This window comes from Zingiber officinale, chromosome 1B, assembly GCF_018446385.1.
Source record: "Zingiber officinale cultivar Zhangliang chromosome 1B, Zo_v1.1, whole genome shotgun sequence".
NCBI lineage: Eukaryota > Viridiplantae > Streptophyta > Magnoliopsida > Zingiberales > Zingiberaceae > Zingiber > Zingiber officinale.
This window is the reverse complement of record NC_055986.1, coordinates 51,561,354-51,705,532: the sequence shown is the minus strand read 5'-3', so window position 1 is coordinate 51,705,532 and position 144,179 is coordinate 51,561,354. Positions and strand designations below refer to the sequence as shown.

Below are 144,179 nucleotides of genomic sequence, written 5' to 3'. Positions count from 1 at the left end.
TGCCATAAATCAAGATAAATTAAAAAACGTCCACGCGGGACAATCCAAAACGACAATCCAAAAACCCATCATCCAGTAATTATACGCCCCATTTGAAAAAAAAAAAAAAAATCCCACAAAAGCACCATAATTAGGGATCAAATTAGATGCCTAGGTGATAATTTGATACACTTCCGATACACCACAATTTGGGGTCAATCAAGTTGTACAACCTACTGTAGGAGATTTGGTTGACCAGATTTGGTCTGTTATGTGGTATGGAACTATGGGGCAGATGAAGTGACTAAATTCATTAGTTTTCGTCCCGCTACCTCGCATCAAGTTGAAGGTTACTCGCATCGAATAGAAGTTATCAACCAACCTCATGATCAATGTACAGTTTGGCTATCCTTCTATTTTCCATGCAAGATAACGTAAACGAAAGCCGAACATTACATTTTTCTGTTAGGATTTGGTTCCTTTCCTGATCAAACTGTGCAATGAAGATTTAGGTTTTGTACTTGTCGACGACATCACAATAAATATTTACCAAACTATAATTATATAACCAATCACTGCAATAAGTTTAGAGTCACGGTTGACAAAGAACTGGAAAATTATGCTTGCAAAAAATAAGTTTCAACGCTTTTTAATCGAGTAGAACATTGATAGTGAATTAGGCAGCAACTACTTTGAGAGCATTTGGAATGAAAGAAGAAACTGAGTCATAGAAACATAGATGTGATAATCTAATCAGCCTCTTAGATAATGACCTTTTAACAGGTCGGTGAAGACTAGCCTAGGGGTGGCAGAATTGGATTACCACGACTTACCAAGCTTATCATTCTGAAATAGTAACTTCAACCTCCACACCCGGCTCTATGGTAATCGAAGTGATCTGTTTCACCACCTCTGGAGAGCTACGAAGATCGATCACCCTCTTGTGTACCCGCAGCTCAAATCGATCCCATGTGTTGGTTCCTGCAAAAATAAATTCAGAGTTCGATTATCTTCAGAACACATTTTCAGCTAAATTGAGTAAATGTGTAAGCAAACCAGAAAACCATTTCATTTGTAAAACGATTGCATGTATCAAGGTAAGATCAGTCACTCCCAGGCATGGACGGTCTAACCACATCTCAGTAAGAGGAATTAGCAAGAATAATCTAAGAATAACTAGATTTGTACATCTAAATACTAAGTTACGAACAATACTGGACTGTGCATCAGTTTTAAAATGCTCTCTTTATGAAAATTTCATAGAGAAATTAAAGTTTCAAATAAATTTTCCTGTAGTCATCTGCACAGTCAAATTCATGTAACAAAACAACAGCAAAGATAAGGACGGCCAAATAATACAACCTATGGTGTACCTGCTTTTGTGTAAAACCAAAACTAAAGATGAGCATTGTTAAATATAAGAATAGAAAATCATTATCTTGAACTTGTACTACCAGAAAAAAACAAAAACAAAAAACAAAAGTAAAATGCATGAAATTGAATAAATTTAACATAACTAAATAGCCAAGATTCAAAATCACGCATTGTCAAGCATCTTCACAAAGACAAGTATGACCCAAGTATGAACAGGTGAAATCATAAACCAACAGCCATTGTCACCTCCTTTGATAAAGATGTGCAGTACATTGTTCCAAACAAGATCATTCAAAAGGAGTTCCAAACTACACCGAATTCTTAGTAAAAATGGAAGAATCTACCAAACATTGAGGCAAGTTGAGAATGAGAGAAAACATCGTCGCAATTCACCGAGCACATCAAGCAGGAATTACCAAGCACATCAACCGCTAAAAGGAAGATAACACACCAAGGACGTTGCGAGCTTAGATAGGAGAAAATGTCACAACTCACCCAATTTCAAGCCCAAGAGAGGTTCTTGATCCACCCTTTGGCCCACTCTCTTAGCTCATGGTGTTGGCCCATGATTTTTCATCTAAATATCATTCTAGATAACTATCTAGAATCTTATCATCATCTAGATCATAGTTATTAAAGGCTCTCACCTGGACGCACCGAGCCAGGCGAACCTCTTATGCTACCCAGGTGCATTGCTTGAAAAGAAGCACACGCCTTGTGAGAAGCGACAAGTGCGCTTGAGGCCAATTTTTCTTGCCTCATTGAAGTGAGATGTATAGGTGCAAATGATGTAGTAATTAATGATGACAATTTGACTTGGAGTGAAGTCAAACGAACTTCTGGAGTTGGTGAAGATGCATACAATTTCAAATCTTGAGCTTCATCTTTTTCAAAAGAAGGGCAACTACATCAAAAGGAACTAATAGAAGATCTTCTACCAATCAACTTTCAATAAGGCATGTGTCTCACCTTAAATCGTGTGCTTCATGTCCCACAGCACCTATGCATTTTTGGACACCTCACATCTTAAATAACTATGATCTAGATATTGTAGAAAGTTTCTAAACTAATAATGTTCACCATAGGATCAAATTGATGTCAACCGTCTATTTAAAAGGAGAATGCCTATAATTACCTCCCTCCCCTTCTAATTCATCCACATAATAATAAGTTCTCTTTACTTATTAATCTCTCAAGCCCTCCAAGTCTTTATCTTAGTTTTTCTAGCGCAAGTTTCTTAGCGAGTTAGACTTAGAAACTTTGTGGGGATAAATTATCCAAGTGTCGCACGAGTAAGTGGTGCTGGAAGCAATAGTCCAATGCCATTGCTTTTCTAAGCACAATATTTAGATGCAAAATGGTGAGAACTTGCCTTTCTCTGGTTTGATTCTAGCACCACTTACCCATGCAACACTTGGACAACTTATCCCACAAAGTTGTTAAGTAAGCCTAACTCAAGGGAGAACCACACAGAGAAGTTAAGAGAAAAATTGAAAGGACTTGAGAAATTAAAGAGTAAATAGAACTTATTATTCTTGAGGATGAATTACAAGTGAATGGGGAGGGAAGTATTCATAGGCATCCACTCCTAAAATAGGCGTTTGAGACCAATTTGATCCAATGGTGTACACTATTAGCCTAGATGGTTTCTACAATATCTAGATTAAAACAAGATTCTAGGAAGTTATCTAGAATGGTCTTTTAAGAAAGGTTCTACAATATCTAGATTAAAACAAGATTCTAGGAAGTTATCTAGAATGGTCTTTTAAGAAAGGATCTAAGAAGAAAAACCATAAGTCAAGACTAATAGGCCAAAGGAGAGATCAAGATCGTCTCTTAGGCTTGAAATTTGGTGAGTTATGACAAGGATCTCAGAACAAAATTAAATACCAGTGTTAGCATGTTGTGTATCTATATATATTATTTTTGTTGTGACATAATCTTAACTCAAACAACACACGGGCACATGAACCACTAGCATTTGATTTGTTTTATTGTGCAAAAATTTACATTTAGGGGCATCTTCTATCCATCCTCTCCCCCTCTAATTGAACATAAGCTATCTCATCTATGGATCCTAACATAATCAACCAAAACATAACTTCATAAATATGGTTACAATGACTAATCTGTAACTAGTTGGCATTTACTAATGTAATGTATGACTCACTTTTGTTACTTCTAATGTATAATCAACAGAAAGATAGCTTGATATTGTGTAGCAAAAATACAAAAATACATTCCAAAAATGTGTTTCTGCATATAATCTTCATGAACTTTTCCAATAGACTTAAAAGGATAACTTTCAAACTTAACAATTTATTGGCTGGTGGTTGTAACCCTGACAAATTTTAGAATGCTTCTGATACTACAGTTATTTTTTTTTATTTTTGATAATATAGGTGTCCAAGCTTCACTCAATAAATCTTAGGTAGACAACCTTCCCCCTAGCACAACTTATGCACACTCAAAGACCGCCCTCCAAAATCATCCCCACTGGGATTTAAACTCTAGTTCTCTTTTTTTGCCTCTGAGTGCTTTACCACTACTAATACTACAATTATTAAAAAATAACAAGTACATTTGATAATGTAGTGTAAGGAGATCACTTTTGTTTCTTCTAATGTTTAATCAAATGAAAGATAGGCTGACAGTGGATAGAGAGATCATTGAAATACATTTATGATAAATATGTTTGTGCAAGCAGTCTTTATAAACATGGCCAATTGTCTGAAAAGGAGACTTGAGAAGTGTGATAGACGTTAGCATGATATTGATGTTATAATGATGGATAAGTAACTAGACCAAATTATAATTTGGTGCTCCACATTGTTATTCTATATGCAGAAACTATGATGGAAGTATCAGGGTGATGAAAAATAAACTAGAAATGACTTAGAAAACGTGGTAAATATCTAAAAACTTTGAAAGAGAGAGATTGGAATACCTTCACCACACGGAGATTTACGTGTAGTAATGTTGAGGACCTTGGTGGGCATTCTCACAGGCCCCTTCACATTCAGCTGCTTGTCTCTCGCTCCTCTAACCAGATCCGCACACACTGACCAACCAAAACGCGATAAAAAAACCGGAGTCAAAAGCCAAGAACTGTGCGAATCAACGCGAACGGAACCACAAAACCTCACCCTTCTCTAGATTCTTGACGTTCTTGGAGGAGAGGGTGATCCGAATGCGGTGCAACTCCTCCTGAGACTCTTCCAGCCCAATCTTAGCCGGTTTCACTGCTCCATACGTTGCCGCCATCGATCCCAAACGGACTAACAACCTAACACGAGATATCAGAGTTGAATAGCTTCAGCGAAGTGATCGTAAGCCAAAGAAAGAGGAAAACAATTCTGCTTACTCCTCGCTACCCTGCCGCCGAGCTCGTTCCGATCTCGCGCGTCGAAGCAAACGAGTTAGGGCTTGTGAACGAGAGATCTCATATAGTGCCGAGCCGGCATTCCGAATCCTAGTTGGGCTTTGGGAGTCAGGCTAGGTCGGCCCATCATTGTCCTTCGGCCTTGGGTTTGTAACATCAGCCCGAACGGCCTGATTGAGAATTAACTTAATTTATTTTTAAAAAAACAAAATCAGTTATTTATTAGCCACACCACATGTAGCATGAGCCATTTTAAACTTAGTTGTGTTCAAACTCATTTATTATTGATTAAGTTTAATTAAATTTATTTTATATAATAATTTTGGTCAAAACTATTATATGAATTATAAATTTAAATTATTAAAAATAAATTTTAAAAATAAAAATAATCAAAATTAGTCGTATATTAATTTTATTAAAACTAATGCACGACCAGTTTATCTCCAAATTTAAATCCAAGACCATTAAACTTTAACTATACTTTTCATGTGATAGAAATAATTTTAAAATGATTATGTAGTCGTTGTGGTTGTTCAAAATTTGAATTTGAATATATGATGGTAAAAGATGATTATATTTATTTCTAGTGTCTTCGTCAATTCATATCAAGATTAATACAAAGGAAATAAATTATGGATGATTACTAATATTTAAAATAATAGTTAAAGATGAAGTAAATATTTACCTCGAATTTGAATAATACATAAATGAACTTAAGAGGTAATTGGAATCTAACTGTGCTACTAAATCCCTAAGACAGGGAAAAGAAAGGATAATTTTAAAGTGACTAATACTCAAAAATATAATATAATAATTTTGGTTGACATGGTTACATAGTCTTTTTTTTTTAAAAAAATAAATGTTAAAAATATATAGATGCACTTTAATGTTCTATTTACTCAGAAGTGTAGATGATGAAAGGATAGAAAGTAAGGACTGAAATAAATTTTTAAGACATGGAAAAAAAAAGGATAAAGAAAAAAGAGGATGGGAAAAGAATCCTTAGAGGTGAAGAAAGGATGAATGAAACATAAGGAATGAATATATTAGTACAATTAATATGAATGGTCAAATTTAAGTTTTAATGAATGATTAATGGATTAAAATTAGGTGTGATGTGATATAATCTTGTTACCAAGTATGCAAGATTTAACAGGTCTGGAGAACCTGACATTAGACTGAAATCCAGCTAGGTTTGTTGGACCTAATAGCTGGTGTGGAAGTCCAGATAGATCAAGAAATAACCTGATATCCAGCGGAAAATCCAACTAGATTTGCGGAACCTGATAGTTGGCCGAAATCCAGTTGAATCTGCGGACATGACAACTGGCGAGAATACTTGGTAGGTCAAAGGCAAGTCAAACAATTCTGTATGGTAAGTAAGGTAAGTCACTAGAGGAGTGTGTTCTAGTAAGGCGAGTCCCAATTAGAGACTTTAGGAGTTGATCCAGTTTAAGTCAATTTTGGATATCTAAACTGACACCATAACTAGATTCGGGTCTCGAAAAGATAGGATCTAATTAATAATGTTATTTTATTATTGTGCTAACTTTGTTTTGCATGGTATAATTTGTTATTTGGACTAACGCATTTTGCAAGGGTGAAAAACACCTCAAGCCTTGGATGAACAATGATCCTAGCCTCAAATCACTATTCACCCAAGGCGCCTCCTATTTGAGTGGAGGCGTCTTGGATGCTTTGTCAAAGTCCTTGCGTGGAAGGGCGCGGAAGCGCCTCCCATGCGGTTGGAGGCACCTTGAAACTTAGCACTGGAGGCACCTCAGAAAGCTTTGAAAGCTCCCTCTAGAGGATAAAATCCGTAAGTTGTGAGTTTTATCGATTTTAAAGATAAGGGGATAAAAGTTGTTGTTGGAGGCGCCTCAGATGAAACTGGAGGTACCTTCAATAGTCCATATAAGCGCTATTCGAGCAGCTATCAAGACACATCTTCTCTATGAGTTGCAAAGACCTTTCTGCTATTGCGAACACGTTTGACTACTGCTGTGCTACTACTTCGCAACTTCCAACTGTTGTCGGCAAATTGACACCAACTCCTGGTCGCTTCTAAATCCTCTTTGTATGAGTTGGTAACGAAGTTAATTACTACATCTCTTTATTATTTGTAAAAAGGGAGTGTAAGCTATTACACTTTCCTTTTTTGATATCTTGTATTCGATTCTCTCTTCTAGCAGTCATAGAAGAGGTTGATAGTGGATTTTTTGTTGATATGGTCTGAGGGATCGTGTGTCTTGGAGTAGGAGTTGGCAAAGGCTCCGAACCAAGTAACACCTTGTGTTAGGTTTTTCTTCTTACTTTTAATTTCATTGTACTTTGTTTTTAATTTTTAAAAGATAAGTTTTTAATACACATGATTCACCCCCTCTCTCGCGTGCCTCAATCCGACATAAGGTAGCATGGGTGGTTGTCACCTTGCACTCGTCTTGAGTAGTAGGGGAGCTAGCCCCATGGGCAACCGTGCTTGTTTGTTCTTTCCATACCTTGAAATCTCTACCTTATGCTTGATGCTTCCTTCACTCCAGTTGACAACTATCTCCTTGCTTGTCGATCTTCTCGGAATGTACCATTCTCAAGCTAGGATTTTCTTCCTGATTCACAAGAATCCTCCTTCACTTTAAGAACCTCTACCGATGGTGTTTTCTCCATCTCTTCCTCCTCCCATTCTCACTTCCTCCCCTAATTTACAATCTCTTCATGTCATCACCCATCCGACATCCTACAATTTTGACATCCAACAAGAGGCCTCGATTAGATCTATCTCTACTTCCATCTGATTTCAACTTTCAGCCATGATTTCACCTCTACTCCTTTAACAATGGTGAAACATGAGTTTGTCCTCATGAATAACTTCACCTTCAAGAACTCCAATCACACCTACTTGTTCAAGGAGTATTTGTTGGTGTAGGAAGTACCAGATGATCAAACCCAAGTTTTAATAATGACAAAAAATTCAAAGTTAAGGGTTATTGTAGTTCTAATGAATCTGACTGAGCGTGCAAGGAAATCCTATGTGAGTTAGGCAAGGTCAAAGTCCTAGTAATTACTATACAGGTGGAAAGCCCTAGTTGCTGCTAGGCAAGGAAGTCTTGATCTGAGAGATTGGGCAAAAGTCTTAGCAGGTCGAGGATATCGGGTAGAAAATCCTACTAGTCAAAGACAGTAGGTGAAAGTCCTAGAGGTTACGGACATTAGGTGGAAAATTGGACGTGTTAGATTCAATAATTAAATCATATTTAAATAATCACGTTAATTAAGAAAATACTTGTAAGAATTTTTAGAGATTTTTAGAAATTTTTTATAATTTAATCTAAGTTAAGATAGCACATTTTAAAGGAATAGATATATTAGGCTTAGGAAAAATTTGTTTGGATTATCACTTAATTAGGAGCTGATTAATTTGATTAACCTATAGTTGAATCAATCAAAACCTAATCTCTTATCCACCTCATTCCCAATTTCCTTTTCCCCAAACCCATCACCAACACCGCCATTTGTCCCCCTCCCTCTCGAGACCTAGCTACTCCACCTATCGCCACCGCACTTGCTGAGTGAGGCCGACCCGAAGACACCACCAATTGTTCTGCTCGCGGGCCTCAACAGACAACTTCCCTATTAGCCCATGCCCTAGCTTGCAGCCGCCCCATTTTCGGATCGCTGCGAGCACAAGCGTAGTCGACCATCGTGGTCAGATGCTAGATTCCATGAGTCCCATCTCTAATGCCCTCCCCTCGTCGATCCGCCCTCAGTTGCATGGATCATTGCCATCAGACCTTCCCCTAAACCAGTTGTCACCGTTGTTCCTTTGTTCTAGCCATCAGCCAATCGCCATCGCCCATTTTGCTCGCTGGTTCACACCAACTGCTTACCTTCTAGATCTCACATATCAACCGCAGCAAGCAACCATCGGCTACTGCGAGTAGTCATCAATCAATTGAGTGTTGGTTACTACTTGGAAGATCGTACCGATTCCACTGTACAAAAAATTTGTACAAGTGTCAAACCTTTCCTAACAATCTATTGTGTTCTTTAGAAATTAAACTTGGATCGTAAATGGAACTTAACATTATTGATTTCAAGTTTAACTTATCTGTTCTTTTAGGTTTAGACTTGGATCTCAAACGATGCTTAACATTATTGATCTAAATCCACCTATGTTACAAATTCAATTAAATATTAATTTCAGAAATCGATTCTCAGGTCAAACATAGCGAGACACTTGACCTTCTTGGGTATGGGAACATCCACCACTGCCTCGACAAAACCTCTTAACGAAATTTAATATTTAATTTCCTTATATAACCCTAGGTTTAACCAAAAGGAATAATTGAATCACAAATTTGAAAAATAAAAAACACAAACTCGAATAACAAATTCGAAACCTAGAATCATATTCCTCTTGTGTTTGGTATTTCAAAATATATACAAAGAAAACTAGTATGATGCGGAATAGAATTACTAGTTATACCTTTCTTTGTAAGCAACAACCTCTTGATCTTCTATCGTATTCCTCTTCTTATCTCGGACGTCGTGTGGGCGATGATCTACCGAGATGAGAATCCACCCAAGCTACTGTTAGAGTGTATACTAAAAGCCTAGCTTTTGTAAACATTTATTTTTGAAATAAAAGAATCACATTAGTCAAATGTCTATATTTATTTGTTGAATATAGTTGTTCAATTAATTTATAAAGTAGATAACATGGTGTGTGGTGTCACACACAGAAGATCATGTTATCAGCTCTTTATAAATTATAAACAGTTGCTCACGACTAAGATGGAAAGGAACAAACCATTAGTATAGTCGTAGTGTAATTAGGTATTAGTTTATCTTGACTAATAAATTACACTAGTACACTCTAAAGTGTATTGAGTAGGACCATTTTAGGTAAGTTCTTTTTATACTGACTTAATAAAAGAATTAGACCTTAGTTATTATGGAAGTGTGTACTCTTAATCCTAATATAATAACAAACATATATATTTAGTATCTATTTTTTTGACTTATCAAAGGGTGAGATTTAGCTTGATAAATCAATAGGCCCGATAAGTTGGGAAATGATATTACTTATAGTGTGTGTTATTGATTATAGAAGGAATCTGTGTCCTAGTAATCTAAGTTGAGAATGCCCCCAAGAGGAGCTCATAAGGATTGTCATGTTAAATCCTGTAAGTGGACTTAGTCCGACATGACAATGAGGTTGAGTGGTACTACTCTTGGACTTAGATATTAATTAAGTGAGTTGTCAGGAACTTACTTAATTAGTGGGCATTCGTTATCTTAAACACAGGGAGACTAACACACTCATGATAAGAAGGAGCCCATAAATGCAATTTGGGATTGGTGCGATAGTGCAAAAATAACTCTCTAGTGGAATGAGTTATTGTTGATGAACTTGAGTTGTGTGTTCGGGGCGAACACGGGACTCATCGGAAGGCCAAAACCAATCTCTCCTCTAGGTCCCTGTCGTAGCCTCATTAAAGCTTCAAGTCCATCCAAATATAAGTCCATCTTGGTGTCCAAGAAGGGGGCCGGTCCAATGTTTGGTGACCAAGCAAGGGTCGGCCACATCCTCCTCTATGGGGGTCGGCCCTATTGCTTGGTGACCAAGCAAGTAGGGGTCGACCATGATTAGTTCAAATAGGAGGGGTGTTTTGAATTTTTAAAATCTTCTCTTTGTAGAAAACTACAAGTTTTAAAAGAGAGTTTTTAAAATATAAAACTTTCCTTATTTGAATTAGGTCACATGGTTTAATAGAAAGTTTTAAAAGTTTTAAAACTTTCCTTTTTTTTAACCATCTTCATGGTTTTAGAAAAAAGGAAGAGAAGTTTTAAAATTAAAATTTTCTATTGATGTTAAAAAAGGAAATTTTTGAAGAGAAGTTTTAAATTTTAAAACATGGTTTTAATTTTTAAAACTTTCCTTTTTTAACATTCATTTTTAGAAAGAGAGCTTGTAAAATTTTATAAGAGGTTTTCTTTTTTTATAAAATTTTATAAAAAATATTTTTTTTTTCTTCCTCTTTAAGGGGGCGGCCACCCTTGCTTGGTGCCCAAGTAAGGGGCCGACCAAATAAAAATAAAAATAAAAATAAACCAATCAATGATTGGTGATTGATTCAATCAAGAGGAAAGAAAAGGAAAAATAAAAGGGAAAAGGAAAAACTAGAGGAAGATTTTAATTTTTGTAAAAATTCTTCCCTTATTTTCCTTGGGCAAGTAATATAAAGAAGAGGTGAGGAGGCCTCATGAGAACACAATTCTTATTCTCTTGGTGGAGTTTCTCTTGGTGGTCGGTCCCTCTCTCCCTCTCTTTTCCCTTTGCTCTCTTTTGCTCCTTGGTGGTGGTGGTGGTCGAATTCTAGAGGAGGAAGAAGGCTTTGGGTGGTGTTCATCTTGGAAGATCGTCACCCACACGATGTCCAAAGCGAGGCGAGAAATACGGCAGAAGATCTTGAGGTCATTAGCTTGCAAAGAAAAGGTATAACTTGTAATTTTCTTCTGCATCATGCTATTTATTTTTCTTTGTTAGAATTCCAAACACAAGAGGCAATAGATTCTAGTTTTTTTCAGATTTGTTATTCGAGTTTGTGTTTTTGTTTTTTCGAATTTGTGATTCGATTATTTTTTTTTGTTAAACCTAGAGTTATATAAGGAAATTAAATATTAGCTTTCCTTAAAAGGCTTTGTCTAGGAAGTGGTGGTTGCTCCCATATCCAAGAAGGCCTTGTGTCTCGCCATGTTTAACCTGGAAGCCAATTTTGAAAATTAATATTTAATTGAATTTATAATGTAGGTGGATTTGGATCAATAGTGTTAAGTTCCGCTTGCGGTCCAAGTCTAAACCATTAAGAACAGATAAATTAATTTGGAATCAATAATGTTAAGTTTCGTTTGTGATTCCTAATTTAACTTCTAAAGAACACAATAGGTTATTTAGGAAAGGTTCGACACTTGTACAAAATTTTTGTACAGTGGAACCGGTACAATCTTCCTAGGACTAACCAACAATTGGTATCAGAGCTAGGGTTTGCCTCTGTGTGTTTTGGTTTTCAAATTAATTATGCACGTGTCATACATAATTTAGGCAGGATAATAGTAGGATGTGCTAACTTTGTGGTTGCAGGCTCTAACTATTATGGCATATAGATATTGTGTGTGATTGAACCCTTAGACATGTCAAGGGTATTATTTTTGTGTGCATGATTGTATGTATCAAATATAGCAGGAGCTGTATTATTTTTAGAATTTTATTTTTTGTTCGATCTAGAATACATGTATATTCCTCTCTATATAGGATCGATATATGTAAAATTCTATATTTGTCACGGATCGTATCTTTGCGAGGCGTGGTGCTATTGGAGGACCAGAGGCACAGCGGAATAAGAAGCAAGATAGATGCGACAACTCAACCCGATGGCGGTGGCTAAAGATGTCAGCAGCTAGGGTTGGAGCATACTAAAGACAGTGATGGAAAAGGCCATAATAGTTGAAAAATTAATTTCCAAATTTATTGCTTTTATTTACTGTGATGTATGTGTGCATGATATGCTAGCATAGGTTAAAATCCTCATTTTAAATAACTAAGTGGGAGAGGGATTTTAATAAATTTCATGGTCTCCATTACTGGTTTGTAAGTGATGCAACAAGCTTGCGTGTTGGCTCTGAGTGCCTCCCTCCACAACAGATGGGTTTGTTGGGGATCAGTAGATCAAACGTCCTTTATGGATGGTTATAGGAAATTATTTAGGAGCGTGTGATCTTCTCCAACTGAAGGGGCACAATCTTATTTAATGGACTAAGTATCAAGTAATAGTATACACTTAGATGCATTCAATAGTATCCTCCCCAACGGAGTCACTGCTATTGTTTTGTGTGACCAAAGGAAAACCAACTATTAATTTTATTTGTCATAAAGTTAGGATGACAAGATAATAAAATTAATGGGTTACACCCTCCTCTTACAAATGTTGAATTTGTATACGTTCACACTAACGTGGCATGCAATATTCACGGTGCTTTGAGGTGTTGGTAAATTTAAATAGTATTGTTTGAGGAATCAATATTATTCTAAATTTAGAGTCCTGACCAAAATTTATTTTGTGATTCTTAGGATGACTTTCAACCCACTGGCCATTATTCTAAAAGAGAATAGACTTACTGGTCCAAACTATATAGATTGGAAAAGAAATCTGGATATTGTCTTAACTGCTGAAAGCTATAAGTTTGTACTGTCAGAGGTATGCCCAGATACACCTAATGGTGACTCTACCCCAGAGGAGATTAAGTATCATAAGAAATGGGTAAAAGCAGATGAGATGGCGCGGTGTTACATTTTGGCTTCAATGTCAAATGTATTGCAACATCAGCATCAAGATTTAACAACTGCTTATGATATAATGAACAATCTCAAAGAACTCTTTGGGCACCAGAGTCGGACTGCTAGGCAAGAGGCAATGAGAAAGTTAATGATAGCCACCATGTCTGAGGGGACACCCGTAAGGGATCATATCCTCAAAATGATGGCTTATCTGAATGAAATACAAGTCCTTGGAGGAGAAATCGATGGGGAAACTCAGGTCGATATAATTCTCCAAACGCTACCCAGAAGTTTTGAGCAGTTCCGCCTGAACTATAACATGAACAAAAGAGAGTATACGTTGGCGGAACTTCTGACAGAACTATAGGCAGCAGAAGCAATATTTCATCACAGTTCTCAGATTCGCTATGCTGAAAATGGTTCTACTTCTAAGTCGAAAGGCAAGAAGAAGAAGAAACAGGACTTTTCAGCAAAGAAGATGAATAAACCTCAGGGTACAGGACAAAAAGCTGGAATGAAGAAGCCGAAGGGCAAGTGCTTCATCTGCAAGCAATCAGGACATTGGAAGGCGGACTGTCCTCGTAGGAATCAGAACAATAAAGGTATATCTCATGCTCTAGTAGTTGAAACATGTTTAGTGGTGTTATCTACCAGCACCTGGTGTGTAGATACAGGAGACACTGATCATGTCTGCAATTCTTTGCAAGAGTTCCAGGAAATCGGACGACTATTTGAAGGAGAGATAACCGTATACATGGGCAATGCTACCAAGGTGGCGGCTGTTGCAGTGGGAGGCGTCTACTTATCTTTTGATAGGAATAGAAGTTTGATTTTAAGAAATTGTCTTTATGTACCCAGTTTTAGAAAGAATTTAATTTCAGTTTCTAAACTATATTTGGATCGATATTCTGTTTCCTTTAGTAACAATATCGTTATAAAGAGAAATAAGGTGATTATTTGTTCTGGTGCATTGGTTGGCAATTTATATACTTTAAATCCAATTTCTCCCACAAAGCAAAATATGGAAATTAACAACACATCTTCTAACTCTAATAAGAGAAAATAACTTTCGGAAATGAGCCAAACGTATCTTTGGCATATAAGGCTTGGTCATATTAACTTAAGTAGTATTTAAAGGCTTGTAGCCGATGGACTCTTGGGTTCATTAGAGTTGGAAAACTTTACAACCTGTGAATCTTGCTTGGAAGGTAAAATGATCAAGAGACCTTTTAAAGCCAAGGGGTATAGAGCCAAAGATGCGTTAGAACTGGTTCATTCTGATTTGTGTGGTCCTATGTCTATCCAGACAAGAGGTGGTTATGAATACTTCATCTCCTTTATAGACGATTATTCAAAATACGGATACATTTACCTGATGCGCCGCAAGTCTGAATACTTTGACAAGTTCAAAGAATATAGGGCTGATGTGGAGAAACATCTTGGTAAAAGTATCAAGATACTACGGTTTGACCGTGGTGGCGAATACCTCTTTAGAGAGTTTAGGAATTACTTATCAGAAGCCGGGATTCAATCCCAATTATCTGCACCTGGTACACCTCAACAGAATGGTGTGGCAGAACGAAGGAATAGGACTCTTATGAAAATTGTTAGATCAATGATGAGTTATTCAGAATTACCAAATTCATTTTGGGGATATGCTCTGGAAACAGGAGTGTGCATTCTGAATATGGTATCTTCTAAAATAGTTCCTTCTACTCCCATGGAATTATGGAATGAGCGTAAGCCTAGTCTGAATCATATCCGGATATGGGGTAGTCCAGCACATGTGCTGAAGGGAGGTACTGACAAGTTGGAATCACGTACAGAAGTTTGTCTATTTGTGGAATATCCTTATAATCGATTCCCTCTTTCTGAGTATACCCCTTCGCAACAAGCCTTGCTTTGAAGGTTTCTACCTTCCTATCTATCCCTCTTTTCATTTTGTAGATCGACTTACATCCAACGGCTTTTACATCATTTGGTGGTTCTTCAAGCTCCCAGACCTTATTAGAATACATAGATTCTATTTCAGAATTCATCGCTCTTTGTCAAGATGCTGCATCTATATCTTGGAGTGCTTCGTCATATATTCTGGGATCAGGTTCATGTTTACCTGGGACCAAGTCCGACAACTCTCCCAAAAACATGAATCTTTCAGGTTGCCTAACAACCCTCCCACTACGACGAGGCATTGTCTGTTGTTGTGTATCATTTGTGATACGTGTTGCAGTTTCTTGTGATATTTCATCTTGCACTGTTAGTACTAAATTAGACGTGTCCTCTCTAATTTCTTCTAGAACAATTTCACTCATGGGCTTATGGTTCATTACATAATTTTCTTTTAAAAATCGAGCATTGGTGCTTACAATGATCTTCTAATTTTTAGGATTATAAAACAAACCACCTTTCATTCCCTTAGGATATCCCACAAACAAACAAACTTTTGTACATGATTCCAACTTGTCAGTATCTCCCTTCAGCACATGTGCTGGACTACCCCATATCCGGATATGACTCAGACTAGGCTTACACTCATTCCACAATTCCATGGGAGTAGAGGGTACTATTTTAGAAGGCATCATATTCAGAATGTATATTGTTGTTTCCAGAGCATATCCCCAAAACGAATTTGGTAATTCTAAATAACTTATCATCGATCTAACCATTTCCATAAGAGTCATATTCTTTTGTTCTACCACATCATTCTGTTGGGGTGTACCAGGTGCAGACAATTGGGATTGAATCCCAGTCTCTGATAAGTAATTCCTAAATTCTCCAAAGAGGTATTCGCCACCACGATCAGACCGTAGTGTCTTGATACTTTTACCATGACATTTCTCCACATCAGCCCTGTACTCTTTGAACTTATCAAAGCACTCAGACTTACGGCGCATCAAGTAAATGTATCCGTATCTCGAATAATCGTCTATAAAATAGACAAAATATTCGTAACCACCTCTTGCCTGGATAGACATAGGACCACACAAATCAGAATAAACTAGTTCTAACACATCTTTGGCTCTATACCCCTTGGCCTTAAAAGGTCTCTTGGTCATTTTATCTTCCAAGCAAGATTCACAAGTTGAAAAGTTTTCCAACACTAATGAACCCAAGAGTCCATCGGCTATTAGCCTCTGAATTATACTTAAGTTAATATGACCAAGCCTTAGATGTCAAAGATATGTTTGGTTCATTTCCGAATGTTCCTTTCTCTTATTAGAATTAGAAGATGTGCTATTAATTTCCATTTGTTGCATCGTGAGAGTTATTGGTTTTAGAGTATACAAATTGTCAACGAACTTACCAGAACAGATAACTTCCCTATTTATCTTGATAACACATTTGCTATCATAAATAGATAGAATATCCATTCTTGTATTTTATCTTGGCCGGCCACCTAAGCTTGGGTTCAAGCTAGGGCCGGCCACCCAATGGAACCAATTCACCTTGGTTTGGTCGGCCCTAGCTTGGGCTCCAAGCTAGGCTTGGCCGACCACCTTAAGGTGGATAAGAAGGTGGGTATAATATTTTATAAATAAGAGGTTACGATAGGGACCGAGAGGAGGAATTGGTTTTGGTCTCCCGATGAAATTAAGCTTCCCGTGTTCACTCCGAACACCCAACTTAATTTCATCAATAATAATTCATACCACTAAAGAATTATTATTGAACTACCGTACCAATCCCAAATTACATTTTGGGCTCTTTCTTATCATGAGTGTGTTAGTCTCCCTGTGTTTAAGATATAGAATGTCCACTAATTAAATGAGTTACTGACAACTCACTTAATTAATATCTAGCTCCAAGAGTAGTACCACTCAACCTTATCATCATGTCGGACTAAGTCCACCTGTAGGGTTTACATGACAATCCTTATGAGCTCCTCTTAGGAACATCATCAACCTAAATTACTAGAACACAGTTTCCTTCTATAATCAACAACACACACTATAAATAATATCATTTCCCAACTTATCGGGCCTATTGATTTATCGAACTAAATCTCACCCATTGATAAGTCAAAGAAATAAATACTAGATATATGTGTTTGTTATTATATCAGGATTAAGAGCACACACTTCCACAATAACAAAAGTCTTGTTCTTTTATTTAGTCAGTATAAAAAGAACTTACCTTAAATGGTCCTGCTCAATACACTCAGAGTGTACTAGTGTAATTTTATAGTTAAGATAAACTAATATCAAATTACACTACGACTATTACAATGGTTTGTTCCTTTCCATCTTAGTCGTGAGCTACTGTTTATAATTTATAAGGAATTGATAACATGATCTTCTGTGTATGACACCACATACCATATTATCTACAATATAAATTAATTGAATAACTAGACTTAGCATATAAATGTAGACATTTGACCAATGTGATTCTTTATTTATAAAATAAATGTTTATACAAAAGCTAGGCTTTTAGTATACACTTTAACACTGAGGAGCCACAGTCATCTCTCATTTTCTCCAGCCATGAGTGCTACCGACGTTCTTTGAACTTCCCTATTGTCATCCACTTACCTACTTTGTCATTGATCAAAACCTGAGTTAGACCGTTAGTGCTAACTGCACCAACAGTGCAGACCCGAGATGATTGGATATAAGTCGAAGTACCCGATGATATTTGGATAGCCCACATAGGATTCACCGCTTCTTGCGAGAAGATATATATTCTATGGCCACTCATTAGGATTATTACTCAAAGTCTTTGGTCAAAGCATCACATGTTAAGAGTATGAGACTCTTGTACACATGTACAAGTAATTTGAATCCACAAAACAAGGAAGTATTGTAGGGGGTGTTACGGCCGACTAGAAGGGGGGGTTGAATAGATGTGCCCCCCAAATAATCGCTTCCTACGTATTCGTTAGCACAGTGGAATACAAGCAAATACAAATACGAATACAAAAGCTAAAGACAATGAGAAAGGAAATGAAAATCTCTAACATGTCGATATAACGTGGTTCGGAGATAACTTGCTCCTACTCCACGGTTACCCGTAAGGTGGACGATCCCTCAATCCGTCTGTGGATTAGTCCCTGAAAACTTCAGCTAGCTCAAACCTCCTTGTGGGTGGAGAAACCTCACCATAACACTCACCAAAAATACTTGGATACAAGGGAAATGTTGAGCACTTAGTGACTACTAATTAGGCTTTAACCAAGTCCAATTTCATCACTTTGGTCGCTCATCCCAAGCTCCTTCTTATAGAGCTTGGAAGAAAACAACCTTGTTATTTTACCGTTGCCAGTTGACTGGTCCTTGCACCACTCGACTGGTGCCAGCCCAACAACTCTCTACCAGTCGCCTGCTACAGTACACCAGTCAACTGCTACAGTGTACCAGTCGACTGCTACAGTACACCAGTCGACTGCTACAGTGCACCAGTCGACTGCTACAGTGCACCAGTCGACTGCTACAGTGCCCTTGTTGGCTGCTACAGTACCCAGTTGACTGCTATAGTGCCCTCGAGATTTTTCCCTAAATACAATCTCTCATGCACTTGTACCCTCACGACTCACTTGATTGTTCTTTACAACCTTGACCTCTTACCTTCAAGCCTACTTTCTTTGGCTCTCGTCCCTCGGATGCATCCAAGGCCATGGCTCGTCCCCAATGCCATCTTTCATATATCCCTTGAAGTTGCTTCCCTCAACCCTTGTCATTGTTGTCTTGTCCACGGTCCCTCGAATGCTCTATCCTTCACCAGACCTGAATCCATTAAGCAAAGTCATATATATATCCTGCAAACCTGCACACTCATATACACATATCAAATAACAAGGGTAAACGTAACTTAAACCCTTTGTCCAAACACTAAAACACATGGTCACACGGACCATTGAGATTACTCCAACAAGTATTACTTGGGCTAGGTATAACGTAGTCAGCCTAGTGGGGGCAAACACATAGACCATGTCCTGAACCAAGTGAGTTTAAGATGAGTAAAAAGAATGAGTCATGACTCACTGTAGCTACTGAAGGGTTCATAATTAATTCTGAGATCAACTATAATTTTTTCGTTAATTGGGGATCATGATGTACTACTAGGCACCACTTATGATCATTCCATAATTAAATAGTTAATTATAGATGACCAAGATAAACTGAAAACCTATTAGGTCACAAGCACTACGAGTCTCTAAAAGATGTAAAATAAGTTAGAGAATAGGATTCTCAGATCAAGAGATAAATGTTTGGTTGAACTATACACAAGATAAATATGGAAATATTTGTCGAAAGGGAAGTGCGGATGTGTCACATCTCTTATGAAAGAGTTGGACTCTATTTGGTTTAGTCATGAACCAATTTAGTATAGCTATGTACCAACTTGATTTAGTTGTAAACCAAATCAAGGGATTAATGAGCTAATTTTTTGGTTAAGGCATAATGAGTTGGATTTGGGCATTCTAATCCAACTCATTAAAGAGGACTATATATTGATATGGTTAAGAGAAAATTAACACACAATTTATTATTGGCTTGATTAGGTTTTGGAAATCTAAATCCAATACCTCTCCCTCTCTCTTGTCGCAGACCACAACAAGAGGGTATCCTCTTGTTGTCGTGAGCCACCCAAAGGAAGAAGATCTCCCTTTTACTTCTTCTACCTCTTCTTGATCCTTCTTCTTCACTCGTGACTAGTACCTTCTGAAGGCAAAGCTTATTCTCTTGGAGTTATCTTGGAGAGCTCATCATGGATATGAATAAAGGCAAGATTTGATAATATCGCAAAAGGTTGATGCCCTTCTCGTTATAGGTTATCCATAAAGTATACCTAGAATAATTGTTATTTGATTTCATTTTGTTTTATGATCTTGTCTGCGTGATTATATCTTGCATGCATGTGGTGTGTGTGATATAATAAATTAGTTTATTTATCATTAAGTCTTCTGCTATGTATGTTTACGAAATATATGATACCATAAGAGGGCGGGGGTTAGCAAAGAAAGAGGTAAAGAAATAAGGAGAAAAGATGTAAACTCACGGATTCTTATTACTTCTTGTGCTTAATAGAGAACCCCAAGTAAGTGTTGGTTGCTACTCGGAAAGCCTAGAGGTTCCACTGTACAAAAATTTTGTACAAAGGTCTGAACCTTTTCCTAGCTACCATGTGTTCTTTTAAATTAAATTTTGGATCGCCTGCGGAACTTAACACGTTTGATCCAAAACTTAATCTATTTGTTCTTTTAGGTTTTGACTTGGATCTCCTGCGGAACTTAACACGTTCGACCCAAATCACCTTAAGTTATTAATTCTATTAAATATTAATTTCCATAATTGGTTCCCAGTACTGACGTCGCGAGGCACATGGCCTTCTTGGATATGGGAGCAACCACCACCGACTAGACAAAACCTTTTATAGAAATCTAATATTTAATTTCCTAAAATAACTTTAGGTTAACCGAAAAGAACAATCAAATCACAAGGAAAAATAAAACAAAAGAACACAACTTCGAAAAACATATTCGAAATACTAGAATCGTAAGCCTATTGTATTTGGTATTATTTCCAAAAATAACTAGTATGATGCGGAAATAAAAAATACTAGTTATACCTTTTAGAAAGACCTCTTGATCTTCTACCGTATTCCTCTTCTAACCTCGGACGTTGTGTGGGCAACGATCTTCCGAGATGAGAATCCACCAAAGCACCTTCTTCTCCTTTCTTCAAGTTTCGGCCAAGCACAAAGCTTCCAAAAGATGAAGATCTTTTTCCACCAACCAAGCTCCAAGGGATACAAGCTTTCTCTCCTTCTTCTTCTTCTTCTCCAAGTAGTATCCGGCCACCACAAGAGCTCCAAGCAAATAGAGAAGGTTCGGCCACCACCAAGAGGAAGAGAGGAAGAGAGGTTGGCCGGCCACAACACCAAGGAAAAGAGGGAGAGAAATAATAGAGGTTGTTCACCATGAAGCCTTCTCTACCCCCTCTTTTATAATCCTTGGTCTTGGCAAATAAGGAAATTTAATTAAAACTTCCTTAATTCTTTTGCCATGAAAAGGAAAAATTTATTTAATTAAAACAATTTTCCTTTTCTCAATTTACATGGTCAGCCACTATAAGCTACAAACAAGGAGAGTTTTAATTAATTAAAACTTCCTAATTTGTCTCCAGAAATTTATAAAATTTTTCCAATAATTTAATCCCTTCATGATTGGTTTATAAAAGGAAATTTAATAAATTAAAATCTTTCTTTTAAACATGTGGATAAAAGAAAGTTATCTCTAAAATTAAAATCTCTTTTAATCTACAAATAAGGAAAGATATCAAATCTTTTCTCAATCTTTGTAGAAACTAATAAAAGAGAATTATTAATTTTAAACTTTCTTTTAAATCATGAACATGGTTAAAAGGAAAGTTTTCTTAAAATTTAAAATCCTCCTTTAATCAACAAATAAGGAAAGATTTCAAATTTTAAACTCTCTTTAAACATGTAGATGATTTACAAATAAGGAAAGTTTTACCAAAATTAAAACCATCCTTTTAAACTACAAATAAGGAAAGAGATTAATCTCTTCTCTTAATCTTTTGTAGAAAACTATAAAAGGAAATTTTTAATTTTTAAACTCTCTTTTAAAATCATGATATCCACATAAGAAATAATTTTAATAAAAATCCTTTTTAATATTCTAGTGGTCGGCCACCTAAGCTTGGGACCCAAGCTTTGGCCGGCCACCTACATGACTCATCCACTTGATCTTGGCCGGCCCTAGCTTGGGGTTCCAAGCTAGCTTGGCCGGCCCCATTGGATGGGTAAGAAGGTGGGTATGCGGTGGGTATAAATCTCTATATACTAGAGGCTACGATAGGGACCGAGAGGAGGAATTGGTTTTGGTCTCCCGATGAAATTAAGCATCCCGTGTTCGCCCCGAACACACAACTTAATTTCATCAATAATAATTCATTCCACTAAAGAACTATTATTGAACTACCGCACCAATCCCAAATTACATTTTGGGCTCCTTCTTATTATGAGCGTGTTAGTCTCCCTGTGTTTAAGATATCGAATGTCCACTAATTAAGTGAGTTACTGACAACTCATTTAATTAATATCTAAGTCCAAGAGTAGTACCACTCAACCTTATTATCATGTCGGACTAAGTCCACCTGCAGGGTTTAACATGACAATCCTTATGAGCTCCTCTTGAGGACATTATCAACCTAGTATCTCTAGGACACAGTTTCCTTCTATAATCAACAACACACACTATAAGTGATACCATTTCCCAACTTATCGGGTTTATTGATTTATCGAACTAAATCTCACCCATTGATAAATTAAAGAAATAAATATCAAATATATGTGCTTGTTATTATATTAGGATTAAGAGCACACACTTCCATAATAACTGAGGTCTTTATTCTTTTATAAAGTCAGTATAAAAGGAACGACCTCAAATGGTCCTACTCAATACACTCTAAGTGTACTAGTGTAATCATATAGTTAAGATAAACTAATACCTAATTACACTACGACCTTCCAATGGTTTGTTCCTTTCCATCTTGGTCGTGAGCTCGTTTATAATTTATAAGGAATCGATAACATGATCTTCTGTATGTGATACCACACACCATGTTATCTACAATATAAATTAATTGAGCAACTACATTTATCATAAATGTAGACATTTGACCAATGCGATTCTTATTTCTAGATTAATGTTTATACCAAAAGCTAGGCTTTTAGTATACACTCTAACAATCTCCCACTTATACTAAAAGACTAAGCTGCCATATCTGCTGCCATACATCTGATTCCCAACCCTTCAACATGCCCATCAAAAGCTCTTGCCTTAAGGACCTTAGTGAAAAGATCTATAGGTCATCACCTGATGCAATCTAGGCAGCAACAACTTCTCCTCGTTTATACGATTTCTCGTATTGGGTGGTACTTGCGCTCTATTGTGTTTACTTGCCTTATAGACTTATGGTTTCTTCGAGTTTGATACTGCACCAACATTATTACATTAAATTGTAACAATCTTTGGATAAACCAGAAATCATATCTAAGTCTATCTTGAGGTTATTGAGTCATTCAGCTTTTATGGCTACCTCAGAGGCTTGCCATATACTAAGCTTCTATGGTGGAGTCCAAAAAAACACCAATGCTTATCACTCTTCCATAGTTATGACTATACCTCCTAAAGTAATCACAAAACCCCGAGGTTGACTTATTATTATCCCTATCCGATTGGAAGCCAAAATCCATGCAACCCACTAGGACCAAATTAACTGCCTTGTAAGCTAGCATATAATCTCTAGCGCCTCTAAGGTACTTTAATATATGCTTTACTACAGTTCAATGTCCTTGTCAAGGGTTACTTTGATATCTGCTAACTATGCCCTTGGCAAAACAAATTTCAGATCTCGTGCATAGCATACATTAGGTTGTCTAACTGCCGAAGCATAAAGAACTGCCTACATGTCCTCAATCTCCTTTAATGTTATCTGAGACATCTCTTTAGATAAAGACACTCCATGCTTAAAAGGTAAGAAACCTTTTGAGGAGTTTTGCATGCTTAAAACAAGCAAGGATTTTTCCGATGTATAAAGCTTGGAATAAATATATTTTTTCTTGTGATCCCTTATTACTTTGATCTTAAAAATATATACATTCTCCCAAGTCCTTTATATCGAATTATTTGGACAACCATACCCCTACTTCTAACAACATTTTGATATTGTTTCCAACTACCAAAAATGTTATCTACGTATAGTACAAGAAATACCACCACGTTTCCATCACATCTTTTGTATACACAAAACTTTATCCGTTTACTCAATAAATCCATAGGTGTGGATTACTTTGATAAACTAGATGTTCCAAGACCTTGAAGCTTTGTATCAGTCCATAGACTGATTGAGCTTGCACACAAGATGCTCTTAGCACTTTGCAATGAACCCTTCTGGTTGCTTTATATGGATGCTTTCTTCAAGACTTCCATTAAGGAATGCTGTCTTGACATCCACTTGCCAAATAGATAAAAGAATCTGGATAGACTTAAGCATGGCTACCAGTGAAAAAGTTTCCTTTTTCATCAAGCCTTGCTTTGAAGGTTTCTACCTTCCTGTCTATCCCTCTTTTCTATTATAGACCCTTTACACCCAAAGGCTTTTACACCACTTGGTGGTTCTACAAGCTTCCAGATTTTATTAGAATACATATATTCTAATTCTATTATTCATTACTCTTTGCCAAGATGCTTCATATTTATCTTGGAGTGCTTCGTCATATGTCCGGAGATCAGGTTCATGTCCTTCAGGGATCGAGTTCAAAAACTCTCCCAAAACATGAATCTTTTAAGGTTGCTTAACAACCCTCCCACTACGACAAGGCATTTTCTGCAATTGTGTATCATTTGTGATACGTGTTGCAGTTTTCTTGTGGTATCTCATCTTGTACAGTTGGTACTAGATTAGACATGTCTTTTATTATTTTCTTAAGAACAAATTTACTTATGAGCACGTGGTTCATTATATAGTCCTTTTCTAAAAATCAGTCATTGATGTTATCAATGACCTTCTGATTTTTAAGACTATAAACCTACTTTTGTTTATCTAGGATAACTTACAAACAAGTGAACTCCTATCCAACTTATCATTATCTCTCTTTAACATATATGCTGGATTACCTGAATCCGAATATGCTTCAAAATAGGCTTACGCCTATTCAGCAATTCTATATGAGTAGAGAGTTATGACTTGGAAGGCACTATGTTCACTTTCATTTTCAGAGTTTATCCTTAAAACAAATTTGGTAATTTTCTGAATAACTCATCATCTATCTAATTATTCCATAAGAGTTCTTTACCTTCTTTCTACTACACCATTCTGTTGGGGTGTACCAGATGCAGTTAGTTGGGATTGAAATCCAACTTCTGATAAGTGACTCCTAAAATCTCTCAAGAGGTACTTGCCACTACGATCTTCCATAGTGACTTTTTACTTTATTTCTCCGCATCAACCTTGTACTCTTTGAACTAATCAAAGTACTTAGTCTTGCGGTACATTAAGTAAATTTATTTGTATCTTGAATAGTTGTCTATAAATTAGACAAAATATTCAATACTACCTCTTGTCTGGATAGTCATAGGATCACACAAATCAGAATGAACCGATTTCAACATATCTTTGACTCCATACCCCTTGGACTTAAAAGCTTCTTGGTTATTTTTCTTCCAAGTAAGACTCGCAGGTTGGAAAGATTTCCACAACCAATGAACCCAAAAGTTCATCAGCTACCAATGAATCCTACTCAAGTATAACCTAGCTTTAGATGCCAAAGATATAATAGGTTCATTTCCGAAGGTTGCTTTCTCTTAAAATTAGAAGATGTGTTACTAATTTCCATTTGTTGCATCGTGGGAGCTATTGGATTATAAATTGTCAACCATCATACCAGAATAGATAACTTTCCTAATTTTCTTGATAACAACTTTGTTATCAAAATAGACATAATATCTATAATAGTTTAGAAACTGAAATCAGGTTCTTTCTAAACTTGGTACGTAAAGACAATTACTTAAAATCCATATTTTATTCTTATCAAAGGATAAACATCTCCCACTGCAATGCTACCACTTTTACAGTAGTGCCCATGTGGACGGTGATTTACCTTTCATTTAGTTGTCGGGTTTCCTGGAACCCTGCAATGAATTGCAGACATGATTAATGGCATCTTGTATCTACACTCCAGGTTCTGGTAGATAACACCACTAGACATGTTTCAACTAATGAATTAAATACACCTAAATTGTTCTTAGTTCTAAGAAGACAGTCTACCTTAATGTCCAAGTCCTATTTCCAATCATTACAATTGGGACTACTAAGTCTTTTTCTATAGTATGACTACTAGGGATTGACAAACATCCTAAGAATCACAAAAACATTTGGTCAAGATCAACTCCTTAAAATCTCCATGAATTTTATGCATACAAAATCGAAGAGGAGATTTTATTCATTAATTTTATTATCTCGTCAACTTTACTTTATGACGAATAAAATTAATAGTTGATCTGTCTTTGATCAAATATTTGGTCAAAACTCTTTGAATTTAAAATAACATTGATTCCTCAAACAATATTATTTAAATTTACCAACACCTCAAACACCGTGAATTTTGCATGCCACGTTAGTGTGGACGTATACAAATTCAACATTTGTAAAAGGAGGGTTTTACCCATTAACTATCTTGTCAACGTATCTTTATGACAAATAAAATTATCTCAAACACCGTTAATTTTGTATGCCACGTTAGTGTGGACGTATACAAAATCAATCATTTGTAAGAGGGGTTTTAACCCTTTAATTTTATTATCTTGTCAACCTAGTTTTATGACAAATTAATAGTTGGTTTTATTTGGTTACACAAATAATAGCAGTGACTCCAATGGGGAGGATACTATTAGATATGTCTAAGTGTATACCATTACTTTGTTGGTGCAACCTTAGGTCAAGGTTGACCTGGTTGACCCAACTCGAGGTAACTTGACTCGAGTTGTATTTTGATGTTTGACTTGGGAAGATTGTCGGTGCAACCTTAGGTCAAGGTTGACCTAGTTGAGTTGCATGTTGATGTTTGACACTCGTGGAAGAGTTGTATTCTTGATATGGGACAAGAATAGATGTTTGGGAGATTGTAGGTGCAACCTTAGGTCAAGGTTGACCTGGTTGACCTGAAAAGTCCAAGTGTGGAGACTTGGTAACGGAAAAGTTCAAGCAGGGAGCTTGGCACGCGAAAAGTCCAAGTATGGAGACTTGGCACGGGAAAAGTCCAAGTATGGAGACTTGGCACGGAGAAGTCCAAGCAGGGAGCTTGGCACGAGGAAAAGTCCTAACTGGGATGTTAGGCAATGGGAAAGCCCTAACTGGGATGTTAGGCAGTTGGAAAGTCCTGGTGAGTGAAGCCAAGCAGTGAGAAAGTCCTAACTGGGATGTTAGGCAGTGTGGAAATCCTGGTGAGTGAAGCCAGGTGGAAAGTCCTGGTGAGTGAAGCCGGGCAAGGGAAAATCCAGATGGATCAGGGATGATCGGACTTCTGGTGTTGGAAAGTCCAAGTAGGTCAAGGGAGTGATCGGATACTTGGCACGAAGAGGAAAATCCAGATGGATCAGGGATGATCGGACATCTGGTGTGGAAAAGTCTAAGTGGGTCAAAGGGATTGACCGGACACTTAGCGGGGAGTGCTAGCAGGTCAAGGGAGTGACCGGATGCTAGGCATGATGTACCAACAGGTCAAGGTTGACCGGATGTTGGTGTGGAAGCCTTAGGTTTAGGGTCGAGAAGTTTGGATCGGACTGCAGACCGATCCAATGATACATGGCTCATCTCGACGGTCCGGTGACCGATCGGTGACGATCGATAAGATGGTTATCGATGAGTTATCGATCGGTGACCGATCGATATCGAAGTCTGTTTTATCGATCGGTCCGGTGACCGATCGAAGCTTAACAGAGGCGAAAGTGATCGGTCCACGCATCGATCAAAGATGTCCGATCGGTCGTGGACCGATCGAGACGCAGCATCGCGAGAAGGGAAAGGAAGGGATCGGTCGTGAACCGATCCACCTCTCTCCGATCGGTCCACACCGATCGAGACGATCCACCTCTTCCCGATCGGTCCGCGCATCGATCGAGTTCTAGCTTGCGACGCAACGGCTAGTTTCTTCGCTGTTTCTTCTTCGCAGGTATAAAGGGGCTGAGGGCTTCTACAGGGCTTCTTCTTCTTCCTTCTGGAAGTACTCTTCTGCCTGAAGCTTCTGCTTCTTCTTCCTGCTGAGCTTTGTTGAGCTCGTTGGGTGCTAAAGCTTCGCGTGAGCTTCTTCTTGTTGCTGGTTTTCTAGCTAGGCTTGGATCCGAGAAGCTGCTGCTTCACCAGGGTTCCTGCTGACTTCAAGAAGGCAAGCAAGTGTTGTTTACATTTCTGTTCTTGTTTTCTTGTTCCTATTTGTACTCCTATTGCTGTTGCAAAGATTGTGGTGAGGTTTCTCCACCCACAAGGAGTATCTATTAGCCGGGTTTCCGGGGACTCATCCACCGACGGATTGGTAGGCTTCGTCCACCTTACGGACACGCCGAGGAGTAGGAGTTCATCTCCGAATCTCGTTATATGGTTTGTCTTTCTTCTCCTGTTTTCTTTCTACTTTGTATTTCCGCTGCGCTAACCTAATCGTAGGAAGAAACGAGAAAGATTGGGGTCGGCTATTCACACCCCCCTCTCTAGCCGTACGAAGGATCCTAACATACTTGACACTAAGTCCATTAATAAGATTATGCCCCTTCCGTTGGAGAAGATCACACGCTCTTAATTAACTTCCTATAGTCATCCAAAAATGGAAGTCTGTTCTAGTGATCCACAAACAAGCTCATCCGTTATGGAGGAAGACACTCAGAGCCAACGCGCAAGCTTGTTTGCATCACTTACAAACCAGTAATGGAGACCATGGGATTTATTTAAAAATTCCTCTCCCACTTAGTTATTTATAAACGAGGAATTTTAACTATGCTAGCCTACTAGTCATGTATACTAACATGCACACACAGCACAATATATAAAAGCAATAAATAGAAAATCTAATTTTCAACTATTATGGCTTTTATCTCTAGTTGTCCTCCGTGTGTTGTCATCCCAAGCTGCTGCCATATTTGGCCACTGCCACCGGGTCTAGCTGTCGCATCCATCTTGCTCCTAGTTCCGCTGCGCCTCTGGTCCTTAGAAGGTTCCACGCTTTGCAAGATTCGATCCGTGACATAAATAGAATTTTACATTTTGATCCTATATTCCATAAAAGGAATGTACATGTATCTAGATCAAAAATAAAATCCTAATAAAACTAAATACAGCTCCTGCTATATTTTAATACAATCATGCACACACAGATAAATGCCCTTGACATGTCCAAGGGTCCAATCACACACATAATAACTAAAAGTCATAATAGTTGGATCCTGCATCCACAAAGTTAGCACATCCTACTATTAACCTGCCTAAATTATGTATGACATGTGCATAATTAAACTAATACCAAATACATAGAGGCAAAACCCACCTCGATATTGTTGGTTGCTACTCGGAAAACCTAGAGGTTCCACTGTACAAAAATTTTGTACAAAGGTCTGAACCTTTTCCTAGCTACCATGTGTTCTTTTAAATTAAATTTTGGATCGCCTGCGGAACTTAACACGTTTGATCCAAAACTTAATCTATTTGTTCTTTTAGGTTTTGACTTGGATCTCCTGCGGAACTTAACACGTTCGACCCAAATCACCTTAAGTTATTAATTCCATTAAATATTAATTTCCATAATTGGTTCCCAGTACTGACGTGGCGAGGCACATGGCCTTCTTGGATATGGGAGCAACCACCACCGACTAGACAAAACCTTTTATAGAAATCTAATATTTAATTTCCTAAAATAACTTTAGGTTAACCGAAAAGAACAATCAAATCACAAGGAAAAATAAAACAAAAGAACACAACTTCGAAAAACATATTCGAAATACTAGAATCGTAAGCCTCTTGTATTTGGTATTATTTCCAAAAATAACTAGTATGATGCGGAAATAAAAATGACTAGTTATACCTTTTAGAAAGACCTCTTGATCTTCTACCGTATTCCTCTTCTAACCTCGGACGTTGTGTGGGCAACGATCTTCCGAGATGAGAATCCACCAAAGCACCTTCTTCTCCTTTCTTCAAGTTTCGGCCAAGCACAAAGCTTCCAAAAGATGAAGATCTTTTTCCACCAACCAAGCTCCAAGGGATACAAGCTTTCTCTTCTTCTTCTTCTTCTCCAAGTAGTATCCGGCCACCACAAGAGCTCCAAGCAAATAGAGAAGGTTCGGCCACCACCAAGAGGAAGAGAGGAAGAGAGGTTGGCCGGCCACAACACCAAGGAAAAGAGGGAGAGAAATAATAGAGGTTGTTCACCATGAAGCCTTCTCTACCCCCTCTTTTATAATCCTTGGTCTTGGCAAATAAGGAAATTTAATTAAAACTTCCTTAATTCTTTTGCCATGAAAAGGAAAAATTTATTTAATTAAAACAATTTTCCTTTTCTCAATTTACATGGCCGACCACACTAAAGTTACAAACAAGGAGAGTTTTAATTAATTAAAACTTCCTAATTTGTCTCAGAAATTTATAAAATTTTTCCAATAATTTAATCCCTTCATGATTGATTTATAAAAGGAAATTTAATAAATTAAAATCTTTCTTTAAACATGTGGATAAAAGAAAGTTATCTCTAAAATTAAAATCTCTTTTAATCTACAAATAAGGAAAGATATCAAATCTTTTCTCAATCTTTTGTAGAAACTAATAAAAGAGAATTATTAATTTTTAAACTTTTCTTTTAAATCATGAACATGGTTAAAAAGGAAAGTTTTCTTAAAATTTAAAATCCTCCTTTAATCAACAAATAAGGAAAGATTTCAAATTTTAAACTCTCTTTAAACATGTAGATGATTTACAAATAAGGAAAGTTTTACCAAAATTAAAACCATCCTTTTAAACTACAAATAAGGAAAGAGATTAATCTCTTCTCTTAATCTTTGTAGAAAACTATAAAAGGAAATTTTAATTTTTAAACTCTCTTTAAAATCATGATATCCACATAAGAAATAATTTTAATAAAAATCCTTTTAATATTCTAGTGGCCGCCACCTAAGCTTGGGACCCAAGCTTTGGCCGGCCACCTACATGACTCATCCACTTGATCTTGGCCGGCCCTAGCTTGGGTTCCAAGCTAGCTTGGCCGGCCCCATTGGATGGGTAAGAAGGTGGGTATGCGGTGGGTATAAATCTCTATATACTAGAGGCTACGATAGGGACCGAGAGGAGGAATTGGTTTTGGTCTCCCGATGAAATTAAGCATCCCGTGTTCGCCCCGAACACACAACTTAATTTCATCAATAATAATTCATTCCACTAAAGAACTATTATTGAACTACCGCACCAATCCCAAATTACATTTTGGGCTCCTTCTTATTATGAGCGTGTTAGTCTCCCTGTGTTTAAGATATCGAATGTCCACTAATTAAGTGAGTTACTGACAACTCATTTAATTAATATCTAAGTCCAAGAGTAGTACCACTCAACCTTATTATCATGTCGGACTAAGTCCACCTGCAGGGTTTAACATGACAATCCTTATGAGCTCCTCTTGAGGACATTATCAACCTAGTATCTCTAGGACACAGTTTCCTTCTATAATCAACAACACACACTATAAGTGATACCATTTCCCAACTTATCGGGTTTATTGATTTATCGAACTAAATCTCACCCATTGATAAATTAAAGAAATAAATATCAAATATATGTGCTTGTTATTATATTAGGATTAAGAGCATACACTTCCATAATAACTGAGGTCTTTATTCTTTTATAAAGTCAGTATAAAAGGAACGACCTCAAATGGTCCTACTCAATACACTCTAAGTGTACTAGTGTAATCATATAGTTAAGATAAACTAATACCTAATTACACTACGACCTTCCAATGGTTTGTTCCTTTCCATCTTGGTCGTGAGCTACTGTTTATAATTTATAAGGAATCGATAACATGATCTTCTGTATGTGACACCACACACCATGTTATCTACAATATAAATTAATTGAGCAACTACATTTATCATAAATGTAGACATTTGACCAATGCGATTCTTATTTCTAGATTAATGTTTATACCAAAAGCTAGGCTTTTAGTATACACTCTAACAGTAAGAACCAAGGATCGCTTGTGTTCTTGCAAAGGGAATAGGCTATCCTTATATAGAAAGAGGGTAGAGATGCCGAGTACTCATTGGGCCCCATAGTCGTAAAAGCTCTACCATCTCCTAGTGAGGACAGCTTATCGCGAATCTATTTTATAGCACACATATCTACTTTACAACACACATATCTTATCACGAATCTTCTTTACAACACACATATCTACTTTACAGCATACATATCTTATCATGAATATTATCGTGAATCTTCTTTACATATCTTCTGGGGCCACCACTTCCTTAAAGGTGAAAGGAATCCATTCTTCGAACTGCGTCATGTAATGCATAAGCAGTCTTCGACAATTGATCATTAACTTTTTTTGTTGCCAGGTACCAGTCAGATCACCAGTTATCTTTGGTACTCCTTTCGTGACAACCCTGAGTTTTCAGGGAGTGAAGCAGCCTGAGCTACTGTAGTGCATTTGTTGCCTGCACAGCTGCTTGTTGTTGTATGCTATGCAATTGTTCCCTAACTTCTTATTCATATTCAAGGGTGTAGGGGTATTTGTAGAGGGCTTGGATGAGTTGTTGATATCTTTCAATGAGGTTGAGAGGGCCAGGAGAGCCTAGATCAGTGTGGCTTATGCCTCCTTGCTGTGCCTTTCTTTGAGCTCGTTGAGGGCTGGTGCTACCAATTTCAGTTTGGAGAGTAAAGTTGTCTTCGACCATTCTGCAGTAATAAGACAAGATATTAGTCTTGACAAGGCATCTGCCAATTGATTATCCTTCCCATCTATGTGTTCAAAAGTGACTTGAATTCCGATGCCAATAATATAATCAGTAAATGTAAGCCATCAAACTCTGGATGGTTTGTTTACTGAGGACTTTCCAAAGAAACTAATAATGGCTTGGCAATTTGTTTGAATTATAAGCTCCTTTTTATCAAGATAATAAATCTTTAACGCTTCAAGCGAGTTTATCACTGCATAAATTTCCGCATCAATTATAGATTTAATAGGTGAATATTTTCCACTGGCGTATGAGCATACTTTTTATGTGGATTTGGAGTCGAATTTACTTCTTTTCCACTTGCAAACTCCACCCCATCCTTCCATACATCTGTCAGTTTCAAGGATTATAAAACTATCTGCAGGGGGTACTGTGAGATCTGGCAATTGTTGAACAAGATCTTTGATTTGCTGAATTAAATGCTAGTCCTAAGTATTCATACGCTTATTTCCTGTGGGGCTGGTCTTTGCATAAAGTGGGCTCAAAAGCCTTCCTAAATTTGGAATATAGTTGCGGACATAATTGAGAAGCCCAAGCCATGATCGAAGCCCATGTTTGGTCATTAAATCTTCATCTTTGAAGTCAGCTATCTTTTTAATAAAGTGAGGTTGCAGCTTGATTCACTGATTGCCAATTATAGTCCCTAGAAATTCAATTTCAGAAACAGCAATCTTCATTTTTGTTGGGCTAAGGATTAACCCATTTTCTTGACATATCTGAAGCATCCTCTTTAAGTGTTCAGCATGATCCTTCTCATTTTAGAAAATACTAAGACATCATCAATGTAAACTGCAATAAAATTTTCTGTCCCCTTAAAACAGTTATCCATCTTATGTTGGAATATTGCTGGGGCATTTTTGAGTCCAAATGACATTGCTAACCATTCAAAGATGACATCTGGGACCCAGAATGCAGTCCATTCAATGGAATCAGGATGCATAGGTACTTGATGAAAACCACTTTTTAAATCAAAATTTGAATAAATTTTGCTATTACTGACCTTTTGAATAATGGTATTGATTCCTGGTAGGCTATATTGGTCCTTATGTGTCAGGTCATTCAAGTGTTTATAATTAAAGATCATTCATTCCTTTCCTTTGACTTATTTGCCTGTCTCAGGATCTATAGTTGTTCCTAAATTCACAATAATAGTCGTGGTTCGATGTCGACTCTTACTTGGTCTTATAACATTGAGAATTAATAGAGTTGTAATATGCTTTGTGAATGCTTCTTTCTGTTGAGGTGTGAGATGTTTCAAAGGTCGATCTTCAATGATAAAATTAGGATTTTTGACATCAATATGGCATAATATCTTATTTTTTGACCAGTGAAGAAGGGGGTTATCCCCAATATAACCTTGACTTCTTAACTCTGATAATAAGGATTTAAACTGTTCATGGAATTGCTGAGTTATCTGCCCAGAGGAGTAATAGACCATTTCTTTAATCTGAATATATTCCTCTTCCTCTAGCTCAAGTTCTTCTATGGCTGCACATACAGTTGGTAACGTATTAATTGTTGTTAGCTGTTTATAGAATGTTACCGAATTTCCTTCTATACAGACTCCTTCATGCATTGCTCGTATAAAGTTACAACCAAGTATCATCTGGATCTTGTCCCCTAGGACCATTGGGAAACTATATGTATAAGGGATTCGGAATATGTTATCCCCAATAATTATCTTTCCTTGCTTCAGCTTTAATTTAGCGGGTTGGTGAGAATTGATTCCGCTAAAATGAACAATAAAAGTATTTTCTTCGAGAGCTTCCTTTGGAACAAAATTTTTGTCAATGCAGCAAGTTGTTGCACCAATATCAAGTATAGATTTCAAGGAAAACTTAGGAATTCCAGGAATATCGATTTCAACCTTTAGGTTATATAACATATTTTTGGCTAACCTGGGGTTTTAGACTTCCTGGGCCGCCATTATTCTGCTAGTCGTTTCTTTATACAGCATATTGGCAGCTTCTTCCTCTTCTTCTTCAGGAATAAAAGCCTCTTTTCCTTTTTCCATTGTCTTAAAATCTACGCTTAATTTTTCTTCAAGAAGTCCTTCATATAAAGATTTGTAATAATTTACCTCTTTTTGGAGCCTCTCCATTTCTCCTTGACACCAGGATATATAATATTATTGCTCGTGAATTAAGCTTTTGGGGAAGAAGGGGGCGGGTGTGTTAGAATATATAATAAAAGCCTAGTTTTTTTGTATAAACATTTATTTTGAAATGAGAATCACATTGGTAAAATGTCTGCCTTTAGTTAAATGTAGTTGTCCATTTAATTTATATTGTAGATAACATGGTGTGTGGTGCCACACAGAAGATCATGTTATCGGTTTCTTATAAATTATAAATAGTAGCTCACAACCAAGATGGATTGGGACAAACTATTGGAATGGTTGTAGTGTAATTTTGTATTAGTTTATCTTGACTATAAAATTACACTAGTACACTATATGTGTATTGAGCAGGACCATTTGAGGTTGTTCCTTTTATATTGTCTTCATAAAAGAACAGAACCTCTATTATTATGGATGTGTGTACTCTTAATCCCGATATAATAACAAGCACATATACTTAGTATTTATTTCTTTAATTTATCAAAGGGTGAGATTTATTCGTTAAATCAATAGGCCCAATAAGTTGAGAAATAATAATATTTATATGGTGTGTTGTTGATTATAGAAGGAAACTGTGTCCTAGTTATCTAGGTTGATAATGTCCCCTTGAGGAGCTCATAAGGATTGTCATGTAAACCCTGCAGGTGGACTTAGTCCGACATGACAATGAAGTTGAGTGGTACTACTCTTGGAGCTAGATATTAATTAAGTGAGTTGTTAGTAACTCATTTAATTAATGGGCATTTGATATCTTAAACACAGGGAGATTAACACACTCATGATAAGAAGGAGCTCATAATGTAATATGGGATTGGTGCGGTAGTTCAATAATAACTCTTTAGTGGTATGAGTTATTATTGATGAACTTGAGTTGGGTGTTCGGGTCGAACACAGGAAGCTCAAGCTCATCAGGAGGCCAAAACCAATTCCTCCTCTAGGTCCCTATTGTAGCCTCTATAAAGCCTCCACTACAAGAAAATTAATCTATTATGACATTATCATAACGACACTTACAAATAAATATCACGATAAACACCTTATAATGACATTTTTATATTATAAATAATAAATATAACATTAGATCCTTTATCGTGACATTTTAATAAATGTCATATTAATTTATTAGTAATTAGTTAACTTAAAACCCTATCCTTCTCATCTTTTCACCGCATTTCTTTCTCACGTCGCTCCTTATTTCACCGCATTTCTTTCTCACGCCGCCCCTTCTCCTATGTTCACCACATTTCTTTCCGATACCACTCTTTCTCCTCTTTTCACCTGCTCCTCTTGTCCGCACAACTTTCCTTCTCCTCTTTGACGATGCTGCAGTTCTCTTCTTCGCACGCTGCTGCAGTTCTCTTCTTCGCACGCCGCTGTAGTTCTCCTCTTTTTCGCACGACAAAGGTCTCTTTTCTACATGCCCCATCTCTACCACCGCCGTGCCCCGTCTCTTCCGCTGCCACGCCCCGTCTCTGCCTCCACTGCGACTAGTATCCTTTGTCGCTTCCCTCTCCGCAGTGAAATCAGAGTTTAGGGCTACGGCTCGTCTCCACCGTCGTGCCCCATCTTTACCACCACTGCTACCTGTATCCTCTGTCGCTTCCCTCTCTACAGCGAAATTGGAGGCGGCGAGCGTCGACTACAATTCTTTCCTCTTTTCCTACAAGAACAGAAGAGATAAAAAAGGGCTTTCTACACACGACAGTTATTCCCTTTTCCAAAGGCCACAGTTCACCTCTTTTCAGCACCGCGCCGAAGCCACCATTCGTGCTCTCTAAGGTTTCTCCCTCTTTTTCTAACAATTAGGATACTTGTTGCTTTATGAATCTTTGCTTCAGTTAATGCCTTAGAATGCCTAATCCCTATGTAGCTTGAAGACCTAATAATAGAATTTGATTCGTACATGTTATTAAAACCTTTTACGTCATCTGTTACTTAGAATATTTGCTTCAGTAAATGAATGCTGCCGGTTAGGAAATTTAATATATTTTCTAAAATTTATGGTTCTCTAATTTTATTTCACTTTGAATTATGCCTATTGGTTTTCTATGCTTCACTTCTGTCAAGATAAAAAAAAATTCAATTTATCATAATGTTAAACTTATTTGAATAAGTATTTTTGTAGAATCATTATGGATAAGAGGTGGATGGTTTTGTCAAGACAAACTGAGGAGTATAGAAATGGAGCTGAGAGTTTCTTACATATTGCATTTTCTAATGCTAACATAATGGAATGATTTTGTAGTAATCTTAACAATACATATTAAGTTGGGTATACCAATTATGAGATATTCTATATCTTCAAGCATTAAATTCATTTATTATGGGACAACCTTGCAAACAACTTTTTGGCAATTCTAATTTATCCTTGTGTGTTGTAGTAAAAAAATTCTCAAGACTCTAGCTGGGGTTTTTAAAGCACGAGCATTATTTTTGTTGCTTTCTTTTTATTTATTTATTTTTTCGATAGAGTTCATAAAGTACATCTATTAGTCATTCATGCTTTTTTATGTTTGTCAAAGTAGTCTACATATGGTTCAAAGGTTTACCAATTTCTTTGTGTATGTGCCTAGCCATTAAACTCCAAATAGAATTGAAGTTAAGGTTTTGAAGTTAAGGTTGATAGTTTAAAGAAGTGTGAATAAGCTCAGCTCTATAAATTTTGTGTAGTATGCATTTTCCCTAGTTGGTTTAAGTGATAATGAGAGGACTGATTATTGATGTTGATTAACATATAAAGTTTGTTGATTTATTTTGTTACTAATGATGTTTGCTTTGGTGTTTGTAGTTAACAATAAGCGAAGACCACTATTAGGTGCATATGGAATGATACTTTGTATTTTTCTCGTTTGGTATGATATACAATATTTTGAATTATTTTTATTAATTTTGTATTTACATTGTTTCATTTCACTTATACAAATATATACATTATATTTGCAGGTGACAGGTACTTGAATTTTTGTGAATCAATATAATGATTGAAGATGATCCATCTAATCTAGTTTTTAATTTACAAGACTTTGTTAGTTTTAAAATTTAATATTTTGAGTGTATGTGCAGATTGCTTTGGATGTAAAAGACTTATCATTAGTATTACATTTGTAAATTTGATTCAAATGATTGTTAGATGAATAAAAATATGGCCCTTTAAATTTTATTTTATATTTTTTCCTATTTTACATGGTGGATGAATTGTGATGAGGTATAAATATTGAATTCAAGTTATATATTTTAAATAAATATTAATGATAAGTTTTAATGTATTTATAAATTATTATAATGATATTTATTATGTCATTATAAATTAGTTTAGATGACATTTATAAATGTCTTTAAATATAAATTTTCCTAACATTTTTTATTGTCAGTGTACCCCTATATTGTGACATTTTTAAAGTTAGCATTGATATTGTATAATGACATCATAAAATGTCATAATTCGAAGAGGGTCTGAGACGACATCACTTTATAGGGCGTTTTTCAGTAATGTCACTAAAACTTAAGTGTCATCAAAGATATACTATAAGGACATTTATGTGTGTCATTATAGAACTTTTTTCTTGTAGTGCTCGCATTCACTCATTTTGATTATCCTTCCTACCCAAGAAAGGGGAAAGCCACATCCTTGCTTGGTGCCCAAGCAAGGGGTCGGCCAAGCCTTGCTTGGTGCCCAAGATGTGGGTCGGCCAAGCCTTGCTTGGTGTCCAAGCAAGGGGCCGACCATACCATAAAAGAAGAGAAAAGGAAGTTTTTATTTAAAACTAAATTTTGTTAAAATCTTTCCTTTTATGGTTATCTACAATGGTTTAAAAGAGAGATTTTAATTTTGTTAAAATATTTTCTTTTTGTAAGCAACCATTATAGGAATAAAAGGAAAATTTTATTTAAAATAAAAATTTGTTATCTTTCCTTTTATAACTATTTACAATGGTTTAAAAGAGAGATTTTAATTTTGTTAAAATCTTTCCCTTTTTTGTAAACCATCCACAATAGAAATAAAAAGAAAATTTTATTAAAACTTTCCTTTTTTGCCGCTAGCAAAGAATATAAAAGAGGAGGAGGGTGGTGCCCAAAGACAACCTAAGTTCTCTCTCTTTTATTCTCTTTGGTGGCCGGCCTCTTCTTCTCTCTATCTCTCTTTAAGTCGACGCCCCACTTCTTCCCTTTCTTCCCTCTAGGGCCGGTGCCCATCTCACCTTGGTGGTCACCGCTTGAAGGAGAAGAAGAAGAAGAGAAGAAGCACTTGGTTGTCGGTTGCTTGGAGGAGAAGAAGAAGGAGGAGGAGGAGGCGCATCTTCACTTTGCATTCTTTGTGGCCAAGAGTTTGGAAAGGAAGGAGAAGGTCGAGTGTCTTTGTCTTGGTAGATCGTCGCCCACACGACATCCAAGAGAAGGAGAGGAATACAACAGAAGATCAAGAGGTCTTTAAGATACAAAGAAAGGTATAACTAGTTAATTATTTCCGCTGTGTACTAATTTAGTTTTCCTTTGTATGGATCCTAAAATACCAACACAAGAGACTAGCGATTTTGTTCTTCGATTGAGGTCTCTGTAGTTAAACCTAGGGTTTACTGTAAGGAGTTTAAATATTCAATTTCTTTGAAAGACTTTGCCTAGGAAGTGGTGGATGATCTCATACCTAAGAAGGCCGAGTGCCTCGCCAACGACCTGGAAACCAATCCTTGAAATAGATATTTAATCAACTTTTGTAATATGGTTTAACTTCTGATGAACACATGGGTTGAACTTGGATTAATAATGTTAAGTTTCGTTTGCAATCCAAGTTTAACTTCTGAAAAGCACATGGGTTGCTAGGAAAAGTTCTGTACTTGTACAAATTTTTGTACAGGGGAAATAGAACGGAATTCCGAGTAGCACCCAACAATTGGTATCAGAGCTAATTTTCTACCTTTGTGTGTTTGGTTTTCATTTAAATTATGTACTTTTCATACATAAATTTAGGCAGAATAATAGTAGGATGTGCAAATAAATTAACTCTGTGGTTGCAGGCATCCTAGTTCCAACTATTATGGCCCTATTATGTTTGTGTGTGATTTGGACTCTCGGGTATGTCGAGGGCATTTTATGTGTGTGCATGATTGTAATTATTAAATACAGCAGGAGCTGTATTAGTTTTAGGATTTTACATTCTGTTCGATCTAGATTACATGTACATTCCCTTGTGGAATATAGGATCGATATATGTAAAATTTTATTTTTATCGTGGATCGTATCCTTGCGAGGTGTGGTGCTATTTGAGGACCAAAGGCGCAGTGGAAAAGGAAGCAAGATAGACGCGACGACATGACCCGTTGGTGGCGGCTAGGGTTGGTGGCACACGAAGGACAGCTATGGATGAGGCCATAATAGTTGGAAAATTATTTTTCATATTTATTGTCTTTTATGCTAATGTGTTGTGTGTGTGTGTGCATGTTAAAATTCCTCGTTTTAAATAACTAAGTGGGAAAGGAATTATTTAAATTCCACGGTCTCCATTACTGGTTTGTAAGTGATGCATTTAAGCTTACGCGTTGGCTTTAAGCGCCTTCCTCCACATCGGATGAGCTTGTTTGTGGATCACTAGATCAAACTTCCTCTATGGATGATTATAGGAAATTGTTTAGGTTTGTGTGATCTTCTCCATCTGAAGGGGCATAATTCTAATTAATGGACTAAGTATCAATTAATGGTATACACTTATGCGCATTTAATAATATCCTCCCCATCAGAGTCACTACTGTTATTTGTGTGACTGAAGACAAACTAACTATTAATTTTATTTGTCATAAAATTAGGTTGACAAGATAATAAAATTAATGGGTAAAACCTCCTCTTATAAATGTTTGAATTTATATACGTCCACACTATCGTGGCATACAAAATTCACGGTATTTTGAAGTGTTGGTGAATTTAAATGATATTGTTTGAGGAATCAATATTATTTTAAATTCTAAAGTTTTGACCAAATATTTTGTGATTCTTAGGATTTCAAATGGCTTTCAATCCTCTTGCTGTTATATTGAAAGAAAACAAACTTACTTGTCCCAATTACATTGATTGGAAACGAAACTTGGGCATTGTCTTAACTGCTGAAGGTTACAAGTTTGTACTTCTTAAGGTCTATCCTAGCATGCCTGATAAGGATTCTAGTGAAGAGGAGATAGAGAGGCATAGGAAATGGGTCAAGGCAGATGAGATGGTGCGGTGTTACATTTTGACTTTTATGTCAAATGTGCTACAACATCAGCATCAGGTCATACCCACTGTCTATGACATGATGCTCAATCTCAAGGGACTCTTCGGACACCAGAATCAGATTGTCAGGCAGGAGGCCATGAGAAACTTAATGACGACCACCATGACTGAAGGGACACCCGTGAGGGATCATATCCTCAAGATGATGGCTCATTTGGCGGACTGTCCTCATAGAAATGAGAACAATAAAGGTGTATCTTATTCATTAGTTGTCGAAACATATTTAGTGGTGTTATCTATCGGTACCTGGTGTGTAGATACGGGAGCCACTAGTCATATCTGCAATTCATTGCAGGGATTCCAGGAAACTCGACAACTACATGAAGGGGAGATTACCGTCTACATAGGCAATGCTACAAAAGTGGCGGCTGTTGCAGTGGGAGATGTTTATTTATCTTTTGATAGAAATAAAACATTGATTTTGAGAAATTATCTTTACGTACCATGTTTTAGAAATAACTTGATTTCAGTTTCTAAACTATATATGGATGGATATTCTGTTTCTTTTGATGAAAAAGTAGTTGTCAAGAAAAATAGGATAGTTATCTGTTCTGGTACGTTGGATGACAATTTGTATACTCTAAATCCAATAACTCCCACGATATAACAAATGGAAATTAATAACACATCTTCTAATTCTAATAAGAGAAAGCAACCTTCGGAGATAAACCAAACATATCTTTTGTTGGAATGTATACTGAAAGCCTAAGCTTTGTAAATATTCATTATGAATAAAGAATCCAATTTGGTCTAATTATCTACATTTGTTTGTAGTTGTTCATTTAATTTATATTGTAGATAACATAGTATGTGGTGTCACATACAGAAGATGATGTTATCAGTACCTTATAAATTATAAACAGTAGCTCACGACCAGAATGGAAAGGAACAAACCATTAGAAAGTCGTAGTGTAATTAGGTATTAGTTTATCTTGACTATATAATTACACTAGTACACTCAGAATGTATTGAGTAGGACCATTTGAGGTCGTTCCTTTTATACTGACTTTATAAAGGAATAAAGACCTCAGTTATTATGGAAGTGTGTACTCTTAATCCTAATATAATAACAAGCACATATGTTTGATATTTATTTCTTTAATTTATCAATGGGTGAGATTTAGTTCGATGAATCAATAAACCCGATAAATTGGGAAATGGTATCACTCATAGTGTGTGTTGTTGATTATAGAAGGAAACTGTGTCCTAGTGATACTAGGTTGATAATGTCCTCAAGAGGAGCTCATAAAGATTGTCATGTTAAACCCTGCAGGTGGACTTAGTCCGACATGATAATAAAGTTGAGTGGTACTACTCTTGGACTTAGATATTAATTAAATGAGTTGTCAGTAACTCACTTAATTAGTGGACATTCGATATCTTAAACACAGGGAGACTAACACACTCATAATAAGAAGGAGCCCAAAAATGTAATTTGGGATTGGTGCGGTAGTTCAATGATAGTTCTCTAGTGGAATGAATTATCATTGATAAAATTAAGTTGTGTGTTCAATGATAGTTCTATGGGATGAATTACCAAATTCCTCCTTTCGGTCCCTATCGTAGCCTCTTATTTATAGAGTACTATACCCACTTATACCCACCTTCTATACCCACCTAAAGGGGGCCGGCCAAGCTAGCTTGGGATCCAAGCTAGGGCCGGCCAAGTGGGTTTAAGGTGGCCGGCCCTAACTTGAACCCAAGCTAGTAGGGCCGGCCATAATTAATTAAAAAGAAAATTTAATTTTAATGTTTATTATTATGTGGAAGATTTAATTTAAAGAGAATTAAAATTAAAATATCTCTCTTGTAAAAGATTTACAAAGATTAAAGAAAGAGATTAGATCTCTTTCCTTATTTGTAGATTGGAGAGATGTTTTATTTTCTCTTTAAAATTATTCACATGTTAATAAAATTAAAATTATAGATATTTCCTTTTATTAACCATGAAGAGATTTTAAAGAGAATTTTATTTTTAAAATTTCCGGAAACAAATAAGGAAAGTTTTAATTGTTGATTGAAACTTGTCCAATTTGCTTCCTATTGATTTGGCCGACCATCATTGTTTAATTGGGGAAATATTATTTTATTTTCTCAATTAAATCATGTCAAGGAAATTAAGGAAAATTTATTGTAATTAAATTTCCTAATTTACCTAGGCCAAGGAATATAAAAGAAGGGGTGAGGTGCCTTCACAAGACACAACATCTATTATTCCTCTCCTCTTTTGTTCCTTGGTGTGGCCGGCCATCATCTCCTTCTCTTCCTCTTGTGGTGGCCGAACCTCTCCCTCTCCTTTGGAGTTCTTGTGGTGGCCGGATACGACTCGGTGAAGAAGAAGAAGAAGGAGAGAAAGCTAGCATCTCTTGGAGCGTGGTTAGTATTTTGGTTTTCTCCTTGGTGAAGCTTTTCTTTTGTTGCCGAACCGTGCTTGGAGGAGAAGAAGGTGGTTGGTGGTTTCTCATCTTAGAAGATCGTTGCCCACACAACGTGCGGGGTTAGAAGAGGAATTCGTGAGAAGATTAAGAGGTTTTTGCTACAAGGTAGAGCTAGTAATTTCTATTTCCGCATCATGCTAGTTATTTATGGAAATAAGACCAAATACAAGAGGCTTACGGTCTAGTATTTCGAATAGGTTTTTCTATGTTGGGTTCTTTTGTTTCTTTCTTTTCCTTGTGATTTGATTGTTCTCTTTGGTTAACCTAAAGTTATTTTAGGAAATTAAATATTAGCTTTCTATTAAAGGTTTTGTCTAGTCGGTGGTGGTTGCTCCCATATCCAAGAAGGTCATGTGCCTCGCCACGTCAGTACTGGGAACCTTTTATGGAAATTAATATTTAATGGAATTAATAACTTAAGGAGACTTGGGTCGAACGTGTTAAGTTCCGCAGGAGATCCAAGTCAAAACCTAAAAGAACAAATAGATTAAGTTTTGGATCAAACGTGTTAAGTTCCGCAAGTGATCCAAAATTTAATTTAAAAGAACACATGGTAGCTAGGAAAAGGTTCAGATCTTTGTACAAAATTTTTGTACAGTGGAACCTATAGGTTTTCCGAGTAGCAACCAACAATTGGTATCAGAGCTAGGGTTTTGCCTCTGTGTATTTGGTATTTAGTTTAATTATGCACATGTCATACATAATTTAGGCAGGATAATAGTAGGATGTGCTAACTTTGTGGATGCAGGATCCAACTATTATGGCTTTTAATTAATTATGTGTGTGATTGGACCCTTGGACATGTCAAGGGCAATTTATATGTGTGTGCATGATTGTATTAAAATACAGCAGGAGCTGTATTTAGTTTTATTAGGATTTTATTTTTGATCTAGATACATGTACATTCCTTTTATGGAATATAGGATCAAAATGTAAAATTCTATTTATGTCGCGGATCGAATCTTGCAAGGCGTAGAACCTTCTAAGGACCAGAGGCGCAGCGGAACTCGGAGCAAGATGGATGCGACAGTTAGACCCGGTGGCGGTGGCCAAATATGGCAGCAGCTTCGGATGACAACACACGGAGGACAATTAAAGATAAAAGCCATAATAGTTGAAAATTAGATTTTCTATTTATTGCTTTTATATTGTGCTGAGTGTGAATGTTAGTTTACAAGTTTAGTAGGCTAACATAGTTAAAATTCCTCATTTATAAATAACTAAGTGGGAGAGGGATTTTTAAGTAAATCCCATGGTCTCCATTACTGGTTTGTAAGTGATGCAAATAAGCTTGCGCGTTGGATCTGAGTGACTTCCTCCATAACGGATGAGCTTGTTTGCGGATCACTAGAACAGACTTCCATTTTTGGATGACTATAGGAAGTTAATTAAGAGCGTGTGATCTTCCCCAACGGAAGGGGCATAATCTTATTAATGGACTTAGTGTCAAGTAATGGTGTACACTTAGACACATCTAATAGTATCCTCCCCAACGGAGTCACTGCTATTATTTGTGTGACCAAATAATACCAACTATTAATTTTATTTGTCAAAAAGTTAGGTTGACAAGATAATAAAATTAATGGGTTAAAACCCTCCTTTTACAAATGTTGAATTTGTATACGTCCACACTAACGTGGCATACAAAATTCACGGTGTTTTAAGGTGTTGGTTAATTTAAAATAGTATTGTTTGAGGAATCAATATTATTCTAAATTTAGAGTTCGGACCAAAAGTTATTTGTGATTCTTAGGATGTCTTTCAACCCACCGTCCATCATACTTCAACAAAAAACTGGACCTAACTACATAGATTGGAAAAGAAACCCGGACATTGTTCTTACTGCTGAAAGCTATAAATTTGATTGATGAGCATTGCCCTGATGCACCCACTGGTGAATCTACCCAAGAGGAGATTGAATATCATAGGAAATGGGTAAAAGCAGATGAGATGGCGCGGTGTTACATTTTGGCTTCAATGTCAAATGTATTGCAACATCAGCATCAAGATTTACCAACGACCTATGATATCATGAACAATCTCAAGGAACTCTTTGGTCATCGGGATAGGGCTTCTAGGCAAGAAGCCATGAGAAAGATAATGACCACCATGCAAGAGGGTACTCTGTAAGGGATCATATTCTAAAGATGATGGCTTATCTGAACGATACAGATCCTTGGAGGAGAAATTGATGGGAAACCCAGATCGATATGATCCTCCAAACGCTACCTAGAAGTTTTGAGCGGTTCACTGAACTATAATATGAATAAAAGGATTTATTCATTAGGGGAACTATTGACAGCAGCAGAAGGGTTATTTCATCACAATGCTCAAATTCACTATCTTGAAAATGGTTCTACTTCTAAACCGAAGGAAAGAAGAAGAAGAAACAAGTCGGTTCAAGAAAGAAAGTGAATAAATCTCAGTCTACGGGATTTAAAGTTGGAATGAAGAAGCCAAGGGCAAGTGCTTCATCTGCAAGCAGGTAGGACATTGAAGGCTGTCCTCGTAAGAACCAAAACAAAGGTATATCTCATACTCTAGTTGTTGAAACATGTTTAGCGGTGTTATCTACCAGCACTGGTGTGTAGATACGGAGCCATCGATCATGTATGCAATTCCTTGCAGGGGTTCCAGGAAACCCGACGACTATCTGAAGGGGAGATTATCGTCTACATGGGCAATGCTACTAAGGTGGCGGTGTTGCAATGGGAGACGTCTACTTATCTTTTAGTAGAAATAGAAATTTGGTTTTAAGAAATTGTCTTTATGTACCCAGTTTTAGAAAGAATTTAATTTCAGTTTCTAAACTGTTTTTAGATGGATATTCAGTTTCTTCGAACGATGTAGTTATTAAAAGAAATAAAGTGATTATCTGTTACGGTGCATTAGTTGGCAATTTGTATATTTTAAATCCAAATTCTTCCACAAAGCAAAACATGGAAATTTATAATTCATCTTCTAATTCTAATAAGAGAAAAGAACCTTAAATGAACCAAGCATATCTTTGGCATCTAAGGCTTGGTCATATTAACTTAAGTAGGATTCAGAGGCTTATAGCCGATGGACTTTTAAGTTCATTTGAGTTGGAAAATTTTCCAACTTGTGAATCTTGCTTAGAAGGTAAAATGACCAAGAGGCCGTTCAAGGCCAAGGGGTATAGAGCCAAAGAAGTGTTAGAGTTGGTTCACTCTGATTTGTGTGGTCCTATGTCTGTCCAGGCAAGAGGAGGTTTTGAATATTTTGTCTCTTTCATAGACGATTATTCAAGATATGGATACATTTACCTAATGCGCCGCAAGTCCGAATGCTTTGACAAGTTCAAAGAATACAAGGCTGATGTGGAGAAACGATTAGGTAAAAGTATCAAGACACTACGATCTGATCGTGGTGGCGAATACCTCTTAGGAGAGTTTAGGAATTACTTATCAGAGGCTGGGATTCAATCCCAATTGTCTGCACCTGGAACACCCCAACAGAATGGTGTAGCAGAACGAAGGAATAGGACTCTTATGGAGATGGTTAGATCGATGATGAGTTATTCAGAATTACCAAATTCGTTTTGGGGATATGCTCTGGAAACAGCAGTATATGTTCTGAACTTAGTACCTTCTAAATCAGTTTCTTCTACTCCCATAGAATTGTGGAATGGGCGAAACCCCAGTCTAAGACATATTCGGATTTGGGGTAGTCCAGCACATGTGCTGAAACCAGATGCTGATAAGTTAGAATCTCGTACAGAAGTTCGCGTGTTTGTAGGATATCCCAAAGGAACGAAGGTGGTTTATTTTATAGTCCTAAAGACCGGAAGGTCATTGTTAGCACCAATGCCCGGTTTTAGAAGAAGACTATATAATGGATCACAAGCCCAGAGTAAAGTCGTTTTAGAAGAACTTAGAGAGGACATGTCTACTTCAGCAACAAGACAAGATGAAGTACCACAAGAGACGCAACACGTGTCACATGATACACACACAGATGATGCCTCGTCGTAGTGGGAGGTTGTGAGGCGACCTGAAAGATTCATGTTTTGGGAGAGTCTTGGACTTGATCCCGGTAAACATGAACCTCCCCGATCATATGATGAAGCACTCCAAGATATAGATGCGATCTTGGCAAAAGGCAATGAATTTTGAAATAGAGTCCATGTACTCTAATAAGGTCAGGAGCTTGTAGAACCACCGATGGTGTAAAAGCCGTTGGATGCAAGTGGATCTACAAAAGGAAAAGAGGGACGGACGGGAAGGTAGAAACCTTCAAAGCTAGGCTTGTTGCGAAAGGGTACACTCGAAAGAGGGAATCGATTATGAGGAAACCTTTTCACCGGTAGCCATGCTTAAGTCTATCCGGATACTCTTATCCATTGTTGCTCATATGGATTATGAGATTTGGCAAATGGATGTCAAGACGACTTTCCCTAATGGAACTCTTGAAGAGAACATCCATATGAAGCAACCAGAAGGATTTATTGAAAAAGGCAAAGAGCATCTAGTATGCAAGCTCAATCGGTCCATTTATGGATTGAAGCAAGCTTCAAGGTCTTGGAACATCCGGTTTAATGAAGTAATCCAGTCATATGGATTTATTCAAAGTCCGGATGAGTCTTGTGTATATAAGAAGTGTAACGGAAACGTGGTGGTATTTCTTGTACTATACGTAGATGATATTTTGTTAATTGGCAACAATGTCAAGGTATTATCAGACGTAAGGGTATGGTTGTCCAAACAATTTGATATGAAGGACTTAGGAGAATGTGCACATATTCTTGGGATCAAAGTTATAAGGGATCGCAAGAAAAGAATGTTGTGTCTATCCCAAGCTTCATATATAGATACAATCCTTGCTCGTTTTAGCATGCAAGACTCCAAGAAAGGTTTCTTACCTTTTAGACATGGAGTAGCTCTATCTAAAGAGATGTCTCCAAAGACATCAAAAGAGATAGAGGACATGAAAGCAGTTCCTTATGCTTCGGCTGTCGGAAGCCTAATGTATGCTATGTTGTGCACGATATCGGATATCTGTTTTGTCATGGGCATGGTTAGCAGATATCAAAGTAACTCTGGGCAAGGACATTGAACTGCTGTAAAGCATATATTGAAGTACTTAAGAAAGACTAAAGATTATATGTTGGTTTACCAAGTAGATGATTTGCTCCATGTGGGTTACACAGATTTTGATTTTCAATCAGATAGGGACAATAGTAAGTCTACATCAGGCTATGTGTTTACTTTAGGAGGTGGAGCCATTTCATGGAGGAGTGTAAAGCAGAAATGCGTTTCGGACTCAACCATGGAAGCTGAGTATGTAGCAGCCTCTGAGGCAGCTAAAGAAGCAGTATGGCTCAGGAACTTTCTAATGGACTTAGATGTGATTCCTGGTTTGCCCAAGATCATCACAATTTATTGTGATAATAGCGGTGCAGTTGCAAACTCGAAGGAACCACGAGCTCATAAGGCGAGTAAACATATAGAGCGCAAGTACCACCTGATACGAGATATCGTGAAGCGAGGAGAAGTTGTCATCGCCAAGATTGCATCAGCGGATAACCTGGCAGATCCTTTCACTAAGGCCCTTCCGACGAAAGCTTTCGATCGGCATGTGGAGGGAATGGGAATCAGATGTATGGTAGAAGATATGGCAGCTTAGTCATTAGTATAAGTGGGAGATTGTTGGAATGTATACTGAAAGCCTAAGCTTTGTAAATATTCATTATGAATAAAGAATCCAATTTGGTCTAATTATCTACATTTGTTTGTAGTTGTTCATTTAATTTATATTGTAGATAACATAGTATGTGGTGTCACATACAGAAGATGATGTTATCAGTACCTTATAAATTATAAACAGTAGCTCACGACCAGAATGGAAAGGAACAAACCATTAGAAAGTCGTAGTGTAATTAGGTATTAGTTTATCTTGACTATATAATTACACTAGTACACTCAGAATGTATTGAGTAGGACCATTTGAGGTCGTTCCTTTTATACTGACTTTATAAAGGAATAAAGACCTCAGTTATTATGGAAGTGTGTGCTCTTAATCCTAATATAATAACAAGCACATATGTTTGATATTTATTTCTTTAATTTATCAATGGGTGAGATTTAGTTCGATGAATCAATAAACCCGATAAATTGGGAAATGGTATCACTCATAGTGTGTGTTGTTGATTATAGAAGGAAACTGTGTCCTAGTGATACTAGGTTGATAATGTCCTCAAGAGGAGCTCATAAAGATTGTCATGTTAAACCCTGCAGGTGGACTTAGTCCGACATGATAATAAAGTTGAGTGGTACTACTCTTGGACTTAGATATTAATTAAATGAGTTGTCAGTAACTCACTTAATTAGTGGACATTCGATATCTTAAACACAGGGAGACTAACACACTCATAATAAGAAGGAGCCCAAAAATGTAATTTGGGATTGGTGCGGTAGTTCAATGATAGTTCTCTAGTGGAATGAATTATCATTGATAAAATTAAGTTGTGTGTTCGGGGCGAACATGGGATGCTTAATTTTATCGGGAGACCAAAACCAATTCCTCCTTTCGGTCCCTATCGTAGCCTCTTATTTATAGAGTACTATACCCACATATACCCACCTTCTATACCCACCTAAAGGGGGCCGGCCAAGCTAGCTTGGGAACCAAGCTAGGGCCGGCCTAAGCTTGGGTTTAAGGTGGCCGGCCCTAGCTTGAACCCAAGCTAGTAGGGCCGGCCATAATTAATTAAAAGAAAATTTAATTTTAATGTTTATTATTATGTGGAAGATTTAATTTAAAAGAGAATTAAAATTAAAATATCTCTCTTGTAAAAGATTTACAAAAGATTAAAGAAAGAGATTAGATCTCTTTCCTTATTTGTAGATTGGAGAGATGTTTTATTTTCTCTTTAAAATTATTCACATGTTAATAAAATTAAAATTATAGATATTTTCTTTTATTAACCATGAAGAGATTTTAAAGAGAAATTTTATTTTTAAAATTTCCGGAAACAAATAAGGAAAGTTTTAATTGTTGATTGAAACTTGTCCAATTTGCTTCCTATTGATTTGGCCGGCCATCATTGTTTAATTGGGAAATATTATTTTATTTTTCTCAATTAAATCATGTCAAGGAAATTAAGGAAAATTTATTGTAATTAAATTTCCTAATTTACCTAGGCCAAGGAATATAAAAGAAGGGTGAGGTGCCTTCACAAGACACAACATCTATTATTCCTCTCCCTCTTTGTTCCTTGGTGTGGCCATCATCTCCTTCTCTTCCTCTTGTGGTGGCGAACCTCTCCCTCTCCCTTGGAGTTCTTGTGGTGGCGGATACTACTCGGAAGAAGAAGAAGAAGAAGGAGAGAAAGCTAGCATCTCTTGGAGCTTGGTTAGTATTTTGGTTTTCTCCTTGGTGAAGCTTTTCTTTTGTGGCGAACCTTGCTTGGAGGAGAAGAAGGTGGTTGGTGGTTTCTCATCTTGGAAGATCGTTGCCCACACAACGTCCGAGGTTAGAAGAGGAATACGGTAGAAGATCAAGAGGTTTTTTCTACAAGGTATAACTAGTAATTTCTATTTCCGCATCATGCTAGTTATTTATGGAAATAATACCAAATACAAGAGGCTTACGTTCTAGTATTTCGAATATGTTTTTTTCGAAGTTGTGTTCTTTTGTTTCTTTCTTTTCCTTGTGATTTGATTGTTCTCTTTGGTTAACCTAAAGTTATTTTAGGAAATTAAATATTAGCTTTCTATTAAAGGTTTTGTCTAGTCGGTAGTGGTTGCTCCCATATCCAAGAAGGCCATGTGCCTCGCCACGTTAGTACTGGGAACCTTTTATGGAAATTAATATTTAATGGAATTAATAACTTAAGGAGACTTGGGTCGAACGTGTTAAGTTCCGCAGGAGATCCAAGTCAAAACCTAAAAGAACAAATAGATTAAGTTTTGGATCAAACGTGTTAAGTTCCGCAGGAGATCCAAAATTTAATTTAAAAGAACACATGGTAGCTAGGAAAAGGTTCAGATCTTTGTACAAAATTTTTGTACAGTGGAACCTATAGGCTTTCCGAGTAGCAACCAACATCTTTGACATCTAAGGCTTGATCATATTAACTTGAGTAGGATTTAAAGGCTAATAGCCGATGGACCTTTGGGTTTATTAGTGGTGGAAAATTTTCCAACCTGTGAATCTTGCTTGGAAGGAAAAATGACTAAGAGACCTTTTAAGGTCAAGGGGTATAGAGCCAAAGATGTGTTGGAATTGATTCATTCTGATTTATGTGGACCTATGACTATCCAGGCAAAATGTAGTTTCGAATATTTTGTCTCTTTTATAGACGACTATTCGAGATACGGGTATATTTACTTGATGCGCCGCAAGTCTGAGTGCTTTGATAAGTTCAAAAAATACAAGTCTGATGTGGAGAAACATCATGGTAAAGGTATCAAGACAATACGGTCTGATCGTGGTGGCGAGTACCTCTTAAGAGAGTTTAGGAGTTACTTATCAGAAGCCGGGATTCAATCCCAACTGTCTGCACCTGGTACACCCCAACAGAATGGTGTGACAGAACGAAGGTATATGACTTTTATGGAAATGGTTAGATCAATGATGAGTTATTCAAAATTACCAAATTCATTTTGGGGATATGCTCTGGAAACGACAGTACATTTTAAACTTGGTACCTTCTAAGTGAGTAACCTCTACTCCCACAGAATTATGGAATGGACGTAAGCCTAGTCTGAAACATATTCGGATTTGGGGTAGTCCAGCACATGTGTTGAAGGGAGACGCTGATAAGTTGGAATCACGTACAGAAGTTCGCTTGTTTGTGAGTTATCCTAAAGGAACAAAAGGTACTTTATTTTATAGTCCTAAAGATCAGAAGGTCATTGTTAGCACCAATGCTTGATTTTTAGAAGAGGACTATGTAATGAACCACAAGCCCATGAGTAAAATTATTCTTGAGGAAATAAGAGAAGACACGTCTACTTTTGTACCAACGGTACAAGATGAAATACCATAAGAAACTGCAACACGTGTCACAAATGATGCACAATTACAAGTAGTGTCTCGTCGTAGTGGGAGGGTTGTTAGGTAACCTAATAGATTCATGTTTTTGAGAGAATCTTCGGACTTGATCCCTGGTGAACATGAACCTGATCCTTGGACATATGATGAAGCACTCCAAGATAAAGATGTAGCATCTTGGCAAAGTGCAATGAACTCTGAAATAGAATCTATGTACTCTAATTATGTCTAGGAGCTTATAGAACCACTAAATGGTGTAAAAGTCATTAGATGTAAATGTGTCTACAAAAGAAAAAGAGGGACAGACAGGAAGGTAGAAACCTCAAAGCATGACTTGTTGCAAAAGGGTATATTCATAAAGAGAGAATCGATTATGAGAAAACCTTTCGCTGATAGTCATGCTTAAGTTTATCTGGATTCTTTTATCTATTGTCGCTCATATGGATTATGAGATTTGGCAAATGGATGTCAAGACAGCTTTCCTTAATGGAAGTCTTGAAGAAAATATCCATATGAAGTAACCAGAGGGATTCATTGCGAAGGGCAAAGAGCATCTTTTATGTAAGCTCAATCGGTCTATTTATGGACTGAAGCAAGCTTCAAGATCTTGGAACATCCGGTTTAATGAAGTGATCCAGTCTTATGGATTTATTTAGTGTCCGGATGAGTCTTGTGTATACAAGAAGAGTGACAGAAACGTGGTGGTATTTCTTGTACTATACATAGATGACATTTTACTCATTGGCAACAATGTCAAAGTATTGTCAGACGTAAGGGTATGGTTGTCCAAGCAGTTTGATATGAAGGATTTGGGAGAATGTGGACATATTCTTGGGATCAAAGTAACAAGGGATCGCAAGAAAAGAATGTTGTGTTTATCCCAAGCTTCATACATCGATACTATTCTAGCTCGTTTTAGCATGCAAAACTCCAAGAAAGGTTTTCTACCTTTTCTGTATAGAGTACCTTTATCTAAAGAGATGTCGCCTAAAACATCAAAGGAAATAGAGGACATGAAGGCAGTACCTTATGCTTCGGCTGTAGGAAGCCTAATGTATGCGATGCTATGTACGAGACCAGATATCTGTTTTGACATGAGTATGGTTAGCAGATATCAAAGTAACCCAGGACAAGGACATTAGACTGCAGTAAAACATATATTGAAGTACCTGAAAAGGACTAGAGATTATATGCTAGTTTACCAGGCAGATGATTTGCTCCCTGTGGGTTACACGGATTCGGACTTCCAATTAGATAGGGACAAGAGTAAGTCGACCTCAGGGTATGTATTACTTTAGGAGGTGGATCCATAGCATGGAGGAGTATTAAGCAGAAATACGTTTCGGACTCCACCATGAAAGCTGAGTATGTGGCAGCCTCTAAGGCAGCCAAAGAAGTTGTATGGCTCAGAAATTTCTTGATGGACTTAGATGTGATTCCTGGTTTGCCCAAAATTATCATAATTTATTGTGATAATAGTGGTGCAGTAGCAAACTTGAAGGAACCACGAGCCCATAAGGCATCGTAAAGCGAGGAGAAGTTGTTGTCGCCAAGATTGCATCAGAAGATAACCTGGCAGATCCTTTCACTAAGGCCCTTCCGGCGAGTGCTTTTGATGGGTATGTTGAGGGGATGGGGATTAGATGTATGGCAGCATAAATGGCAGCATAGTCTTTTAGTATAAGTGAGAGATTGTTAAAATGTATATTAAAAGCCTAGCTTTTATATAAACATTTATTTTGAAATGAGAATCACATTGGTCAAATGTCTGCATTTAGTTAAATGTAGTTGTCCATTAAATTTATATTGTAGATAACATGGTGTGTGATGTCACACAGAAGATCATGTTATCAGTTCCTTATAAATTATAAATAGAAGCTCACAACCAAGATGGATTGAGATAAACCATTGGAATGATTGTAGTGTAATTTGGTACTAATTTATCTTGACTATAAAATTACACTAGTACACTATGTGTATATAGAGCAGGACCATTTGAGGTTGTTCCTTTTATACTCACTGCATAAAAGAACAGAACCTCTGTTATTATGGATGTGCGTACTCTTAATCCCGATATAATAACAAGCACATGTACTTAGTATTTATTTCTTTAATTTATCAAAAGGTGAGATTTATTCGTTAAATCAATATGCCCGATAAGTTGAGAAATAATATTATTTATATGGTGTGTTGTTGATTATAGAAGGAAACTATGTCCTATTTATTAGGATGATGATGTCCCCTTGAGGAGCTCATAAGGATTGTCATGTAAACCCTGCAGGTAGATTTAGTTCTGACATGAAATTAAGTTGAGTGGTACTACTCTTGGAGCTAGATGTTAATTAAGTAAGTTGTCAGTAACTCATTTAATTAATGAGCATTTGATATCTTAAACACAGGGAGATTAATGTACTCATGATAAGAAGGAGCTCATAATGTAATATGAGATTGGTGCGGTAGTTCAATAATAACTCTTTAGTGGTATGAGTTATTATTGATGAACTTGAGTTGGGTGTTCGGGTCGAACACAGGAAGCTTAAGCTCATCAGGAGGTCAAAACCAATTCCTCCTCTAGGTCCCTGTTGTAGCCTCTATGTATAAAGCCTCGCATCCACCCAAGTCATCCTTATGGCCGGTCACATCCTTGCTTGGTGCCCAAGCAAGGGGCCGACTAAGATGAGTTTAAAAGTGAGTTTTTAATTTTTTAAATCTTTCTTTTTGTAGTCATCTACAATGTTTTAAAAGAGAGATTTTAAATTTTAAAAATTTTCCTTTTTTGAAGCCATCTATATGGTTTTAAAAGAGAGTTTTAAATTTAAAAATTCTTTCCTTTTGTAGTCATCTACAATGGTTTAAAAAAGAGATTTTATTTTTGTTAAAATTGTTCTTTTTTGTAATCATGATTTAAAAGAAAGGTTTTAATTTTAAAAATCTTTCCTTTTTGTAGCCATCTACAATGTTTAAAAAGGGGATTTTTAATTTTAAAATTTTCCTTTTATAGCCATCCACAATAGGAAATTTAAAAGAGAGATTTTAATTGTTGTTAAACTCTTTCTTTTTTAGCCATTACCAAGGATTATAAAAGAGGATAGATGATGCCTTAGAGGAAATAATCATCTACACTATTTCTATTCCTCTTCTATTCTCCTTGTGGTCGGCCCCCTCATATTCTTATTCTCCCTTTGCTTTCTCACCTAAGGCCGGCGGCATCAAGAGGCTTCAACCATCTTGTGGCCGACGGGTTGCAAGGAAGAAAGAAGAACAAGAGGTGGTATTCCTAGCTTTAATCCCTTGGTGGCTGAAAGTCTTGGAAGAAAGAAGGACTTGGGTGGTTTTTGCGTCTTGGTAGATCGTCGCCCACACGACTTCAAAGAGCAGAAGATCAAGAGATCTTTAAGCTACAAAGAAAGGTATAACTAGTTAATTGTTTTCGCTGTGTACTAGTTTATTTTTCCTTTGTATGAATCCTGAAGTACCAACACAAGAGGCTAGCAATCTTGTGCTTTGATTGAGGTCTCTGTAATTTAACCTAGGGTTTACTGTAAGAAGTTTAAATATTCAATTTCTTTGAAAGGCTTTGACTAGGAAGTGGTGGATGATCTCATACCCAAGAAGGTCGAATGCCTCACCAACGACCTGGAAGTCAATCCTTGAAATAGATATTTAATCAACTTCTGTAATATGGTTTAACTTCTGATGAACACATGGATTGAACTTGGATTAATAATGTTAAGTTTCGTTTGCAATCCAAGTTTAACTTTTGAAAAGCACATGGGTTGCTAGGAAACATTCTGTGCTTGTACAAATTTTTATACAGGGGAAATAGAACAGAAATCCGAGTAGCACCAACAGCGCACTGCGAATGTTGTTGATTACTCTTAATTACAGCATGACGTGCGCGCTGTGAATATTTGTAACCACAGTGTGCGGTGTGTGCTGCGAAAACTCATAATGGCAGCGTTCGATGCACGTTGCGAAAGCACTTAACCGCAGCGTGCAGTGCGTGCTGTCGATGTTTTATGACTTTTAGCAGCTTGTAGTTGTGCAACGTGCAATGTGCGCTGTAGATAGCAAATTTGCACGCTGTGGGAAGTCATATTTGGTGTAATGAATTGTATATCACATTGATATTTGCATAAATCTCAGGTTGTTAACTCATTAATATATATATATATATATATATATATAACCCAACTTGACCTCTTTCCACATTAACCTTGGAGTGAATCTAACAAATTAACGCTTTAAGTTAAAGTCAACCCATTAATCATGAAATTATATCTCAGTGGTCTAAACATATCTAATTTCAATTTAGGCTTGGAGTGAGTCCAACAACCTAAACATAGAATTAAACTATAGTTCTTACCGTATTAATGGAAAGGGTAAACTTTAAGATTTAAATAAGAGTTTTACTTAATTTAGGTCTCATCAATCACATACATAGTAGGTATACAAAATAGATTATAAACTATCTACATGTAACAACATGATATAAATCATGACATAAATCATAGCATTAGATTATGGCATACGTCATGACATTGTTATCATAAATTAATTAGCAAATAAATATGTCAAATAATTTGATTTCATAAACTATAATTCCTTAATTAGATTAGGAAATAATTTTCAAATCTAATTCCATATTTTATTAGAAAACAATTCCAAATAAGAAAGTTCCTTATTAAATTTGGAAATAATTTTCTAAATTTGATCTTTCCTAACAAATTAGGAAATAATTTTTAAAATTGGAATTTCCTAAAAAATTAAGAAATAATTTTCAAGATTGAAATTTCTTAACAAATTAAGAAATAATTTCTAAAATTAAAATTTCTTAACAAATTAGAAAATAATTTCTAAATTGTAAATTTTATTTCAAATTAGTAAATAATTTTCATGTCCAAAATTTCCTAATTTTCCAAATTAAAATTTTAGACAACCTACGATATGCTAAATAAAAATTTACAATCTATGTCGAAACACAAGGTGGTTCTAATACCACTGTTGGGTATTTTTATGTGTGTTTAAAATTTTATTTTCAAAAAATATATAGCGGAAGCATAATAATTTCCTAAATTATTACAACAGCATCACACGCATTCACAAGAACAAACTTACGTAGACATAATCATAGAATAAAGCTTATTTAGAGGTTATACTTGACGGATGATGTGTAGCGAGAACGACACCAACTAGCAATCCTCACAAGGATTGCCTCTATTTGTATCCATGCCGAGATGCCTTTACAAAGCCACAAACTTCATCATCATTTTGGTACTAGCCAAAGGAGGAAGACGATATGATTTGAGAGAGAACCCCAACTCGATTTGGTGTTCAATGGAGAGGGCAGCCTGGCGACACCAATATGAGGGAGGCATCAACCATTTACTATTGTCCGATGGCACAAAAGCTACTACCAAAATCTATAAGGCCAATGGAAGGGGTTGTTTGGCGGCTGAAGGATTGACGGAGAGGGGAGAAGCAGCCGATGGTAGCCAAGGTACAACTCCTTATTGTCCACTGGTTTGTGTTGCTATCCAGTAGCTTGGAGGCTGGCGAGAAGCAACTTGGAGGCTACCGGGAAGTAACTTGGAGGCCAACAAGAGGTAGTAGGCAGTCAGGGCTTGAGGGCTGGCGACAAGGCTAGCAATAAGGGAGGCGACCGACAACTGGTCGTCGTGGCACAAAGGGCGGTAGCCTTTTATGTGGTCGGCAACAACAAGAGAGGGAGAGGGAGAGGAAAAAAAATTATAAAACCCTAATTCACAATTATGTTTTTCTACCTTACTCTATTTCTCTCATAGAGGGGTTTATATACACTTCCATTAGGGTTTGATAAGAAAGATCAAACCCATACCCAATAAGTCAACTTGATCCACTAGCATTAAGTTTGGTTCAAAACCAAACCAAATTGGTTCATCATTAAACCAAATTAATTTTGATTTATAACTAAACCAAAGTGGATCCAACCTCGTCTACAAGAGATGTGGCCCAATAAATATCTTCCATATTTCCCCTTTATCTTATCCTACTAGATTTAATCTCTTTCAATCTAAGAATTCAATTCTCAAAGTTATTTTACATCTTTCAAATATACTCGTAGTACGTGTGACCCAATAGGTTCCCAGTTATGTTGATTGTTTATAATTAACCATTAATTATGAATCGATCATGAGTGACATCTAGTAGTACATCTTGATCCCTAATTGATCAAAAAATTATAATTGATCAAAAAATTATAATTGATCCTAGAACTAATTCTAAACACTTTAGTAGCTACAGTTATTAGTGTGTATATTCTTTTTACTCAACTTATACCCATTTGGTTTAAGATATGGTCTAAGTGTTAGTTTCCACTAGGCTGGCTACGTCACACCTAATTCAAATAATAATTTCTTTTGTTGTGGATTCAAATTACTTTAAAACGTGTCCAAGAAGACCATCCTCTTGATATGTTATGTTTTGGCCAAAGACTTATGAGTAATAATCCTAACAAGAGATCTTAGGGTATACGTCTCCTTTATAAAAGGTGTGGTGAATCCTCTATGGGTTATTCAAACACTTTCGAACATATTGACTTATACCTAAGCATCTCAAACTTATACCTCCTAGGTGATGTTTTCTAAAATGTCAAACTATACATCTTCATGACCAAGATGACTTGAATACTTCAAGTCTATGAAAATTTGCACTTGAGTTAAATGAGATCTTCATTGACATATAAAGAACCATATGAAATCTCATAGCAGATTACATCCAATGAACTAGTTATCCATAATTAGCATTCACATGTTAACTCTTAGCATCTCAATATTTTTAGCCAGTGAAGATCGATTGTTTGGATAAACAAAGGAGTATAACATATGCCAGTCTCACAGAATCGATGATGTCCAGTCTCATCAATTCATCGACTAGAGAAGATTTCAATACTTACATAATTACATATAATGAGATACTCACTAATTGTTATCCAATCACAATTTCTATCATGCTATGCATTGTATTGTAAACTTCATTAATTGAGTTTAAGATCAAAGAGAAAGCAAAGAAAACTTGATGGAATTAGAAAGTTAAAACTTGAGTGGAGGGAATAAAAGAGAGAGTTGCTTTCTTGAAGTGGAGGAGAAGAGGAATTTGATGTGGGGAAAGAGATTTGGGTTTAGAGTGGGGAAGAAAGGAAATTGCTCTAAGAAGGAAGAGAAGAAAGGAAAGTTTCTTCTCTTAGGGTTAAAAGAAGAAAGGAGTGCTTAAAGAAGGGTTGAGCTCTTAGATTGGAAGAGGAAAGAAAATAAGTTTGCTTTGGAGATGGAGAAGGAAGAAAGGAAGATATTGAGAGTTTGAGAGATTTGAAAGGATGTTGGAGGAAGAGATTAAGGTTTTAAAGGGAGATGGTAGCCAACAGTGGTAGAGAACATAGGCTTAGGGGGATTTAGGGTTTAAGGTTTAGTGGAGGAGAAGAGGAATTTGATGTGGGGAAAGAGATTTGGATTTAGAGTGGGGAAGAGAGGAAATTGCTCTAAGAAGGAAGAGAAGAGAGGAAAGTTTCTTCTCTTAGGGTTAAAAGAAGAAAGGAGTGCTTGAAGAAGGGTTGAGCTCTTAGATTGGAAAAGGGGAGAAAAGAAGCTTGCCTTGGAGGAGGAGAAGGAAGAAAGGAAGATATTGAGAGTTTGAGAGATTTGAAAGGAGGTTGGAGGAAGAGATTAGGGTTTTGAAGGGAGATGGTAGCCGATAGTGGTGGAGAACACGAGCTTGGGTGATTTCAAAACCCCCTTCATGGGCACGACACCATCATGCGGCTTGACATGGCCAACCTATGGATCTCATGGGTTGTCTCGTGTGGCAGTGCATAGGAACTGACATGGGCGAACAAGCCTCCATGGCTTGGCCATGGGGAGTTCTGTCCCATCCGATTTTTTTTTTTTTTTGAATAAAACTTGGAATAGGGGCCATGATTGTTAGGTCACACGATCAAGTCATGTTTCCCACTGAAGTGCTCACAACGCCCGTGGTGGTTGCCACGAGTAGCATATGGAACTCCCTGGTCCTGAAACATAATAAAATAAAGGTAAGAAATGAAAAGAAATAAGTTATAAATTTGGGTTGCGTCTTAAGAAGTGCTTATTTTAGGTCATTAGGTTGACCCTTGTAAATCTCAATCGGGAGCTCATAGTCGGAGGAGGTTGCATCTCTTTCCTGTCTCCATAAGCTCATTAAGGGAGTATCTCTTAAATCTTGCTCGTGTCGGAAAAAGATACTTCCTTACTTTTATATCACTAGCTCTTGGCCCTTGATTAAATACGCTCAACGCTAAAGGATCATCAAGGGGAAGTCCATGATATTCTTCTTTTGTCACCTGCTATAGACAATGCACCCTGCAATAAACATCCTCAACAAAAGATTGATTAGTAGCCTTAGATTGATGAAATGTAATTTTGTTTTCACCAATTGCTAAAGGGAGTTTATGATTTATAACATCGATTATGGCTCCAATGGTGGCTAAGAAAGACTTTCCTAAAACATCGGGAGTCTGAAGATCCTCATCCATAACAAAATTAGTAGGAACAATAAAATTTACAATCTCTTCATTTCTTACACCACTTCATCCTTCTTGCTCTCCTTAGGTTCCTCCAAAACTTTACCACTACTCAAAATGATAACATTACAATGTTCCACATGATTTATCTTGGGTCAACTTGGAAATCTATCTATAACCCTTGAAGAGGAACAAACAACCTGCAAAGTTAGATTTTGTGACATCTCAGTATAATTATTGAGCATACCTGCAATGTCTTGAAGTTATTGCATAAACTCTTCCATTTGTTGTCTAAACTCCTCATTCTGTTTGGTTTGAGTTGCAATGAAATTTTCTAGTCACAATGAAATTTTATGACGGTGGTCCATAGTTGACTTCTCCAACATGATCTTGATTGTTCTTATATTTTTTTAGGGCTCCTCTAACTAAGGTTATAGGTGTTTGAATATGGATTATTCTATGGTCGTTGGCTGTAGTTGTAGATGGTATCCACTTGTTCCACCACTAGTTGTAGGTGTAAAGATTATCACACAGTAGATAGCTACATGACTTGTTGCATCACAAATCCCATAATAATCATTAATAAATTTTACATTATATTGATCAAACCTTCGAATTAGAGCGTTCATCTTTGCAGACCAGAGTTTTGTTCACCTAAAAAGAGAAAAATAAAAAAAATAGCAATAAAAGGTAGAGAGAGAGAGAAATAGCAGCAAAAGAAAAAGGAAATAAAAGAAAAAGGGAAAATAAAAAATAGAAATAAAAATAATAAGAAAAAATGAAAATCTAGATTAACCAAATTGTAAATACCACTAATATCAACTAAGCACAGTCCTCAACAATGACATAAAAAATTTAATGTGTGATTTATGCAAGTGGACGACCATCATCAAATAATAAAGTATCATCCTCTAGGACCGTGGAGTCAAGTATCAGTCACATGCAAAGTAGGCTATCTAGATGAGTCAAAATGGAGAGACTTTGTTATGAAAGTAAACGATATAAGAACGAAAAATGAGAAGTTGGGAGAAAATAGGTTTTAAAGGCAAGTTTATGACTTCGATTTCACCACAATGATCATTGATACCCTATTTGTAATTTTCTCTTGAACCTCAATGTCAGATATGCTTGAAAGTGGTCTATCCTAAAGTAACTAATATTTTCTTTCAGACAATATCGATGTATCTACTCAAACATGACCCCTACTTTCATGGTAGCCACATTAGGGTAATCGCTTTCTAATAGAGGCACCTGTCTTGAGAACCCCACAATCCCCTAGACCATTACCCTTATTTTGTGAAATCAAATTGGGGTAAACCGTTTACACTCTGTGATAGCTAATGATACTCTTGAGAGGTTTTAGACTACTTTCGTAAACAAACCCTCAAGTCTAAAATTTATAGGTCGGAGAATTAGATTCATCTCTCTGTCTTTCCCCTTTTCTCTATGATATGATAATGTACACTAGGACTGTTAACATGTAAAATATACTAAAACTGAATCAAGAATCAAACACATCATGTAATAAAAGTGGAAATTAACAAAATACAAGTGTCAACTCAATATCAAGTAACTTCCTAATCATAAAATTCATAAACCGAAGACATGGAAGAAAACAGTCCATAATTCATAAGAAAGAGAGAAGAGTAAAGGAAGCTTAGTCGTAGATGTTAATGTTGTCTTTAGAAGATCTCCTCATCTCCTTGGTAAATGGAATCCTTACAGCTCCTTGGAAGACAACTCTCTCCTAGGATTCTCTGTCATGGGAAATCCATGATAGGGAACGGTGGTCCCCTATCCTAGATGCCCTAAATCAGTACCCTTGGTTCTTTTATAATCTCCAAAGATGTCAAACATTAATGAACTTGCCTAAAAACTCAAGTGCATCGTCATCATAATATGACTCACCACAGCTATGGTAGGTGCCACAGCTAGACCGTGGTAGGTGCCATAGCTAGATCGTGGTGCGTGCTGGAATGAATTTGCCAAAGCAACTGAATGTGGCACGATGGTGGTGGTTATTACGACCTTCCCATGCTTTGTGTTGGACTTCCCAGTTGATGTTCTGATCCTGATTCTAACTTTAAGGTGATGCACAACCTTGTTAGGAGACACGGCCTGACCATGCATCATGCTAGAACATGTGCTTCCTAGGCTTTTTGTCTCAAATGAGTTCCAATTTCTCATTTTGTCAATCAAACACACAAAGAATAGTTTTCCGAACTAAAATAATGAAAAGAGTGCAAAAGCTAAGAAACTATGTAAAATATGCTCATGTAATGCAATAGATGAAAGCTAAATAATTTTGGAAATATATGGATGAATCACACATATCAATGCCCACACCAATAACCCCTTGTAAAATTACGTAGCTACCCTCAAGTGCATTGTTTGACCGATTTTGATTTTTTAATAGGTCAATTTCAAATTTAAATCTTGAATCAATCGAGCAGACTTAACTTGATCAATAATATTTATATTATAGTAACTACGATTTTGTAACTGTTACAACGCGGACTTGACATGTTCAACAATATTCATGTTATAGTAATTATAGTTTCGCAACTGCTACAGATCTTACTTGGCTTGTTCACCTAATATTCACATTATAATAGTTACGAAACTGTAATTGTTACAATACAAACTTGTCCTATTCAACAATATTAACGTTGTATCAACTACGATTTTGTAGCTATTATAATGCAGACTTATTGTGTTCACATACTAGCCAATCTATTCAACATTTAAATTTAAAATAGATTTGATAAAAAATCAAAATTGGTCGAATAATGTATTTAAAAGTAGTTGTATAATTTTACCAGAGAGGCTAGTGGGCCGAGACATTTTTTGATAAAAAAAAAAAAAAAAATTGAACATCTTTGATGATTCTAATAAATAGGGCTCTCCTTTAATTTTTTTTATCTTTTTTTATTTGAATGTAAATACTATTGTTTTCCTATTTGTAGTAATTATTTATATTTTATTAAAGTTAAATTACATTAAAAGATTTCTATTTCTATTTTTTATTTTTAAATAAATAATTAAATAATATTAATAAAGGTCCCTGGTCGACACAAACACGCGTTACTGCCGGCCTAGGGTTAGGCCATGTCAAACATAGTCTGCCTACTGACGTGGAGTGATGCCCTGCACAACCAGTCAAAATCTAGCACATCGTCTAATTTCTACCTTAATTTGAACTCGACGCTCTTTCCACTTTAACTTATTTAACCCCAAATGACATTTTGCCCTGTCCAAAGCATTACAAAAAAACACTTGAGCAAAACACCTCACCTTCCAAGCGAACTCATCCCCCATCTACCAAAGTCAAGCAGTTGAATCAAACCTCACCTGATTCTCTACGACCCTCAACCAAACCAAACACCGAATGAGATAATGATGAACACACTAAATTCAAGAGAGCTACGGAGCTACCGATCCATACAACAAACCGTGCAAGTTTCATCATCCATGATACAGTAAAATGCAATCTAACAACGCAAACGTCAGGGAGTTTTGGACAATGCACATATATGTGCCTAGTTCTGATCAGAAGAAGATGATTCCCAGTCGAGAAATAAATGCCTATCAATTGAGAAAGAAGAAATCCTTTTGCCTTTTTTCTTGTTTCACCCTCCAGGCAAGCTTATGTTTATGTCCATTGCGGTGCTCCGTGGGGCAGTCGTTGACTGTGGCGGAGACCAATTTTCCACTCTGAAACCTGGTGTTGTCGAAGGACCTGGCTTGGCGATCGCTGAACTAGGCTGTGACTGACTGCTACTGAAGGCTTCCTCCGTGTCTGTTCTCGAGAGTGGAATTGCAGATGTTGGTGTAGATACTGACCCAACTTCAACTCCTGACCTCTTTATCTTGTGCTCCATCTGGTAACTTGGCAAGAAACTTCCTACCACAACCTAAGATGTAAGAGCAGGGTAAGGATGGAAGTTTATTTTGAATGTCGGTCGTGGAAAGAAATGATTTTAGCTTAGTGCATGCTAATAATAAAATCAACTGAAGAATTATGCTTATGAAATATAAACACAAAAGAAGAAACCACGCATCTGCAACATGTAAATGCAGTTAGTGTTGGGGTCCGTGCAAAATTAAACAATAGACGCAGCAGAACATACCAAAGATCTAGGCGAATTCTAATTACATCATTGGTACAAAATTTTACCTCTTGATGTGTAAAACCGTTGCCGATTTAGAGTCTGGCCAATCTCAGCACAATCAATACGTTCGCGCCTCTAGCGGTATCCACATGAGCACTTACGCCACCCGTCTCACAAGCACGATTGGAGAATCACGTAACCCACATCGTATTGCTAGCTACTATTTATAAAATTGAGATCGAACCCTAACTTTTAGGGTTGACACGATAAGATCGTATTCCAAATAAAAATAAACTCAATCTCCAAATCTCATCTAATAAGACTTCTTTTTTTTTTTAATTTTCCATGCACATCCAAATGCAAACAAAAATACAAACATGGATATATCAAACTGTGGCCTTTATTTGTTTTGGCTTGTTTAAAAATCCCAAATGAATATTAGATTAACCATTCATCCAATAAATTTAAAATCCAATTATATTAACCCAATAATCTAATAAGATCCAATTAGATTAATCAATTAATCTAACAAGTTTACAATCCGAAACTAATTTTAGACTTAAAACTTAAGCTCATTTTATTTTAGTTATACTAAAATAAAATAAACTCTAAATTAATACGTTGTATGACCTAATAGATTGTCATAACGTTGGTAGTGACTCTAAAATCATATTTTAAAGACAAGCAATGAGTGACATCTAGCAATGCATCATGACTACCCAAGTGACAAGAATATCGTAGATCCAACGTAACCTGTCCGTGACTATTTTATTCTATAATTTAGCCCTTTTCTTCATGATATCTAGATTAATTTAAGAGGTATAGATCGTGTCATCCTCTCATCAATCTATATGTTTCTTGATCTCTAAGTAGACTTAACCAAATAAGCTCAACATCTCATATTGAGTTATTTGAGCATGATCATGCATTTTAGTAATCCTACTTAATCAAGGGGTCGACACATATATCACTTCTATTATATGAAAGGGATAAATTCCGTCAATATCACTCATATCCCTTTGCATATCTTATTGTATACCTAGTGAACAACTTTATAATCAACTTTTTTATAGGTGATGTTTGTCAATACTAAAGTACACAAAGTGAACTATAGTGATTCAGATCAAAAAATTATTTATATTAATAGTCATTATGAAAATATTTATGGCACTCATATAACAATTCATAAAACAGTATATATTCTTTAATATATACTCATATGTTAACTTGATATCTTATATCCATGACTTGTAAGATTAAGTTGTTAGTTAATTTACATATTAGTCTCAATGTATTAATATTGTCCTTGTATATTAATATTTAATTAGGAATAATTGAGAATAGTATTTTATATATATTTATAGTCTCTCACAATCAATTCAACTAATTAATATGTTATAGAACATAATCTACCACTGTAGGGCATTATTATATTTATTCAAATTTGTACAGATTTAAAGCAAATATAATAAACACAAAATGTTACCTTCTATTAAAATATGATACAATAGTCTCATATCAATCGTCTCATAATTGACTCTTAGGCTAACATTAAGAGTTGGAATGAATGTTTTTGAAACATAGTTTGGCAACCGTAATAGCAAAACATATTGCTCATAAAAAATCTTTTTTAAAGTAAGAATATCTGCTGCAGGAAAGCATCACTTCAGAGAAAGAAATCAAAACAAGAATGTATTGGAGGTAATTATGAGAAAGTGAAGGGTCAGAACTATGACCTGCACGGGACTTGCAGCTACCAGTAGGCCAGCAACTCCTCCACCAATAACTCGACCATCAGGACTTGCCAATGAAACACTCAAGCCACCGGCTCGGCTTCTTGTTCCTCCATTTTCAGTTGGCATGAACGATCCAGATAAGGATAGCAGTTCGAAACGGCCCTGTTATACAGCAGATTAGACAAAATAAACCAGAGAATGTCCAATATACACTGATGCCCACAGGAAGTGAAGAAATTCTAGATGTTATGTAAACAATTTGGACAAGTTAATGGAAAAGAAAATAAAATCTAAGTAATTGTTGATCAATAAAAATTTTCAAAATTAACTGATAGGCAAATAACAATGGCACATTGACGAGACTGGCAAATTATGAAAGGAAACAAATATCATGTAGGGAGACAAATTTAAATCATTAATGAAAGTGATTCCCAAAAGTAAAAAAGGAATAACATATCATGGTAACATGCTTTGCCATAAGCACCATTGCCCAAGATGTTTTTCTCTAAAAGTGAAAACCTTTTTTAAGAACGAACAAACTTATAACTGCATCAACAAAAATTTTAGCGTATACTATACAAGCACTAATGCAACATGAAGAAATAAAACCTTTCAGTAACCAACTCCATTATATTAATCTTCATTTACAATCCTATTTTATCATCATTATGCTGGCAGCTATAGCTGCAACCTATATTTTATGGGAAACTCAGTTAGCGAATAGGTTATTGTGGTTAGATTTAAAAGATTCATTTATTTTTAGAAACCCAGAATTGGATTAGAGATGGGCAAAAAGTGCGCACATCAGATATCTGGAGGAAAGGTGCAATCGTTAGAACAATAAGTCATTCACAGACAAATATCTTAACTGTGATTAGGGACCTATGGTTATACTTGTGCTTATTAACATTATATACTAGTTTCTTTTCATTATATTGATTAATGCTTAAAGTATACAGTTAAAAACAAGACCAAACTATTTATCCTACATTAAAAGAAATACCTCATAAGTTAATGTACCGCCACCTGAATCAGGCTGGCGAAGTGTCACATTTGAGATAATACCATTGGCAGATAAGATACAAATAGCTTGAGGACCTTGTTGTGAAAAAGATATTATCTTCATGGTAACATCCTGCAGAGGAAAAACAAGAGGATAAATATAAATCTGTTGAATGACATAATCAAGAATATACAGGACAAGAGAAAGATGTACATTTACATCGTAACCACTTAAAAAAGTAGCCCTGACCTTGGCTATTTTCTGCTTTCTTCTTTATTCAATAAAAGAACGCAGATGCATTTTTTTTTCTTTGAATCATCTGCTAATTTTCAAAATTTGGGTAGCTCTAACCTAAATGGAATTAGACAATAGAAGTTTATTCCTACTCATAGTTAATACACGCCCATTGAAACGCTATGATATATTGACATGATCTTGTTTCCCTATGATACAGTGAAAAATTTTGCTAATATTTTGAAAGCAAGCACAACAACTGTATCAGTATGGCTTGTTAGCTTTAGACAGTGGTTTACGTTAGAATCTAGGAAAATAGCTAGCAGATGACAGTGGTTAGAGCATAGTTTTAAAGCAAATTAACATTGTCAAAATGTAAATCTGAAGGCAAAGGCATGCAGCTCAGCATTCAGCTCTTCCAACCACCTAACCCTCTGGTTTATATGTATGGAGTGGACAACAATTTCTTAAATTTTTTGTTTGTCTACTTGGCCCATGACAATCACACAGCTTTGTTATATTAGTTATAAGTTATCTTATTAAATAAAATAACATTTACAGTTTGAAACTATGTTAATTTTCAGAAATATTTGTTTCTCCGTTATTCTCCTCTCAAAAACTGTTTCCCTAAATTGCAGGTATGACTCATCAATTTGATTCCTGTATCAATCTTATAAAATGTACTAAAATTTTCCTCTATACCTCAAGCATCTTCTTAGTTCTCAATTTAGAAAATCAACATGAAGAAACATTTTGTTAGATCCCCAAATAACCCTTAACATATGTCCCTTAAATTCTAATAACACAAAAGAAGCAACCACCATGCTAAAAGTTTGAAACTATAGAAATATAAGGTGTCCATGCTTCACTGAAAATTTCATTTTTCCTTTCTCAAAAAAGGAAATTGAAAATAATATTTCTTAAAAAAAATTGCCATCATCTTTTTAACTTCGCTATACACTAAAATTTATTTGATATATAGAACGGATGCTTGATCAAACCAAAAGTTCACACCGTTGTGACCAGCTCAGCAAGAATGAAGAAGTTGCCAGATAAAAAGTACCCAATGACAATATTTAAGATTAATCATTCAATAATGCTAGGTGTTTGCATTTTAAATGAAGGATCTTTGTCATTATCAATGTTATCACCAAAGTTTAAATGATTAAGGGCAATTTGCGTAGAGACCCTTATTATTTACCGTTGACACACTGCTAATTGTAATTAAATAGAGATGCACACAGGTCAAGTTAGTGCAAAAACATTCCATATGAATTCTGAATTTTTGGGAGAAACTGACCTGAATGGATTCTGAATGAATTACAAGTTTGAGTTTTCCTAAAGTTCATGCTGAGGTAATCCTTTAAACTTGATCAAAACTGGCCCTAGTACCAAAAAAACACCCTCACTCATATTGTCCATAGAATGCCCCTGATTACCAGGGAAAATCAGTTTACAATTATATTATTCATTTACAGCCTGTTTGGAATGATATGGAATTCAATTCCTTTTAGAATTGGAATTGAATTCCATGCTTTGGAATGATTTTTTAGCTAAGAATTGATATGGAATTCAATTCCAATTCCATCAAACAAGGCAAAAGTAAATCACACCTCTTTATGTGTGATTTAGATAGGGAATTCAATTCTCCATATTATGTCCATTGTGCCCTCATTCTCTCTTCTTTGTAAAAAAAGAAAAGAAAAAAGAGAGAAGGATAAAATGGTAAAACATAAGAATTCCATAACTTAAGTTGCAATTCATTCCAAACATGAGAATTGAATTCAATTCCTTATGAAATTCAATTCATAATGGAATTCAATTCAATTCCATGACTTAAGTTATTTCCAAACAGGGTGTGAAAGTGAACTCTTTTGCGCATGAGGAAGTATCCAGGTTCTACTTATAAGTTCATGATGGTCAAAATTGATTTGAAGGCACAATCTGATTATGAATGGCCACAATTGATTTGAATTTTGACCATTATGAATATCTACTCTCCTAAGTAGATCTTTTCTAAGATTATAATACCAAGCTAGTGATGTGCGCAGTGTTATATTTGAGAGGTGTCATAAGACAATCGCCTTATGGTATATACCTATTTATTGGATAAATGAAGATTCACTACTTGAAAGCACATTCTATAATGTGTTTGATTGGATCTTAAACTCACTTACTAAATGTCCGTAATACAATTCATAACATGAGAGAACTTGTGATTAGATCACAACTTGTGAACATCTCTACATGTGCAATTATGAATGTATTGAAATAGTCCCTAGTCGATGAATTGATGAGTTCGAACATCATTGACTCTGTGAGACTAGCATGGGTTATACTCCTTGGTCTAACTAAGTAATTGTTTGTCACTAGCTGGAGACATTGGAATGTCGAGAGTTAAACGTGCATACTAGTTAAGATAACTAGTTCATGAGCGACCTGCTATGAGACTTCATATGGTTTTCTGCATATATAGATATGTCAATGAAAATCTCATTGCAGCTCAAGTACAAGTTTCTTTTGACTTGAGATATTCAAGTCACGGTCATGGAAATTTAAACTTTGACATCTTAAACAAACATCTCTGTAAAGGTGTGGACCAGGGATGATTAGGTATAAGTCAAAGTGCCAAAAGATTTTGAATAGCCAACAAAGGATTCATCACTCCTTACAAAGAGTTGTATACTCTATGGCCACTTGTCAGGATTTTTACTAAAAGTTGGCCAAAGCATCACATGTTAAGAGTACGAGACTCTTGGACATATGTACGAGTAATTTAAATCCGCAGAACGAGGAAGTATTACTTGGGATAAGTGTGACGTAGTCAGTCTAGTGGAGACTGACACAAAGACCACGTCCTGAACCAAGTAGGTATAAGACGACTGAAAGGAACCAGACACAACTGTAACTTGCTAAAAGGTTTAGAAGTAGTTCTAGAATCAACCATTTGATTTTATGATCAATTAAGGATCATGATGATCGAACCATAATTAATGGTTAATTATAGACGTCCAACATAATCGGGAATCTATAAGGTCACACGCACTATGAGTTTATCTTAGAGACTTAAAAAGAATTTAAGAATTGGATTCTCAGATCGAGAGATATTGAGTCCGGGTGAACCAGACGAATGGACCCTCTTTTAGTTTAATTATGAACCAAATTGGTTTGGTTCTAATTAAAAGAGTTTTTTGTTTTAAACCAAATGGTTTGGTTTTGGTTTTGGTTTTGAACTAACTTGGTTTGGTTTGAACCAAACCTAAGACTAATGGTATAAGTTGTGGGTTAATGGATGCGAGTCTTGGACTTTATCCTCTAACCCGATAGGAGATCTATATATTGATATATAGTTGGGAGAAAACACACGTAATTCATTAGAGAATAGGTTTTTTGGAAAACCTAATTCCCTTCCTCCTCTCCTCCCTCTTGTGTCATCGACCACCTCCCACTAAGGAGATTGGTTCTCCTTGGTCCGACCACCTCAGGACCTCCGGCAGCCTTCTCCACTTCGACCAGCAAGTCCCCGACGACCAGGAGGACACCGGAGCACAAGGGGTCTGGTCAAGTGCCGCCGCCCAAGCCAACAAAAGCCAGGCGGACAGATTCTGTCCGCTCACCGTTTGGCTTCTTCCCGACCTCCTATCGCTCCGATTTTGGTGAGCAAACATTGCTACCGGATATCTGACATCTAGGGGTACTTGTTACCTCTTTCTCAGCAAAATTTGGATACCAGAAGGCTTCGGAAAGTCCTATTCACAGATGGTTTTCTGACAGGCCAGCAACCTCTTCGGTTGCTCTTCTTGTCGTGATCCTTCTCTCGGATCATCCCATCTTCGCACGCAAGGCTAGTACCTTTCGCGAATATGAAACTCGGATTTCGTGAAATCATCTTGACGAAAGCTCGACGTGGATACTGTTGGAACCCCAAGGTTGTTTTGGTGTAATCAACAAGTTAAGTTAGGTCCTGTGTGTTTTTAACCTTGTGTCTAAGTGTGCAAGAGCTTAGGAGCACAGGTAGTCGAGCGGAAGACGCGGCTAGCGAGAATGACAGCACGCGGTGCGTCCGAGGGACGAGAAGCTGCGGAAGAGTACACCGGCGGACGAGAAGGAAGCGTGCGGTGGTTCCGAGGGACGAGAAGCCGGAGCGGAAGACTGCTCGGGGAGCAAGAGATGCAGCTAGCGAGAAGGTCGGCACGGGGTGCAACAGAGGGACGAAGACTGCGGATGAGTATGCTAGCGGACGAGAAGGAAGCACGCGACGACTTCGAAGGACGAGAAGCCAGAGTGGAAGCCTGCTCGAGAAGACCGGAAGATGGGTTCGGGTGAGCCCTATTCCGGATGGCAGATATCACCCAAGCAAGCAGAGCCGGAGTGGAAGACCCAGACCGAGGCGAGCGGACCCAGAGCAGAGAGCCCGGACCGAAAAAGTCAACTCCTGTTGACTTTGGGCTTCCGAGCGCCGGGAACAATCCGGGGCGCCCGGAACCCTTCCGAGCACCCGGACCGAAATTATATCAGAATCTTGGTCAAACCAAGATCCGTGCGCAGGGGATAAAATTTTATCCCCCCAGGCGCCCAAAACCCTTCAGGACACCCCGACCAAAGCTATAAATACAGTCTTGGTCCAGCAACTTTCAATCAACACAAGCAATTCATTTCCAACACTTGTACGCTTTATTTCTAGATTAGCTTCTCTGTTTTGCGCTTCATTGCTGTAAGAGGTTTCTCCGCCTGAAGGAGATAGTTAGTGCAACACTTTTCTTGGATTAACAACCTCCCCTGTTGTAACCAAGTAAAACATCCTTGTGCCTTTACTTTCTGTTTTAGTTTATCGCTTTTCTATTTTGCAAGTGTTAGTTTAAGAAAAATCGAGAAGGGTTTTCGTTTTATTATTTTTTCAGGCTATTCAACCCCCTTTCTAGCCAGCTGCCACGATCCAACAGATATGAATAGAGGAAAGGCTCGAGAGCGTCGCTTTGGTTGATTCAATTCCACTCCACATCGATCGGAAGCTTGCTCGTTGATTCCTATAGAGACTAGCCTTGTGAGGCTAACAAACGCTATCTACAAGGTTCAATCACAAGCTGTCAGGTACACCTAGCATAAATTTACTTTCCGTAAAATTTTAATTATGTGATCATATCTAGCCGTGTTGTATCTTTGCATGTGTGTGGTGTGTGTGATGTAATAATTAGGAATTATTATTGTTTTTATTTCTGCTGCACATATTTACAAAATGTGTTTTAGCACGCACCGGATCGGGCATTTCCCCAACATGTAGATTACCTACACTTTTATGCATGCTTTGACGGACATTCATTTGTATTCTAAGTATGTTCTATGCTATTACATTCCTCTTTATTATCTTTGTTAGAGATTTGCTCGTGCCTGTTTTGTTGTTGACAAGATGCATTTCTGGAGTGAAATGGAATTAAGGCATGCTACAGAACGACCCTAGAAGAATAACAGAGCCTTGTCGTGCCCCTGACACTACCGTGTCTCCTCACCCAAGAGCAAGCAAACCACAACGGTACCCCTAGCACGGTCGTGCCCTTTCACAAGGGCCCATTCAAGGGCAGGTCGTGTGGTTTCCCACGGTCGTGTGGTTTCACACGGCCGTGCCGCCCGACCAAGGCTCAATCAAGGTCAGGCCGTGTGAAAACAGGCGGTCGTGTGCTTCTTCCATAGACGCATCAAGGTGTGGTCATGCCAAAAGGCATGACCGTGACATGGCCCCATGGTCGTGCCCTACCCTATAAAAGGGGATTCTTCCCCCTTTCAAAGAGGAGGAGGGTCTTCCCTTTAGGGAGACCGATTTTGATCTAGATCTGTTTATCCTTCGAACTCCGATTGACGATCCAAAGTTAATTCTGTCCTCTCTTTCAACTTCAAAAGCATAGGATTAGATCCAAAGACCTCTCGTCGTCTTGGCTAAGTTTTTCTCTCTCTTCTTCTTATATTGGATTTTTAAGCTTGCAATCTCTGTCTATGGATTCATCTCCTCTTGTCATGGAGTAGATTCATCTGTTCTAGGATTAAGTGAGTAGTTGTGATGTGTAATTGATGTATACTCTTTGAATTTGTCAATTTTCTATCCATATGACATGTTTATGCCTTGTATCAACTTGATTAAATGTGTACGTAGAATATTTGTGCTTAGATCTCATATTTGAATGAATGATTATATTGATTTGTTCGCCCCGTAAAAGGGATGCTCTAGATCGTATGATCGGGGCCCTAGTGAAAGGGTATCACTTTTACCGGACATCTAGAGTGTTGCCTTAAAAGGGGAGACACTTCTCTATAAGGAAGCATTGAATCAGGCTTAATGGGTTATTTCTAATCCTATGTTATTAAGTGAATGTATGACCGGGGGCTCTAGTGGTAAGGATATCCCTTTAACCGAACTTCTTAGGTTACCCCATCTACTTAGTGGCATTGGATACCATTAGAGATAGCACTTCGACATAACCGCCGCAGGATAGTGTCGGTATTGAGTCAGACTTCCTACATGCACATAAGGATAGAGGATGGGTGATGAGCAATTCAAAGTACATTAATTAGTGTCACAACGAAACTGAACTCCTAGAACACTTCAGACCAAATTTCCTCAGCCAACTCTCTTTCCTAGCTCTCTCTTTTCTTTACTTCTCTCTTGACTTCAGTGTGTAAATTCACAACATTCGATCATTTAGCTAATTCACTGTGCTATGTCTCTAGTGTTTAAACTCAATCCTGTGGGTTCGATATCTTTTATTACTGACGACGTAGTTGTTCACTTGCGGCATTGTAATAAGTTTTTAGCACCGTTGTCGGATATTGTGTGTTTAATATTCATTGACGAACACTTGAGTTAGTCTAAACATTATTTTTTTCCTTTTTTGTAAATATTCCTGCATTTTCTTTTTTTTGTATATATCTTGTATTTTCTTATTTTAATTTCTTCATTTTCTTTTCTGTACTTTAATTCTACGTTTTGATTTTTGCTTTTTGATTTCTATATTTTGTATTTTTCAGCAATTTAATTTCTATATTTCTAATTTCTGTATTTTTAATTTGATTAAATCTTGTTCTTGCATGCATAGACCTAACCCTGTAGGAGATTTATTATCTCTTAATCCCGAGATCGGGATTTTCTAAAGAAGAAGAATCCTACAAAAGCAACAAGAAGAGCAAGAAAGAACACAAATGGCAAACAAACCTCTCAAAGATTACGTAGCACCTTATGCTCGAAGACTCCGGTCTAATATCACAAGACCATCTATTGAAGCCAACAATTTTGAAATAAAGTCAATCATAATTACTATGGTGCAACAACATCAATTTGGAGGAAGACCACACGAGGATCCAAATCAGCACTTGAGGTTTTCTATAAAATTTATGGAACAATAAAGATGAATGAAGTACCAGCTGAAGCGATTAGATTGCTCTTATTTGGCTTTTCTTTAAGGCAAAGAGCAAAACAGTGACTCTCTTCATTATCTGCAAATAACATTTCATCTTGGAAATAGTGTGAGCAATTATTTCTTGATAAGTTCTATCCACCTAGTAAGACAGGACATGTGCAGAATCTAATTGCTAGCTTCAGACAGTCTGACACTGAATATCTATAAAGCATGGGATAAATTCAAAAATATGCTCAGATCATACCCTCACTTTGGCTTGGAAAAATAGTTAGTAATCCACAAATTTTATAATGGAATCAATTATCATACAATGGTATCTCTTGACTCTGCGACTGGAAGAGCGCACTTATGAACAAGAGTCTTGATGAAACCGAAGAAATAATAGAGTGTCTCTTAATCATCATCAGTGGGCATAAGTGGTAATTCTTTTCCTGAAAATCCAATTAAGGAACTAGTAAACATGGCGATGATGCTTTAAGTCTTATATCAGCAAAAATGAATGTCTTAACAAGAAGCTTGAGTCTATGGGAACCAACACGGTGAACGCAATTATAGGAGTTTGTGTATCATGTGGAAGCACGGAACATGCTCACGAAGCTTGCCTACTTAGAGCTATCTCTGCTCAATTAGCTCAAATTGAACAATGTGACGTTATTGGCAACTTCAATACACAACAAAATAACCCATACACCAATACGTATAATCGGGTTAAAAGAATCACCCCAACTTCTCCTATAAAAATAACCAAGATCAAGGGCAACCCATTGGGCACGTCAAAGTTATCAACCGAAGCAACAACAAAGCTATCCACCACAACAACAACAACCCAACTATCAACTATCCCGAACAGAAAAATTGCTTGAGGAAACTCTGGCTACGCAGTAAGAGATGAATAACGACCTCAAGCAACTTAATCAAAGGATGGAAAATTCTGAAAAGCACATGAAAATGCTTGATAGCCAAGTGACACAGATAGCTTTTAACATCCTCAAAAGCATCGGGGTTTTTCCAGGAAAGCCAGATATAAATCATATTGAGCATTGTAATAGGATTGAGCTTTGAAACGGGCAGACCTTGAGCGATCTCCAACTGACTGCTTCCAACAAAGGAATTGATACTCAAGGAGAGCCCTCTCCTTCCTCATCTCACTTTGGTAACACTCAAGAAGAGGAGAGTACCATTTAGGTCGAAGAGCTTCCTCCACCAATAATCCAAAGTAAAACAGTTCCTTTTCTCCAAAGATTAGCCAACACCAAGGATGATGAAGAATTTGGTAAATTTCTGGAGAAAGTCAAAGCACTCTGCATCGAAATTCCTTTAATAGATGTATTGCATCAAATATTTGTCAAATTTTTTAAAGAAATCATGTTCAACAAAAGAAAAAAGGAAGGTTATGAGACCGTGGCATTGATAGAGGAGAGCAGTGCTCTATTGTTGGACACCATGCCTCTAAAGCTCCATGTTCCAAAGAGTTTTTCGATTCCTTGCAAGATAGGAACCACAACCATCAGAAAGGTTTTTTGCGATTTGGGGGCTAGTATTAGTCTCATTACTTTTACAATTTGTAATAAGCTGGGTTTCAAAAACTTTAAGTTGATCACTATGGCATTGCAACTCGCGGACCATTCATGTAGATACCCAATGGGTATCACTGAAAACGTGTCAGTGGAGGTGGGGGGGCTGCATCATCCCAACCGACTTTGTTGTGCTAGACAAGGAAAAGGATCCAAAGATCCAAATAATTCTGGGAGGTCATTCCTCGTCACTACAGGAGCTTTAATTGATGTGAAAAATTATAAATTATCTTTGGTGATAGGTGAGGAAAGGCTAGAATTCGATTTATCTAAATCTTCTAATCATGTCCCTTTTCTTAAAAGCAGTTGTAACAAGTTGGATGAATTCCAACAAAATGCAAGGACGTTTCACCCTCACGAGAGGTCATCGGATGTTGTTCCTAGTTCGGTAAATAATGAAAAGAGATCCCAATAAAAAATGAAAAATACATATGTCCGGCGAGAGCAAAGATAAAGGAAGATCAAGAAACATCCACCTTGGGAGCGAAAAGTCAACCCTCTATAGGCATAGCTCTAAATTGAACTGAGATGGGATCGAGCTAAAAACCTAAAACAAGCGCTGCTTGGAGGCAACCCAAGAATTTCTTTTTCATGTCTTTATTTTTCCTTTTCATTGAGTCTAATGCACTTTTTCAATTTTGTTTTCAAGTTTATTGTGACCTCCACGAGCTGGCCATGACCATTCCATGGGCGTGGAGGCACGCTTGAAGACGGAAATGAGGAAGGCTATGGAGAAACTCAACAAAGCACACACCTCATAGCCATGTCTCTTAAACACGGTCATGTCTTCTCTCCAAGAAGGAACAAGGTGGGGCCGATTCAATTGACATGGCCGTGTGAGATTGGTCAAGAGCATTCATGCTACGGCCGTATCATTTGACACGACCGTGTGAAATTGGCAGAGAGCATTCATGCTACAGTCGTGTTGTTTGACATGGACGTGTGCGAGTTGTGCTTAAAAAAACGAAACACAACACGACCGTGTCATTTTGACACGGCCATGCCAGACCAACCGAGCCCAACACGGTTGAGTCATGGCTATAAGGCACGACCGTGGGAGGCAACACACGCCCCCCTCCCCTCTCTCTCTCTCTCAAGATCCCTCTTTCCCTTTTCAAGAACACTCTCTTTTCTCTTCAATAATCGCTCTCCCCTACTGTTCTTTCAATCTTGTCTAACATTTTGAAGAAGATCCGACATGAAAGTGGAGGATCAAACGGAGGGAACAATTTGAGGAAGGACAAAAGCAAAGGAAAGGCTTCTTCCAAGGACAAAGGCAAACGAATTACACACGACGAAGGTAATGACAATGAATTTGGTATTATATCTAGAAATAAAGAGAAAAAAGCTAGATTTGATTCTCTCGTTACTTGTAAATTGGTTTGCACTAGATATTTAGATTCTGCTACTATAGAAGTGTTGAGGATTAAGGACGATATTGATTGGTTAATTAGTGCTTTCGATTAGAATGATATGATGTATTCATACCAACCAACTTATTCCCGTCTTACCCGAGAGATTTTGAGTTCATTAAAGACCAACTTTACATCTGAAGAAGATTATGATGGTAAAATCTGCTTTAGTTTAATGAATCAAGATTTTCAGTAGACTCTATATGACTTTAATAATTGCTTCGGCCTATCTATAGGGGTATCTCGCAGATTTAAGCCTAATTTCAATAGCAATATTTTTTGGAATTCAATTACTAGTTTAAATGAACCCCACGACCTTTCTCGATCTAAAGCTTCTCACATGCAAAATTTCGTATTTCAATACCTCCACTGTGTAATGAGTAAACCATTTTTGGTAGAGAAAAAAATAACAGGTGGTTAGAAAGGTGAAGCTTTACTTGTTTTAGGCAAAGCATAATAAAGTTCACATTGATTCGGGATTCTACTTTCTACAAACCCTTGCGCATATTGGGTGCTCCATGGACATTTCCAGACAGCAGGTGGCCACTCTCTTCCAATACCATCTGCATATTGGCCACCTTCCTAGAGTGTCTAGATTCTCTGCTCGACCACGTTCACCTCGTCCTACAGATCTACCTCCTTACCCCTATCCTCCCCCACGAGGCCTACACACCCTCCTCTTACACCATATTAATTTCATCGGGACGATGAAAAGTTTAAGTCTGGGGAGTTGTATAGAGACTTACTTTCTTTGCATTTTAGTTCATTTCAGTTGTATTTTGCTTGTTTTCATGTTAGATTTCATTTTAATTGCAATTTTCTTTAGTTGCTTTGATTGTTTTGCTTGTTTGTGACATTTGAGAACCTCAATCTTCACCTTAATGTTGACTTGTCTGATAGTAAAATTGTTAGCACTAGGGATGTAAGTGAACCAAACGGTTCGCGAGCTATTCGGAGCTCGATTCGGTAAAAAGCTCATTCGAGTTCGTTCGTTTATCTTATCGAGCCGAGCTCGAGCTCGATTTCGAGCTCAATTTCAAGCTCGACAATTTTATCGAGCCGAGCTCGAGCTTAAGGATATTCGGCTCGTGAGCTCGCGAACATGTTCGTTTATAGGCTCGCGAGCCAAAAAATGAGCCTTAAAACGAGCCTTAAACCGAGCCAAAAAACGAGCTCTAAAACGAGCTAAAAAAATGAGCTCTAAAACGAGCCTTAAAATGAGCTTTAAAATGAGCCAAAAAAATGAGCTCTAAAACGAGCCAAAAACGAGCTCTAAACGAGCCCGAGCTCGCTTAACGAGTTAGGCTCGTTAACTTTGATAATCGAGCTAATAACGAGCCGAGCTCGAACTGTTCGCGAGCTTGATAATTCTAAAACGAGCCGAGCTCGAGCCTTGTGATAAAAGCTCGATTCGAGGTCGAGCCGAGCTCGAGCCCGAATATAACTTAAACGAGCCGAGCTCGAGCCTAATACTGTTCTGCTCGGTTCGGCTCGTTTACATCCCTAGTTAGCACGTTCATTTCTTGATTTATACTATTGTGAGAAATAATGCTAGTATGTCTAGTGAACTTTTCTCTATCTTAGCATGAAGTGAGCATTGTGTTGTCATGAGAAAAAATTGAGTATTGGTCTAATTTTAAAGATTTCATTTCACTTTGCCTAAGTTTGAATAGTAGATAACTCTGAAATAGTCATGATTCATTAAATTTATTTAATACTTGGGTTTCTATAGTGATTTCTTAGACTATATCTTGGTTACTAGATAATACTTGAGTCAAGTAAGTCTACTTGGAAAAATCAAAATATTGTTATATTTGTTAGTGCTACATCTAAAGCACAAAAAAAAAAATGAATGAATGAAATTCAAGTGTTACACAATGCAATTAATGTGAGGGAAAAAAATAGAAAAAAGGATATAAAAAATAGTTTCGCAAGTGGAAACTAGTAAGATACTCATTTGAGACCGAGTTAGGTTAAAAATAGTTTTGCAAGTGGAAACTAGCAAGTTATCTCTTTGAGACCGAGTTAGGTTACTGGGAAAATAAATACAATATTTCTCTTGATATAGAGTACACCTTTAAGACCCTGGGCAAATTAAGAAAGATGAACTAAGTATGTGGCAGGTAAGTGTCTATCACCAGGAACACAAGGAATTCAGCTAGATGACGATTTGACTATGATTAGGGATTGAAATTTAAAAAGCTTAGGTCACTCATCGCACTGTGTACGAAACTTAAATTTAGGTCACACTTAGGTTATTCTATGATCATGCTCACCAATGAAACTAGTTGATAGAGTTGGATTGTTTCACTAGAAATTATGATGCACTATATTGGCACATGAATCTAGATTACGGAATTTTACTTGAGGACAAGCAAAGATTCAAGTTTGGGGTGTAATATGTGTAAATTATATACACTTTTATGTATGTTTTGATACACATTCACCTGTTTTCTTTGAGTATGTTCTATGCTATTACACTCCTCTTTATCATATTTTCAGCATAATTACTCTCTTTATCGAAGATCTGCTCGTGCTTTTTTTTTTTTGTTGACAGATGCATTTTCGGAGTGAAAACGTAATTAAGGCATGCTGCAAAATGCCCCTAGAAGAAGAACAGAGCCCAGTCGTGCCCCTAGCACGACCGTGTCTCCTCACCCGAGAGCAAGCAGACCATGGTCGTGCCCTTTCACCATAGCCCATTCAAAGGTCGATCGTGTGGTTTCACATGGTCATGTGACCAGAGTTCAATCAAGGTTAGGTCGTGTGAAAACACATGGCAATGTGCTTCCATAGACGCATCAAGGTGTGGCCATGCCAAAAGGCACGGCTGTGACACAGCCCGTGCCTAGGTCGTGCCCTACCCCATAAAAAGGTGTTCTTCCTCCTTTCAAAGGGGAGGAGGGTCTTCCCTTTAGGGAGACCGATTTTGGTCCAGATCTGCTCATCCTTCACACTCCGATTGATAATCCAAAGCCGATTCCATCCTCTCTTTCAACTCCAAAAGCATAGGATTGGATCCACAAACCCTTAGCGTCTTGGCTAAGCTTTTCTCCCTCTTCTTAGATTGAGTTTTTAAGCTTGCAATCTCTATCTTCATCTCCTTTTGTCATGGAATAGATTCATTTGTTGTCGCATTAAGGGATGTAATTGATGTATACTCTTTGAATTTGCTAATTTCCTATCCGTTTGACATGTTTATGCCTTGTATCAACTTGATTAAATGTGTATTTTGAATATTTGTGCTTAGATCTCATCTTTAATTGAATGATTACATTTGATTTGTTCGCCTCGTAAAGGGGATGCTTTAGATCGTATGACCGGGAGCCCTAGTGAAAGGGTATCCCTTTTATTGGACATCTAGGGTGTCGCATTGAAGGGGAGATAATTATCTACAAGGAAGTATTGAATTAGGCTTAATGGGTTATTTCTAATCCTATGTTATTAAGTGTCTTGCGTAATTTAGTGAATGTATGATCGAGGGCTCTAGTAATAAAGGTATCCCTTTAACCGGACTTTCTAGATTACCACTTCTACTTAGTGGCATCGGATACCATTAGAGATAGCACTCTGACATGACCGTCGCGGGATAGTGTCAGTATTGAGTTAGACTTCCTACATGCGCATAAGGATAGAAGAGGGGTGATGGGCAATTCATAGTACATTAATTAGCGTCATAATGAAACTCAACTCCTAGAACACTTCACTAGACCAAATTTTCTCAACCAACTCTCTTTCCTAGCTCTCTCTTTTCTTTACTTCTCTCTTGACTTTAGTGTATAAATTCACAACATTTGATTGTTTAGCTAATTCACCGTGCTAAGTCTAGTGTTTAAATTCAATCCCTGTAGATTCGATATCTTTTATTACTGACAACGTAGTTGTACACCTACGGTTTCGTAATAGCTAGCATGTGTTAGAATATTATAAAAAATATATTTTTGATGAAAATGTCATTTTTTACTTACAAGCTAATTTGCTAATTAACTTAGCACTAAAATCAAGAACTTTAACCACTATGAGCTTTTAAACACTCTCTCTAAGTAATAATAACTACATTCTTATATTGAAAAGAGTTTATTTTGATAAAAAAAATTCAATAACAAGTTGATTCATAAATTAGTTTGTGCCCCATTCTAGAATGATACCTTTTAGAGTATAAGCTGAAATTAGTTTGTCAAGACCAATATGAGTTTCTAGACACTAAAAGCAAAACATTGTCTCTTCGTTTTATCCAAAGAGTTTATTTTGATTATATATACACACACACTGTGAGAGAGAGAGAGAGAGAGAGAGAGAGAGAGAAGGGGGGGTTATATTGCGCCCACCCCGTGCGTGGCTTCGCTACAAGCTTGAGAGGGGCCACTGACGTGGCAGGAGGGGGTGGGCCCCCTATGTGGCCACCTCCTCAGATGCACAAGGGGCGAGCAGAGCATAACACCTAAGGGTATAAATGAGCCAAGTCGCTCATAAGTCACTCGGTCAGTGGCTCAGTCAAAACTCGACTCAAGCTTGAAGTTGATTGAGCTCAAGCTAAGCTCGAGCCGGCTTGATTAGAAATCGAGCCAAGCTCGAGCCTAAGTATTACTAGCTCGGTGGCTCGTCGAACCAAACGAGCCAGTAATAATATATATTTTTATAATATATAATATATTAATTTATTTATTGGAAAAATAATAATAAAAAAATTCGAGCTCAAGCTTGAGCTCGAATCCATAATTAAATATGAAGCTCAAGCTCGTGTTTAACTCTACACGCTCCAGTGAGCTCGAGCTCCAGTCAAGCCAATATAAATTGAGTCAAGTCGAGCTCGAGCCTAGGTTGGCTCGAGCTCAGTTCGGCTCGTTTACATCCCTAATAACACCCCTATATATAGAGAGAGATAGAGATTTGTTATCCCGCACACTTCGTGCACACCCAAAATTTTTTTCGATTTAGATTTTTTTTACTTAATCTCATAATTCAACCCCTAAACCCTAAAAGCAAAATCTTATCGGCACAACCGGGGACTTAAAAAGATAAACAAAAAAAATTGATCAAGGCACCTCGGATCATTGAAGGCGCCTCGAACTGTAAGGGTCGCCCATCGTGGGCGCCCATAGTGGGTGTGCAAGGTATCAAGTTACTATATATAAACTTGGTGACTAGGGTCAGAAAAAAAAAATTGAGTTGGTTCTTTTTTTAGTTAAAGAAAATGAGGATGGGACAAGTTTTGGTCACTTTCATTTAAAAGAACCACATTTTGGTAAATTCACCCAATTATTATATATACTAAAAATTTATTATGGTCTCAAATTTGGATAATTTAGACTAATTATCTAATTTCACTAAAAGGGTCTATAAATAAATATGGACTTTAGTCGTCTCTAGTTGTAGCTTGAATTTAATTGAAGTGATGAACTACAACACAATAACTTTATACATATGTCAAACCGTCAAAAAAAAATAAACAACTTTTTACCGAACCTGATAAGTTTCTAAAATACCCAAATCACGTATCATAATTTCAAAATTACCAAATCACGTATCTACTTCCCTTTTTACCCTCGTCCTCAAATCAATTCGATTGAAAAAACAAACCAATTAACTATTTTTTTTTCCAAGTCGAATCGATTTCATTCTATTTGAAAAATCCATCAACCGGTTTCAACTAAAACTACCTAATGGACCTAGAGACCTCAGAATGATATGAAATCAATTCCTATATGTTCGTCTAGTTCTCCTGATTGTAAAAATGTCATCAACATCAATTTGATCCAATATATTAAGAGCAGTGATTTTTTGAACATGAATTAGTTTTTGGGACACATTTAGTTTCAAAAAAATCACTGCTCATAATATATTCGGTCAAATTGATGTTTGATAGTATTTTTACAATCAGAGGAATTAGACGAACACATATGAACTGGTTTCATGCCATTTCAAGGTCTCTATGTCCATTTTGGCCAAAATCGACTGATGGACCTAGAGACCTCGAAATGTCATGAAACCAGTTCTTATGTGTTCATCTAATTCCTCTGATTGTAAAAATACTATCAAATATCAATTTGACCGAATATATTAAGAGCAGTGATTTTTTAAACACGAATTAGTTTTTCGGATATATTCGTGTTTAAAAAATTACTGCTCTCAATATATTAGGTCAAATTGATGTTTGATAGCATTTTAATAATCAGGAGAACTAGATGAACATATATGAACTAGTTTCATGTCATTTCAAGGTCTCTAAGTCCATCAGCTGATTTTGACCGAAATCGACTAATAAATTTTTTCAAACACACAGAAAGAAATTAATTCGACTGGAAAAAAACATTCGACTGATTTTTTCAGCCGAATTGATTTGAGGACGAGGGTAAAATGGGAAGTGAGTACGTAATTTTTTAAATACGAATTAGTTTTTCAAATATATTCATGTTTAAAAAATCACTGCTCTCAATATTGGTCAAAATAATGTTTAATAACATTTTAATAATCAGGAGAACTAAACGAATACATATGAACTAGTTTCATGTCATTTCAAGGTCTCTAGGTCTATCAACTAGTTTTGACCGAAATTGATAGATGATTTTTTTTAAACACAGAGAGAAATCAGTTCGACTGGAAAAAAAATAGTCAATTAATTTTTTTTCCAGTCGAATTGATTTGAGGACGAGGGTACAACAGGAAGTGGGTACGTAATTTAGTAATTTTGAAACTATGATATGTGATTGTATATTTTAGAAACTTATCTACTGGATTCGGTAAAAAACCGAAAAATAAAACTTATCATACAGCACATTATTTTTCCTGTAATGTTAGAACCGATTAAATGAATTCAAGGATAGACAAAGCAATACCTCTCCAACAGCAACAGTTATTATATGCGGTGCGAAATTTGCACCTGCAGAGCAGGCAACCATCTCCCCTGTGTCACAGTATCAAAAAGTTAAGATTTACCAGAGAAGAAAAGATTCTCAAAGACCGAGTCTTTATGAAGTAAATCAAGTAAGAACAGAGACGAAATATAACCAAACATTTTCAGCTACACTTAGGTGGCTAGCTGCTCAGTAGATCGTTGTTTTCTTTAACTTGTGACTTCGACGAGTCTACTAAATGAATAAAAAACATAAAAAGATACCCAACGACTAAGATCTAAAGCTTTTACAGAGTTTTGGAATGAGATAGCGTGCTGATAAAACTAAGCTAGTTTCAACAAGGACGGAAAGTAAATGATTCTGTCAACTGTGTGCCAGCACACTAACAGTTGATTCTGGATGAGGTTCCCTAAATTTCGTGCCCCAACCCAGTTTCCCGCTGGACGACCTCTATTCAAGAATATCCAACCCCACATCAAGTCGGCAACTAAGATCCCACTCAATCCCCGTTGGGTACACAAAAATAAGTGCAATTTAGAATGATCCAACCCCACTTCAGCTCTTACTTATTCTTCAGTTTTGGGACTTGGCATGACAGAGACCAAACGACCAGGGACTCTGTGAGATTCAGGACCTCAATTCGCCAACCCAACCCCACTGACTTAGCTTTCTCTGGCAGATCCAACGCCCGGATCTCATCAGATCTCCCGAGAACTAGTTTCTTGAAATTCGTTGACAGCAACTTTCAAGATGAAATGATAAGGAACAGAGATTATAGAGAAAGACAGCCCCAAAATACCATTTTGGATTCACCCATTCTCTAATCAGACACTGACTAAACATGGTACGGTTCTCAATTTGAAAAGATGGGATTTGGGGCCATGGGAAAAGAGATAGATCTGAGAAATTTCAGGGGTCAAATGAATGAGCGCAAGATTTTTGGCTAAAAATGAGAGTTGATATCAGAAATAAGGACAAATTAATCAAAAACAGGGCAGACAGGACAAAGTAAAGAAGGGAACGGAGAAGAGGGGCAAAAAAAAGGACGAGGCTTACCTGCGATGGTTGTTTGCTCAGCAAAACCACCTGGGGATAAATGCTCCGCCTGGAGACTGAACTGCGTAGACGGCTTCCTCGCCAGACCCACCGCTCGCCCTCTACCCCTCTTCATCACCGTCCCCACCGCAGCCGCCGACGTGTACTGAACGTTGGCCGGCGCAGATGCCGAGAGCGGCATCGGGTTCAACGGCCGTAGCGGGGTTCCGTCCGGCCCGTACTTCCTCGGCCGCCCTCTCTTCTTCTTCAACAGCCCCGAAACCTCCCCGGCATCTCCCGCCACCGCGATCGGAGGCCCTACCGCAACTCCAGTTGCCTTAGTCGCCGCAGCAACCTCGCTAGCAGGCTTCTTATCCCTCACAGCATCTGCCTCCGGATCCGACGCCGCAGGCGGCGGGGGCTGGTAACTCCCAGATGCTTCCACCACTTCCGGAGAAGGTACCACTCCCTCCCTCTCCTCCATGCATAGATTAATCTAGCCCCAAACAGCCTAAACTCCAACACCGACACCACTAGATCAGTAACCACAAGGAGATCCACCGACCTCCGCAGTCCACTCTCTAGGGCGCCATCAAGCTCCACGATAGCTCGCCACCATGATCTCCGCCAAAACAAAAATTCCTTAAAAATCGGAAAATATATATACTTTCCTGGCCAAAATTTCTCTCTTTGTTTCTTCTGTGTCACCACCGATTTCACCGGTGCCGATGAGAAAGAAGAAGCAAGAACAGTGCCGGAAAAAAAAAACAGAGAAAGAGAAGATATAATTATTATTAATTGTATTAATAATACAAATTAATTGTATTAATAATACAATTACTACGACAAGATAACGTGAGAAAATATTATTAATGAGAATAAAATAATAAATGGAAATTAAAAAAAGGTGCAAATAATTTGAATTATTTTAATAGCAGAGATACAAAAATCGAAAGATGTATTTGTTAATGGACGACCATTAACGGAAGCTTTTAATAAAGGAAAGAAATTGAAATTATTAGGAAAGGCGGAATATAATAATATTTATAAATTATTATTAATACTTTTTTTGGGCCTTTTTATTTATATAGTGTTTGTCGACCAGCGGAGGAGGAGCGTGAGGAGTCCGCCTTGCTCGCTAGTCACCTGCTTATTTTGTCTTCTTCCTTTTTATAAATTATTTTGAGCACTAATGATAAAATGCCACTGTATTTGGATAAAAACACATCAGTGTCATCGAAAATTTCTTATTCATTCTTTGGAAAAAGATTTTCTTTTCGTTTCTTTTCAATTACTTGATTTGCCTTTCCAATAGGATCTCTAGAATTTGACATAATTTATGTAATAGAGGAAAAGTAATGAGATTGTTTAAATTTGAGAGCATTTGGAGGATTTCAATAGTTTGGACAACATGTTAGCAAATTAAATGCAGAATGAATTTTGAATTTGTTAAGAATATTGGGTTGATGGTGCTTTTTAAATGTTTGGCACATCATCCCTAAAATTAATCAATATAAATTAAATATTTAATACTAATTAAAAATAAATAAATAGATAAATAGATTGAAATGAAAATTTCCTTTTAACAAATAGAAATAACGGCAGGAAAATTCCAGCAATTCACGCAAGAGAATCTATCTAGCAACAAATTTCTCTAGCAATAAATGACACTTGACTTGGGAATTTTAAATTACCATCAGGGTTAGGGTTTGTTTGTTCCAATTTTTTATGAGCAAAAATTAAAAGGATATTTTAAATTATATAAATCAATAAAAATATTTCTTTCAAAAAAACATAAGTCTCTCATTTTATATTTTATACCAAAAATATTTTTATTCCAACATTATTATAACATAAAAAAAAACTGATAACTCTCATCCACAACTCTCCCAGAATTATCCTATACGATCTAAAAGAGAGGTAAATCATAAAAAAAAAATTCAATATAGTGACTCTTTGTATGAGGTATTTCACACACGTTGTAAATCAATCTCATAACTCATAATAACATCAAATATAAGTATCAACTATGTTAGTTCATAGGGGGCATTCTAGAAGAATAATTGTTATAACATAAAAAAAAAATTAACTATTTTATATTAAAAATTTTATATAAAAAGTATTATTATATTAAAATATTTTTTATCAACTTAATTAAAATTGACTAAATTTTATTAAAAATATTTTAAAATAGTTACGGCAACAACCTAAATAGCTGCTATACAGATATATTAACTATTTAGTAATTATAATGCTATAACAGTGCTAAGTACTGTTAGAGTGTTATTGTAGTAGCTAATCTTAGGTGCTACAAGAGTGTTTAAAGTGAAGATCTTTTTGGAATAAACAAATATAATAGGGTGTTTTTTTAAAGAGCTTCCTTTGAGAATTTACATTTTGAGATGTCCTTTTACTTTTGCCTTTTTTAAGTAATTAATTTTTTTTTTTTAGAAATGAGTCTCTTTTAAGCAAAGTCATTTATCTTACTCATATATAAGCCATAGGTTGCTCACTGTCAACTCTTCTTTGCTCTCTAATCTTCACTCTCATCCATATACATCCATTCATTTAGGAATATTGATCTAGCTAGACATGCCGAGAAGGCTAATGGTTTAGTTAATTTGAGTGGGGTTGAGGGGTCTAGGTGGTTTGGGTGATTAGCCAAGTTGTTAACGTAAGCTAAGCGATAAATGAGTGATCAAATAGGATAGACCCCAATGAGTCAAGTTAGGTTGATTGGTTCAGTTGAGCTAATCAAACGAGAAGTTAGTCAAGATAATCTAATTGGTTGTTGAGCCAATTTGGGCAATCATACTAGCCAAGGTGGTTGAAATGGTGAATTTGATTGGGTCGGTTAGTCTAGTGGAGATTGAGTCGTTCAGTCTAGCTAGGCCAATAGGATGATTAATTAAGACGATGAATCCAAGGGCATAGTTGACCTAGAGGGTACTTGATCAGACTAGTGGGACAATCAAGTCATGGGAGTTGAGGGGGCAATCAAGCTGGTGTATTATTACATACTTATGTGTTAGATGAGTCGATCTATCCAAGTGAGCTAGTTGGTTAAGCATGAACCTGCTGGCCTGGATGTAGCAAACGTATTGCTCAATTTGATTGGGTAAGCCAAATGGGGTCAAATTGCAGATCAGCTTGTTCTTGTAAAGGAGAAAAAATATTTTCCGATATGATCATTAAGGCTATGTTTACTTCGAAGGATGGAAAGGGGAGAGAAAACAATTGATTTGGAAAAAAATAATCCATAAGGAAAAGAATAAGAAAAAGGAAAGAAAAAAGAAAAAACGATATAGAGGAAGAGAGAAAAGAAAAGTCTGATGGAAGAAAAATGAAAGAGAGATAGAAAAGAAAATAAAAATAAAAAATTAAAAGGTTACGTTTGGTTTGGTGTAATATAATCTTTCGTGTAATGTAATCAAATTTGTAATGTAATGTAACGTAATCTTGATTATATTATTACGTTTGGTAATGTAATGTATGTAATCTTTGATTACAATAATGATTACATTCTTTTGTTTGGTGTCCATTATTTTTTATAAAGAATGTAATTCGTATTATTATAAAATGATAAAAATATCCTGCGACCTCTACCGATGGCCGCCGCACCTCTGCCGGAGCTTGCAGCAACCAACAATCATCGTCGTTGGCCTCCTCCGTCGGCAGCGGCCACCGGCAACTGGCGACGGCGACAATCGTCGTCGGCGGCTGACGGTGGTCGCCGATGGCGGCGGCAGGAGGTGGTCGCCGGCGGTGGCGGCCGGCGGTGGCGGTGGCGGTGACTATTAGAATGTATACTAAAAGGCTAGCTTTTGGTATAAAACATTTATCTAGAAATAAGAATCACATTGGTCAAATGTCTACATTTGTGATAAATGTAGTTGTTCAATTAATTTATATTGTAGATAACATGGTGTGTGGTGTCACACACAGAAGATCATGTTATCAGTACCTTATAAATTATAAACAGTAGCTCACGACCATGATGGAAAGGAACAAACCATTGGAAGGTCGTAGTGTAATTAGGTGTTAGTTTATCTTAACTATATAATTACACTAGTACACTAAGAGTGTATTGAGTAGGACCATTAGAGGTCGCTTCTTTTATACTGACTTTATAAAGGAACAAAGACCTCAGTTATTATGGAAGTGCGTGCTCTTAATCCTAATATAATAACAAGCACATATATTTGATATTTATTTCTTTAATTTATCAATGGGTGAGATTTAGTTCGATGAATCAATAAGCCCGATAAGTTGGGAAATGATATCACTTATAGTGTGTGTTGTTGATTATAGAAGGAAACTGTGTCCTAGTAATCTAGGTTGAGAATGCCCCCAAGAGGAGCTCATAAGGATTGTCATGTTAAACCCTGCCGGTGGACTTAGTCCGACATGATGATGAAGTTGAGTGGTACTACTCTTGAAGCTAGATATTAATTAAGTGAGTTGTCAGTAACTTACTTAATTAGTGGACATTTGTTATCTTAAATACAGGGAGACTAACACACTCATGATAAGAAGGAGCCCAAAATGTAATTTGGGATTGGTGCAGTAGTCCAATAATAGTTCTCTAGTGGAATGAATTATTATTGATAAAATTAAGTTGTGTGTTCGGGGCGAGCACGGGATGCTTAATTTTATCATGAGACCAAAACCAATTCCTCCTCTCGGTCCCTATCGTAGCCTCTAGTATATAGAGATTTATACCCACCGCATTCCCACCTTCTTACCCATCCAATGGGGCCGGCCAAGCTAGCTTGGAACCCAAGCTAGGGCCGGCCAAGACCAAGTGGATGAGCCATGTAGGTGGCCGGCCAAAGCTTGGGTCCCAAGCTTAGGTGGCCGGCCATTAGAATATTAAAGAGGATTTTTATTAAAATTATTTCTTATGTGGATATCATGATTTTAAAAGAGAGTTTAAAAATTAAAATTTTCCTTTTATAGCTTTCTACAAAAGATTAAGAGAAGAGATTAATCTCTTTCCTTATTTGTAGTTTAAAAGGATGGTTTTAATTTTTGATAAAAACTTTCCTTATTTGTAAATCATCTACATGTTTAAAAGAGAGTTTAAAATTTGAAATCTTTCCTTATTTGTTGATTAAAGGAGGATTTTAAATTTTAAGAAAACTTTCCTTTTTAACCATGTTCATGATTTAAAAGAGAGTTTAAAATTAAATATTCTCTTTTATAAGTTTCTACAAAAGATTAAGAAAAGATTTGATATCTTTCCTTATTTGTAGATTAAAAGAGATTTTAATTTATAGAGATAACTTTCTTTTTATCCACATGTTTAAAAGAAAGATTTTAATTTATTAAATTTCCTTTTTATAAATCAATCATGAAGGGATAAAATTATTGGAGAAATTTTTATAAATTTCCGGAAGCAAATAAGGAAGTTTTAATTGGTGTTTAAAATTTTATTTGCTTGGAGATATTATTTGTTATGGCCGGCCATTATAATTTGAAAAGAGAAAATTGTTTTAATTAAATAAATTTTCCTTTTCAATGGCAAAAGAATTAAGAAAGTTTTTATTAAATTTTCCTTATTTGCCAAGACCAAGGATTATAAAAGAGGGGTAGAGGAGGCTTCAAGGCTAAGGACTCTATTCTATTTTTCTCCCTCTTTTCCTTGGTGTGGTGGTCGGCCCTTCCCTTTCTCTTCTCTCCTCTTGTTGTGGCCGAAATCTATCATCTCTTGGAGCTTGGAGGATGTGGCCGGATAAAGGAAGGAGAAGAAGGAGAGAAAGCATGCATCCCTTGGAGCTTGGTTGGTGGAAAATTCTTCATCCTTTGGAAGTTCTTGTACTTGGCCGAAACTTGAAGGAAGAAGGAAGAAGGAAGAAGGTGCCTAGGTGGTTCTCATCTTAGAAGATCGCTGCCCACACAACGTCCGAGGTTAGAAGAGGAATACGGTAGAAGATCAAGAGGTCTTTCTAAAAGGTATAACTAGTCATTTTTCTTTCCGCATCATACTAGTTATTTTTGGAAATAATACTAAATACAAGAGGCATACGATTCTAGTGTTTCGAATTTATTTTCGATATAGTGTTCTTTTGTTTTTCTTATCCTTGTGATTTGATTGTTCTTTTCGGTTGACCTAAAGTTATTTTAGGAAATTAAATATTAGCTTTCCTTAAAAGGTTTTGTCTAGTCGGTGGTGGTTGCTCCCATATCCAAGAAGGTCATGTACCTCGCCACGTCAGTACTGGGAACCAATTTTGGAAATTAATATTTAATGGAATTAATAACTTAGGTGATTTGGATCAAATGTGTTAAGTTCCGCAGGAGATCCAAGTCAAAACCTAAAAGAACAAATAGATTAAGTTTTGGATCAAACGTGTTAAGTTCCGCAGGCGATCCAAAATTTAATTTAAAAGAACACATGGTAACTAGGAAAAGGTTCAGACTTTTGTACAAAATTTTTGTACAGTGGAACCTCTAGGTTTTCCGAGTAGCAACCAACAGTGACGACGGCGGCCGGCGGTGGCGGCAGCAGGCGGTGGTCGCCGGCGGCCGGAGGTGGTCGCCGACGGTGGGCAGCGGCAGCCGACGACAGTGGATGACGGCCACGGTGGACTAGGGGTATATTCGACATTTAAATTTTAGTTAAACGGTTACCTCGTAATGTAATCCGATTACATAGTATTTACTTTGTAATCAAGATTACATTACATTACAAGTTTAAAATTAAACCAAACAAAATAATCAACCTTGTAATGTAATCCTGATTACATTACAAGGCAGATTACACCCTACCAAACGTAGCCAAAGTGAATTGCGGGGCTTACCTCCAGTCGTGAGTGGCCTTCGAGGTCTCGAGCTCGTGGTTGGCCAGTTGACGGTGGCGGAGCATGTTGTGCAACTTCACAATGCATTGGAGGAGGAACGCTTCCTAGCTAGTCATATTCTACCGCTACTCGACCTTCGACGGAACACCTCCTGGCCAGAGGTCACTCATGCTCATCCTCACGGGCTCGCCGGCTGATAAGTGCCCGTATGTCGCACTACGTGTGTATCAAAATCAATTATGTATCGAACCCTTACTATATTAACATAGCGCAAAGGGAGTGACCTGAATCATCTCCCAACGAATGTAGTCAATACATGAAAAATCTTAAGATTAATTTTATTCAAGCATGAAGTTTGGGGGTTCAAATGCTAAAGTTAAGAACAAAGAGTGACTATAAAAGCAATTGATCAAAATGGGAAATCACTAAACTAAGAACACAAGGGACATAATGGAAGCACGAAGTAATGCAACTAATTGACACATTAAACTACATCCACGGTACAATTCACGAAGAACTATGCAACTAATAGAGATTATGTAATCTATACAAAGGATTCAATTCAACTAATGAAATTGGAAAACAAGAAGTCTATAATAATCTAATCCACTAAACCGAATGACACTAAAACAGTAGCATAGCAATTGATCAACTAAGTCAACTAATCAAAAACCAATTCAAAATCCTACCAAATGTATGCGGAAATTGAACACATCCATAAAATTGAATCACACTAAGGAAACTACACTCAAACAAATGAATAATCACTAAATCAGAATTGTGCTTACAACCCAAACTAAAACATCGCCTAGCTTGTGTCGGATCGCTTCTAATGGAAGAGGAACCGCCCGGAGGAGATGGAGATGGAGATGTACGGATGATGGCTAATTGGAAATGTGGAAATGGCACTGATTGTCATCCAAGCTATGGAGATATGAAGTTAGGGTTCTGGCGAATTGGGAAAAGCCCAAGGACTTGCTGGATCTGGATGCATTATGACAGTGTCACATCTTTAGCGGAAGTGATGAAGATAGAGGAAATGCAGGAAGTAAAGGTAAAAACCTCACCTCTAGAAGCAAATGGAATCATCAGAGTTGGAGTGGTGGTAGGAAATGAACGCCAGCGAAGAAATCACCGGTGGTGGCTGGCAATAGTGATCCCCTGCTTCGTCACGCGTCGCTCCTCTGCTTTATCAAAATCGCAATGTAGCTTTGTCAACTCTTTTAAATCCCATCCCAGATCTGAACGAACGATCGAGAGTGCTTCAAATCTTGATCAACAGAAAAGTTTCAAATCTTGATTTATGATGATGATCTACTTTTCCTTGGCTTGGATGAACTAGATCTTTAGTAGAGTCAAAATTGCTCCAAAACTTGATCTCCTCATTTAAACCAGATCTGAATCCAAATTTGATTTGCTCTAACTCGAGTCCTCGATCCTTTGATGTCTACAAAGATAATATTTAAATATTAGCATCAAAGATCACAAATATGAGGGAATTTACAATTAAGTCTAAAAATACATACAACTCATACAATGTGATATAAACTTGAAATTAACACATGAAAAGATAGAAAAGTATGAAAATAGAAGCCTAAATTCTGTAACAAAATATTGATTATCAATTCTCCCACACTTATTCTTGCACGTCTCAAGCAAGTATATAAAATTAAGAAATAAACTAAGAATCATCTCCCTAACAACTTCCCTAGCAATACCTAGAAAACAAGTAAAAGGTAATTGTTAGTGCAGCTTGTACTAATGGTCAAACTCAGATTTTGATGAATGACAAGCAAGTTAAGTTAGGTTTTGTTGTGATCTAACCACTTAATTAAGTGTGCAGGAAATCCATCTAGGTCGACGGGTCGACCGAATAGCTGGATGAAGTCTAGATAGGTCGACTAGCTGACCGGATATCTGGCAAGAAATTCAGCTAGGTCGACGGGCCAACCAAATAACTAATACAAAATCCAAATAGGTCGACGGGCTGACCGGATATCTGGCAAAAAGTCCAACTAGGTCAACGGGTTGACCAGATAGCTGGCATGAAGTCTAGACAGGTCGACGGGCTGACCAGATGTCCAACAAACTGATAAGTTAAGGTAAGTCACTGGAGGAGAGTGGCCAAGTGAGGACGCGTCCCAGTTGAAGGGACAGTAGGCGTCAGTGCAGTTTAGGTCCATTTATGATCCCTAAGCTGAGACCTTGACTAGTTTCTAATCCTGGGAGGACAAAAACTAATTACTGCCCTTTATTATTAATTATTATTTATCTTAACATTTGTTTTGCAGGCTATTTGGACTAACATTGTTTTGTAGGACAAAAGGAGAAAAATCACCTTCTAATGAATAATGCCGAAGGCGCCTTCCGTAGGATAAATTTTGGCTGAAGTCGTAGATAAGTGTCAGCTGTTCGGGATCGAATTTGCCTCATTAGAGGCACCTTCCATGTCTTTGATAAGGTTGTCTCGAGAAGGCATTGGAACAACACTGATATACGAGCTACTGAGCATCCGTTTGAGCTTCCGACTGCTCCAGGCTCCTACTACGACTCTGCTGCGAAGCTGCTACGCCCAACAACTGCTCCGAGAACTCTCGATCATGACTAGAAGATCGACACCGACACTCGAGTGCTCCTACTTCTATTTCTAAAGTGTCGGTAACCTTTCATTTGTGTACTTGATTATTGCAAAAGGACAAGTGCAGTGTGTTGCACTTGTTCGAACTTTCTTTTGTACTCAAATTCCTCTTCCGGAGGTACCGGAAGAGGCCTTTAGTGTACTCATCGATAGTTCCGCGGGACTTGGGTCTTGGAGTAGGAGTCGCCGAAAGCTCCGAACCAAGTAAACTGCTTGTCTTACAGTGGTCGGCGGCTGTGGATCGGAGTCCAGTAGCAGGGATCTCCTCAGCAGGCGATGACGTACTATCCAACGGATTCCTAATTTGCTGGTCGGCTAGGATTGGCTCCGGTGGGTTACTAGAGGCGGCAACGATGACTCTGGAAAGAAATTAATTTTCTCTGCGTGAAAGAATTTAAAAATAGCATCTTCTGCCTTGTCTCCAAAAGAAATCGAGTGTTCTCCAACAAACCACGATGGAGGATTGACGCCGACCGGTAGCTAAGTGCCGACAGCAGTGATTCTGTTGAGAAACACGGCAGTGGGTATCATGTGCACGGTAGTGGCTGCCGCAGCAGGGAGGGAGGTTGGCAGTGGCTTACAGTTATGGAGAGAAGGAAATTGGAATAGGAACATGGAAGATCCATGCTAGTAGGAGCTCCCAACGGTAGCCGTCAGCAGGTGGCGTCGTCAAGGGCTAGAGGCCACGATGAAAGAGGGCTTCATCCCCTTTTCTTGTTGCCGATGGTGGAAGAAAGAAAAGGCGGATCAATGGCATAAAGGAGCAGCAGGTTCCTTTGTCTATAGCTGCATGATGACGGCCAAAAGTTGGAAGATCAGCCGCTGGCAATGAATCGCTGGCTAAGGGCATCTCCAATCCATCACCAAAATACCAAATTTGATGTAAATTTAACACCAAATTGCTTCAACCCATACACCAAATCCCACCTCAAATATGATGATGTGAATAGTGCAACACCATAACATCACCACCATATTTGCTGATGGAGAGTTTTTTTTTAATTTTATTATATTATTATAAAATCAAATGTAATTAATTAATAATTATTATTTTCTTTATCTTTATTTATAGTATAATTAAATGTAATTACTATTTATTATAAATTTAAATTAAGTGTATTTAATAGCATATTTAAATTTTATTATGTATATTTGTAAATATTTAATTTATTAAAATCATTAATTATATATATTTTATAGTTGGATACTGAATTTTAAAAAATTTAAAATATCAAATATTAAGAAGTATTTATTTTAAATATAATAATTATCATATAAAAAAATTAATAAGAATAATATAATATTCTAAAAAATATTCTTTTTTGGTGTGATATGGTGTAGATGGATTGGAGTTGAAATAATATTTGGTGCTGAAATTGTATAATTTTAGTGTGAAAATTATATCAAATTTGATGATGTGAATTGGAGATGATCTAAAAGATGGCGGCCGCTAAAAAATTAAAGGAAACCTTCTATGTTCGAAAAACGAAGGAGAAAAAGGATTCTATGTTTTCGTGCCTTTATTGTTTAAAAGAGGGATTTAGAAAAAAGGGATTTTAGGAATTTAGAAAGGATTTATGAGGAGCTGCTAGGAAAAGAAAGAACAAAATAACAAAGAAGAGAAGAAAATTAAGGGTCATTGTTGTTGGAAGAAGAATAAGTCTCTGATACTGCGAAAGAAAAATTGATTGGATAAAATGAGATGAATAATAAAATTATTTATTGTTTTGATTTGTCTATAAAAGGATAATTTATAGATATATCATCAGAGTCCGTCAATTAACAGAGTAATACATAAAAGAAATATTATAAGACTTCGTCAATTGACAAAGTAATAAACGAAAGAAATAATTAATAGATTTTAAATTTTATTTTGGTGTAATCATATTAAATGATTCTCTTTTAAGATGAAGGGTCGCTCATAAAGTAGGAAGATGAAGGGAAAGAGACACTCTTTCATCTTCATAACTCCTACAAGTTCAACAGTCGATTGATACATGTATATTAATCAATTAATGCATTATAGAACAGTAAGGGATTTTCTATTCGAGTGTTTAGGATTTGCAAAACCCAAGTCATGTTGAAGGGTTGATGTAGTAATTGATTCATGTACTAAAATCCCAAAGCAGGTTGAGAGTTTTGCATAGTAATTCTAATAGTCAAGTCATTCAATCTATTGATCGATGGTGAAGGAAACAAAATGTTACTCAATCGACAACGCAACTCAACTGATTGATATTACTTGATTGATCATAGATATTAATCGATTGATGACAATCATGAAGTGAATCGAAAGTTTTTGGATTGACTTCTCAACTTGATTGATTGTTATAAGTTGAGTATTCATGAACATCAATCAATTGTTGCTACTATTGAAGTGAATAGAATGTTTATGAATTGACTGTTACACTCAACTAATTGAGATTAGTTGATTTATGAATACTAATCATTGACTGTTATTCAAAATTCAGAATGGTATTAGCTGTAGATTAAAAGTTAGTGATCGTTCAATGGCCAAGTTAATAGTCAACACCTACTCCAAACGATTGCTAGGTAAGATCAATTGAATGATAGCGAGAAAAATAAGCAAAAATTGTGCTTGACTGGAAGCTTTATAAAAGTAGGGTTTGGCTTTTGTTCAGGCCCCCCATTCTTGCTCTTTCTGCTCATGACTTGCGCTTAAAGGCTTGCTCATTCAATGCGTCTAAAGTGAAAGAAGAAGAGATTATCTCACAAGGTTCTTCATTGTCTTTCTCTTCTATCTTATTTCACTCTTCTATTGATATGTATCATGTAATTTATTTCACTCTTCTATTGATATGTAACATGTAATTAATTACTGTAAGAGGTTTCTCCACTTTCAAATTTTATCCGAGAAAGATAAATATATTAGTTGTGATAGAGAAATATGACTAAGCCTTGGAATAGTAGCCTTGGGAAGTTATAGACCAAATAAAATCTTGGTGTTTTGTATTTTATTTATTTCTTTGTGTAGAGAAAATTTATTGTGCTTATGAGTCAACCCAATGAGAGCTATTTTTCCCTCTCTTGCTCACATGAGTCGTAATAGGTTATAAAAAACCTTTTATTGGTTCCTCCATCGTATTGATGAGAGTACATGGGATGTTAAAGGATACTCTTTATACAAGATAGCTATATAAGTGTAAAGTGGGCCACTTCAAATTAACGAAACTTATGAAATTAATTTCAAGTGTTGTCCAAGGTCAAAATGGACATGATAAAAGAATTTGTAAACACCTAAGGAGTACTATTATATGGATATGATTGTCTCATTTACACTAATGATGAAACAGTTTAGCATATATCACATTCACTAGATAACCAAAATATATTTCAATGCGAAAAATATATCATTTGAAATTCATTTTAATTTCTATTCATGTGCAATTAGTTGGTAGGAGGATGGGGATTGTAGGAAATTATTTTTTATGTGAATAAGAAATTAATATTAAAAATAATTTGAATAAAGAAAACCATGTGTATTGTCAATTTAGTTAAGTTAATTTGTGATCAAATAAGAGTTTGAGCTCAAATATGAGTTTTTAAACAAGTCCATAGACATGTGCGCCTAAATATAAAACTCAAGTACGCCTAAATGTGAGACCACATGATGTAGCAAATGATAGCAAAAAAAAAAAAACTTTTAGATATACGAGTCGACATAAAGCTATGGTGAGTGCATAAGCTATGCATATTGCAAGTATTGATGTTATTACAAATCATCTTTTGAAAGAAACACATTCCATGAAACTTCCTACCATGGATGTTATTACAAGTAACCTATTGCCCCATGGATGCAATAATATACCCAGCCACTCAAAATAACCTCTTGAAGCATCCACTCCATGTCTCATCGGGACGATTTAACGACTAGCGCATGAAGTGTTGTCACCATAAGGTCTGAAGTTCGAATCTTGACATAACCGAGGTAAATGCCTCCCTTATGTGCTAGTCACTATTCCAAAGACTAGTAGCCGCGCCCGTGGTTTACCTCTTTCGTGTTGGCCCTGGGATGAGTTGGTGGGGGCGCTGGGGGCGAGCGTATTTGTCTTTTGCCACCTTGAAACATCCACTCCGAGTCCCCTCGGGACAGTCTAGTGGTTAGCGTATGAGGCGCTGTCAACTTGAGGTTTAGAATTCGAAGCTCGGCATAGCTGAGATAAATATCTCCTTCATGTGTCTGTCATTATTCTAAGAACTAATAATCATTCATGATTTATCTACTTCGTATTAATCTCAAGACAAATTGACAAAGATGTTGAGGGCGAGAAAAGGCGGAGCCAAGTGAAACGCTACCCGGGTTGTAGCCCGGGGTCATTTTCTGTAAATTCCTTATTACCATATAATGTTCTCTTTTAATTTTACCTGGGGCCCCATTTTTTTTTTACTTTATAGCTCGGGTGGCATCCAAATCCAGCAAAGAGACCAGGAAAATAAAACAAAATCGTTTTTTCACATTCGTCCGATTCCTGCATCCAAATCCAACGAAGTGATAATGAAGAAAATAAAATAAAATCCCTCTTTCTCACATCCCCGCTTGATTTCTTCTCGATTCTTCTTCTTCTTCCTCTTCACATTCCTCTCCTCTCTCGATTAGTCGATGACCGCTTGCCCCGTTGCCTGGGCTGCAACATCCTCAAGGAAGTCATCTTCCTCTTCACCGAGAACCCCCGCATCTTGTCCTCCCTCCTCCTCATCTCTCTCTTTGCCAACTCCCTCTTCTTTTCCGCCTTTGAGTTTTCCACCTTCTCCCTCTTCGCCCGCAGTTTTGCCACTTTAGCTACTAGTCCACCACTAACCCCAAGAGCCCTGCCTACTCTGAACTCCTTTATTGGCCAGGTAGAAATTTTCTTGAAGAAAAATTTGAATTTAGGGCTTTTTCTATGTGCTGTATTGTATTTATTGCATCTCTATTTTCTTATTCTAGTTTGGAATTTCTTTGTTTTTCCTCCATGAATTGATATCTGGTTACAATTTGTTCATTTAATGCTATTTTTTATTTGATCATTCTCCATTATTAACATGACTTTTATCTGGTTATCTACAATTTGTTGATTAGTCCAGCATATGAATAGACTAGGTTGAAACTTGACTGCCAAATTTTTTTCGAAACACAAGGATATCTACTATAATTCAGCATAATGCTTTAAATTTTGATTGAGGGTCTCAAGTTTGCCCATATGTTTACATCTGCAGAAAGGAGGCAAGCAGAGGTTGCTCGTATCAGGGAGAAATACCCTGATAGAATTCCTGTAAGTAATCCATGTTTTTTTTTTAAAATAACAATAGTTTCTACAATCTGATGCTAATTGTTTGTATGCTATAGGTGATTGTGGAGAAAGCTAAGAGAAGTGACATACCAGACATTGACAAAAAGAAGTTAGTTATTTCTAACACATGCTTCCTAGGATTTTGATAGCAAATACAAACTTATTCCTATTTGCTTGCTTTATTATTTATTCGTTTATTTGTCAAGCAACTTTATTTTAGAACTGATGTGTGTTTTTAAAGGTTTTGCTACATGATTTGAACTGCATGTGACTATTTTATTATTTTATGGATAATCATCTTTTCTATCATATTTCAATATGGAAAGTCCTCCATGCGATTAAGTCCTTACTAGTACTGAAATGAATGATTTGCTTTTATTTAGCTAAATGTTCCATTTCCTTTTACTATGTGAAGCTAATAAATAAATATCTACATTGAAATTATGACATCTTGTTGATTCCATACATTGGTACATTTCCTTAACTGCTTGATATATATTTTTTTCTCTGCTTCTCTCTGACATTGTCTGCATTGCATATCGATATGTAACACAAGTTTATTTTCACTCATGTTGCAAGCAAAAAACAATGCTAGATTGATTGCCAAACGTGATAAAAAGACCACGTGTGTTACCTCTTGTTATTACTAGTTAGTAGAGTTTTTAATCCTTTTATAATCCTCTTAGGAGTATGCCACCGTGGTTGCTTTGCTGTATCTTGTAATAAATGAGTTTTTGTACTTTTTAATTCAATAAATAATGTTGGATTTTTAGCTACTACTATTGTTGTTGAATCTAGGTAGGTGAAGGTGAGATTTATCATTTATACTAGAAATTGTATTAGAAATAGTTCTTTAAGATTCATGAGATTCTAAGCTAATCATGCCAATGTTTATTTGTGTTAGGTTATTTTAATGTCAAATCAAGAGAGAAAAATGGGAAATAATATTCTATCATTCTTTAAGCCAAGAATTGATAATCATTTATCATCCGAGAGGACCGAGACTAATACATCCATTCCTAATGAGGAGTTCGAACCTTCTTCTAAATTTCAAAGAGTTGAGTTTGATGAAACTTCATGTGAACGAGATATTGAATTGTGTATTCCAATGTGGTGACATCCAGTTAATTATCGTGATGAAATTAGACGAGCTTATATTAAAATGGGCCCATATCAACCTAAATTGCAAGAGTACCCACGATCTGAATCAAGAAATCAACATCGTTGATTTCAATATACATGGTTTAAAAAATTTCCATGGTTGGAGTACTCTTCTTCAAAGGATGCGGCATTTTGTTTTCCATGTTATTTTTTTGAATTAAGTGAAGCACAACAATCTGCATTTACAGTTGAAGGGTTTTAAAGTTGGAAACACGTTAATGATGGAGCCAAGTGTGCCTTTTTGTCTCACATGGGAAGTTTTAACTCAGTGCATAATAAATCTATAAAATCTGTTGTTGATGTGATAAATGTAACTCAACATATAGATAAAGTTATGAATCAAGAATTTTCTGAACAGATTCAAAAGAATCGATTAAGGGTTGCAGCAACAATTGAGCGCGTTTATTGGCTTAGTTTGTAAGCATGTGGATTGAGAGGTCATGATGAAACTTTAGCTTCCCAAAATCGTGGTAATTTCATTGAGATGCTAAAACTTTTGGGAAAATGGAATGCTAGTATTGGCGATATTATCTTAGAGAAAGCTCCGGGAAATGCAAAGTATACCTCACCAGATGTTCAAAAAGAAATTTTACATATTATTGGTAACAGAGTCAGAAATAAAATTCGTGATGAAATTGGAGATTCTAAGTTTTGTATTTTGGTGGATGAAGCGAAGGATGTATCTAACAAAGAACAGATGGCTATAATTTTGAGATTTTTTGATGTCCATGGCTTTTATGGGAGCGTTTTTTTTTCAAATTGTGCATGTTCATGACACCACAGCTGCAACACTTAAGAAAGAAATATGTGATGCCCTCACTAGATATAATCTAGAAATACATAATATGCGAGGTCAAGGGTATTATGGTGCTAGCAACATGTCTGGTGCTTTTAATGGATTGCAAGCTTTATTTTTTAAAGATTACCCCTATGCATATTATGTGCATTGTTTTGTCCACCGACTCCTACTAGTGTTAGTTGCAGCCGCTGAAAATGAGATCTCTATATGGCCTTTCTTTTCAAATATGACGACTATTGTTAATCTTGTTACATCTTCTGCCAAACGAAATGTCGAGTTACAATTTGCTCAAGTTAATGAAATTGCACGTTATGTTGTTGCCGGTGAACATGAGACTGGGCGAGGAGCTAATCAGATTGGTACTTTGCATTAAGCAGAAACTACTCGTTGGAGCTCCCATTTCGAATTTATTTGCGACTTAATAGATAAGTATAATGCAACTATTAATGTGCTTGAAAACATTGTCACTAATGGTTCCTCTACTTCGATGCGTGGGGAAGCTGGTGGTTCCTTAATAGTGATGAAGTCTTTTGATTTCATTTTTATTTTGCATTTGATGCATAAAATTATGGGGATCACATATTTACTTTGTCGTGCCTTGCAACATAAATCTCTTGATATCATAAATGCAATGGATTTGGTCTCTACAACTAAAGCACTTCTTCTGACATTGAGAAATGATGGTTTTGATATTCTTCTTTCATATGTCAAATCCTTTTGCACAAGATTAGATATTGATATACCAGACATGAGTGCTCATTATAAGCATTCTAGTCGTTCATGTCGGCAAAGGGATACCATCACAGTTGAGAATTATTTTCATTACGATATATTTAATACTGCAATAGATTTCAATTGGAAGAGTTAAATTCTAGATTCAATAATGAGACAGTAGAACTTCTTATGCTTAGCTCTGCCTTAGATCCAAAAGATAATTTTAATTGGTTCAACATTGATAAGATTTGTACTCTCACTGAGAAGTATTATCTTGAGGACTTCACTGAACAGGAAATGCATAATTTGAGGTGTCAACTACAACATTATGAGCTCGATGTGGTTTGTCATGAAAAATTTCAAAAAATGTCCACTATCTCAGAATTGTGCCAAGGGTTATTTGAAACAAAAGAATTTTAATACTATAATTTGATTGACAAGTTGATTCGTCTAGTTTTAACTTTGCCTGTTTCCACGACAACTACAGAGTGTGCATTTTTGGCTATGAAGCATATTGAAACAATTCTTCGTAATAGAATGGGAGAGGATTTTCTGACAGATTGAGAGAGAGTTTGCTGCAAGTATTGATTCAGATTCTATAATTGATGAATGTTATACTTTGAAGAATCATAGATCACAACTTCAATAATATATGTATATATGGATCATAAAATGTTTTTTTTTTTTTTTAACTTTGTGACTTATTTTTGCTAATTAATTTTTTTCGACTTTTATTTAGGAAGTTGATGGTGTGAAAGTTCTTCAACTAGAACTCCAGTTGGAGCGGCAATTCAAGTAATCTTTTAGTTGCTTTGATACTTTGTCTCTTGTAGTTCAAATCATATATATTTAAAACGTACCAAAGTATGCTTTAACAGTTTTTAATAATGCGATTGAGATTAATGTACTACAGTCCCGATTTTTGCCTGTGAAGGCAACATTTGATCCGCTTCTAGTGCAAGTATACATCCATCATCTTTTCTATAAGGAACAACATGATTTCAACTATCATTTTTTTATTTTCTATATCTTGCCTAACTTTATATTTGTTTACTTGGACATACATTTAAGAAAGTAAATGTAAAATATCGAAAAATGACGGATAATAATAAAGGAATTTTTCGAAATTTTTCGGAAAATTTTCGGAGCTCGTATGGACGAGTTTACGGGGATAAAAACGGAGTCCGGAAGAGCCTGTTTAGGCTACCCATTTAAGCGAGGAAATGTTTATTTTTATATTTTCTTTTATTTTCTCTTTTCTTTATTCTTCCTTTTCCTCGTCGTTTCTTCTTCTCCGCGCGCGCCCGCTTCCTCGCCCGAATCCCTTGTGCCCTAACCGCAGAGGCGGTTTCCTCTCCTCCTACTTCTTCTCCTTCTCTTCATTTCTTCTGCCCGACGCCACTTCATCTCCTTCTCCTTCTCCTTCTCCACACCAGCGACGCCGACTCGACAGCCCTAGCGCCGGCCACCGCGAGCCCTAGCCATCGTCTTGGCCGCGCCTTCTCCACCCGACAGCGCCGGCGACACTCGAGCCGACGCCACCGAGGACCCAACTCTAGCCTCTGCCCCGACTCCAGCGACGCCGTCCCTGTGCCCTAGTTCACCACCGCCTCACCGATTCTCATCTTCCTCGCGCCGCCAGTGCCCTAGGTTCATCGCCGGCGCATCTCTGTGGGGTTGCTTCCGGCCAGGAGCAAGGTATCAGTGCCCTAGTCTCTAGCTGACGTCTCCTTCTCACCGGCAGCCGAGTCCCTCCCACCAGCCGACCGTCGGTCTTTCTCCCGATTTCGTGCTGCCACTACAGCAGACGCTGTCTCCCTTAGCCACTGAATGTCTGGCACCGTTTGTGGTGTTGCTGCAGGTCTCCACCCTTTCGGCCACGTAAAGTTGTTAGGATCCTTCGTACGGAGGCTAGAGAGGGGGTGTGAATAGCCGACCCCAAATCGTCGTTTCTTTCTACAAAATGTGTTAGCGCAGCGGAAAATAAACACAGAAACGAAAGGGAAAGAAGACAAACCTCAAACAAACTGATGTAACGAGGTTCGGAGATAAACTCCTACTCCTCGGCGTGTCCGTAAGGTGGACGAAGCCTATCAATCCGTCGGTGGATGAGTCCCCGGAGAACCGGCTAATAAATGCTCCTTGTGGGTGGAGAAACCTCGCCACAATACTTGTAACAACAAGAAAGGAGTACAAGGAAAGCAAGAAGCAAATACAAACAACAATATGAATGCAACACTCGCTTGCCTCCTCTGTCGACCGGAGGCGATGAAGCAACAACTTCACAACCCAACGCAGCAGCTGATCGACGACTGGAAGCTCAAGTTCACGATCGAGAGCTTGCTGGAACCCTATAGAGCACATGAATCCCGGAAGAAGAAGAAGAAGAAGAAGACGCTTGAGCACGCACTTTATACCAAAGCAGCGATCAATGGTGAGAAGATATTCTATTCTCAAAACTTTCGAGGTAAATGGCGTGGCCATGGTGATCGAGGAAATAGTCGCGGTGGGAGAAGCCGCGGCCAAGAAAGATATCATGATGTGAAGAGGCAATCAAACCAACAGAACTGGCGTGGAAGAGGACGCGGTCGTGGGAGATGCGGTCGGTCAAATTATTCCAACATCGAGTGCTACAACTCTGGCAAATCTGGTCACTATGTGAAGGAGCATCCGGTCACTCCCTTGACCTGCTAGGACTCCCCGCTAAGTGTCCGGTCAATCCCTTTGACCCACTTAGACTTTTCTCTCCGTACCAAGTATCCGGTCACTCCTATGACCTACTTGGACTTCCCATCACCAGATGTCCGATCACCCTTGATCCATCTAGATTTTCTCTTGCCCGGCTTCACTCACCAGGACTTTCACCTAGCTTCACTCACTAGGATTTTCACCTGGCTTCACTCACCTTCAATGCCCGGCTTCACTCACCGGGACTTGCACCTAGCTTCACTCACTAGGGTTTTCACCGCTTCCTGGACTTCCCAACTACCTGGCTTCACTCACCAGGACTTTTCCAACTGCCTGGCTTCACTCACCAGGACTTTCTAACTGCCTGGCTTCACTCACCAGGACTTTCACTTTCACCTAGCTTCACTCGCTAGGATTTTCACCTGGCTTCACTCACCAGGACTTTCCACATCCGGTCCAGAGAACGAGCTACCGAGCCCTCTCTGACCATAGTCCGGAGAACGAGCTACCGAACTCTCTCCGTCTTTCCATGTGCCAAGCTTCCATACTTGGACTTCTCCGTGCCAAGTCTCCATACTTGGACTTTCTCCCGTGCCAAGCTCCCTGCTTGGACTTTTCCGAGTCAGGTCAACCAGGTCAACCTTGACCACGAGTTGCTCCCACAATCTCCCAAGCTTGTATCCTTGTCAAACATCAAGATACAACTTTTCTGTTCACGTCAAACATCGTCAAACATAACTCGTCAAACATCAAAACATAACTCGAGTCAAGTCAACTCGAGTCTGGTCAACCAGGTCAACTTTGACCTAAGGTTGCACCAATAATCTCCCCCTTTTTGATGTTTGACAAAACCCATAAACAAGTTAAGTTATCCCGATAACCTAACTTAGGTTTTCCAAAACATTCTCCCATTCTCCCCCTTGGGACATCTCTCCCCCTTTTTGACACACATCAAAAAGAGGGAATCAAGGTCAAGAGTTTCTTCCCAATGAAAGTCTCATACCTTTCATTGAAACCCTTAATTTCCCCCTTGATACTAAACTCAACACTCAACTTAGTGACAATTCCATATCACTAATTCTCAAAAGTCTTAAGGAGTAAAAACTCCCCCTTGACTAATAGGTAAAACTCCCCCTAAAGGCCAACTCCCCCTTGACCATTGCACCAACAATGTCTTGGAGAGTTTCAATCCTTTAGAGATCCGAAACTCAACTCCCAAAAACTGAAATTTCAGACACCTGCTGAAAATCAGAAATTCGGCACGCACTGATCGGTCCCCAGACCGATCAGGAACCCCTTGGATCGATTCCCAAATCGATCCTCGCTTTCTGGATCGTCACTGATCGGTCACCAGACCGATCAGGACTTCTCTGGATCGGTCCGGTGACCGATCCAGCCTCTGAAATCAGAGATTTCTGATTTTTCTCCCCGGGAGAAATTCAGAAACTCACAAAAAATTACAGAAAATTCCAAAAATCGTAAAATTTTGAGGATACATTCCTCATACCATATACTATCATGGAAAAAAAATTTTAGATGAAAATAACTTCCATTTTCAAATCTTGATACAAAGTTCAAAAACTTTTAAAATAGTTCAAAGTTTAACTCATCTTTGTATCATCTTGCTCAATGATGAATGCTATCACTAGAAAAGCTTCATCAAGGTTTTTCAAATCAATTTTAAAATGATTTTAAACCCTTTAATTTAGGACCATAATCTTAGGACTATATGTACATGACTTGTACACAAATTTTCCCTATGATCCTCCAATCTCTTGAATTAGGCTCATCTAGGTACAAGAACTATGTACCTTGATCCTAACTCATGATCCTAATATCTCACACACATTTAAAGTGTATCAAACACATCCAAGTCAATTTTGAAGTGAGATATGGGTTTAAGTTATCTTAGGCTAAGTTCTCATGCATTTTCTAAACACCAATTTGATCTCAATATCAAATTGTGTTTTTATCCTTAAATCAATTTCATTGATTATTAATGCAAGAGATGATGACATGACATAAAATGATGTCATAAATAGAAGCATGTTCCAATTTCATGATGTCATGGCATAAAGTATAAAACTTAAAATAAGCATGACATATAATTAGCCTAAGCATGATCATGACATTTCGAATGATAATAAGTTAAACATGATGTCATGGCATGGCATATGGCAAACAACCATGGTAAGTTAGCACAAATAAAATACCTAGATTACCTATCTAAGTATCCTTAACACCTTAGCTAACTTAAAATCTAAACCTAGATTGCTCAAAGTGCTTCAAGAAAATGCCCAAACCTAAGTTGGCATTATTAATTTATGCCACTTAACATTAAGTATATCCTCAAATATTGGCATATTTCAAATTTCCTCAAGAATAGCACCTTTTTAATTAAGGCCTAGATTGTCTTAAATTCCTAAGAGAGTACCAAGACCCCAACTTGGTATTTCTCTAGGATTTCCTAACTTGTGCCAATAAAGATTAAAGTTGATATAATTTTTTTTTTTCAAATATGGCACAATTTACTCTTCAAGGAGTAAATGATAAATCCATTTCATTTTCAAAGGTTCACAAAATCTTGAAAATGTTCCTTGAGTGTCAATTTCCTCAAAGTTGGGTTAACTACCCTTCTAATCGGAGTTGACACTTTCTAACCCATCTATGGGGTAGAGAAGATGCTCCTAGGAACCCAATACCTATTAGAGCTCATTGGGTTCACTAAATATTCACTAGGGATAACTTCCCTAGCAACCCTCCTAATGACCCTCTTAGGCTTTAAAGCCTTGGCCATTTGGGACTCATCAAGATCAACTCTAGGGGTGACTCCCCTTGTGACCTTGGTGTTGGTCTTCCTAGCCCTAGGTTCTGTTCCATAATCGAATGGAACATTATGATAGGTGGGTTTGACCATTTGGGACTTAGGTTTGTGACCCAAACCTTTCTTGTCCTTGGGCTTTGAAATTTGACCCTTAGACCCTAGAGTTGACTTCTCTAAATTCTTTAGGGCCTTTTCTAGAGTGTCAAGTCTTGACCTCAAGACTTGATTTTCTTTCTCTAAAACCTCAAATTTTAATTTATCATTCTTTCTTGAGGTGTTCCTAGGCATATGTCTAGTTGTCTTGGGGTTTCTACCTAGGTTCTCCTTAGCCTTAGATGAGTTAATCCTAGGGTTGACATTTCTAGTATTATCCTTATCTAAGCTAACATGTTTAGCACCTAAGCACACATATGGTTTTCTATTGTTAACATGCTCATCATTATTTGCAATAGCAATAAAACTACTAGCATGTTTCTTATTTGAATTGCAATAGTGTGCCTTAAAAGGTACCTTAGGGTTTGCCTTAGCTCCCCTATCGATGTGCATCCCTTGTCCTTGTGAGGTTGCCTCCCCTTGGACATTGACTCCGATAATGTCCCCTTCGCTTGCATTGGAAGCATACCACGTGCTCCTTGCCTTTGCGTGTCGGGACTCCGGCTCCCTTGACCTTTGGTGCCGGTGGAGTCTTCCTAACCCTCCTTGGACACTTACTCTTGTAGTGCCCAAATTCCCTACACTCAAAGCATATTATATGTAACTTATTTGAAATTACGATGCTTGAGTTACCTAGGGTTGAGGATGGATGAAGGCTCTCTTCCTCATCCCTTCCGGAGGTAGATGCTTCTTCTTGCTCCGATCTTGAAGAAGAGACCTCCTCCTCTTCTTCCTTAGACGTTGAGTGACTCTCAACTTCTAATTCGCTCCCTCCATGATGTGAGCTACTTGGCTCACTTGACTCCTCTTCATGGCTTGAAGTGGAGCTCTCCTCATGAAACTTGACCAAGTTATTCCACAACTCCTTGGCGTTGTTGTAACCACCTATTCTACACAAAATGTCATTAGGTAAAGAAAATTCAATGATTTTCGTTACCTCATCATTGATGGTTGATTGGTGGATTTGCTCCTTGGTCCACTCCTTCTTCTCTAGGGTTTCTCCTTTCTTGTCCATCGGAGACTTGAAACCTAATTGAACACAACTCCAATTTTCAAGGTTAGTCATAAGAAAATACCTCATTCTTACCTTCCAATACGCGAAGTCGCAGCACTCGTAGAATGGTGGAAACGTGATGTCTTCTCCGAGTCGATCTATTCTCTAGCTTGTGCTCCCCCGGGTGTTAATCTGACGAAGAGCAACCTCGCTCTGATACCACTTGTTAGGATCCTTAGTACGGAGGCTAGAGAGGGGGGTGTGAATAGCCGACCCCAAATCGTCGTTTCTTTCTACAAAACGTGTTAGCGCAGCGGAAAATAAACACAGAAACGAAAGGGAAAGAAGACAAACCTCAAACAAACCGATGTAACGAGGTTCGGAGATAAACTCCTACTCCTCGGCGTGTCCGTAAGGTGGACGAAGCCTATCAATCCGTCGATGGATGAGTCCCCGGAGAACCGACTAATAAATGCTCCTTGTGGGTGGAGAAACCTCGCCACAATACTTGTAACAACAAGAAAGGAGTACAAGGAAAGCAAGAAGCAAATACAAACAACAATATGAATGCAACACTCGCTTGCCTTCTCTGTCGACCGGAGGCGATGAAGCAGCAACTTCACAACCCAACTGCAGCAGCTGATCGACGACTGGAAGCTCACGCGAAGCTTCGGAAGCGAGCTCAACAAAGCTCAGAACCTCAGAGCAGGGAGGGCAAGCTCGGGAAGAAGAAGAAGAAGAATCGCAGAAGCTCTCGGCCTCCTTTTATACCGCGAAGAAAGAAGCACGAAGAAATCTGGCCGTTAGCAGCTAGGTGCTCTGATCGGCGTGGACCGATCAGGAACGATCGGTCCACAGACCGATCGAACTCTGATCATGCGGGGACCGATCAGGCTTTGTCTGATCGGTCCCGGACCGATCAGCCCTCTCTGCCTCTCTCCTTCGATCGACTCGATCGGTCACCGGACCGATCGGTTATCACTGATATGCTCGATGTATTGATCGGTCACCGCCGTCAGAATATTCATGTATCCGGATCGATCACGGATCGATCCAGCTCATGGTTTTCGCCCAAACCAAGTCCAAACCAACATCCGGTCAATCTTGACCTGTTGGTACATTGCGCCTAGCATCCAGTCACTCCCTTGACCTGCTAGGACTCCCCGCTAAGTGTCCGGTCAATACCTTTGACCCACTTAGACTTTTCTCTCCGTACCAAGTATCCGGTCACTCCTATGACCTACTTGGACTTCCCATCACCAGATGTCCGATCACCCTTGATCCATCTGGATTTTCCCTTGCCCGGCTTCACTCACCAAGACTTTCACCTAGCTTCACTCACTAGGGTTTTCACCTGGCTTCACTCACCAGGATTTCCAATCTGCCTGGCTTCACTCACCAGGACTTGCACCTAGCTTCACTCACTAGGGTTTTCACCTGGCTTCACTCACCATGACTTCCCAACTGCCTAGCTTCACTCACCAGGACTTTTCCAACTGCCTGGCTTCACTCACCAGGACTTTCTAACTGCCTGGCTTCACTCACCAGGACTTTCCCTTTCACCTAGCTTCACTCGCTAGGATTTTCACCTGGCTTCACTCACCAGGACTTTCCACATCCGGTCCAGAGAACGAGCTATCGAGCCATCTCTGACCATAGTCCGGAGAACGAGCTACCGAGCCCTCTCCGTCTTTCCATGTGCCAAGCTTCCATACTTGGACTTCTCCGTGCCAAGTCTCCATACTTGGACTTTCTCCCGTGCCAAGCTCCCTGCTTGGACTTTTCCGAGTCAGGTCAACCAGGTCAACCTTGACCACGAGTTGCACCCACAATCTCCCAAGCTTGTATCCTTGTCAAACATTAAGATACAACTTTTCTGTTCACGTCAAACATCGTCAAACATAACTTGTCAAACATTAAAACATAACTCGAGTCGAGTCTGGTCAACCAGGTCAACTTTGACCTAAGGTTGCACCAACAAAGGTATAATGTGTTTCCTTGTCCCTAGCTGTTTTTGTCCAGTTGCTAACCACAGTTGACCATCGGAGGGTGTTTTGGATTACAGATTTTTGGCTATGGTGATTCCTGTTGATTGCTACACAAGATCATAATAGGAAAGGGGCGTAAATTCTGACAGGGGTCAGTGGTTCTTGTCTCTCACAGCTATATTTAGATCCTTCACCGAGTTGTGCAGATTTAAATTGGGTAAGATACTTAATTGAGTTTGTTTGGATAGGTTTGATTCATTATATAGTTGGTGGTTCATGTGTAGTTAGGTCGACTTGTGGTTAAGTTAGGAATGGAACCCTAAGCTTTGGATTAGGGATAGTTAACTGTGATTAACTATTTAATTAGGGTTCCTGGAGAAAAATAATTTGGTTTAGCTATTTTGCTTATAATTAAATTTAGCTAAACTGTACGATTTATTACATGACTTTGATTCGAGACGAGTATCTCGATTATCGGATTGGACCATTTTGATTGGAGGCGGGCACTTTTGACTTTATGTCTTTGATATGCATAGTAGTGAATTTAACAAATAGCAATAATTATGTTTCTTATTTTGTTTCGGTTAGTCACTACCCGCTACATGTTACATGCTTGGTTGATTGCTTGTTTTGCATCTCATGTTATTGCTTACTTGATTATATATGATTAGGGGTAGTGATATAACCATGCTTCACCATGTTCAGGACCTAGGTGTGATACCTTATCTGATCTGTGTACCCTTGATATGATTTATTGATTATGGTGCATGTCATATATGTATATAGATTTGGTTCAATATATTACCATGCTTAGTGTCATGCACCATTCGCATGATTGCATGCTGTGTGATAGATTGCTCCATTATTGTCGAGCACATCGCCAGTTTCATCACTGTTCGGTGCTCCGTTGTGACACTCATGGGTAGCATGACGCAGCGTGGTAGCACGTCAGTTTGCTCGTTTGGTGCTCCGTTGGTCCGCTCATGGGTAGTGTGATTGCAGCGTGGTAGCACGTCGAGATCCCTTCCCGTCATCGTGTACCGGGAGATGAGAGCATTACGCTCCCCCATTTATGATTTGGGGTAGGAGTATATGTGTACTCCGACAGCATCCCGTCCACTCGGTCACTCATCAGGAGTAGTGACGTCAGAGTGCACGGTTGTCACAGCCCTATCCACTCGGTCCCACCATTGTGTGTGAGATGGCTGACTGGCGTCAGGGGTGACCATGACTGCATTGGCATCATACGCATTGATGCATTTATTTCTTATGATTGTGTTTGCTGCATATTGGTTGGATGCCCATGCTTGACATGCATACAAGATTTCTATACCTCTCAGACTGTTTATCCTTGTACCAGATCCTGGTTAGTACAGTATTCTCCTGTTTATTTCAGTTTGCATTTACCTTTATTACGTCAGGAGACTGTACGCATGATTAGTGCTAGATGTTACTTCCTTACTATGTATATCAGTTGTTACCCGCTGAGCGTTGGACTCACCCCCGCCTCCGTTATTATTTTTCAGGTTGATGCTGTCAGGAGAGAGTTCCAGTTGCTAGTCCCCTGCAGACCACGAGGGCTTATTGATCTTTTGGTTTTCTTCTTTATTGACTATGTTTAGACTTGTTTGTTTTGATACTTGGAGCTTGTATGGATTGTACTTGTCGATGGATTTTTGTTTGGATTTATTTTACTGCATGCCTGCCTAGACGGCAGAAGAGGTAAGTTGATCTTATCGTCGGATTTGAGTTTTATGAGTGTAGTTGAGTAGAGTGGATTTTGAGTCTTCTTAGCATTTCTTATTAAACTACGTGGTTGTGTTAGCCAGCGGCTGAAATTGATATAAACTGCGTGGATGTATGTGTGATTGTTTTTCTATTGTTGTTATTATTCTAGCCGCATGTGGCTGAGGTATATGATGATGTAGTAAAGTTTCAGATTGTCCGCCGTACAGGAGAGATGTTGTCGAAATTTCTTAAGACAGGGACTCCTCCGGGACGTGACAGTAAAATCACGACCAAGCGGTTTTTTAACTTTAATTAGTTTTTTGTTAGCTAGCAATTTGTTTCATAAATTTTGCTTCTTAACTTGTAGGTGGCAAACTCCCATTCCCGTTTCAAGTCCATACCCAGTATGGTTGACCTTGACAACTTAAAGGTTTCTGGTGATGTTTGGTTTGGTTCAAGAATAGTGTTGAAGGTATTTTTCCTAGATTTGGTTTATCTATTATTTGTTTTTCACTTGACAAATTAGACGTGTGTTTCATATTGAGCCTATTTTTTTTTTTTTTATTCTTAAAATTCAAAATTTTAATAGATATTCTGTATATTACAGTTGCACATTGATTTTCTTTCATTTCTTTTATTGGCACATAATCACAAAACACTATGAAGAATTACTATATGCTTCATTTTATCGGGCAATCAACGACCATGAAGACATCTAAGCACCGACTAATTATTTATTCCTAATAGTATATTGGTGTTTTGTTAGATTTTGGTTTTCTATTCATTTTAAATATAATTTTCTTTTGCAGAACTCAAGAAGAAACATCAAATAGATTCCCTTTGCAAACTTGACTTTGGCTCCTCAACTTTTCAAGACTTTTTATTTGTTTATGCTTGTTACACTTCTAATATTTTGTATTAATGAGGTGAGTTTAGTTTTCCTTTTCATGCTATTGGACTTTATACTACTAACGAATTGACTAGTGCTATGGTGTTTTATATGATGGGTTCGACCGACAAATACTTTGAGGTCATCGTTATTGATGCAGCTCAGAGTATCATTATCCACAACGACCTAAGGATTAATTTTAGAGTTATCGTTAAACTTACTTTCATGGTACCTTTTGTCTAGAATTGATATGATTTCAACTCAGTTTTAGTTACCTATTTGATCTGCTTGTCTAGTCCCATAAGTTAGTGATTCTACTCAACTTATATTCTTTGATAATTTGCATTCTGATATATTTTTTAATATCTATTATTTTTCTATGGGTTTGTTTGACAAATAAGTTTTTTTTAATGAATTTTGGTTGAAGTAAAAGATATAAGTTATATTCTTCTATTTGTCTTGCAAAAAAAAAATTTGATATATTTTTTGTGTGATAATATTATAGTTTTTTTAATATTTATTTTTTAAAATATTAAAAAAATTAGCGATGGAAATTTAATTTCATCGCTAGATTTAGTGATGGATATTAAATTTCATTGCAAAATTTAATGATGAAATTAAATTTTCTTCACAAAATGCATTAGCGATAAAATTTATTATGATCGACAATTTCAATTTTAGTTTCTGCTCCGCCTTGAGGACGAGTACAGTCATCTTTGAAACATCCACTCCTTTGAAGGCTCATGCACGTGTGTAAATACCATGCTAAACTAATCTTGAATCCAAACATTTACATGAAGACGCCTTGGCAATTTTCGTGGAATTAAATCGGCCACACGAACGCAAGATGGTTACTGACCTAATGAACCTGTTCAAGGGTCTGCTTCAATTTCTTGTTTATATAGATATTTATATATAATTGGATTGATCACCAAACCGTCTTCTCGGCGTGGCGGTGGCCTCGAAGCAGGGGCCGCAGGTCGCCAGAGAACTGGCAGAGGTCGCCGCCTATAAAAGAAAGCATGATCTCGAAGTCCTCGAGGCTACAATTCCGGAACCTGGAAGAAGAGATGTGACGGAGGAGATGCTCGAAGAGGGCCTCGTCAACGCAGGGGAGGGCGACGGGGCCGGTCCGGCCGGATGGGAAGCCGTATTCCTCCTCGGCCTGGTGGAGGAGCTGCCGGAGAACTGGGTGGTTGAGGTGCGACGCGCGCACGACGAAGCGCCGCGCCATGCGCCCCACGCACACCGCCACATGCCCTGCCGGGACGTCCGGTGGCGGAGAGGAAGAGGAGACCGACGCCCGCTGCCTCCACCGGCGTAGCATCTGCCGGAGGCGAACTATGTGGCGGATCTTGTTGCATTTGTCCATATATATATATATATATATATATAATTAGCAAGCAGAGGAAGGTGAACAAGAAGTTAGGAGAGGACAGAGCACGCAGTGGCTTTTATAATACTGAAATTGAAGGGCCACAGCAAATAAACACCACAACGTAACGACACTCTGTCAAAATTTATTCAACAAGTGTCCCTCCCATATTTAATAATTTGCAAAATATCTCTTCAGACTCTACTTAAAGCTACTTGGTAAAAAATAATATCATCTTAAAACTAGTTCGTATAAAAACATCACCATCTTTAAGCTAGCTGTTTTATATAAAATAACTCTAAGATGGGGTAGTCAAAATAGTTTTGGCTACTTTGAAATCATTTTACCCAATTTTTTATCAAAATTGCTCCAAAGTAGCTCTACTTTGAAGTTATTTTAACCTAATTCTGGTCAAAATAGCACTATCTTTGTAATTATATTATTATCAGAAATTATATGAGAATCAAGATAATTTGCTTTGTAGATTAGGAAAGGGATTGATTTAACTTTATTTTACTAATCATTTTTATTTATCTAAAATCAGACAAAAGATAAAATCATTATTGAAATTATATGAGAATCAAGATAATTTGCTTTGTAGATTAGAAAAGGGATTGATTTAACTTTATTTTATTAATAATTTTTATCTCATTTTTATTTTTCTAAAATCAGACAAAAGATAAAATCATTATTCATAGGTCACACCGTGTCTTATCAGTTCCTATGAGTCCTGACTTTTTTTAACCTAATTAATTCTAGATTCCACGTGTCATCATGATAAATACAGAAGATATTCGCATTGTTAGACATAGGTAGCCAACTTTCACAAGCCACTCATCATCCATGAGAGTTATGTTTCGTCTCAGTACTCAACTATGACTTATAACACTGTCGCTAATATACCAGTGGGTCTTGACCCATGGGTAATCGTTCTTCACGTTATGTTCATAACATGAACATGGCTGCTATGCCAATGATCTCAGGTCCATAGCTAATCATACTTCACGTTGTATTCCATACTTTTCTATCAAATAGAACATAAACATGGTCAAGTTGAGGATTGATCCATCATACTCTTGATATCCAACAAATGTCTTTATCGTTGCACCATGCCCCTTAAGGTCTACAGTTTCACAACCTTGATGTAACTCCAAGTCGCAACCTTATTGCTGCATCAACTCGCACCTATTTCTTTTTCACCTTTCTATTTCTTTTCTTTCTCAGCTATTCTCTCTTTTTTTTTCTCATTTTTTTCTTTCCTTTTTTACATTAGATTATATTTCTTAATGATCATCTGTTCATCCTTTATTCACCCCTTCTTTCATGATAAACTCCCGAGTTCGTAAAAGACGACTGTACTTATCACCAGTGCTCCTACCAAACTATCCTAGGGTCAATACGAAAAGATAATTCATAGTAAACTCCCGAGTAATAGTGCAAAGTGACCACACATATTCTCTATAATCATTCAAACAGGTCCTGATAATTCCTTTAATTAATTCAAATGAAATAGTTTGTCATCAAATATATCTTTTTAGGAGAAAAACAAAATGTCCCATCTATTTAGTAATAAATAATAATTTTCTGAATCAATCATTCAAGTAATCAAGTTGTTTGAGTAAAACAGCGACAGAAAAATTTTAAAATAGAGGCAAATGTCCATTTAATTCTGGAAGAAACTTGATCAGAAAAAGGTAAAATATAAAATTAATATCATAATCAGTTTGTCAAACTGTTTGACCCAAACTGCTTGCTTTGATGAAGAATTTTTTCTAAAATAAATATTTTTAAAAATAAACACCTATTAATTTAAATACATATTTACAAAAGTACAATTATTTTTAAAAATTGAGATGGTTAAAGGAAAGTGTTTATTTAATTTGTGATACATTTTTAAAATTTAAAATATTAAAATTTAATGAATTATTCATTTGAAACAATTTGATAAACTAGAATTAGAAATATTATTTTTTCTTTTTAATGATAAACATCAATCAGATGTAAAAGATGACAAATAGCTCAAGTCAAAGAAATTAGAAGGTTTTGTTTTTTCCAAATAGCATAAGTCAAAGAAATCAAGTTGATTTTTTTCCATCCAATCAAAACAATCAAGTTATTTTTTTTTAAAACAAAATGAAATCTTGTTTGAAAAATATGATACAGTTTGAAATGTAAGTCTTGTTTCATTGGATTAATAAAAAACTTGTTTTTAATTAAACAGACACTATATTTATTCATTTGTAGATTGCGAGATGACTGAAACTGAAACAAGAACATGTTCTTGCAAAAAGAATTGCCATTTTTGAAGGGAGTTTAGTGTTTCAACTGCTTGAGCAGTAAATTTATTAGGCACCTCTCAACTCAATCCTTTTCGAGTTCCATGTATCTTTAAAATGACATGAAAGAATTTTATCATGTTCGTTGACTTTGTGCATGCCGAACTATGGCCATATGAATGAGTTTATATTCTATCTGAGCTTAATGAGACATTTTCTGCCAATATTTGACATTTATAAAGTCAAATTTAGTAATTAATTACTTATCTCATAGGGGAGTTGATTAATGATCATGTTGGACACTTGATATTACAATGTTTGAAAGGACAAAGACAATATCTTAAGGGCTGAAAGGATTAAGGTCTAAGGGGTTAAAGTGTTAAGGTATTAAAGGTTTTAGGGAAGACTTAAAATAAAATTGTAATATACGAATCGAGTTTCGCACGAACAGTGAGAAGCTATGGAAGAGAAGTTGATTTGTTGTCTTTTATAGTTTAATTTGTTGTTGTATATTTATTATGGAATGGAATCATATTTTTCTCGACTATTTAATTTTATTTTTTTAATATCCTAAATGATCCTCTGTTTAACTATTACGTAACATTAGGCAAATCTTTAGCCACGCATATAATATGGCTTTAGGCTTGACGAAGAGCCACAAGCCATGGAAATGAGAGGTGACACAAAAATTAATTAAAAGTACGAATGTTTGGCAATCTGTCTTAAGGCATTATTTCCAATTGCAAGTGCATTATATTCAACTTGGTATTTTATCTAAATTTTTAATTGCCCCTGCAAGAATAGCCACGATTTAAATTTATATAATAATATTATTAAGAGAGAGACGGTTCATTGTGTCCTTCTTAAGTTGAGCACAGAAAAGACTTTCATTTGTTTCTTACCACTTAAATATCAAAATTTTGATATTGATGTTCTATAGTTTATTCTTTTTAGAAATATCTTTAAAATTAATAAAATAATTTAAGAATGTTAGTTGATCATTATTATTTTTTTCTAACTATCCTAAACTTAATTCATCCAACGTAATATGTCGTGCCTTTTACGTCACGTTTTTTTGGTTAAGCGAAGTGATTATGCTACTAATTTTTTCAGGGTGTGAGATGTGATTGGTTTCAGAATTCTAAGAGTGTTTTGATGATTTGTTTTAAAGTGTTTAGAAGTCTTCGGTATATATAATGGACCGCGTTAGATAATAATTATAATAATTATTAAATAATTGGCCTTAAAAAATAAAAAAAGAAATTAAAACTAAAGTAACTTCATTAAATTACTAATCCAATGTAATTCAACTAAATAATAATAAATAACAACAATAATTATAACCGATGCATGAGGGATGCATGGATGACTCGTCACGGGTATGAATAGAGTGCCTTCATAAAGCAAGGAAATAGGAAAGAAACTATATATACAAAATAATTATATTGCAATGACTTATTCATCAACTACATTTGTCTTTGTGTTCCCCGTAATGTTTAAGGCAACAACTTGGCTTTCCTATGGCCACCCACCAGTAGTATGGGTGAAACCATGATAGCAGTTCAAGTGGAGGGAACAACTATAAGAGCCGTGGGCACAGATTCCACCCCTATTGAAATATTTACTGATTCTTGTTTTAGCTGTAGCTATCAAGATGGTAAAAGACAAATACGCTCGTTCCCAGTGTCCCAATCAATTCGTATCTACCAAGAACTTTATATTGGGGGCCTTGTATTCACAAGTTTCCATAGTGAGAATAAGTTGGTTGAATTATCAATACTCTATTTGTAGGTTGGAGTGCTTGATTGTCTATTATCCTTGGACTCCAATATAATTGAGTTGCTTGATTAGTAAATACTAGGATGAATCAAACAATTTGGATTGTTTAGTTGATGTGTCTGGTTCACTTCTTTGATTTCTGTAGTTGATAACCTAATCAAACCTTAAGTAATGGGATAACCTAATTTAACATTTACTATATTACCCCTTTTCAATCCTAATATTTTTTTATAACAAAATCAATGATATTTAATTATTTTTTTAAAAATAAATTATCATTGTTCCATTGGCGATCACCGTACTGGGAACATTATGATTTATTTTAAGGGTAAATATTATATTTATTATATTTGTATTCTCAAATTTTTGGCAAACCAAACACCAGTATTGATAACCATACCTAATTAGAGCTTATAAACCAAACAACAGTATTGGAATGACTAAACTCATTCCCATTCCAGTCTACTATCAAACTCATTCATATTCCCATTCCTGCACTCGAAACCAAACACCACCTTAGGTATGTAAAATTTATAGATTTCAAGATCTGTTTAATAAAATAAATATAATGATTAAGAATATTAACATGTGGTATTAGAGCCTCGTTAAAAAATCTATATGTTTACATATATATATATATATATATATATATATATATATATATATATATATATATATATATATATATATATATATATATATATATATATATATATATATATATATATATATATATATATTATGTTGCCTATATACCTTCAGTGAACCTTGATTATGTAGCGTTGTCAGCTTAATTTCTTTATATTATTAAATTCCTTTTCTCTCTTTCCATCCACCCTCTATTCAAAACTTGTGGCTCAAATTTTAATCTTTCGAATTTTCTAAATTTAAATTTCCCTCACTCTCGCTCTCTTTCTCACTCCTTCCTGTTGGTGCAACCTTAGGTCAAGGTTGACCTGGTTGACCTGATTCGGGAAAAGTCCAAGTATGAAGACTTGGCACGGAAAAGTCCAAGCAGGGAGCTTGGCACTGGAAAAGTCCAAGTATGGAGACTTGGCACTGGAAAAGTCCAAGCAGGGAGCTTGGCACGCGAAAAGTCCAAGTATGGAGACTTGGCACGCGGAAAAGTCCAAGCAGGTAGCACAGTCCTGGTGAGTGAAGCCAGGCAGTCGGGAAATCCTGGTGAGTGAATCCAGGTGAAAATCCTAGTGAGTGAAGCTAGGTGAAGGTGAAAGTCCTGGTGAGTGAAGCCAGGCATTCGGGGAAATCCTGGTGAGTGAAGCCAGGTGAAAATCCTAGTGAGTGAAGCTAGGTGAATGAGAAAGTCCTAACTGGGATGTTAGGCAGTGTGGAAAGTCCTGGTGAGTGAAGCCAGGCAGTGTGGAAAGTCCTGGTGAGTGAAGCCAGGCAGTGGGAAAGTCCTAACTGGGATGTTAGGCAATGTGGAAATCCTGGTGAGTGAAGCCAGGTGAAAGTCCTGGTGAGTGAAGCCAGGCAAGGGAAAATCCAGATGGATCAGGGATGATCGGACTTCTGGTGTTGGAAAGTCCAAGTAGGTCAAAGGGATTGACCGGACACTTGGCAGGGAGTTCTAGCAGGTCAAGGGAGTGACCAGATGTTAGGGATGAAGTACCAATAGGTCAAGGTTGACCGGATATTGGTTTGGAAGTCTTGGGACTTGGTTTGGGCCATACCCAAGCTCTGGATCGGTCACCAGACCGATCCAGTGATACTTGTTTGCTCTGATCGGTCTGGTGATCGATCAGATACCGAACAGAAGCTCTCTGTTCGGTCTGGTGACCGATCAGCAAGCGAACAGAGGCAAAGGAGAGGCAGGCTGATCGGTCCACAGACCGATCAGGCCATGTCCTGATCGGTCTGGGGACCGATCAGAGACGATGTCGCTGAGGTTGGGATCGGTCTGTAGACCGATCCAGCTGTGGCCTGATCGGTCCATAGACCGATCAGAACCCGCACAGAAGGTGGGCAGCTTTCTGTGAAGAAAGCTGATCGGTCTGGGGACCGATCCACATGGAGCCTGATCGGTCCACAGACCGATCCAGGCACTAGCCGTTGCGACGCAACGGCTAGATTTCTTCTGTGTTTTCTTCGCCTTCTTCGCAGGTATAAAAGGATCGAGGGCATCTTCTGTGAAAATCTCTCTTTCTTCCTTCTTGCTGTTCTGAGTGCTGCTGTGCTTGAGCTTTGTTGAGCTCCTCCAAAGCTTCGCGTGAGCTTCTGGCTGGGTTCCTGCTGTTGTAGGCGTCGCGTGAAGTTGCTGCTTCACCTCCAGTCGACAAGAAAGCAAGCAATTGGTAGAGTGCGATTGTATTCATATTGTATTGCTTTTCTTACTGCTCTTGTACTCTTTGTTTGCTGTTGCAAACGTTTGTGGCGAGGTTTCTCCACCCACAAGGAGTATATTGTATTAGCCGGTTCTCCGGGGACTCATCCACCGACGGATTGACCGGACTCGTCCACCTTACGGACACGCCGAGGAGTAGGAGCCCTAATCTCCGAACCTCGTTACATCCATCGAGTTTGAGGTTTGATTTCTTTCCGTGTCGCTTCTATTGTTTTATTTCCGCTGCGCTAACTCGACATTGTAGAAAGAATCGAACGAATTGGGGCGGCTATTCACACCCCCCCTCTCTAGCCGTACGAAGGATCCTAACAAGTGGTATCAGAGCGAGGACGCTCTTCGTCGGATCAACACCCGGGGGAGCACGGGCTAGAGATGGATCTCTATGGAGAAGATGTCACGATTCAACCCTTCTACGAGTCTCACGACAACTTCACATATTGGAAGGTAAGGATGATGTATTTTCTTAGGACTAATATGTTAAATTGGTTTTGTGTACAAGAAGGTTTTTCCCCTCCGATGGATGAGGAAGGAAAACCTATCAAGAAGAAGGAGTGGACGAAGGAGCAAATCCACCAATCAACCATCAATGATGAGGTAACGAAAATCATTGAATTCTCTTTACCTAATGATGTGTTGTGTAGGATAGGTGAATACAATAATGCCAAGGAGTTGTGGAACAACTTGGCCAAACTCCATGAGGAGAGCCCCACTTCAAGCCATGAAGAGGAGCCTAGTGAGCCAAGTAGCTCACATCGTGGAGGTGAGGAATTAGAAGTTGAGGGCTACTCAACATCTAAAGAAGAAGAGGAGGTGAGTTCTTCTTCAAGATCGGAGCACGAAGAAGAAGCTTCTACCTCCGGGAGGGATGAAGAAGAGAGCATCCATCCATCCATCCTCGACCCTAGGTAACTCAAACACTTTAAGTTCAAGTAAATTGCATATAATGTGTTTTGAGTGTAGGGAATTTGGACATTACAAGAGTAAATGTCCAAAGAAGACTAAGAAGACTCCACCGGCGCCAAAGATCAAGGAAGTCGGAGTCCCAAAACGCAAGGGCAAGGAGCACGTGGTGTGCTTCCAATGCAAGCAACGGGGACACTATAGGAGTCAATGTCCAAGGGGGAGGCTATCTCACAAGGACAAAAGACCAAGCACGTGTAAAGGGGGAGCGAAGGCAAACCCTAAGGTATCTTTTAAGGCTCATTCGTGCAATTCTAGTAGGATACATGCTAGTAATTTTATTGCATTAGTCAATAATGATGAGCATGTTAACACTAGAAATCAATACATGTGCTTAGGTGCTAAACATGTCAACCTAGATAGGGATACTACTAGGAATGCTAACCCTAGGATTAACACTTCTAAGGTTAAGGAAAACCTAGGTAGAAACCCCAAGACAACTAGACATATGCCTAGGAACACCTCAAGAAAGTATGATAAATCAACACTTGAGGTATTAGAGAGGGAAAATCAAGTCTTGAGGTCAAGACTTGATAATTTAGAAAAGGCTCTTAAAAACATGGAGAAGTCATCTCTAGGGTTTAAGGGTCAAAAACCAAAGCTCAAGGACAAGAAAGGTTTGGGTCACAAACCTAAGTCCCAAATGGTCAAGCCCACTTACCACAATGTTCCATTCGATTATGGAACAAAACCTAGGGCTAGGAAGACCATTACCAAGGTTACAAGGGGAGTCACCCCTATAGTTGACCTTGATGAGACCCAAATGACCAAGGCTTCAAAGCATAAGAGGGTCATTAGGAGGGTTGCTAGGGAAGTTATCCCTAGTGAATATTTAGTGAACCCAATGAGCTCTAATAGGTATTGGGTTCCTAGGAGCATCTTCTCTACCCCATAAATGGGTTAGAGAGTGTCAACTCCAATAAGAAGGGTAGCTAACCCGATTTGGAGGAAATTGACACTCAAGGAGCATTTTCAAGGTTTTGTGAACCTTTGAAAATGAAATGAATTATCATTTACTCCTTTGAAGAGTTAAATGTGCCTAAAGATTGGAAATCTCATTTTTAATCTTAATTTGACACAATTTGGAAAAACCTAGAAAAATATCAAATTGGGATTTTGATATTCTCTTAGGTAATCAAGGCAATCCGGGCCTTAACTTAGAAGTACTACTCTTGTAGAATTTTAAATGGTATAAATCAAACAAGAGATCAAGAAATGTCAATTTGGGTTTTGACATTTTCTTGGAGCACTTTGGGCAATCTAGGATTAGAATTTAAGTTAGCTAAGTGATTAAGGATACTTAGATAGGTAATCTAGGTATTTTATTTGTGTTAACTTACCATGGTTGTTTGCCATATGCCATGTCATGACATCATATTTAATTTATGATCATTTGAAATGCCATGATAATGCTTAGGTTATTATATGTCATGTGTTAGTTTAGTTTCAAACTTTATGCCATGACATCATGACATTGGCACATGTTTTCATTTATGATACCATTTTATGCCATGTCATCATCTCTTGCATTAATAATCAATTGAATTGATTTAAGAATGAAAAACACATTTTGATATTGAGATCAAATTTGTGTTTAGAAAATGCATGAGAACTTAGTCTAAGATACCTAAACCCATATCTCACATCAAATTGACTTGAATGTGGTTTGATACACCTTAGATGTGTGTGAGATATTAGGATCATGAGTTAGGATCAAGGTGCATTGTCCTTGTACCTAGATGACCCTAATTCAAGAAATTAAGGATCATAGGGAAAGTTTGTGTACAAGTTATGTACATCTAGCCCTAAGATTATGGTCCTAAATTCAAATGGTTTTAAAAGCATTTTAAAATTGATTTGAAAAACCTTGATGAAGCTTTCCTAGTGATAGCATTCATCATTGAACATTGTGATACAAAGTTGAGTTAAACTTGAACTATTTCAAAGTTTTTGAACTTTGTATCAAGATTGAAAAATGGAAATTATTTTCATAGAAAACTATTTTTCCATGATAGTATATGTTATGAGGAATGTATCCTCAAAATTTCACAATTTTTGGAATTTTTTGGGATTTTCTAGGAGTTTCTGAATTTCTCCCGGGGGAAAAATCAGAAATCTCTGATTTCAGAGGCTGGATCGGTCACCGGACCGATCCAGGGAAGGCTGGATCGGTCTGGGGACCGATCCAGAGGGGTCCTGATCGGTCCGGTGACCGATCCAGACTCTGATAGGCCGGTGAGAGCGTGGATCGGTCCGGGGACCGATCCATGGGGTTTCTGATCCGTGCCAGTTTCTGATTTCAGCTGTTGGTCTGAAATTTCAGCTGGAAGTTGGGTTTTGTGGATTTCTAAAGGTTTGGAACTCACAAAGACATTGTTGGTGCAATGGTCAAGGGGGAGTTGACTTTTAGGGGGAGTTTTTACTCCTTAAGACTTTTGAGGATTAGTGATATGGGATTATCACTAAGTTGATTGTTGAGTTTAGTATCAAGGGGGAAATTAAGAGTTTCAATGAAAGGTATGGGACTTTCATTAGGAAGAAACTCTTGACCTTGATACCCTCCTTGTTCTTTTTGATGTGTGTCAAAAAGGGGAGAGTGTTCATTGGAGAATTATTGAAAGAATGTCAAGGAATGTTCAAGGAAGAACATTGGAATTCTTTTTGATGTATGTCAAAAAGGGGGAGAATTACTGGAGAACCCAAGTTAGGTTATCGGGTTAACCGAATGGGAGAATGTCCAGAGAATGTTCAAGGAAAGAACATTGGACATTGGAAGATGGTTGGAAAACCTAAGTTAGGTTATCGGGTTAACCTAACTTGATTATGATTTTGTCAAACATCAAAAAGGGGGAGATTGTTGGTGCAACCTTAGGTCAAGGTTGACCTGGTTGACCCGACTCGAGTTGACTTGACTCGAGTTGTATTTTGATGTTTGACTTGGGAAGATTGTTGATGCAACCTTAGGTCAAGATTGACCTAGTTGAGTTGCATGTTGATGTTTGACACTCGTGAGAGAGTTCTATTCTTGATATGGGACAAGAATAGATGTTTGGGAGATTATTGGTGCAACCGTAGGTCAAGGTTGACCTGGTTGACCTGATTCGGGAAAAGTCCAAGTATGAAGACTTGGCACGGAAAAGTCCAAGCAGGGAGCTTGGCACTGGAAAAGTCCAAGTATGGAGACTTGGCACTGGAAAAGTCCAAGCAGGGAGCTTGGCACGCGAAAAGTCCAAGTATGGAGACTTGGCACGGGGAAAGTCCAAACAGGGAGTTTGGCACGGGGAAAAGTCCTGGTGAGTGAAGCCAGGCAGTCGGGAAATCCTGGTGAGTGAATCCAGGTGAAAATCCTAGTGAGTGAAGCTAGGTGAAGGTGAAAGTCCTGGTGAGTGAAGCCAGGCATTCGGGAAAATCCTAGTGAGTGAAGCTAGGTGAATGGGAAAGTCCTAACTGGGATGTTAGGCAGTGTGGAAAGTCCTGGTGAGTGAAGCCAGGCAGTGGGAAAGTCCTGGTGAGTGAAGCCAGGCAGTGAGAAAGTCCTAACTGGGATGTTAGGCAGTGTGGAAATCCTGGTGAGTGAAACCAGGTGAAAGTCCTGGTGAGTGAAGCCAGGCAAGGGAAAATCCAGATGGATCAGGGATGATCGGACTTCTGGTGTTGGAAAGTCCAAGTAGGTCAAAGGGATTGACCGGACACTTGGCAGGGAGTTCTAGCAGGTCAAGGGAGTGACCAGATGCTAGGGATGAAGTACCAATAGGTCAAGGTTGACCGGATATTGGTTTGGAAGTCTTGGGACTTGGTTTGGGCCATACAAGCTCGGATCGGTCACCGCACCGATCGATCTGTTTGCTCGATCGGTCGGTGATCGATCGATATCGAAGCTCTGTTGGTCGATCGGTGACCGATCGCCAGTTTAACAGAGGCAAAGGAGGTGATCGGTCCACGGACGATCAGGTCTGATCGGCGGGGACCGATCGAGACGATGTCGCTGAGGTTGGGATCGGTCTGTGGTATAGGCTGATCGGTCCATAGACCGATCAACCCGCGAAGGTGGGCAGCTTTCGAAGAAAGCGATCGGTGCGGGACCGATCCATGGAGCCCGATCGGTCCACGATCGATTCAGTACTAGCGATGCGACGCAACGGCCAGATTTCTTCGTGTTTTCTTCGCCTTCGCAGTATAAAAGGATCGAGGCATCTTCGTGAAAATCTCTTTCTTCCTTCTTGCCGCGCTAGTGCTTGAGCTTTGTTGAGCTCCTCCAAAGCTTCGCGTGAGCTTCCGGTTGGGTCGCGTGAAGTTGCTGCTTCACCTCCAGTCGACAAGAAAGCAAGCAATTGGTAGAGTGCGATTGTATTCATATTGTATTGCTTTTCTTACTGCTCTTGTACTCTTTGTTTGCTGTTGCAAACGTTTGTGGCGAGGTTTCTCCACCCACAAGGAGTATATTGTATTAGCCGGTTCTCCGGGGACTCATCCACCGACGGATTGACCGGACTCGTCCACCTTACGGACACGCCGAGGAGTAGGAGCCCTAATCTCCGAACCTCGTTACATCCATCGAGTTTGAGGTTTGATTTCTTTCCGTGTCGCTTCTATTGTTTTATTTCCGCTGCGCTAACTCGACATTGTAGAAAGAATCGAACGAATTGGGGCGGCTATTCACACCCCCCCTCTCTAGCCGTACGAAGGATCCTAACACTTCCTTCACTGTCGTTTTCCACTCCTGCTAGCAAGCAAAGCAAAATCGCTGCAAGCTAAGTACAACTCACAGCCGCATGCTTATTCTTGGGCTGGCTGAAGCTCTCCAAACTGCCATAGTAAACAAAATCGATGTTGCTTAACTTAGCATCTCTCTCTATTCTCGATCATAAGTCTTTCCACTCCACTCTCTGTTTGCCAGCTCTGTATAACATTTTTTATTAAAATTTATGCTATAACATATAATACCTAGCTACTACAACATAGACAATTAGCTACTACAACATGTAACAACTACAGTGTATGAGACAGTTGTTACAACATGTAACAACTACTTGTATAGTCCAAAAAACCTTTATGATAATGAAGTATAATATTTTTGATATATTTTTAAATTTTTTAGTTATAAATTTTGTAGGAAACTTTTCAAACATCATTTCTCATATTTCATAACCAATGGTAAATTAGTTTATTTTAAGTTGTAATTCTCTCTACTCCTAATATATTGTTTATACGTGATTGTAAATGATCTATTTAATATAGAAGGAAACATATATTGTCTTAATTGGATATCAGCCAGATTTTTATAATATCGGGATAGAAACATCTACACAAGTTAATCATTTTAAGGGCGTTATACACGAGTCCTTTGAGAGTAAATAGGAGGCAAAAAGAACTTTTGAAGCCTACTGCATACAATCTCACAATGTTATTAATCTATTTTGATAAAATTTAATTTTTTTAGTTATATAATTTACAAAAAACTTGCCAAAACATCATTTCTCACAATTAATTCAATGGTAATTCATTTTAATTTAAGTTGTAATTTCCTTTAATTCTAATATATTATTAGGATTTATGTTACAATGTAAAAGCTCTAGCTGCTACAACATGTAGTTGCTTCTTGAATAGTTAGTTGCTACACGTTATAGCAGCTACTTGGATAGTTAATTACTATAACGGATAGCAGCTACTCAGATAGTTAGCTACTATAACATGTAGCAGTTACTTGATAGTCTAAAAAACATTTTCTTACCATTTTTTAGTTATATATTTTGCAAGAAACTTCTTAAATATCATTTTCCACAATTGATTCGATGGTAAGTCATTTCAATTTAAGTTGTCATTCCCTCTAATTCTAATATATTATTTATACGTGATTCTAAATGATATATTTAATATAGGGGAAAATATATGTTATCTTTATTGGGCCTCAGTCGAGTGTTTATGACACCTAGATAGTGTTGGTCCAATTTACACTAATGATCTAAATCAGGTTTTTTATAAATGACAAGTGGATTAAAGTCAGAGTATTTTGTGATCTAATTGCTTTACCAAGTGTACAGGAGTTGATGGATCTGAACGACCTGACACTAGGCTAAAATTCAGCTTGGTCAGCGAGACTCGATAGCTAGTGGCAAGTCCAGATAGGTCTGCGGGGCTCGATATTTGTCAGAAAGTTCGACTGAGTCTGTAGGACTTGACAATCGCTCGAAGTCTAATTGGGTCTGTAAACCTGACAACTGACGGGAAGACCTGGTAAGTTAAAAGAAAGTTAAGCTACTGTAGTTGGTAAGTGGAGGTAAGCAACTGAAGGAGAGATATAGTGAGAACATATTCCCCATTGAGAGAACTATAGGCGTCATTCCAGCTTAGGTCCATTTGAAAAACCTAAGCTGAGACCTTGACTAAATTCTAGTTTAGGGGAGATAGGATATAATTACTACTCTTATCTTATTAATATTATGCTAACTCTATTTTACATTTTTATTGTAGGGAAGAAAAGAGATAAAAAAATGATCCGAGCGCTTGTAAGGGGTCCGAGCGCTCAGACCAATCTCGCCTAGGAGGGTGCCGCAGGCATCCGGGTGGTCAGGGCCCTCGGAATTGGTCAGATGCCCGGGCCACAAAAGTTATCCCTAAGTTGAGTTGGATCGCGATAACTGGCCGAACCCACATTTGCAGTATAGGGGCCCGGAAGTGGATAAACTTCGCGAATGAAGTTTCGATAAGAGATCACCATGTGATCAACATGTTGGTTGGTTCTAGGAAGATCGTACCGGTTCCACTGTACAAAAATTTGTACAAGTCCTGAACCTTTCCTAACAACCTATTGTGTTCTTTAGAAATTAAATTCGGAATCGCAAACGGAACTTAACATTATTAATTCCAAATTTAACTTATCTGTTCTTAATGGTTTAGACTTGGATCACAAACGATGCTTAACATTATTGATCCAAATCCACCTATGTTATAAATTTAATTAAATATTATTTTCTAAAATTGACTTCTAGGACTGCATGGTGAGACACTAGTCCTTCTTGGGTATGAGATCATCCACCACCGCCTAGACAAAGTGTAAAATACCGGAAAATAGGTGAATATTAATAAGGGATTTTTTCAAAATTTTTGGAGATTTTTTGGGAATTTTTCGGATCTCGTACGGATAAGTTAACGGGGATAAAACGGGGCCGGGAAATAAAGCCTGTTTTGGCTACCCCATTTAAATAAGGAAAAGTTGATTTTTCTTAATTCCTTTTTCTATTTTCTTTTCCCTTGTTTTTATTTGCTCTCTTCTCCTCACGCCGAACCGTGCTTCTCCTCCCGACACCTTCCCCCGCGCCTGCTTCCCGTCGCAATCTTTGCCCTAACCGCCGGCCACGGCAGTTCCTCCGCCTCCACCTCTTCTTCTCTTCTTCCAAGTGCCGGCAACACTTCCGCCCAGCCGTGCCCTAGAACGAGCGCCGGAGCTGATCCTTAGCCGCGTCGCTGCCACTCCTTCCCGACGCCTTCCTCTCCTCTGCCCGACGCCGACGACGCCAGGGAATAGAGAGCCGACGATTGAGTGTCTTCTCTTCCCCTGTGCTCGCATACCGCCGACCGCCCCATGCCCTAGCTTCACTGCCCGACGCTTACTTCGATCGCCGATGCTCTAGTCATCTCCACTGCCGATCCTCTGCCCTATTTGTAAGCCGAGGCTTTTGGATTTGGGTCTTCTTCTTGCACTGCCGCCGGCCACAGGCTCGTTTCATCACAGGGCTTAGGCTATGTACCCTAACTGTGATTGGAATTAGGTTGTGGTTCTGTTCTCAGATTTTGTTGTGGAGGAATTGATAAGTGTTTTGGATTTGGTTTATATGGCAGCATAGGGTTTTTTAATCTGTTGCGGCTAAATTGGTTTTCTGATCAGTAGAGCGTCAACAGGAGTTTGGGATTTAGGTATGAAATGTTGGGCTTCAATTTGATTCATCTTGAAATCTTGAGATGTTGATGCAGTGTATTAGCATAACATGTGTTGTTTGGGCAGTAACTTTGTGATCCCCAGCAGCGGCTCTGATCTTGTTTCGGCAGCCAACATCTTTGATTTTTGGATCAACAGTGATACATACGAATTAAGGTATTGTGGAGAAATTTGATCTTCATTGTAGATGATTGCTAGTTGGGTTAGCAATAATTGTTAACCTAGTTTGGAAATTTATTTAAATTGTGTAATTAGGGTTAATGAAGTTAACCCTAAATGATCTATGGTTTAGGACTTAGTTTAGTTAATGATGCATGATAGAGTTAGCTAAACTAAGTATTGTGACGCAGGACTTTGATTCGAGACGGTATCTCGACGAGTATCCTGATTACCGGATTGGACCACTTTATTGGAGGCGGGTACTTTGACTTATGTCTTTTGATATGCATGATAAAGTGTTTAACATATAGCAAGAATTGTGTTTCCATTTGATTCGGTTGGTCACTACATGATCTGTTACATGTTGTTTGTTTATTTATTATGCACTGCATGTTATTATTTATCTGACCATACATGCTTTCGGTAGTGACCCAACCATGTGATACATCATGTTCAGGACCTAGGGTTTATTGATACCCTATCTGTTTGTGTACCTTCCATCTGATACATTGACTTGTGGTACACCTTTTTTTTATGTATGGATCTTGCTATGCTATTCATGAGATTGTCATGCTTAGTGTCATGCATCATGATTGCATGCTGTGCGATTGTCGGCTTCACTATGGTTGAGCCCATCGCCAGTTACATGTACTGCACACACCACCCATGGATTAGTTGTATATCTGGCTGGTGTGTGGCGGTTCTGCTGTTTGGCTCCGTTGGTCAGGTGACTCAGCGTGGTAGCCGGCAGTCAGTTCCGCTCTGTTTGGCTCCGTTGGCATATAGGGTAGCAGCGTGGTAGCCGGCAGATGGTGGACTTTGTTTGGCTCCGTTGGTCAGATGACTCAGCGTGGTAGCCGACAGAGATTTTTCCTCCCCGTCATTGTGTACCGGGAGATGAGAGCATTGAGCTCCCTCATTTATGATTTGGGGCCAGAGGACAGGAGTACTCCGACAGCATTCCGTCCACTCAGTTACTGTCAGGAGCAGTGATGTCCGAGTGCACGGTCACCATATGCATTTATTGCATTTTATTGTTGTGATTGCTGCACTTATATGCTGCATTTGTATGAATGCATTTGATTGACATGCATACAGGATTATGATTTCTTCGGTCTGACGACCTGTTACCTTTGTACCTTGATCCCGGTTAGTACAGTTATCTCCTGATTTCGTTCCAGTTGCATTTATTCCTTCTCGTATTCAGGAGACTGTACGCATGATTAGTGTTGTCTGTTATTTGTTTTATTATGCATATCAGTTGTACCTGCTGAGTGTTGGACTCACCCCACCTCCATTGTTGATATTTTCAGGTTGAGGCTGTCCGGAGCAGTTCCAATCGCTGGCCCCCCATCTGCACGTAGAGCCAGTTCTCTACAAGTTCGTTATTTGTTTTATTTTGGCCTTTTTCCATATCAGACTTTGTTTTAGTATTGTCTTTGGATTTTTCCTATGGATATTGTATGGAGTGATACCTTTTGATGGATTTTTGATATGATATTGGATTTCATTCTACTACATGCCTGCCTGGACGGCAGAAGAGGTGAGTTCGTTGGATTTGAGCTTTACGAGTGTAGTGGAGTAGGGTGGATTTCGAGTCAGAGTCCTATTGTTATTGATTACTATTATTAACTGCGTGGTTGTGACAGCCAGAGGCTGAATATCTTTATAAACTGCGTGGTGTTTGTTTTTATTTTTTTGTTATCATTCCAGCCGCCTGTGGCTGATGTATATGTGATATGTAGAAAGTTTCATATTGTCCGCCGTACAGGGGAGATGCTGCCGAAATTTCTTCGGACAGAGACTCCTCTGGGGCGTGACAATTTAGTGGTATCAGAACCTTGGCGCAACGGTAAAGTTGTTACTTTGTGACCAAAAGGTTACGAGTTCGAATCTTGAAAATAGCCTCTTGTAAAATGTAGAATGTGGAGTGACTGCATTATGTCATTTGTTGAATTAACCCATCAACTAATTTTCCTATCAGTGGATGACCCACTAGGATGCTGATAGCGTTGATGATGGATTTGATTAGTTAGTAGGTTGTTATATCCTAGGCTAACCACAGCGAATTGTGGTAGAGAGATCTTGTACAGTCTCTAGCTGGATAGTTAGGTGTCTTGGGGTACTTAGGTATTGTTTTGTGGTGGAGCGTTGCTCCCACATATCACGGATTGTTGGTAGCGGAGCATTGCTCCTATATTATTTGCAGATACATATTTTAGATTATTTGTGGTGGAGTGTTGCTCCCACATATTGAGGATTTCTTGTGGTAGAGCGTTGCTTCCACATATGTGGTGTTTCCTGTGATGGAGCGTTGCTCTCACCCCGGAGGATTTATTCTTTGGTGATTTATGTTATTGATGATCAGATTTTTTTTTTTTGATTTATTATTGGAGATCTTATGGATAGGAATGTCTGTGATACTGACATTATGTGTATTGGTTTTTGCCATATAGGCTTACAGTGCCTTAGATGTTTTCAGGGACTCGATGATCCTGGTATGTCGAGGATGTTTGGATAGGTGTCCATTATCTTTGTGGACGATGTTGTGATCTATTACGGATTCGAGGTGAGTCACGTACACTACCTTTGCATAGATCTAGAGATGATCGACGAGAACATCTATATGTGATTATCAGTAGTGCTGGTTTGGATTATCTTTTGTTATGATGTTTGGGACACACGGTCACCAGTAGGAGTGTACCGTGGTTCCACAGGAGATAGAGGTTGTTACCGTTGGGAGCAGCCGAAATCAGTGTAGGAGATCCGCAGTCTTTTGTGACTCGCAGGATATTACAGACCTTTCGTCGAGGGTTGCTTCCGCATAGCTATGCTACTTTCACGCGTGACCATGAAAGGCGTGAAGTTTACTTGGACTGAGGATTGCAAGACCAGCTTCTAGGAGCTGAAGCGGAGACGAGTGTCGACTTTGATTTTTGGTTTTTACCTTCGGAAGAGGACGAATTTGTCCTCTACACCGACGCGTCTCTACAGGGTATGGGTGCTGTTCTGGTGCAGCACGGTAGAGTATTCTTATATGCTTCTCGATAGTTGAGGGAGCCTGAGAAGAAAATACTCAGTTCATTATTATTTTTGCCCTGAAGATTTGGCGGCACTGTATGATATTACATTGAGATTTTCACTGACCATCGGAGTCTCAAATATCTGTTCACTCAGAAGGAACTTAATCTTCGACCGAGGAGATAGATGGAGTTCCTGAAGTATTATGATTGTACCATTAGCTATCACCTGGGAAAAGCTAATGTGGTTACCGATGCAATTAGCTAGAGGTCCAGAGGGACTTTAGCTTGCCACCGAGTTGTGGTCACAGATTTGATTCAGGATTTCTCTGAGTTAGACATTGAGGAGCAGGGACAGACAGAGCAGGGTATTCTTGTTACCATAGTTGCTCAGTCGTCGATCAGGACGAGAATCCGAGAGACCCGGTTGTTGAGACCTCATAGAGCTCAACGTGAGGCAAAGTGGTCCATATTATCAGATAGAGGATGTCAGAGGCATAAGACTGCTAGAAGTGTTATGCTGACCGGAGTCGGAGACCCTTAGAGTTCTCCATTTGCGACCGTGTTCTACGAGTTTCACCCACGAAAGGGGTGAAGAGATTGGCCTCAGAGGTAAGCTAGCTCATATATTGGACCTTTCTAGATCTCGGAAAGGAGCAGTAGCTTATCGGTTGGCACTATTGCCAGTCCTTGGCGTGACGCCGTATTCCACGATATCACGCCGAGGAGATACGTGGGATCCGACATGTACAGATGTCTCGGTTCCTATTGACGTCACTTATGAGGAGATTCCGATACGGATTCTAGACCGTGAACAAGACTATCCGGCTGGTTAAGTCGGATGGCAGCATCATTCAGATGAGGAGGCTACTTGGGAGCTTGAGGATACGATCCGAGCTCGGTATCCCCATCTTTTTACATGAGGTATGTAATTTATTTACCGTTCAGCGTTTTTACTCTATACCTGTTGTTAGTGTTTGCTGATGGTAGATAACGAAATTTGGGGACCAAATTTTTATTAGTGGGGGAGAATGTAAAATACCGGAAAATAGGTGAATATTAATAAGGGATTTTTTCGAAATTTTTGGAGATTTTTTGGGAATTTTTCGGATCTCGTACGGATAAGTTAATGGGGATAAAACGGGGCCGGGAAATAAAGCCTGTTTTGGCTACCCCATTTAAATAAGGAAAAGTTGATTTTTCTTAATTCCTTTTTCTATTTTCTTTTCCCTTGTTTTTATTTGCTCTCTTCTCCTCACGCCGAACCGTGCTTCTCCTCCCGACACCTTCCCCCGCGCCTGCTTCCCGTCGCAATCTTTGCCCTAACCGCCGGCCACGGCAGTTCCTCCGCCTCCACCTCTTCTTCTCTTCTTCCAAGTGCCGGCAACACTTCCGCCCAGCCGTGCCCTAGAACGAGCGCCGGAGCCGATCCTTAGCCGCGTCGCTGCCACTCCTTCCCGACGCCTTCCTCTCCTCTGCCCGACGCCGACGACGCCAGGGAATAGAGAGCCGACGATTGAGTGTCTTCTCTTCCCCTATGCTCGCATACCGCCGACCGCCCCATGCCCTAGCTTCACTGCCCGACGTTTACTTCGATCGCCGATGCTCTAGTCGTCTCCACTGCCGATCCTCTGCCCTATTTGTAAGCCGAGGCTTTTGGATTTGGGTCTTCTTCTTCCTTTTCCTCCCTATTCAAGCACTGCCGACGCTGTGCCCTAGTCGAGCCCTGCTGAAGCTGTGCCCTTGCACTGCCGCCGGCCACAGGCTCGTTTCATCACAGGGCTTAGGCTATGTACCCTAACTGTGATTGGAATTAGGTTGTGGTTCTGTTCTCAGATTTTGTTGTGGAGGAATTGATAAGTGTTTTGGATTTGGTTTATATGGCAGCATAGGGTTTTTTAATCTGTTGCGGCTAAATTGGTTTTCTGATCAGTAGAGCGTCAACAGGAGTTTGGGATTTAGGTATGAAATGTTGGGCTTCCATTTGATTCATCTAGAAATCTTGAGATGTTGATGCAGTGTATTAGCATAACATGTGTTGTTTGGGCAGTAACTTTGTGATCCCCAGCAGCGGCTCTGATCTTGTTTCGGCAGCCAACATCTTTGATTTTTGGATCAACAGTGATACATACGAATTAAGGTATTGTGGAGAAATTTGATCTTCATTGTAGATGATTGCTAGTTGGGTTAGCAATAATTGTTAACCTAGTTTGGAAATTTATTTAAATTGTGTAATTAGGGTTAATGAAGTTAACCCTAAATGATCTATGGTTTAGGACTTAGTTTAGTTAATGATGCATGATAGAGTTAGCTAAACTAAGTATTGTGACGCAGGACTTTGATTCGAGACGGTATCTCGACGAGTATCCTGATTACCGGATTGGACCACTTTATTGGAGGCGGGTACTTTGACTTATGTCTTTTGATATGCATGATAAAGTGTTTAACATATAGCAAGAATTGTGTTTCCATTTGATTCGGTTGGTCACTACATGATCTGTTACATGTTGTTTGTTTATTTATTATGCACTGCATGTTATTATTTATCTGACCATACATGCTTTCGGTAGTGACCCAACCATGTGATACATCATGTTCAGGACCTAGGGTTTATTGATACCCTATCTGTTTGTGTACCTTCCATCTGATACATTGACTTGTGGTACACCTTTTTTTTATGTATGGATCTTGCTATGCTATTCATGAGATTGTCATGCTTAGTGTCATGCATCATGATTGCATGCTGCGCTAGTTACATGTACTGCACACACCACCCATGGATTAGTTGTATATCCGGGCGGTTCTCTGCTTGGTCGGTGACTCGTGGTAGCTGCAATGTTTGCTCGTTGGCATATAGGGTAGCATGGTAGCCAGATGGTGGACTTTGTTTGGCTCCGTTGGTCGATGCCTCCCCGTCATCGTGTACCGGAGATGAGAGCATTGAGCTCCCCATTTATGATTTGGGGCCGAGGACAGGAGTACTCCGACCAGTGATGTCCGAGTGCACGGTCACCATATGCATTTATTGCATTTTATTGTTGTGATTGCTGCACTTATACTGCATTTGTATGAATGCATTTGATTGACATGCATACAGATTATGATTTCTTTTGCTCCGACGACTGTTACCTTTGTACCTTGATCAGTCAGTTATCTCGATTTCGGTTGCATTTATTCCTTCTCGTATTCGTGAGTACGCATGATTAGTGTTGTCTGTTATTTGTTTTATTATGCATATCAGTTGTACTGAGTGTTGGACTCACCCGCCTCCATTGTTGATATTTTCAGGTTGAGGCAGTCGCTGGCTCCCCATCTGCACGTAGAGCCAGTTCTCTACAAGTTCGTTATTTGTTTTATTTTGGCCTTTTTCCATATCAGACTTTGTTTTAGTATTGTCTTTGGATTTTTCCTATGGATATTGTATGGAGTGATACCTTTTGATGGATTTTTGATATGATATTGGATTTCATTCTACTACATGCCTGCCTGGACGGCAGAAGAGGTGAGTTCGTTGGATTTGAGCTTTACGAGTGTAGTGGAGTAGGGTGGATTTCGAGTCAGAGTCCTATTGTTATTGATTACTATTATTAACTGCGTGGTTGTGACAGCCAGAGGCTGAATATCTTTATAAACTGCGTGGTGTTTGTTTTTATTTTTCTGTTATCATTCCAGCCGCCTGTGGCTGATGTATATGTGATATGTAGAAAGTTTCATATTGTCCGCCGTACAGGGGAGATGCTGCCGAAATTTCTTCGGACAGAGACTCCTCTGGGGCATGACACAAAGCCTTTTAAAGAAATCTAATATTTAATTTCCTTGTATAACTCTAGGTTTAACCAAAAAGAACAATCGAATCATAAATTCAAAAAATAAAATAAAAGAAACACAACTTCGAATATTTAATCCGAAAATCTAGAATCTCTAGCCTCTTGTGTTTGGAATTCATACAAAGAAAAACTAGTATGATGCGGAAAAGAATTACTAGTTATACCTTTCTTTGTATGCAACGACCTCTAGATCTTCTACCGTATTCCTCTTCTTATCTCGGACGTTGTGTGGGCAACGATCTACCGAGATGAGAACCACCCAAGCCCTTCTTCTTCCTTCTTGCAAGTTTCGGCCAAGCACTTCTCTTTGGGATGAAGAGTTTTGGCCACCACCACCAAGCTCCAAGGGATGCTAGAAACAAAACTTCCTTTCTCTCCTTCTTCTCCTAGCTAGAACCGGTCACCAACAAAAGCTCCAAGAGAGGGATGAAACCGGCCACTAAAGAAGAAGAGAAGAGGAGAAGAGCAAAGTCTAGGGCCGGCCACCACCAAGGAAGAGAGTGAGGAAAATAGAATAGAGTTATGTCTCATGAAGGCACCCCCTACCCCCTCTTTTATATTCCTTGGTCTTGGCAAATAAGGAAAAATTAAATAAAACCTTCCTTATTTTCTTTGCCATGAAAAGGAAAATTTTAATTGATCAAAACCAATTTCCTTTTCCTAAATATCATGGTCGGCCACCTCATTGCTCCAAGCAAAGAAAGTTTTAACACAAAATTAAAACTTCCTAATTTGTTTCCGGAAATTTTAAAATAAAAATTTTTCTAATAATTTTTCCCTTCATGGTTGGCTATAAAATGAATTTTATAAATTAAAATCTCTCTATTAAAACATGTGGATGATTTCCAAAAAGGAAAGTTATCTTTTAAAATTAAAATCTTCCTCTCAATCTACAAATAAGGAAAGATATCAAATCTTTTCATAATCTTTTGTAGAAACTTATAAAAGGAAAAATTTATAATTTTAAAACTCTCTTTTAAATCATGAACATGGTTACAAAAAAGGAAAGTTTTCTTAAAATTAAAATCTTCCTTTCAATCTACAAATAAGAAAAGATATCAAATCTTTTCTTAATCTTTTGTAGAAAGCTATAAAAGGAAAGATTTATAATTTTAAACACTCTTTTAAAAACCATAGAATCCACAAAAGAAAAATTTTAAAAAATTAAAATCCTATTAATTTGATGTGGCCGGCCACACCAAACTTGGGTTCAAGCTAGGGTCGACCACACCACTTGGCTCATCCTATTTGATTGGCCGACCCAAGCTTGGGGTTTCCAAGCTTGCTTGGCCGACCACCTTAGGATAGGTATAAAGGTGGGTATAGGTGGGTATAATACTTTATAAATAAGAGACTACGATAGGGACCGAGAGGAGGAATTGGTTTTGGTCTCTCGATAAAATTAAGCTTCTCGTGTTCGCCCCGAACACCCAACTTAATTTCATCAATAATAATTCATACCACTAAAGAATTATTATTGAACTACCGCACTAATCTCAAATTACATTTTGGGCTCTTTTTTATTATGAGTGTGTTAATCTCCCTGTGTTTAAGATGTTGAATTCCCACTAATTAAATGAGTTACTGACAACTCACTTCAATTAATATCTTAGTCTAAGAGTAGTACCACTCAACCTTATCATCATGTCGGACTAAGTCCACTTGTAGGGTTTAACTTGACAATCCTTATGAGCTCCTCTTGGGGACATTATCAACCTAGATTACTAGGACATAGTTTCCTTCTATAATCAACAACACACACTATAAGTAATATCATTTCCCAACTTATCGAGTTTTTTGATTTATCGAGCTAAATCTCACCCTTTGATAAGTTAAAGAAATAAATACTAAATATATGTGCTTGTTATTATTGCAAAATACCAAAAATTGATGAATAATGATAAGGGAATTTTCCAGAATTTTTAGAAATTTTTCGAAGCTCGTATGGACGAGTTTACGGGGATAAAAATAGGCTCCGGGAAAGCCTGTTTAGGCTACCCTATTTTAACATGAGAAAGTTGCTTTTTGTTTTTCCTTTTTGTTTTAGCCTTCTTCTTTTTCTCTCCCCGCACGACCTAGCCCGAGCCGACGCCGATTGTCCTCTTCTTCCCCCGCGCATTCTCTTTTATTCCCCGCCGACGCTGTGCCCTAACCGCAAGCAGCGATTTCTTCTCCCCTCTTCTCATCTTCTTCCTCACTGACCCTTCTTCCGATCTCACTGTCTCCTTTGCCTGAAGCTAGGCCGCCGACGACGAGAGCCACCCTTTCCTCTCTTCTGATCCGCGCGCCGATCACCGGGCACTGGAATCTAGCGCCACCGTCGTTCCGACGCCATTGATCGCGGGTTGCCGCTGTCCATGAGCCCTCGTCCCGGCCGACCAGCGACTCCCTTCTTCTCTCTGTGTTGCCATCGACCACCACAGACGACGCCGACCTCACTGTGTTTTGTTGCCGGCGTACCTGTGCTCTAGATCCTCGAAATCCAGAAGCTTGAGTAGGTCTTCGGTTAGGAGCAGCAACTCAAGCTTTGGTGTCCCCTTTCATACCCTAATTCCACTGTTGGTCTTCCTTCAGCCACCTCCTACAGTGAACCAACAGGGGAGCATCCTCAATTGGTGAGTTTTGGTTTGATTATTTCTGTCCTATTAGATCTAGATCCTATTGGTGGGATCAAGGGTATATCAAATGGTTGAAAATTTATCTGTGGACTGTTTATGGCAGTGGAGGTGTTGGGTGGCTTTCGGAACAGCTAGTTGCTTCTGGTGGAGTAGAGGATTGGTGACATTAGGATAAGTGTTGATTACCCAAATTATGTTTGATCTAGTTCTTGCTATTGGAAATTTAGATTTGAAATCTGGATTATTAGGGAACAAGGTTTGGAAGGGAAATTTCTGATTTGGGTTTGCTTGTTTTGTTTCCAGCAGCAGTTACTTCGTCTAGCAGTAATTTTTCCTTGCTTGTGGATTAACAGGAGCGGCTGAGAAATAAGGTAAGGTGTAGGGCATTTGATACATGCTATAGATCATGGTTTTGATCATGTTATCGATGATTGATAGATAGGTTAATAATTAACGTTAAACTAAGTACATGTATTAAATTAGGGATAAATTGGATTACTAGCTGGTTAGACTGATTAGGGTTTTACCCTAATTTAGCCTTAAGGATTTTATTTAGCTATGCATTTGAGTTGTAGCTAAATAAAAATGTATGTATATTGGTGACACATGACCTTGACGTGTGACGAGCATTTCGACGACAGATTTGGACCGATTTGACCTTTCTATTGGAGGCAGGTACCTTGACTTATCTTTGATAATGTCATGTTGATATGTTTAGTAGGTTATAACCTTTAGTAATAATTATGTTCGTCCTTGTTTCAGTTGGTCACTACCCGATCTGTTACATGCTTGTTTTATTTATTTGTTACGCACTTCATGTTAGTACCTTCCTGATTATACATGCTTATAAGGGTAGTGACACAACCTCGCTTTTATTATGTTCAGGACCTAGGTTTTGATATCTTATCTGATCTGTGTACCTTTGATTTTGTTCAGTGTCCTATGGTAGACATTTTGTATATATGGATATTGCTATACTGTTCAGGATTTTTGCCATGCTTAGTGTCATGCACCATTCGCATGATTGCATGCTACGCGATAGTCTGCTCCATTATTGTTGAGCACATCGCCAGTTTCATCTCTGTCGGTGCTCCTTTGGTCCGCTCATGGGTAGCGTGACGCAGCATGGTAGCACGTCAGTTTTGCTCTGTCGATGCTCCGTTGGTCCGCTCATGGGTAGTGTGACGCAGCATGGTAGCATATCAGGGATCCCTCCCCGTCATCGTGTACCGGGAGATGAGAGCATTGTGCTCCCCCATTTAAGATTTGGGTAGGAGGATAGGTGTACTCCGATAGCATCCCATCCACTCGGTCACTCATCAGGAGCAGTGATAGCAGAGTGCACGGTTGTTACAGCCCTACCCACTCGGTCTCACCATTGTGTGTGAGATGGCTGACTGGCGTCAGGGGTGACCATGTCATTGGTATCATATGCATTTATGCATTTACTAATTGTGTTTGTTACATTTATATGCTGCATTTGGATGGATGCATATGTTTGACATTCATACAGGATTTATGATACTCTCGGTCTGACGACCTGACTATTCTGATAGGAGGCCCTGGTGAGTACAGTTCTCTTCAGCCTTTTTCTATTATACATTTCCAGCTTTTGTCTAGGAGACTGTACTCCATAGTTATTACTGTCTGTTATAACTTACTATACATGTCAACTGGTATCTGCTGAGTTGTTGAACTCACCCCCGTGGACACTATCTTTTTCAGGTACCAGGTTGTTTATGGTGTCGCTTGGAGTATCCTGCTTGCCGGTCCCCACGTCACATTAGAAGACCAGTCTCCATATTTTGTTTATTTTTATCTTGGTATATGATATGTGTGTATTTGGCTTTTTATTCCGATTTTGTTTCCGGAGTGTTGTGTTGTTGTGTGGTGTAAGCCTAGTCGGCTAGCAGTCTTGTATTTTGGTTTGTATTTGGTTTTATATTATTTTCCGCTGTGTTTGGTTTTGGTACAGCTAGGTGGGCTGTTAGATCTACATATAACTGCGTGGTTGTATTCTTATTGTATCAGCCGAGTAGGCTGCATATAAACTGCGTGGTTGTGTGTATATTCTAGCCGCCTGTGGCAGAGGTATATTGTGTCTGTAGAAATGTTTCAGATTGTCACCCGTACAGGGGAGGTGCTGTCAAAATTTCTTCGGGCAGGGACTCCCCCGGGGCGTGATAATTTAGTGGTATCAGAGCCAGGTTACGATACTTGCTATGTGTTCTGGATTTTTGAGATTTATCTGATACCAATTTATTTGGTATCAGAGCATGGTTTACGAGTCTCATATCTCGTGTTTCAGATTCCATGTTTTGGTTTTCTCGATGTGACTTTTCGGGTTTTTAGACCTGGCAGCGGCAGGACATCTCCAAGCTATAGGAGGTATGTTGGTATACTATTATCCTACCTTTTTGTTAGTATATGCACAATTGACTATTACAGTTTATGGCATGTATTAGCATTCTTTATTAGTACCTGTCTAGTTGGTATAACATATATTTTATGTATCAGGTAAACCACTGATCATGGTCGATCCTAATAGAGATCAAGGATTACGGTCTCAGGAGACTTTTCATATCATACCACCAGTAGTTTTAGCTTCTGTTATTACTAGTAGGAGATGGAGGCACATATCAGCCTCTGCTATTATTAGCTGGATAATGGATAATATCTATATATTCATGTTGACTTAGCCAGCAGAATACCATGTTATCTTAGTTAATTTCGTTAGTAGATAATCGATTTACTCTTGTTAGATAGGGTAGTAGAATTTCGATTTACACTTGTTGATTTAATCTGTGTCATGGTATGTGCACATGTGATTGAGTGTCTTATTGGAAGTATCTTGTCGATTACATCGGTGTTGTGATATG

General features: G+C 37.8%; 3 protein-coding genes and 1 long non-coding RNA gene across 5 annotated transcripts; 1 reads left to right on the top strand and 3 right to left on the bottom strand.

Annotated features, from left to right (window-relative positions):
• Window positions 1-577: 577 nt before the first annotated feature.
• On the bottom strand, window positions 578-4,771 carry LOC122056467 (40S ribosomal protein S20-1-like). Its single transcript, XM_042618441.1, has 4 exons — window positions 4,718-4,771; window positions 4,500-4,639; window positions 4,301-4,414; window positions 578-960 (listed from the first exon to the last, which is right to left on the bottom strand). Exons 2-4 carry the CDS (start codon window positions 4,615-4,617, stop codon window positions 821-823), a joined length of 372 nt encoding a protein of 123 aa, XP_042474375.1. The 5' UTR covers window positions 4,618-4,639; window positions 4,718-4,771; the 3' UTR covers window positions 578-820.
• A 59,802-nt stretch (window positions 4,772-64,573) lies between these two features.
• LOC122056454 (AT-hook motif nuclear-localized protein 7-like) lies at window positions 64,574-87,090 on the bottom strand. Its single transcript, XM_042618419.1, has 5 exons — window positions 86,337-87,090; window positions 85,263-85,330; window positions 67,801-67,932; window positions 66,798-66,959; window positions 64,574-64,863 (listed from the first exon to the last, which is right to left on the bottom strand). The coding sequence occupies exons 1-5, from the start codon at window positions 86,797-86,799 to the stop codon at window positions 64,579-64,581; spliced, it is 1,110 nt and encodes a 369-aa protein (XP_042474353.1). The 5' UTR covers window positions 86,800-87,090; the 3' UTR covers window positions 64,574-64,578.
• Window positions 86,636-113,953, top strand: LOC122056463. Of its 2 annotated transcripts, none has more exons than XR_006133172.1 (4): window positions 86,636-86,774; window positions 100,974-101,029; window positions 101,104-101,156; window positions 113,895-113,953. It is a non-coding gene; the product is annotated as an uncharacterized LOC122056463 (long non-coding RNA). The 2 variants fall into 2 exon arrangements; XR_006133178.1 differs by lacking the exon at window positions 113,895-113,953 and adding an exon at window positions 104,461-104,611.
• Window positions 113,954-115,735: 1,782 nt separating this feature from the next.
• Window positions 115,736-116,432, bottom strand: LOC122056537 (indole-3-acetic acid-induced protein ARG7-like). The gene is made up of 2 exons (XM_042618558.1): window positions 115,923-116,432; window positions 115,736-115,853 (listed from the first exon to the last, which is right to left on the bottom strand). The coding sequence occupies exons 1-2, from the start codon at window positions 116,355-116,357 to the stop codon at window positions 115,845-115,847; spliced, it is 444 nt and encodes a 147-aa protein (XP_042474492.1). The 5' UTR covers window positions 116,358-116,432; the 3' UTR covers window positions 115,736-115,844.
• Between the last annotated feature and the right edge of the window lie 27,747 nt (window positions 116,433-144,179).

Bases quoted from the DNA above. Each gene is read 5' to 3' on its own strand.
- LOC122056454 (XM_042618419.1), bottom strand. From the start codon at position 86,799: ATGGAGGAGAGGGAGGGAGTGGTACCTTCTCCGGAAGTGGTGGAAGCA. The intron at 85,331-86,336 runs GTAAGCCTCGTC...ACTGTGACACAG, and splicing joins TGAGCAAACAACCATCGCAG to GGGAGATGGTTGCCTGCTCT. The intron at 67,933-85,262 runs GTATTGCTTTGT...TTTCCTCTGCAG, and splicing joins TAACTGTTGCTGTTGGAGAG to GATGTTACCATGAAGATAAT.
- LOC122056467 (XM_042618441.1), bottom strand. From the start codon at position 4,617: ATGGCGGCAACGTATGGAGCAGTGAAACCGGCTAAGATTGGGCTGGAA. The intron at 4,415-4,499 runs GTGAGGTTTTGT...TTGGTTGGTCAG, and splicing joins CGTCAAGAATCTAGAGAAGG to TGTGTGCGGATCTGGTTAGA. The intron at 961-4,300 runs GTATTCCAATCT...TTATTTTTGCAG, and splicing joins TAAATCTCCGTGTGGTGAAG to GAACCAACACATGGGATCGA.
- LOC122056537 (XM_042618558.1), bottom strand. From the start codon at position 116,357: ATGGACAAATGCAACAAGATCCGCCACATAGTTCGCCTCCGGCAGATG.